Source organism: Indicator indicator, chromosome 28 (assembly GCF_027791375.1).
Source record: "Indicator indicator isolate 239-I01 chromosome 28, UM_Iind_1.1, whole genome shotgun sequence".
In the NCBI taxonomy this organism is placed as follows: domain Eukaryota; kingdom Metazoa; phylum Chordata; class Aves; order Piciformes; family Indicatoridae; genus Indicator; species Indicator indicator.
This window is the reverse complement of record NC_072037.1, coordinates 11,139,291-11,277,837: the sequence shown is the minus strand read 5'-3', so window position 1 is coordinate 11,277,837 and position 138,547 is coordinate 11,139,291. Positions and strand designations below refer to the sequence as shown.

The window sequence follows — 138,547 nt, the reverse complement described above, 5'->3', positions numbered from 1 at the left end:
TTTGGTGATCTGTTATCTCAAATATAAATAATCCTGTCTGAAACCAAGTCGATGTGGGGAAACCAAAAAGCCATCTCCCCGGGGGGGATTTCTCTCTCCCTCCCACAGCCCCCCCTCCCCTCTCTGAGCCCACACATACTGAACAACATCCATGGAGAGCACACAGCTCCATGGCTGCTCTACCCAAACAGGGACCAAAACAACCCACAGAGAGCTGTGCCAGCACCTTCCTTGTGCTCTCCACTGGTTCCTCTCCATCACCATTGCTTCGTGGTGTGTGAGGTTGGTTTGCTGCCTAAGCTGGGGCTGGGAGCTGCAAACTCATCTGGATGGAATGGAGGGGTTCCTGTGTCCTTTGGGGTCAGGATATGAGGCAGGAACAAACCTTTGTCCTAGAGGCATGGCTCCAGGGGAGACGTCCACACAGGTAACAAAAAGAAGCCAGTTTTAGCCCCATGCTCAAAGGTCTCTTCCAGCCTCACCAGTTCTGTGATTCTAAGGAGGATGAACTGTTCCCAGGGCTGAGAAGAGCACGACCCAACCCACACACACAGGCAAGGGCAGGGGATGGGGGCAGCTTTCCCACCCCCTCCCTGCACGGTGCTTTCATGCCCTCCTTCACAAGCATGGCTTTGGAACTAAAGATGTTGTAGGACCGAGGAAAGCCAACCCTGGAGCATCCCAGTGTTTTCCATCCTGGTCTAAGGTGGGGGGGCTGATCAAGTCCAGCAGACTTGAGCAGATGCTGTGCAGTTCTCCATGTCCCTGTTCCTTCTGCTTCTTTCCTCCAAATCCCTTCCCAGCCTCAACTCTCCCAGCCGGGGCTACCCTCTGCCTGCTCCTTTCCTTGCCGGCATTCCCTCGGGATGCAAGGGAGGAAGGGGGGTAGCTGCTTGATACCTCCTGGAGCAGAATCCTACCACTGCCTAAACACTGTTTAAGATGCACCAGGATGCAGGGAGTGGATGGGAGAGAAGTAAATAGAGGGGGAAAGACCCCAGCGCTGCAAAGGATGGGAAGAAGGAGCCCAAGCAAAGCCAGGAGGTTGTAGGGGGGTGCACAGAGATGATCGGGGGGCAGGAGGAGGGGGGAGTCCCCCATCTCTACTTACCTTCAAACTGGGGAATCGTACTGGAGCTCCCAGGTGAGGACGGTGTCTCCCCAAGTCTGCAGCTCGGAGAGCATCAATGCCAAACAACCCCAGCGGCGGGTGAAAAAAACCAATAATTCTTTTTTTAATTAATTAATTTTTAAAAATAAATTAAAATAATAAAAATAATGATAGGAATCAAAGCGGAGGGGAGCAGCCGAGGGTAGGAAGCAGGCAGCAGATACCCTCTCCCTGGCACATGGCCGGGCCCGGCAGCAGCAGCAGCAGCAGCAGCGGCGGCGGCTCCGCTTCGCTCCCCCCTCCCGGCTCGGCTCCGCTCCGCTCCCCAGCGCCGCCGGGGCCGCCAATGACGGCGGCTGGAGCCGAGCGGAGCCGAGCGGGGCGGTGCGCGGCTTCCCTCCCGCTGCCACCACCTCCGTGCCCCTCACTGCTGAAGCCCCCCCCACACAGACACGCAGCAGGCACTCAGCCCCCCCCCCCGGCCGTGGGGGGTGGGCATGGTTATGGGTATGGGGGACAAGCCTTGGAGTCCGTGTCCGGTGTGGGGGACAGTGGGGCTACCCCCCCATGGAGATGGGTCAGCTCCTCGTAGAGCTGGGACACCCCCTTATGGAGCTGGCACAGCACCCATGGAGCTGGGTCACCCCTCCATGGAGATTGGTCACCCCTTCATAGAGCTGGGTCACCCCCCATAGAGATCAGTCACCCCTTCATAAAGCTGGGACACCCCCCAAAGAGCTGGGTCAGCTCCTCATGGAGCTGAGACACCCCCTTATAGAGCTGGGACAGCACCTATGGAGCTGTGTCACCCCTCCGTAGAGATTGGTCATAGAGCCCTACACAGACATCACCCTTCATGGAGACAAGTGACCCCCCAACAAAGCTGGGTCACCCCCTCACAGAGCCAGGTCACCCCCCACAGAGTCAGGTCACCTCCTCACAGAGTCAGGTCACTCCCTCCTAGAGCCAGGTCACCCCCTCACAGATTCAGGTCACCCCCTCACAGAGTCAGGTCACCCCTCACAGACCCAGGTTACTCCCCATGGAGCTGGGGGACACCACACAGAGTTTGGCTGAGAGCCTTCATTCCCTTGGGCATCCCACCCCTTGCAAGGACAAAACCAAACCAAACCCTGCAGTGTCCCCCCATCCCCCTGGCTCCCAAGGCATTCCACACAATGTGATTTTGTCCCCTGCACCATTCATGAAGAGGTTTTTGCTGCCTGGTCTTGGTGACCCTGGGGACAGGAATGGGTCTCCTTTTCCCAGCTCTGAACCCTTTCCACCACAACCTCAGCTCCATTAGAAGTCCTTACCCACAGCTTTGCCTGAAGATGCCAGCGCTGCCTGGGGCACGTTTGGCACTGGCCACAGTGGTTCCTGAGACTTCCTCAGCCTCTGGGTAGTTGTCACATCCCAGAGCTGGAAAAAAAGAAAGGCAGGAAAAAAGAAGCAGGAACAAAACCTGATGATTTGAGGGGCTTTTCCCCCTCCAGGGGGGGCAACCTGCATGGACTGGAGCATCACAGCCACACATGGAAGTTGTTCCCCATCCCCAAGCTGTGTGACAGGGAAGCACCATCAGCCCCAGCTCTCCCTCTCCCTCCAGGGTTTTGCAGCCACTTGTCCCCTGGCTATCTATTTGATAAGAGCCTGAGGAAGCTCATGGAGGAGCAGGGGAAGGCACCAAGGATGCTTGGCACGTCATGGCATGTCCCAGGAGGCACTGCCTAACTGCACCCCACCATCAGCCTCACCTACTATCACCCAAGTTGTCACCCAGGCTGTCCAGGGGACAGGGACCCCTCTGCAGGACACTGCCTCTTCCAGCCTCATGGTGATGGTGCTGGGGAGATGAGCATTTGGCCTGGAGTCCCTCTGGCTGTTGGGACACAGTGTGGCTTTTGTCAGAGCCTTCAGTTCCCTGCCCTCAGCTGTGTTTGCCATCACAAAGTCATTCCTAGGGGATGAGTTAGTTTTCCTCTTCAAGAGCTGCATCCCCTCAAAACTTGTTCTGTGCTTGTTGGCTGATGACAACCAACCTCAAGGGAGGTTCTCCTGTCCCTCCACTTTGCCATAGTGAGGCCACATCAGGAGTATTGTGTCCAGTTCTGGGCTCCCCAGAGAGATGAGGAACTGCTGGAGAGAGTCCAAAAGACACTACAAAGATGATGCTGAGGGCCTGGAGCAGCTCTGTGAGAAGCAAAGGCTGAGAGCCCTGGGGCTAAGAGCCTGCAGAAGAGCAGCTCCAGAGAGGATCTGAGCAATGCTCAGCAAGAGCTAAAGGCTGGGGGGCAAGAGGCTGGGGCCAGACTCTGCTCAGTGGTGCCCAGGGACAGGACAAGGGGCAAGGGGCACAAACTGGAACCCAGGAGGTTCCATCTGACCAGGAGGAGAAACTTCTTTGGTGTGAGGGTGCTGGAGCCCTGGAGCAGGCTGCCCAGAGAGGTTGTGGAGTCTCCTTGTGTGGAGACCTTTCAACCCCTCCCTGGGCATTGTGCTCCTGGGCAAGCTGCTGTGGGTGCCCTGCTTGAGCAGGGGGTTGCACTGGGTGCTCTCCAGAGGTCCCTTCCAGTGATTCTGTGAATAATTAGTCCCTGGTCCCTTCACAGCACGTCTGCTCTTTGGGAGATGTTATCACTGCTAGCTCTTCCTTTAATCTATGGAGAGGCAAACAGTTGCCTTTAATTAATTGCTCCTTAAATAAACTAATTGCTGCCACTAATTCCAGGGTCCTTTGCTGACAGGCAGCTGAACGGAAGCAAGGGGATGAGTTCTGGTTGATCTTTAACGAGTCCACTTAAGTTGATCAGTGTTTAACTACCACAGATGGGAGGGGATGGGATGGGTCCTGCTGAGCTGCTCCTGTCAGGGCCTCTCTTCACCTTTGCCTCAAGGTTGCTCTGCACCTCGTGGAAAAGATGTGGAAGAGCTGCGCCAAGAAACAAACCTCCAAGTTTAGCTTTTTATTACTTTGCAGGGTCAGGTGTCAGTGTCTGGTGATTCATCACTGTGCCTCTGCTCAGAAAGATGAAGGATGGAGGCTCTTGGCTTGGGCTGCTCATTTTTGGTCGCTGTTTCTTGGGCTTCTGTTGGCAATAAGCAGCCTTGTGGGTGAGCATCTCGAAGCAGTTCTCCACTCCTCCGAGCCCAGGACAGAAGCAAGGAGAAACAACATCAGAGCATGGACTTAGTAAGCACTTGGGCTGCCTGGAGTGAGCCCAGGGCTTGTTTGCTGGCCTCTAACATGAGGAGCAAGCCTGTGAAGATCAGCTACTGATCATCAGCTACTGATCATCAGCTACTGCTGAAGGAGCTGAAGGTGGTTATGATCTTGCGAGCTCTCGGCGAGCACTTGGAGGTGTTCAAGGAACCTGTGGCCATGGCACCTGGGGACATGGATTGATGGCCATGGTGGTGTTGGGTTGGTGGTTGGACTGGACACATCCTGCACCTCCTGCTTGTCACAGACCCTGGGAGCAGGTTTGGATGCAGCAGCCAAGGTAGACTGACCACACAACCTTGTCATCACCTGCCAAAGGCTGACCTTTTCCATTCCAGAGCTTTTTCCTTTGCTGCTCTCTGGCCTTTAGTTCTGCTTGAAGCTCCCCACCTGCATAGAGGACCCCATGCAAGGAGCTTTGCAGAAGGTTCACCTCCTCACCCTGACAGCTGCTCTCCAGGCACTTTGCTCTGCCTCTTCCCCACCATTCTGGAGGTGCCTTCTCTTGGATAATCTCCAAGCTGATCCCAAATATTCCTGAAGGCAGCCTGAAAGTTCTCCCCTGCATCCTGCATCTCTTCTCATGGGGTGTTGGGTAGGCACTCACAGCCCTTCAGTCCCCTTGGCTGGATTTAAATGCCAGCTTTGTGTCTGGGTGAGAACAGCAGCCTGAGCCCCAGCCTTGTGCTCTTCCACAGCAGCCTTTCTTCCCCCTGCTTTGATCACCCACGGTGGAGAAACCATCTGGCTTACAAACACAGAACCAGCACCTTGCTTGGTGTCCCTCTTGCTCCTGCTGCTCCCCACTGCCATGGCTTACAGCCAGGCATGGAGCTGGAGCTGTTCTGAGGCCATGGTCTGAAGCTGAAGATGTCATGGCCTGCCTCATGTTACTCTGAGAGGTTTCTGTCTTTGAAGGAGACCACCTGAGAGTGCCAAGGGCTGCATCCTACTGCTCCCTGCTGCTGTGGCTTACAGCACTGATTCAGGCAGGTGTGGAGCTGGAGATGCTCTGGGGCCACAGCTTGAAGCTGGAGATGCTCTGGGGCCATAGCTTGAAACTGGAGATGCTCTGGAGCCATAGCTTGAAGCTGGAGATGCTCTGGGGCCATAGCTTGGAGTTGGAGATTCTCTGGGGCCATAGCTTGAAGCTGGAGATGCTCTGGGGTCATACCTTGAAGCTGGAGATGCTCTGGGGTCATACCTTGAAGCTGGAGATGCTCTGTCCTGCCACATGTGTTACTCTGAGAGGTTTCTGTCCTTGAGGGCAACAACCAGAGAGTGCCAAGGGCTGCATCTGCTTGAAGAAGTAAACAAAGCAAGAGAAGAGAGGAACTGCTTCTTAAAGAAGTGGTTTGAAGCTGAGCAGATGAATTGCCTCCTGCCAGGAGCCAACGTGCTCCATGCTCACTGTGTCCACATCTCCAGCCTGTGACCCAAGGCTCATCAGCTCCACCTCACCACAGATCAGCTTCAGCCAGAGCAATGTGGCTGGGGGGTGCTCTGAGGGGCAGGGTGCTGGCAGGCAGCTGGCAGGCAGGGTGGCACACATCATGTCTCATCAGCTCCTGCCTCTGCACCCAGCGTGGCATTGCTGGAACAGGATCCTGAGCAGCCACAGCTTTGGATTCAAGTGACAACAGAAGGAAGGGCTTGGGGAGGCACAGGGGTGAGCTTAGGGATGCTCCCCATGGATTATTCCCTCATGCTCCTGCACACAGGTCAGCCCTCACCCCAGAGGCAGAAATATTGGGGAGGGGGCTGCTGGACTGAAAGGGGCAGGGGGAACCAAGGTGAGGATAGTGCAGAGCTCTCTGTTACAGCCTTGGAAAGACATCTGCTAGAAACACCTTCAGCCCTCCTGACCCTTGTGAGGTTGTCAGGAGCTTTGAGGGGCAGGTGCTCCCTGTCTAGAAGCTGTGGTGACTTCTCTGAAGGCAATCCCATTGGATCCACCATTCCCACCCTTTATGAGACCTTCTGCTAACTCATCTGTTACAAGCCTCAAGCATGCAGGGCCTGCAGCCTTTGTCATTCAGTGCACCCACACGTTTGCTAAGCTGATAAAGCTCCATCCTCAACCTCCTCAGGCTCTTTTGGCCTCATGTTCTCTCCTGGATCATCTCCTCTTGACGCTGATCCTAGCTTGCTGTGTAATCTTCAGGAAGCAGCTTAGTGCCAGAAAGCAGTGGCTGGAGGAAAAGCAGCAAGAAAGGCTGGCATCAAAGAGCAGAGTCCCACACAGGAGGGCTCAGCACCAACCCAGCACCCTCCCTGAGCACACACATGGCCGGCAGCACTTCCCCTGGACCTGTGCCCACAGCAGATTCCAGATTCCTTTTTGTGGTTGTTCCCTGCCCAGGCAGAACTCTTCCCCACTGCCCTGGAGATGTGAGAGATCACTTCATGAAACTTCAGATGGGTCCTGCAGAAGGAGGGGTGGCAGGGGAGGAGGGAGGGCAGAGCAAGGTGTCCTCAACAGGGAGAGCAAAAACCTGGATTTGGTGTGGGTTTAAATGATGAAGCAGAAGCTTTCCTTGCCAGGGATAATTGAAGCATGGAAAGTTGTCTTCTTGGACCTGCAGGGAGAGCAATGGAAGGAAGGAAGGAATTTGGAAGGAAGGAATTTGGGAGGAATTAAGGGTGGAAGGAAGGAAGGAATTTGGAAGGAATTTGGAAGGAAGGAAGGAATTTAAAAGAAATGAAGGAATTTGGAAGGAATTCAGAAGGAAGGAAGGGATTCAGAAGGAAGGAAGGGATTCAGAAGGAAGGAAGGAATTCAGAAGGAAAGAATTTGGAAGGAATTCAGAATAAATGAAGGAATTTGGAAGGAATTCAGAAGGGAGGAAGGGATTCAGAAGGGAGGAAGGGATTCAGAAGGGAGGAAGGGATTCAGAAGGAAGGGATTCAGAAGGAAGGGATTTGGAAGGAAGGGATTTGGAAGGAAGGAGGGGATTCAGAAGGAAGGGATTCAGAAGGAAGGAAGGGATTCAGAAGGAAGGGATTCAGAAGGGAGGAAGCAAGGCAGGCAGGCTTTGGAAACATCACCCACAGGTGAGTATAGAGGGTGGGAAGAGGAACCCTGGTGGAGCCTGGGGATGGGAGCTGCTGGGAAGAGAAGAGTCATGAGTGTGCTGGGACTGGAGCAGGCTTTGCCATCCCTCCCTGGCAGAGCAGAGCTGGAGCAGAGCTGGTGCTGCTGGGACTGGAGCAGGCTTTGCCATCCCTCCCTGGCAGAGCAGGGCTGGAGCAGAGCTGGTGCTGCTGGGACTGGAGCAGGCTTTGCCATCCCTCCCTGGCAGAGCAGGGCTGGAGCAGAGCTGGTGCTGCTGGGAGCATCCTCTGCAGGGCCACAGGAGTCTCTTCCAACGCGTGGAGATGGGGACTGCAAAGCCACTTTATTTCTGGTGGTTTTATTGGCAGGGGAGTGGGAGTGCAATACAATTTTAGCCACTCTGATGTCTCCATCTCCCTTGCATCCCACCTCCATTGCCTGAGAAGTTGTTTGGTTTGTTTTTTTTTTTCCCCTTCAGATTACACCACTCCTCAAACTGCACCAGGGACTTTCTGTACCTGAGATGCTACAAGCTTAGCTGGATGGTCTTGCTGAGCAGGGTCAGGTGTGGGCAGTGCTGGCAGAGCTGAGGAGTCTCTGTCTCCACCAACACCACCAGCAGTCCTGGCCTCAAAAGCTGCAGGCAGCAGCATCTCCTTGCACATGGCCAAAATCAGGTAGAGACAAGATCTGCACGAAGCTCATCTGGGATGAGCTTGGGCATGAAGAACACCACACATCACAGCATCATCTGCAGGCAGCCCAGCTCCTGGGGGGCAGGAAGCAGCCTACCCAGCAGCACCTCTGTGATCATCTCAGACAGATCCTGCAGAAGACCAGAGGGAGTCTCCAGAAGTACTGAGTCCAAGACCACTGCTTGGTTCTGCTCCACTTCTCCGAGCTAACACAAATCTCTCCCACCTCCCACTGGCACTCTCTGGTGGATCACCCAACCTGTTCCCAACAGCCCCTGAGAAGGCTGTTGTCTCTTCCTGTCCCTTTCAGATATTTTGGGTGGTTGTTTATGTAACAAAGGCAGAGCCCAGTGTTTGTGACACCATATCCATGGTAACCCTAATATAGCATGCACAGGCGACTCCATCTCATTAGGTGCCTCAGCTGCAGCAGCGCTGGGGAGGGAATTTCTCTGGGAAGCAGGAGAAGCAGCCTGGTGGGAAAGGGGTCTGGCTGGCCATGTGGACCCAGTACCTCCCAAAGAGCAAATGATGCTCTTCTTCCACCAGCTTTGGTCTTTCTCCTGCTTTCCCATCCCCAAGCTCGCCATGGCAAGGTGCTGGGCACAGCTCATCCTCCTGCCTGGCACTCTTTAGTGGGACAGGGTTTAGTGGGCATGGTGGTGTTAGGTTGATGGTTGGACTTGATGATCTTAGAGGGCTCTTCCAACCAAAACAATCCCAAAGTTCCCTGATTCTGAAAGCACAAACAGTTCCCCCAACCATGAGTAGCTCCTGCAAGCCATGGGGTGGCCCAGACCTTACAGCTCTGGTGTGAAGGGTGGGAGTTGGATCTGAGCAGAGAAGCTGCACACAGCATCACTCAGGGCAGGGGTCCCTGGGACCCTACACAAGGCCATGAGTGTTTGCCCCACGTGCCAGCCCTCTCTCATCCCTTCTCATCCCCTCTCATCCCTCTCAACCCCTTCTCATCCCACGTGGGGTCCAGCTGGAGTCAGACACTGCCTAACCTCATCAGCACGCAGGCACATTCGATCCTGGTGATGGCTGGACAGGGATGGGGGCTGTGAAAGGCAGAGCCCCCAGGGCACCCACAGCTGCACCAGCAGACATCAAGCTTCCCTTCCCTGCCTGCCCTCACCCAAATTGAATTTCCATTTCTGTTAGTGGCAATGGATTACAGCTGGGAGGGTTGCTGCCTGCTTCAATCCCTCATTTGGGGCATCAATTGTGTCTAAACCTACTTACCTGTAAGCCAGGCTCTGTTCCTGCCCAGGGAGGCAGCTGCTTCCTCGAGCTCTTCACCACAAATGTCAGGCACTGCCGCTTCCAGGGCTCTGGAAACCACATTTTATCTGTCTTCAGGGCTGGATTTGCATCCAGAGTCATCAGTGGCAATGACAAGCCACCACAGCCACATCACCAGGAGGGTTTGGATGTGCAGCTCTGCAGAGGATGAGGACAGCAACACTCAGTGGGGGTTAATCACAGAATCCCAGCATCCCAGAATCCCAGTGTGATGGGGTTGGAAGGGATCTCTTGAGATTATCCAGTCCAAGCCCCCTGCTCAAGCAGGGGCCCCACAGCAGCTTGCCCAGGAGCACAATGCCCAGGGGGGTTTGGAAGCTCTCCAGGGAAGGAGGCTCCAGAACCTCTCTGGGCAGCCTGTTCCAGGGCTCCAGCACTCTCACACCAAATAAGTTTCTCCTCCTGTTCAGATGGAACCTCCTGGGTTCCAGTTTGTGCCCCTTGCCCCTTGTCCTGTCCCATGGCACCACTGCCAAGCCTCTGGCCCCATCCTCTTGCCCCCCAGCCTTTAGCTCTTGCTGAGCATTGAGCAGATGCCCTCACTGAGATCTTCCCCAGCAGATCAATGCCATGCTGTACATTCAGCACTGCCAAGCTAGGCCTGGGGGACACCTCTGAGCACCATCCATCCAGAGCAGCCCTTCTCTGGGGCTCACAGCACACTGCAGGCATTCCCTGCAGAATTCCCATGGCATCATAGACTGGCAGGAGTTGGAAGAGACCTTAAAGCTTATCCAGTTCCAGCCCTGCTGCCATGGGCAGGGACACCTCCCACTGGCCCAGGCTGCCCAAAGCCTCATCCAGCCTGGTCTTAAACACTTCCAGGGATGAGGCATCCACAGGTTCTCTGGGCACCCCAGGTATCCTTAGCTCCTATCTGCTGGGGAGATTTGAGAGGCTCTACCCTTGGTGTGTGTGGACACCTGAGTCTCACCTCCAGCAGAGGATGCTCCCATGGTGGCACCAGCACAACCCTGCTGGCATCAGCTCTGGCAAGGGCTTGCAGCTGAGCTGTGTGACCTGCCCTAGGTGACCCTGCTTTGGCAGGGGGGGGGGGTTGGATGTGATGACCTCCAGAGGTCACCATTCTGTGATTCTAAAGCTGTTGGTGCTGCTGCTCTGCCTTCAAGGATGGGATTGAACCCACAGCTCACATCCCCCAGCCCACATCCCCCAGCCCTCCCAGTGTCCAGTTCAGGGGAACCAGGCTCAGGGGTCAGAGTTTTGGTGTCAGGGAGCTGACATGTCTACAGCTCCTTGAAGTCTTAAGATAAACACCCTGAGCAAGGAGTGGGAAGCTGGATCCTTGCTCCATGCCTGGATTTGTGAGTGACGACTGGGGGGGAACAGAAAGGGACAGAAAAAGAGAGAGAGAGAGAATTTTTTCCTCTTTAACTAAATTCCCCCTGCTTATCTGCAAAGTTCAGCTGTTTTCAAGCTGACCCCTGCCTGTGTTCTGCTGTTCCACTGCAAATTCCTTCTGTCCAGGAAAGCTCAGGGGCTCCACTTGCACATGCCAGCAACCTGGGGCTTCATCTCTAATAGCAGAGCTCGTTAGCTGACCACCCCCTCCCACCCTCTGGTGAGGCTCATCCTGCCCTGCTGGCACCTCAGCTGCTTGGGCTTTACAGAGGAAGCAAAGCCAAGGCAGGAGGAGCAGGGGTGAGGGTAGGGGGGGAAGCTGTGCTTGGAGGAGATCAGAAATGGGGTGAAGCAAAAAAATCTGTTCTCAGGGGGTTTTGTAAGGCAGCCAGCCAGACCCCTACCCCAGCAACCAGACCCCTACCCCAGCAGCCAGCCAGACCCCTACCCCAGCAGCCAGAGCCCTACCCCAGCAGCCAGACCCCTACCCCAGCAACCAGACCCCTACCCCAGCAGCCAGCCAGACCCCTACCCCAGCAGCCAGAGCCCTACCCCAGCAGCCAGACCCCTGCCCAAGCAGCCAGACCCCTGCCCCAGCAGCCAGACCCCTACCCCAGCAGCCAGACCCCTATCCCAGCAGCCAGCCAGACCCCTGCCCCAGCAGCCAGACCCCTACCCCAGCAGCCAGACATCTACCCCAGCAGCCAGACCCCTGCCCCAGCAGCCAGACCCCTACCCCAGCAGCCAGACATCTACCCCAGCAGCCAGACCCCTGCCCCAGCAGCCAGCCAGACCCCTACCCCAGCAGCCAGCCATCTACCCCAGCAGCCAGACCCCTGCCCCAGCAGCCAGACCCCTACCCCAGCAGCCAGCCAGACCCCTGCCCCAGCAGCCAGACCCCTGCCCCAGCAGCCAGACCCCTACCCCAGCAGCCAGCCAGACCCCTGCCCCAGCAGCCAGACCCCTGCCCCAGCAGCCAGACCCCTACCCCAGCAGCCAGGCCTGGAGGGTGAGGGACATCCATCTGATGCCTTCAGAGGAGGATCTCAGCACAGCCTGTCCAGGAATGAGCCCAGGAGCCTCAGGCAGAGGGTGGGACACTGCCATCTTCTTGAGGAAGAGCCAGGGAAGGGTTGAGAGGGTTCAGTTCACACCTCCAGTGGGTATGGTCCCAAGAGCTGTCATAGAATCAAGGAATCAGAGAACCACAGAATCACAAAGTCATGGAACCATGGAATCATGGAATCACAGAACCATGGAATCATAGAACCATGGAATCACAGAACCATGGAATCACAGAACCATGGAATCACAAAATCCTGGAACCATAAAACCATGGAATCATAGAACCACAGAACCATGGAATCACAGAATCGTGGAATCATAGAGCCATGGAATCACAAAATCCTGGAACCATAGAACCATGGAATCACAGAACCACAGAATCATGGAATCACAGAATGGTTTGGCTTAGAAGAGACCTTTTAAAGTTCATCTCTTTAGGGTGGAAACCTTCCCAGGCAGCTCTAGTGACCTCCAGCACATTACACAATCCAAACATCTGCTTTCAGAGCTGGCACCAGCAGCAGGGGGAGGGCTGGTGTGGGGCTGGGCTGTGCACTGGAGTCACTGTACCTGTGGGGGAGTGGGATGGAGCTGAGAGATGCCCTTGACTGGGAAAGCTCAGCTCTGAGATGTGCCAGTCTGGGAGAGCTCAGAGGGTCTGAGATGTGCCAGTCTGGGAGAGCTCAGAGGGTCTGAGATGTGCCAGTCTGAGAGAGCTCAGCTCTGGGCTGTGCCAGTCTGAGAGAGCTCAGCTCTGGGCTGTGCCAGACTGGGAGAGCTCAGCTCTGGGATGTGTCAGTCTGGGAGAGCTCAGCTCTGGGATGTGCCAGTCTGGGAGAGCTCAGCTCTGGGATGTGTCAGTCTGGGAGAGCTCAGCTCTGGGCTGTGCCAGTCTGGGAGAGCTCAGCTCTGGGCTGTGTCAGTCTGGGAGAGCTCAGCTCTGGGCTGTGCCAGTCTGGGAGAGCTCAGCTCTGGGATGTGCCAGTCTGGGAGAGCTCAGCTCTGGGATGTGCCAGTCTGGGAGAGCTCAGCTCTGGGATGTGTCAGTCTGGGAGAGCTCAGCTCTGGGCTGTGCCAGTCTGGGAGAGCTCAGCTCTCTGTCTCTCTCTGCTCTGGCTCTCTGCCTGGCAGTGCTGGCAGCTCCCCTCACCAGCAGGGTCACCCCAGAGGGAGAGGATCAATCACTGCCGTCCCGAGGAGCAGTTGTAGAGGACAAGGAAAACCTCCTCCAGATCAGCAGCAAGAGGCAGAGGGTGATGATTCATTAAAACAGCCCAGCCCTGAGCTGAATCCATTTCCTCTCATTACACAGGGCTGGGAACCATGGCTCTGGCCCCATGACATTGCTGCAAGGACCAGGAGTGAAACCCAGGACTGAGAGGGGACTCCGCAGCTGGGAGCATCGCTTGGCACTCAGAAAACGAGGCCCCAAACCCTGAGACTGGAGCAAGCCTCCCTCTGTGTGTACCAAGGGCTGGAGGCACTTCATTAGCATTCCAATTAATGTAGAAAAAGTTAATAACCAAATTTAAAAATCACTTTAAACAAAGGAGAAGAGGGAGAGAGGAGGGGGAGGGAGAGTGAAAGGGGAGGGAGAGCAGAGGGGGAGGGAGAGCAGAGGGAGAGCAGAGGGAGAAGGAGAGCAGAGGGAGAGGGAGAACAGAGGGAGAAGGAGAGCAGAGGGAGAAGGAGAGCAGAGGGAGAAGGAGAGCAGAGGGAGAGCAAAGGGGGAAGGAGAGTAGAGGGAGAGGGAGAGCAGAGGGAGAAGGAGAGCAGAGGGAGAAGGAGAGCAGAGGGAGAAGGAGAGCAGAGGGAGAGCAAAGGGGGAAGGAGAGCAGAGGGAGAGGGAGAGCAGAGGGAGAGCAGAGGGAGAGCAGAGGGAGAGCAGAGGGAGAGCAGAGGGAGAAGGAGAGGGAGAAGGAGAGGGAGAAGGAGAGCAGAGGGAGAGGGAGAGCAGAGGGAGAAGGAGAGCAGAGGGAGAAGGAGAGCAGAGGGAGAGCAGAGGGGGAAGGAGAGCACAGGGAGAGGGAGAGCAGAAGGAGAGCAGAGGGAGAGGGAGAGCAGAGGGAGAAGGAGAGCAGAGGGAGAAGGAGAGCAGAGGGAGAGCAGAGGGGGAAGGAGAGCACAGGGAGAGGGAGAGCAGAAGGAGAGCAGAGGGAGAGGGAGAGCAGAGGGAGAGGGAGAGCAGAGGGAGAAGGAGAGCAGAGGGAGAAGGAGAGCAGAGGGAGAGCAGAGGGGGAAGGAGAGCACAGGGAGAGGGAGAGCAGAGGGGGAGGGAGAGCAGAGGGAGAGGGAGAGCAGAGGGAGAGGGAGAGCAGAGGGAGAGGGAGCCAAAAGGTATCTTTAAACTGGCAGTGAAGTCCCAGCTGCTAGAAAAGCAAAGAAAGAACAAATTTTTAACTTCTCCAAAGGTCCAGGTGAGGAGGAGCTTCAGTGGGAGCCAAATCCGGGTGGGAAAGGAGCGGAGCTTTGCATGGGGATCCTGCTAAAGTCCTGCAATGTTCTCCTGGAGGCATGGTGGGGCTCTGAGCAACCTGATCTAGTTGAAGATGACCCTTCAAGTAGGGGGGGTTGGACTAGGTGATCTCCAGAGGTCCCTTCCAACCCCTAGCATTCTATGGTTCCATGATACAACCATGATTAAGAGGTTAAAAAAATGAATGAAGGCTGAGATGGGAAGAAAAGAGGCATCCCCCACACTGTCTCTAGCTGAGCTCTCAGCCTGCCTCTCTGGAGCAGGAAGCATCACTGCCACCACCCAAAGCATGGGAAGGACCTGCTGAGCTCCAGCAAACCACAGCAGTCAGCTCAGGGAGGTTCATTTTAACCCCAGCAGCAACTGCAGGGCTCTGGGTCACTCAGCTCAGCTTTTAGCAGCACCTCACACAAATGTATCCCCAGGGAGCTCAGCCTCCAGACCCAAACACAGAGACAGCTCCAGGGGCTTTGTGCCATTGCTGAGGTCCCTAGGAGGGAATGTGCAGCTGGATGGGTCCCTGCCCAGACCTTGGCACAGCCTGAGCTACATCGCAGAGGGGTTGGGGGCACAGGGAGGGTCTTCTGGCTGTGCTGGTTCAGCTTGTCTGCAAGCCACAGACCTGTGTGGTCGCTCAGAGGGTCACAGAACTGCAGGTTGGAAGGGATCCCAAGGATCATCTGGTCCAGCCTTTCTAGCTCATGGGCTAGTTGAAAGGAGCTGGCCCAGCACCCTGTCAAACTGAGTCTCAAAACTGCCCAAAGCAGGGCACAGAGCTGGTGGTGCCCTGACCTGCAGCCCAAAGAGCATGGGGAGGGAGCAGGACTGGCATTCTGCACCCCCCTGGCAGCAGACCCCAGGCTTTGGTTCCCCCTAGTCTGGCCACCCTTTGGGTGATGTGACTCCAGGCTGTGGGACAGGGAGACCTGTGGCTGGCACTGTTCCTGGGGCCCTCCTGGAGCTTTTGCCCTGCAGAGCAGAGCAGAGCAGAGCAGAGCAGAGCAGAGCAGAGCAGAGCAGAACAGAGCAGAGCAGAACAGAGCAGAACAGAGGCAGGCCTGGCTGCAGTGCTGGGCGAGAGGCACCTCAGGCAGGGCAGAGCATGTCCAGGCAGGGCTCAGCCAAAGCCACTTAGGAGCAAACAGCCACCAAGGAAGATTTAAGAGCAAATAACATCAGCCCAGTCGAATTCAATTGCTATTGATGATGTCCATGTGCAATTAGAGCCAATTAAGGGGAGGCAGCCAATGACAAGTGTCTGGCCAGGAGGTTGGAGCAGGAGGGGGTGGGGGGTGTCAATACACGAAGCCAATTTCCCAACATCCAAAATGCAATTAAAGCCTCTCACTTCCCCAGCTTGCCCAGGAGGGCCAGTACATAAATGGGCACAGCCCAGGAGGGTGGCTGCTGTCCTGGCCAGCATGCAGACCCCCAGCAAACCCTGCCCTTGCTCCTGCCCCAGCTTGAAGCTGCGGGAAGTGGCGTCCATGTACCTCACCACGGTCGCCGTCTTCATGGTCATCCTGGTGGTGGCCCTGCAGGGCTCGCTTCCTCGTGGCAATGATTTTCCCTACAAGGTGCCCCTGGATCCCCAAGGGCTGCTGGAGCTCTCCTGGAACGTCAGCTACCCCCAGCAAGCTGTGCACTTCCAGCTGCTGGTGAGGGAGCTGCGGGCAGGGCTCCTCTTCGGGATGTCGGACAGGGGCGAGTTCGAGAACGCAGACCTGGCTGTGCTCTGGAGCGATGGACATGGCTCCTACTTTGGGGTGAGTCACTGCTGTGCCTCCAGGGCTGCTTTGCGGGGGGGTGGGGGGGTGGATGATGGCTTGAAACAGTGGTGCATGCCTGGACCACTTCAGCTGAGGGAGCTGGGGGTGTTCAGCCTGGAGAAGAGGAGGCTCGGGGGAGACCTCGTTGCTCTCTACGACTACCTGAAGGGAGGTTGTAGCCAGGTGGGGGCTGGGCTCTGCTCCCAGGCAGCCAGGGACAGAGCAAGAGGACAGAGTCTCAAGCTGTGCAAGGGGAAGTTTAGGCTTGAGCTTGAAAGAAGTTCTTCACAGACAGAGAGATTGCCCTTTGGAATGGGCTGCCCAGGGAGGTGGTGGAGTGGACGTCCCTGGAGGGGTTTAAGAAAGGACTGAATGAGGCACTCAGTGCCATGGTCTAGTTGGTTAGTCAGGAAAAGCCCTCTGAGATCACCCAGTCCAACCATCAACCCAACCCCACCATGGCCACTAAACCCTGGCCCCAGGTGCCATGGCCACAGGTTTCTTGAACACCTCCAGGGCTGGGGACTCCACCACCTCCCTGGGCAGCCTCTTCCAATCCCTGACCAGAAAAGAAATCTCCAACCTAACCTTCCCCTGGCACAATTTCAGCTCCAAATTTGCTTAACCTCCCCTGTCCTGTGAGATTCCTTCGCACACCATATCCCTATGAAGACAAATGTCATAGCTAGCTTCATGTCACTGATTTTGCTCTCCTCCTCTGAGGACAACATGTTCTCAAAATACCACTCTCTACTTCTGGCTGGAATAGCTCCCAGTTGCTTTCTTCTTCTTCTCCTTCTCTTTCCTTCCCCCAAGCTAAAAGAATCAGTGCCACTCATGGACATGCAGAGAGCTCCTTCTTAAATGCCTCCTCTCAGTGCACAGAAAGCCACAGGAGATGCAAAAGATGGAGGCAACAACATTGCTCAGCTCCAAATTACTGCAGGGGTTTACACCCCAAACCTTCAAATCCTACTGCTTCACTCCTTGGTGTGGCTTTGGCACCATCACCATCACCATCACAACATTTTGGGAGGTGTTGCTGGGTTCACAATGACTGAAGGATTTTGAAGAGGGGTGGTGGTTCCTACCAGCCCAGTGTGGCTCTGAGAGGAAGGGTCACAGAGTGACTCTTGGAGAGCAAATAAACTCTTCCAGAAGGTTCCTCCCAGCCAAAGAGACCCAAAACACAGCACAGAGAGGTGCAACACCTTCATGTGTCCCTTGCAGGCTTTGCCTGTGTCCCTTGCAGGCTTTCCCTGTGTCCCTTGCAGGCTTTCCCTGTGTCCCTTGCAGGCTTTCCCTGTGTCCCTTGCAGGCTTTCCTCCCCCTGCACCCTGTTGCCCCATCACATCTCAACTTGCAAAGGTCTTTCTGCAGACCATTCCTACTGGGCCACTTACGCCCCAAGGGTCTGCCTGTGGGCTGCTGAAGGTGGGCACAGGGCAACCAAACCACAGGCTCTCAACACCTCTGCAGTGTGAGGGTGAACCCAAGGAGGCTCTTTGGGCTTGTGGGACTGCTGAAGGTCACCACCATGGGCTCTTTGGGCTGAGTGGGGCCAGGGGAGCCTCCCAGCTTACCAAGGTGCCCTTCTTGCCACAGGATGCCTGGAGTGATGCCAAGGGGCAGCTCCACATGGACTCACAGCAGGACTACCAGCTCCTCAGGGCTTGGAAGGCTCCTGAGGGGCTCTACCTCCTCTTCAGAAGAGCCTTCAGCACCTGTGACCCCAAGGACTACCTCATAGAGGTACAGCATTGCCCTCATCCCCACTGCAGCAGCACCCAGTCCCATGCCAGCCCCGGGGCAGAGCTCCTGCATGGTTACACCTGAGCAGTGATTTGGGGTGGGGACAGCATCAGGTGTGGGTGCTAAGGCAGAAGGGAAGCTTGCTACAGGTGTCCATCCATTTACAACCCCTTGGAAACCTCTAGAATGTGTAGGGTTTAGCTCCTTTGCATCATCCACTCCTTCTAAGGATGTGTTAGGGCTATATAAATCCCTTCCTACATCACTCAGGAGACAACTGTTTGGAATGTCCCAAGGAGCTGTTGGTGTTGCTCGATGGGAGGCAAAGAGGAGGGCTGGGGCAGGAGCTGGATGGCAGAAGGAGCTGCTGTGGGCTGCTTGTGAGTGGTTGGGTGAGGTCAAACTGGGTCTGCACTCACCACACCTCCACGGGATGGGATTTGGGAGAAGCCTCTCTGGGTCTGCACTCACCACAGCTCCCTGGAATGGGATTTGGGAGAAGCCTCTCTGGGTCTTCATTCATCATTCCTCCATGAGATGAGATTTTGAGGAAGCCTTCCCAGTGGGGATGCTGGAGAGCCTCAAAGTCTCAGCCATGAACCCTGGCCGTGGGCAGGAGTTGGTGCAAGGCTCACTTCAGATGAAAGCCTTTGGTGGGAAGGATCTTTTAAAGCCAATGTGGGCACAGAAAGTCCTTCAGCTTTTGTTGCTGGCTTTCAAAAGCTGGAGAAATGTCTTCTGGCTGCCAAAACAGAGAGCCCTGGAGGACAAAAATCTGTGTGTGAACGAGGAGAAGACTTGAAGGTCTTAATTCTCTGATCCTGCAAGGAAAAAAAAACATTCTCCTTTTCCTTTCTCCTTTATGTCCTGTCCAGAGCTCTCTGGGTTCAGCAGCACTTGCAGTAGACTTTTGCAAAGCTTCTGGAGGTACTCCCTCCAAAAGTAGCTGGGAGAAGGGAGGGATTTCAGGGAGAAGTTTTGTTTCTGCTGCTCCTCCCCTGGCTGCTGCCCAGGACCATTGCAGGGGTGGGATGAGCCCTGAACCAACAGGGCCTGGAGCTCAGGAGGGATGAGGGCATCTGAAGGAGCAGGGAGGGGATGTGACCCTCATGGAACTGCTGCCATTCAGGGAAAGCTTTCCAGACTCTCCCAGCTGGCAGGGAACCCTCTGTGCCCACAGCATCCAAAGAAATGCCCCCAGAGCTAGAGCCTCTCTGGGACAGCACAGCAGAGTGAGCTCCTGCTGAAGGCAGGGTGGCTCCCACCTGGGCATGGGTCAGAAGGCTCATTCCTGGCTCATGTTCCTGCATGGAAAGCTCCCTGATCCACTTTGCTCTCACTTCAGGATGGCACTGTGCACCTCATCTATGGCATCCTGGAGAAACCAGTCCCTTCCCTCCAGGCCATCAACATCTCTGCCATGCAGAGGGGACTGCAGAGGGTGCAGCTGCTCAAGCCCAACATCACCATCCCTGAGCTGCCCAGGGACACAGAGACCATGGAGATAACAGCCCCTGGAGTGGTCATTCCCAGCCAGGAGACCACTTACTGGTGCTACATGGCAGAGCTCCCAGATGGCTTCCTCAAGCATCACATCATCAAGGTGAGGGGCAGCAGGGGAGGGCTCCTTCCCCTGCTGCAGGCAGCTTCAGCCACTCTGCAAAGTCCACCTCTTCCCTGCCCTTCCACAGGGAGGCTTCCAGCCCCACATATCTTCCCCAGCAGGGTGCCAAAACGTCTCCCAAAGCCATCCCAGCAGCATCCTCATGTCTTTTAGAGAAGCCCACATCAGCAGTTTCTCAGCAGCAGGTGGCAGGTTGGTGATTTCCCACCCAGCACATCAAGCAAGGTAGCAGGGCAGGCTCAGGGCAGCTGCTTTGCAGAGCTGAGCTTCACCCCAGCAGAAGGCAGAGCTGTGGCCATCAAGGACAGGCCTGAGGCAGCATGAGGCCACACAGTGAGCCATGAGGAACACAGAAACCTGGGGGGAGAAAGGGAGAGTTGGTGAGAGCAGGGCAGGGGGGCTGGGATGGGAACCAGCTCCTCAAAGGTTAGGAATACTCCAAAATGAGAAGGGTTATAGACATCAACACAGCTTCTCTGGGTCACCTCCCTCCAAGGAGAGGCAGCAGGCAGCATAGTGCCAAGGGAAGGCAGTGCCCCACCAGCCCTGGGAGAGCATCAGCCTGGAGGTGGCTCAGCAGATGACCTGGCAGACCCTGAGTCAAAAACCACACAAGGAGGAGGAGGGAAACCTGACACGGGAGCCCAGGCTCCGTGGTTTAGAGAGAGGAGATGAGATGCTGCTGCAGAGGAACTCTCCAAAGGAGGCTCTGCTCCCAGCAGATGGTGTGAAGTGAATCATCTGTGTGCAAGCAGAGTACACAGCTCCTGCTATCTTCCTGCTGCTGCAGATCATTCCTACAGCTGGCACTTGTAGCCAGAGCTGCTCCTCAGGCTTGTTGGGAGTCACCCTTCCTACCCCCAAATCCTCCTCCCCATGCCCTGAGCAGCTGTTGGCTAGAAACAAAACCTCAGGGCTGCACTTAGAGCTGCACTTAGAGCTACCACAACCTGGCCAGCTCTAGGAAAAAGCATCTCTAGGGGCACCTCAGCCCTGCAGAACTGGTGCAGGACCAAGATCTGCTGTTGACCAGGTACACCTGCCCCTGGGGAAGGGATGAGATGTCTCTCTGGGGGTTGGGGGAGACTCTGGCTTGGTCCCAAAGCCAATCAAGAGCTCTTGGCTCATGGTGCCTCATGCCCAGGGTGACCTCCCCTCTCCACCGTGGGGCAGAAGGGAGAGCAGAGGCAGCTGCCTTGGACTTCTTGTGGAGCCTGCACAGGCAGCAGCCTGCACGGAGGGGCTCTCACACCTCTCCCCTGGGTGCTGCTCTGCAGTATGAGGCAGTGATCACAGCAGGCAATGAGGCCCTGGTCCACCACATGGAGGTCTTCCAGTGTGCTGCTGAGTTCGACAGCTTCCCCCACTACAGCGGCCCCTGTGACTCCAAGATGAAGCCAGAGAGGCTCAACTACTGCAGGCACGTGCTGGCAGCATGGGCCATGGGAGCACAGGTGGGTGCAAGGTGGGGACCCCCCACTGCCTGCAAGCTTTGCTCCTGGGTCTCCTCCTGCTGCCTCCCAATCCCATCGTGGGATCGCTCCCCACGGCTTGTCCCAAGCCCTGTGCTCCGGTGGGATTTGTGTTCAGCCCTGCCTGACTCCCCCATCCTCTTCCTGGAGGTATCTGAGTCCCCAGCTCACCCCCACCCCCCTCCTTGGTGCCAGGCATCAGTGGGATGCCCTGCTCAATGGTTGTGCCCCTGGGAGGCTTTAGGAACCAAGCTCAGCTCAGCACCACCATGAGCACAAATCACTTGGAGGGGGGGAGGAAGTCAGGATTGTGGCCAGACTTTGGAGCCTTTTTTCCCCCCCCCACTGCTCCCCTAACAGCCTCCCCCCCTGCTTCCAGGCTTTCTACTACCCTGAAGAAGCAGGGCTGGCCTTTGGGGGCCCAGGCTCCTCCAGATACCTGCGCCTCGAGGTTCACTACCACAACCCCCTGGTGATCAAAGGTAAGGGGGGGATTCCCAGGGCCTCCCCAGTGGGACACTGGCAGAGCTGGGCACACACCAGGGACTGGCAGGGGGTGACAAAGTCATCCTCACCAGGGGCTGGCCCTCACCCTTGTGTGCATGCCCAGGGGTGGGGAAGATCCCACAACCCCAACATGGTAAGGGTTGGAAGGGACCTCTGAGTACCACCTGGTGCAACCCTCCTTCTAGAGCAGGGTCACCCAGGGCAGCTTGCCCAGGATCCCAGTGTCCAGGTGGGGCTGGAATCATTCCAGACAAGGAGCCTGTCTGGGCAGCCTGCACCCCAAAAGCTGTCCTCCTGCTTTGGGCTCACAGCAAAGAAGTTTGTCCTCATTTCTGGGTGGAACATGGAGCATCCCTCCAGGCTTGGTGCAAGCTGGTGGTGGTTGGGCTGAGCTCAGAGCAGAAGTCACCAGAGAGGCAGCAGCAGGCTGGCTGGGGATGGGTGGGGGGTGAGGGGGGCTCAGATGTTGTTTTCCTGCTACTTTTGCTTTGAGAACATCGTCAGGAGACACATTGGGGGGAAAAAAAAAAACAAAACAAACCAACCCCCAAAAAAACCACACAACAAACCCAACCAAGAGCTAAATGCAAAGGTTCCAACCAACCCAGCTCCTTCCTTACCATGAAAACAAGCAGCTCCTTGCCTAACCAAGTGTATTTTTAGGAGACCAGAGCATATGTGCTGCAGATCAATCACAGCACACCCAGCAGCTCGAGAAGAAACAAGGCTATAAATACAGAGCTCCAGGCTGTCAGAACCTCTCTGCTTTTCCTGCTTCACCACCAGGGGCTCCCCTACTGGCCCCAGCCCTTGGGAGGGGGCTCCAGCCCAGAGCCAGGCAGAGCAAAGCCAGCCTGAGCCCCTCCTGACCTCCTCACCCTGCCCTTTTCCTTTGCTCACAGAGCTAGGTGGTGACTGGGAGCCAGACCTTGGGTTGCATCTCGCTGCCTGCCCCACAGCCAGCACCTGCCTGGACACATCGTGGGCATGAGGTCTTCTCCAGCTCCCACCAGCTCAGGAGAGGTGCAAAGGGTCTCCAGCTCCTGAAGGGAGTTGCAAAGGGTCTTCTCCAGCTCCTGAGGACAGGTCCAAAGGGTCTTCTCCAGCTCCTGAGGGCAGGTCCAAAGGGTCTTCTCCAGCTCCTGAAGGGAGTTGCAAAGGGTCTTCTCCAGCTCCTGAGGACAGGTCCAAAGGGTCTTCTCCAGCCCCTGAGGGAGGTGCAAAAGGTCTTCTCCAGCTCCCACCAGCTCCTGAGGGGAGGGAAAAGTTCTTCCCAGAAAGAGTAATTGGCCATTGGAATGTGCTGCCCAGGGAGGTGGTGGACTCACCATGCCTGGAGGTGTTCAAAAGAAGCTTGGATGTGGCACTTGGAGCCAGGGTTTAGTTGTTGTGAGGTGTTAGGAATGAGGTGACAGGTCGGACTGGATGATCTCTGAGGTCTTCTCCAACCTGGTTGGTTGTGTGAGTCTGCAAATGGATCACCCTCAAGTGCAGGAGAGATCAGAACCTTTCCAAGTGCTGCAAGGAGCACTTGTTCCATGGGCATCTCCCCTCCTGCCAGCCCCCCAGGAGCAGCATGGTCTCAGGTTTGGTTTTTGATGTCTTAGTGAAAGAAGAGGAAATGAGTCATAGTTCTGAGGGAGTCCTCCAAAGCACCCCAAGATCTGCCCTCCTGCTTTGGGCTCTCAAAAAGCACTTCCTACCTTACTGTCTTGGGAGCAATTCAGCCTCAGGTTGGTGACAGCTCTAGAGGTCCAGGTACACGTCCAGGACCACTCAGTAAAGACTCCAATGGAAACATCTGGGATTTAAATCCAGTAGGAATCACACTCGTGAAGAGAGCTGTGAGGGAGGGGCTGCTCTGCCTCTCCCCACTGCAGCACAGTGTCATCTCCTGAGGAGCAAAGGCTGAGAGCCCTGGGGCTGAGAGCCTGGAGAAGAGCAGCCCCAGAGGGGATCTGAGCAATGCTCAGCAAGAGATAAAGGCTGGGGGGCAAGAGGCTGGGGGCAGATGCTTCTCAGTGGTGCCCAGGGACAGGACAAGGGGCAAAGGGCACAAACTGGAACCCAGAAGGTTCCATCTGAACAGGAGGAGAAAGTTCTTTATTGTGAGGGTGATGGAGCCCTGGAGCAGGCTGCCCAGAGAGATTGTGGAGTCTCCTTGTGTGGAGAGCTTCCAACCCCCCCTGGGCATTGTGCCCCTGGGCAAGCTGCTGTGGGTGCCCTGCTGAAGCAGGGGGAGGGTTGGACTGGATGAGCTCCTTCCAGCCTCTCCCATTCTGTGACTCTTGTCCCAGCAGCCATCCCCTCTGCCCTGGTGCCCTGCAGCCCTGTCCTGTCTCCCTGCAGGCCGCAGAGACTCCTCAGGGATCCGTCTGTACTACACAGCCAGCCTGCGGCCCTACGACGCTGGCATCATGGAGCTGGGCTTGGTCTACACACCAGTGATGGCCATTCCCCCAGGAGAGGACAGCTTCATCCTCAGGGGCTACTGCACTGACAAATGCACCCAGCTGGTGAGTGCCTGCCCTCTACACCCCAGCTTCTCCAAGGAGAATGGCTTTTCCCAGCTCCCAGGCAGCAGGGATGCAGCAGCAAGCTCCAGGCTCCCAACTCCCACTGTCAAACTCCCCAAGCCCTTTGCCCAGGAGGTAGTGCTGGAAAGAAAAATAATCTGCTGTAGAAAACAAAGAATCAGCAGCTGCTTGGGATGCTCTGAATCCCTCTTGAAGCAGCTCTCCTGGGGAGCCATCTGCTCCAGTTCCCCAAGGGGACCACTCCCACTAAACTTCCTGCAGAGCTGGCTGTGTCCCAGTGGTGCTTTCCCCCTTGGAGACAGGAAGATTGGACTTGGCTGCCGAGGAGCTTGGGCTGGTGGGAAGTGTCCCTGCCCATGGCAGGGAGTTGGAACTAGATAACCTTTAGGGTCCCTTCCAACCCAACCCAAGCCATTCTGTGCTTCCCCCAGGCTCTACCTGCTGCTGGCATCCGGATCTTCGCCTCCCAGCTGCACACCCACCTGGCAGGCAGGCAAGTGGTGACCGTGCTGGCCCGGGGTGGCAGAGAGCAGCAGGTTGTCAATGCTGATGGTCACTACAGCCCTCACTTCCAGGTACAGGGCTCAGCCAGGGCCAGGGGGAGGTGTCCCAGCTGGACATCACCCCCAGGCCTTGGTCTGATGTGGTCCTCTCCTTCCCCCCCAGGAGATCCGCATGCTGAAGGAGGTGGTCGCAGTTTTTCCAGTGAGTGGCTCCAGAACCTGTGGTGGCTTCCAAAGAGCACAAAGAACTTACCCTGAGCCCACAGCCCTGAGCATCCTCTACCTCACCTCATCCCCTCTGCTGTTGCCAGCCCCTGCCCACGCATGGGCATCAGCTGCCATCTGAGACCTCCTGGGGGGCTGCAGGAGGACACAGGCTCCATGATCCCCAGGTCTTATCTGCCACCCCCGTGCAGATGCCTTGAAGATGCTGGGATTCAGCTAGCATGGCACAAAACCAGTTGTGTGGGCAAGCAAAGCATGCCAGGAGCTGAATGGAGCCACTAATTTAGCTTCTCTTCCTCTAGCAGAGGGAGGCTCCTCAGGGGGTGAGGGCAAACTGGAGGTGCCCCTTCCCTCCTTGCTTGGTAGAGCAAGAGGAAGAGATTTGGCAGCAAACATGGTTGGGAGGGGGTGGTGAAAGAGAGGCTGAGTGTGGCCAAGGGCTGTATGGGTGGTGAAGGACCTGGCTGCAAAGTGGAGGTCAGCTGTGGGAGCCTTGTGTCCTGGGAGGCTGCTCCAAAGCCTCAGCACCCACTGAAACCATCTGCAGGGTGTCCCTGTGGGCCCTGGCACCGACTGTGACGGAGAAGCAATTGTGCCATGGAGTTGGGTACAGGTTTGGCAATTCCAAGTATTGCCTCAGTGGCTTTTTTTAGGTTCTTCAGCTGTGCAGAAATTCTTAGGAAGTGAGGAAAGCAGGAAACCCCCTCCCTGGGATCCAGCCCCAGGAATCTCCCCAGGAGATGCAAGTTTAGCAGGAGCTCTCCTGGCACCTGGCGCTGGTGGGAAAACAAACTGCCCACAGAGCAGAGATCTGCCAGGTTGCAAGCTCCCTGATCCCAGATTTGCTGGCTGGAGAGTGGCAACTGCCCTGACACCTCCCCATGCCTGTGTTTGAACCCCTCAGGGTGATGAACTCATCACAACCTGCACCTACAACACGGAGGACAGGAGCAGAGCCACCGTGGTGAGTACAGGGCTGGGCTGAGTGGCTTGCCTGGGGCTGGCACCTAAGGGATGGGGGCAGCCACAAAGGGGGCACCTGGCTGAAGGCAGCCAGCAAGCAGAGGGAGGGTGGTAAAGAAGAGAAGCCAGGAGGCTCTGCTGCTGCAGAGGGGCTGGGAAGGTGCAGACTAAGTCGAGGGTGTCACTGGCTCCATCACAGACTGTTCCACCAGGGATTAATTGTAATGAAAGAGAAGTGGCAAGTTTTTGACAGTGCATGTTATTTTCTTACACAGGCAGCAACAAAAGAGCCTGTCAGAGGTACCAGCAACAGGGACAAAGCTAAATATAGCTGAGGGATTATAGGAAATCTGCATTTTAATGTAAAGCACACGAGCTAGCCTGAAAGGCTCTCCTTACGTAAGGGCTGGATGGGCAGGGGTTGCAGCCAGCTCCATGCACTTGCAGGCTGCAGAGCACAGAACCCCAGCATGGTGGGAATGGGGAATGGGAAGGGACCTCTGGGGATCATCCAGTCCAACCCTCCCCCTGCTCAAGCAGGGCACCCACAGCAGCTTGCCCAGGAGCACAATTCCCAGGGGCGGTTGGAAGCTCTCCACACAAGGAGACTCCACAACCTCTCTGGGCAGCCTGCTCCAGGGCTCAGCACCTTCACACCAAAGAACTTTCTCCTCCTGTTCAGATGGAACCTTCTGGGTTCCAGTCTGTGCCCATTGCTCCTTGTCCTGTCCCTGGGCACCACTGACAAGAGCCTGGCCCCAGCCTCTTGCCCCCCACCCTTTTATCTCTTGCTGAGCACTCTCAGGATCTCCTCTGGGGCTACTCTTCTGCAGGCTCTCAGCCCCAGAGCTCTCAGCCTTTGCTCCTCACAGAGTTGCTCCAGGCCCCTCAGTAGCTTTGTAGCCTCCTCTGGTCTCCCTCCAGTTGCTCCTCTCTTGAGCCCAGAACTGGACCCAGTACTCCAGCTGTGGCCTCACTAGGGCAGAGCAGAAGGGCACAAGAACCTTTTTTGAGCTGCTGGTCACATCCTTAATGCACCCCAGGAGACCATTTGCCTTGCTGACCACAAGAGCACATTGCTGGCTCAGGGTGAATTTGCTTCCCACCATCCCTGACGTGTTTTAGCACATCTGTGTGTGAGCTTCATGCCTCTGCAGCCTCTTTGCCCTCCCCAGGGGTGCAGCCTGGGCAGGGCAGGGCAGGGCAGAGCTGGACCCCACTGCCAACAGGTGTGTGTCTGTGCACAGGGTGGGTTTGGCATCATGGAGGAGATGTGTGTCAACTACGTGCACTACTACCCCCAGACACAGCTGGAGCTCTGCAAGAGTGCCATGGACCCAGGCTACCTGCACAGATACTTCAACCTTGTCAACAGGTACTGAGCCCCTGCTGAGGGCAGGGGGACCCTGCCTGAGCCTTCTGAAAGAGACAATGGCAAAAAGAGTTAAAGAAACAAGTGGGGTGTGAGGTGCTGGCTGTGCGGTAGGTATGTGAGGGGCACTTGGGTTTTAGGAGGGGGGGATGTGTGCTGGAGTACTGCCCTGCACTTGGAATCATAGAATGGTTCTGGTTGGAGAAGCCTTCTGAGATCATTGAGTCCAACCATCAACCTGAGACCACCCATGGCCATCAAACCATGGCCACAGGTTTCTTGAACACCCCCAGAGATGGGGACTCCACCATCTCCCTGGGCAGCCTGTGCCAATGCCTATTCTGCTTCCCTGCCCCCAGAGCCAAGCCTGTACAGATGGCTGTGTGGTGAGATCCACTGGGAAAGGAGAACATTCCCAGGGAGGAGCTTCCCAGCTAAAGTCAGTGCATGGCCAAGTGCTTATGGGCAAAACACTTCTCAAAGCCCTAGGCAGACACTGAGCATCCCTGCCAGAGAAGCAGGCTGCAGCTCACTCACCGTGACTGAAGCTTGAGGAGGGATGGAGATGAGGAAGAAATTCTTTCCAGGGAGGGTGAGGAGACACTGGAACTGTTTGCCCAGGGAGGTTGTGGATGTCCTCTCCCTGGAGGTGTTCAAGGACAGGCAGGATGAGGCTTTGAGCAACCTGGGCTGGTGGGAGGTGTCCCTGCCCGTGGCAGGGGGGTGGGAACTGGCTGAGCTTGAAGGTCCCTTCCAACCCAAACCATTCTATGATGAGAGGGTGGGACACTGACCTTGCACATGGTGTCCTGGGCACAGGCAGTCTGGCTGGTCCCAGATCTTCCCCCACAGTGCTGGCTGTGCTGGGCTCTCCTTGCTCCCAGCACCAACCTCAGAGCCACTCCAAGCCGAGCTTTAAGGCATCAAGCCACATCCAGAGCTGGAAGGGGACAGCAGCAGCGTGGCATTTCCATGTGGCATTTCCATGTGGCATTCCCATGTGGCATTTCTCCTGCCCCAGGTTCAACGATGAGGAGGTCTGCATGTGCCCAGAGGTCTCCATCCCACAGCAGTTTTACTCTGTGCCTTGGAACACCTTCAACAGAGACGTCCTGAGAGCCCTCTACGGCTTCGCTCCCATCTCCATGCACTGCAACAAGTCCTCAGCTGTCCGCTTCCCGGTGGGTGCAGCTCCCAACCCCTCTGCTCAGCACTGCTCAGGCCACTGGGCTCAGTTCTGGGCCCCTCACCCTGAGAAAGGCCTTCACAGAATCACAGAAGGGACCCTCCAAGGTCATCTTGTCCAACCCCTCCTGCAGGGAGCAGGGACGTCCCCAACTTGATCAGTTTGCTCCTGGGCTCATCAAGTCTGATCTTGAATGCTTCCAGGGATGCAGCCTGCACCACATTTCTGGGCAGCCGATTCCAGTATTTCACTACCCTCATTTTCCAGTATTTCACTACCCTCATTGTGAAGAACTTCTTCCCCATGAGAGTGGTGAGAGCCTGGAATGGGTTGTCCAGGGAGGTGGTTGAGGCTCCATCCCTGGAGGTGTTTGCAGCCAGGCTGGATGAGGCTCTGGCCAGCCTGATCTAGTGTGAGGTGTCCCTGCCCATGGCAGGAGGGTTGGAACTGGATGATCCTTGTGGTCCCTTCCAACCCTGACTGATTCTATGATTCTGTTCCTCCTGGTGTCCAGCCTAAACCTACCCTGCTCCACTCTGAAGCCATTGCCCCTCACTGAGGTACTGGAGTGTGTCCAGAGAAGGGCAACTAAGGTGGTGAAGGGCTTTGAGCAGAAGCCTGATGAGGAACAGCTGAGGGAACTGAGGTTGTTTAGCCCTCAGAAGAGGAGGGAGACCTCCTTGCTCTCTCCAACTCCCTGAAAGGAGGTTGGAGTGAGCTGGGAGTTGGTCTCTTCTCACATGCAGCAAGTGCCAGGACAAGAGGAAATGGCCTTGAGTTGTTCCAGGGGAGGTTCAGGTTGGATATCAGGAAAAAATTCTTCCCAGCTAGGCTTCTCAGGCACTGGCACAGGCTGCCCAGGGAGGTGGTGGAGTCCCTGTCTCTGGAGGCATTTCAAAGCTGCATTTGGGAGGTGGTGCTGAGGGAGGTGGGCTAGTGGTGATGGCTTAGCAGCAGTGGTGGCATTGTGAGCTCCAGGTGAGAGGTTGGAGTTGATGATCTCAAAGGTCTCTTCCAACCTCAACAGTTCTATGATTCCATCACCCTGATGAGGTGAGGTGGGTCAAGGATGTGGTGCTCAGGGCATGGCTGAACCTGGTGGGCTCAGAGCAGGGAGCTGGAGCTCTTGAGGAACATCAGCATGACATTGAGCTCAGCCCAAAGCAGAGAGCAGCTCACTGGGGATGTGCCTGGCCAGCTTCACTTAGGAGATGCATTTGCATAAAGCAATTTTGAGGCTCTTTGGCTGAGCTTTAAGCAGGGCTGGCTCCAGAAGCAAGGAGAAATGTGAGGTGACTGACAGGCTTTGGGCAAATCCCAGCAGAGCCAGCTGGGCAGCCTCCAGACACAGTGACCCAGCACAAGGTGAAGGGTAAAGGGCTGTGAGAGCTTTGAAGAAGGAACAGGCCCAGTCATGGTGGTTGTGACAGTGATGAACACCTAAATCCACTGCTGGTCCCTATCACCACCATTTCTCAGGGTCATAAACACACAGAAACCACTGCAGCACTGGAGGATGATGAGATGATGGAGGGCAGACCATCACCTTTCTCTCCTGCTAAATCTCCCTCAGCAAAATCTACTCTGGAGGGGCAGAAACCTTCCCAGTTCCCCGGGACTGGAGTCCCAGCACCTCACAGCCATGCAGAGCCCTGCTGCAGGGACAGAAGTGATGCAGAAGATTTGTACAGCAGCAGAATCATGAATCAAGCTTCTTAATGATGGTCCAGGCCACACTCTTGATTTCAGAGAGGTCTGGTGAGGATCCAGAGGAGGAGCAGATCCAGCCCCAGTACAAAGTGGGTCATGAGCATCTCAATGAGGGTGAAAGAACCAACCTGCCCCTCCTGCTCTGCTGGGGTTTGGAGAGGGAGCCTGAGTGGAAGGCATCTCATTTATTCCACACTCTTTCTGCCAAGAGAATAAAAAAAAAAAAAAAAACAACCAAAAAACCCCAAACCAACCAGCTCCTAATTAAGCTCAAGCCTGACAAGATTTCTGGAAGGACTGAGAGCTGTTAATTACTGAGCAAAATCTCAAGGTAGCACTTTGTGAGTGGCTGCAGGGACATCCCCAAGTCTCCTGCACCTGCTTGGCCTCCTAGCAAACTCTCTACATTCAGATTTCCACTCAAAAAGCACTGAAAACAACCACCCTTGAGGCACTCCAAATGCCTTTGATCCAGCCCCAAAGCAGATCCCCACAGAGCTGGGCTCAGGTTTGGCTCCAGCCCTGCAGTAGGTGCACCCTGAACATGTTTAACTGCTCTCTTAAGCCATGAGGGTTGACCTCCACAGAGAGAGGCTCAGGTTTGGCTCCAGCCCTGCACTAGGTGGACCCTAAACTTGCTCAACAGCCACAAAGGTCCAGTGAAAGCCTCATTTCTCCAGCTGGTGCTCCCCACTGATGCTGTCCCCTCTCTGGTTGCTCCCTGTGAGCTTTGGGATGGTCGCTCCATCCCCATCCATCCCCCTCCACCTTTCCCCAGGGTTTTCCTGGTGCTGGTGCAGGCTCTGGCCCGTTTCACTTGCCATGCCACGAGGAATTTAATCTGTAAACATAAATTCAGCATCTCACTGATGACTCACAGCTCTACCTCTCCTCTCCAGACCTCCCTCCTCCTGCTGCTCGCTGACATTTCCGCATGAGCACGCAGCCAGCAGCCAACCGAACTGGAGCATCACTGAGCCACAGCTCAGCCCAAACTGAGCCCCCTTCAGCCCCCAGCTCCTGCCTGCATCTCACCCAGCCACTAACCCAGACCAAAATGTCACATCTGAGCTAGAACCTGCCCAGCAGGCTCAGCCCTTGGCACTGTCTGACTCCAGCAGAGTGCTCCTTGCAGGGAGCATCCCCAAGACCTGCTCCCAGTCTGTGCGCAGAGCCAGGGGTTTTGTCCTGGCTGTGGCCACCTTGAGCCCTGATGGCTGTGGCCACCTGGAGCCCTGATGGCTGTGACAGCCCTTCCCAGGCTCTGCCCTGCAGCATCTCACCCAGGGTGCTGCATCCTTCCTGTTTTGCCCACAGGGAGATCCATGCTGGCAGGCTGCAAATGTTGCCTCCACCCAACCTCCCTGGTAGAGAGCATCCTTCATGGTTGGCCTGAGAAGGTGGTGGGCTGGTGGTGGGACTCCATGGTTGGAGTCATCTCCATCTGCTTTGGTGGGTTACACTTCCTTCCCAGGGTGGAAACTCCCCTAAGTGTGGTGGGTTTGTGCAACCTGGTGCACCAGAGGCATCTGCAGAGCCAAGGGGATGCGTAGGTGCTCCTGCAACACAAATCATTAGTAATGTCTCGGAAGAAAACATCCTGTTTGGGGCTAAAAACACTCCAAACAGTCGAGATGGCTTCATTTTTTTAGAAGAAGGGAGAAAACACAGAGCTGCCAATTACCTGAAACCCAAACTTGGTCTCATGGTGCTGATCTGATTACAGGAGAAGGGGTGATGGGTGGAAGGTGAGGCAGAGGAAGCTCCATGGAAACAGGAGGAAGAATTATTTCCCTCTGAGGGTGACAGAACACTGGACCAGGCTGCCCAGGGGGTGGTGGAATGTCCCTCTCTGGAGATACTCAAGGCTCACCTGGATGAGCTCCTGTGTGAGGTGGTAGAGGTGACCCTGCTTTGGCAGGGGGGTTGGACTGGGTGATCTCTCCAGCTCCCTTCCAGCCCCTGACACTCTGTGAGGATTCTGTGATCTCTCTTGCAGGGGCAGTGGGAGAAGCAGCCACTTCCCACCATCACTGAGAGGCTGCAGGAGCCCACCCCTCACTGCCCACCCTCCCCAGCACCTCAGCCAGCTGCCCCCATCCCCCTCGACCTGGGCAAGCTCAGGAAGGACTGAAATCCATCACACCAAGACAACATCACTCCAAGACAACCTCCCACCACCACAAGAAGCCTCTCCAGGCAGAACATCTATGGCCAACGTTGGCTCCTTGGGCATCCCTGCCCACACTGCCATGCCAGCCAGTGCCCAGTGCCCTGGCCCCTGTCTCTGAAAGGGGTTAGGGCTCAGGAGCTGGAGTTCAGAAAGTGCTCTGGAGCTGGCAAGTGCTATATTTAGTGTGTTATTAGCAATCCTGGCTCTGAGTAATGCTGCTTTCCACCCCCAGAATAACAACCTGGAGGGTTTGCTATTGTGTGGAACCCAGCGTGGCCCCGGGGAGGGGGGGAGGGAGCAGCCTGGTTTCCAGCAGGAAAACTGAGGCAGGGAGCAAAGATCTGTGTGGGAGCAGCATTCAAACCTTCCCCAGCGTCCTGTGGTCCCATCCAGGTGCTCTCCCACACTGGTAGCCAGGCAAGGATGGAGGGAGGGAAGGAAGGAGGGAGGGAGGGATGCTGTGATGCCCACCCAGTGCTTCACCTCCCCACAGCAGGGACTCAGCTCCCCCCAACCCCCTCCCCGTGCTCCTCCTCCCACTCCTCCATGCTGAGGATTATTATTTGTCTGGAGGCCACCAAATGCCAACAGCCAGGAACAAATGACACCTCTGGGATGGGGTTTAGAAAGGGAACAGGATGGTGGGAAGGGACACAGGGGGGTGGAAGACAAACCTTTTGGCAGGAAATGACTCCATTAACTATCTAAATGTTAACAAAAATAATAAAGAGGGAAAAAAAGCTGCTTTTTCTTTTTGTTTTTTTGGTGTTGAGCTCGAAAGGGAAGAGAGTCTTGAGGAGCAGAGGAAAAGCTGGAGGTGCTGAAGGACCACCTGTCTATCCCAGGTGGGCACCAGCCCCTCACTGCCTTGGGGTGGGTGGGATGTAGGACAGGGCAGAAGCCAAATTCTGCCCTCCCTGGCACCTTGAGCTTAAGGGGAAAGACCTCAGGTCAGGACACTGATCAGAAAGGGGTTTTTTTTAAGCCAAACTTGATGCTTGCAGGCTCACAGCAGATGCCTGGTTTGGTGGGGAGTCAGCATGCTCTCCTCATTGCTCCTCATTCCTCCTCTTCTTCAGCCAGTTCCTCATTTACCCCCAGGACATTTAACCCCAGGTCCCAGCCACCCCCTCCTGCACCCCAGCAGCACCAGGCAGTGCAGTCACCTCCTGTGCAGAGCAAAATTCATCCTAATCTGGGTGGGGGGTTTTTAATGTTTCCAGCAAACCCAAAGCATCTGAGAGTTCAAACCCAAAGCATCTGAGAGTTCAAACCCAAAGCATCTGAGAGTTCAAACCCAAAGCATCTGAGAGTTCAAACCCTTGCCTGTGGTGCTTGTTGCGTGAGGCTCAGGAACTGACATCAGCTCTAAAGAAGGTACAGAGCAAGCAGACCTAGTGGAGGGAAGTCAAACGAAAAGCAGGCAGGGGGATTGTATCTGCAGGCAGGGGAAAGCTCCAGCTCAGATCAAACCTTCCCTGTGCTGCTGGAGATGGAGCCCAGCAAGGGGATCAGAGCACTGGGGATGGGTTGGGAGCAGCTTCCCCTTCCCCTTCACAGCTGGGTGGGTTCATGGTGGTGTGCAGGGGATGAAAAACCCTCCCTGACACCTCTAAGAACACTTCTGGAGGCTGGGGCCCTGGCAGCACCAGCTCAGCCTCTGCCTGCATCCCCTTCTCTGTCAGGAACCACCTCCAAGGTGCTGGCAGGGGAAGGATGTGCCAAGGGAGGGTAAGGTTGGAGATTAGGACAAAATTCTTTGCTGCCTGAGTGGTGAGGGATTGGAACAGGCTGCCCAGGGCAGTGGTGGAGTCCCCATGCCTGGAGCAGTTCAAGAAACCTGTGGCCATGGTGCTGTTGGGAGGCTACAGCTGCAGTGACAGCAGAGTTAGCTGAAAAAAAAAAATCATTTCCAGGCAGTGTGAAACTAAACTTTTTTTTGGGGGAAAAAAAAAAGTTTCTAGCAAAGTCAGAGATGGAATCCACTTCATTTGCAGTCAAGCAAAGCACTTTTTGCAGGCCAGTTAACCCCTGGGAGAGAATTATTGCTGCCATGGAACTGCTTCAGTCAGGAACCAGAACAACATCTTTGCACTTTTTGGATTCTCTTCCTCCTCTTCTCCTCTAATTCCACCCAAATTCGCTTGATGAGTTCACTGCAGACGTCTGCCTGACTCTCCCAGAAGATCCTGGATCCAGCTGGGGGTTACCCAGGGGCCAGGAATTCAGCTGGCAGCTCCTGGGGGCATCTTTCTTCTCCTCAGCCCAGCAGCCACAGCTGCAGCTCAGCAGCCCTGCTCTGTGCCCCCTCAGTAAAAGCCTTTGACTCGTTTGTTGTCTGGGTCAAACGGGGACTTGGTGTGTGCCTGGGCAGGGAAGGTCTCCCCCATCCTCTCCAGCTGGTAGCTGCCACTCTTCACAAAATCCAGTGAGACCTGCAAGGCAGAGCCACTGTGAGCCCCACATCAGGTGCTGCAAGGCACCAGCCCAGTTCCAGCACTGGGCAAACCCCCACACCACTTCCACAGCACCACAGAACTGCCTGGATGGGCAAAGAGCTTTCAGACTTTGAGGGGCTGGAGCTGCTGTCCAGAGAAAGGCAATGATGGTGGGGAAGGGGCTGGGGAGGAGCAGCTGAGGGAGCTGGGGGTGTTCAGTGTGGAGAAGAGGAGGCTGAGGGGAGAGCTCAAGGCTCTCTACAGCTCCCCGAAAGGAAGATGGAGCCAGGTGAGGGGTGGTCTCTCCTCCCTAGGATCAGGGGAGGTTTAGGTTGGATTTTGGGAAAAATTTCTACATGAAAGAGTGGTCAGGGATTGGAACAGGCTGCAGCAGGGAGGTGGTGGAGGGGTTTCAAAGCCCTGGTGATGTGCTGCCTGGGGACATGGGGTGGTGGTGCACTAGGCAGAGCAGGGTTAATGGTTGGACTCAATCTATCTTGAAGGTCTTTTCCAACCTAAATGATTCTGTAGCTCCATCTGCTTAATGAGTTCTGCTTCCCAGCCAGAGCAGCCATGGAAAGGAGCTGCAGGGCTCTCCCCCAGGGCACAGCCACCTGTGTGTGCTGCCTCTTCCCACCATTCCCATTTCAGCTGCCATGGAAGCCCAGCAGGCAGCTGCCTGCTGCCAGCCCCGTGGCAGAGCTCTGCCTGCAGCAGTGAGTGTGGGAATGAGGCTGAGGATGCTGCCATGGATGGATCTGGGGGAAATTGTGCTCAGCAGAGCTTCCCCACCCCACTGCCTCACTGCAGGCAGGAGGGGACCATGTGTGTGTGTGTGTCCTCCAGCTCCATCCTGCTGCCTCCCTCATGCTGCCTGGAGCAGGTGGGGGTGGCTGGGAGAGTGAGATGAGAGAGGGAGAATCAGAGAATCCCAGCAGGGTAGGGATTAAAGGGACCTCTGGAGATTCACAGATTGCATCAGGTTGGAAGGGACCCCCAAAGGGCATCTTGTCCAACCCCCCTGCAGTCAGCAGGGACACCTCCAACCAGAGCAGGCTGCCCAGGGCCACATCCAGTCTGAGATCGTCAAGTCCAACCCCCCTGGCAGAGCAGATTCACCTAGAGCAGGCCAGGAATGGGGAAGGGGGAATAGAAATGAAGGTCTTAGGGTTGGAAAATTCACTGTGGGGAGGAAAGGTCCCCAGGGGCTGGGGGACACAATTGGAACACAAAGCACTCATGTGGGGTCTTGCAGAGGTGCAGGATTAGAAGCCAAGGGAAGCAAAGGTGGTCTCCAGGGGCTGGGGAGGGCAATGGGAACACAAAGCACTCATGTGGGGTCTTGCAGAGGTGCAGGAATAGAAGCCAAGGGAAGCAAGAGGATGAAAGCCTGAGCATATGCTCTGCAGCAGAGAAAGTCCTTGGGGATGCCATCCACAACCCTCTCTCCCCACATGGGTTCCCTGGCCTCTGCCTACAGCACACTGCTTAATGAGGGCATCTGATTAACTAGCCAGGAGTCTCCCAGGGTTAATTAAGAGCCTGCTGCACTCCTATCAGCTGCTGCTCCCTACAACAGAAGTTAATTCACTGCTGCAATTAACTACTCCTTTGCAATTGACATCTGAGGCAGGGCTTGAGCTGGAGAGCATCACCACAGAGAGCACCACAGCCCAGCAGCTGGTGAGGGCAGCACCCTTGCCACCAAGCTGTGGCATCCCTCACCCCACCCTCAGGGCAGGGAGGGGAAACACAGGGCGGGGGCTGCCCCATCCTGCTGCTCACACCCCAACAGGTTTGCAAGGAGCTCCTGCATGCAGCATCAAAACCAAACGAGCAGCACACCCCCCCCCCCCACCCCTGGCAGCTGTCCCCAGGGGCTGGTGGCACCAGGGGGGTCTGTACTCACCGGGCCCCCCGCGGGGTCTCGGATGTAGCCGTAGGCGATGGTTTTGTTGATGGCGAACCCGAAGTCTGCCCTCCGGATGTGGCCAACCACTCTGCCATCCCTCCAGACTGCCTCCAGGCCAAACATTGGCACCTTCCTGCAAGGAGAAGGCAGAGCTGCCATCAGCAGAGCCCCCATGGGGCAGGAATGGGACCCTTGCTGTCCCCTGCACCAGGTTGATTCTGCCCTCAGGTTCATTCCCCTCCCTGTGCTGATGCCAGGTGCTGGCAAAGCCCCCTCCCCCCCAGCCCAACTGGCAAAAGCTGTTTTGGGTACAACAAGATCAACCCACTGCCTCTCACACCCCTTCCAGCACCCAGTAAGCATCCAGCAGGGAACTGGTGGTGGGATTTAAATGAGGGATGGAAGGAGAGCATGGGAAAGAGCTGAGTTCCAACGCACGTGGCCGGGCACAGGGCAGGATGGGCACGGCTGGGGGTGCTGGGTGCTGCCTGGTGCTGGGCAGAGCCTGGCAGGGGCACTCACTCCTCGGTGGTGAAGCAGACGAGGCGGCGGAAGATGCCTTTGGCTTTCTGAGCCTCCAGAGCCTCCCTGCCCAGGAAGGGGATGCTGGAGTTGAGCTTGCAGGTGAAGGCCAGGCCTGCCTCCAGGGGGGTGTCGTCGGGGCGCAGGTCTGCGTGCCAGTGCCTGTACCCTGCAGAGACACAGCATGGGGCACCCAGACCTCCCTGCCATGGCAGCAAGCCCAGGGTGAGCAGCACCACACACTCACAGGACCCCAGCATGCTGGAGGCTGGAAGGGACCTCTGGAGATCATCCAGTCCAATCCCCCTGCTCAGGCAGGGCACCCACAGCAGCTTGCCCAGCAGCACAATGCCCAGGGGGGGTTGGAAGCTCTCCACACAAGGAGACTCCACAACCTCTCTGGGCAGCCTGCTGCAGGCCTCCAGCACCCTCACACCAAAGAAGTTTCTCCTCCTGTTCAGATGGAACCTCCTGGCTTCCAAATCTGTGCTTGTTGCCCCTTGTCCTGGCACTACTGACAAGAGCCTGGCCCCAGCCTCTTGCCCCCCACCCTCTAGCTCTTGCTGAGCGTTGCTCAGATCCCCTCTGGGGCTGCTCCTTTCCAGGCTCACCAGCCCCAGGTCAATGCCAATTCCCCTGCCAGCACACCAAGACATCACCACTGCTTCTTGCACCCTCCTCTTGCCCTCCATTCACTTGGCTCTGGACAAAGCACCTTTGAGAGGACTGCCAACAACCTCAGCAAGGAGTCCTGGGGCTGCCAGGAGCTGCCAGAGCTGCACTCACACCAACCCACCCTCCAAGCTGGGAACAACTCATGTGTCATGGTCCAGCAGCCCAAGGCAAGGCAGCCAGAGGTGCTGCAGGGGAAGCAAGAGACCTTTCTCAGTGCTGAGGCTGTCGATGGCTCTGTAGCCGGCGTTGGCGATGCCATGCTGGGCACCTGCCCTCATCACCGCCTGGTAAACCTTCACACAGTCTGCCCTGGGCACATGCAGCTCCCAGCCCATCTCCCCCACGAAGGACAGCCTCATGGCACGGACCTGTGGAATGCAAGAGGTCAGACTGAGCAGGGGAAGCTCCCCCCGGAGCCTCCTGCCAAGGCCCTGCTGTGGAGGGAGGCATCGCTGTGCTCTCCCCAGGGCACGAAGCCAGGGGGAGGCCCAGCTTGGCACCTCAAACCCAGCTCTTGCCAGAGCCCAGGAGGGATGGCCAGCAGGCAGCCAGCAGCCTTCTGGCCAGGGATCCCAGGGCTGTCCCTGGGTTGGATGTGATGCTTCAGCTCCAGCTCCAGCTGGGCTTTTGTCTCCCTCTGCTGATCCAGCAGCTCCAGGAAAAAAACCAAAAACACAGAAAGCCTACAGGCACCCCCAGCCCTTCATCTCCCCAGCCCTTCATCTCCCCAGCCCTTCCCCTCCCCAGCCCTTCATCTCCTCAGCCCTTCCCCTCCCCAGCTCAGCCATCAGACAGGGCAGCTGCTCTCAACAAGACTGTTCTGCTTTGGAGCTCTTCAGGGTGGATGCCTCCCAAGGCTGCCCCCAGCCTGTCATGGTGCTCCCAATGGCAGAAGCACCCCAAAGCTCTGCATTCCCAGGCAGGGCTGAGCCCAGAATCCCAGCCCACAGCCTGCTCCTCCCAGGGGATGCTCAGGCTTGCCCCAGTGCAGGTTGTGCCCCAAGGCATTGCTGGAGCTCCACATTCCATGCATGAAGCTCTAAAGAGGAAGGAGCAGGTCAGCAAGGGGACCTGGGTGCCTCTCAGGGGAAGCCTCACCCCTGGAGATCTCCTGCACTCCTGGGACCTCTTCCTGGCCATGCTGGGGCTGCCTTGCCTGTGCCCCCCCTCCCCCCCACTTCTCACCCAGACAGGCTTGTCTGCATCCTCCTGTAGTCCCTACAGAAACAATCCTCGTTCCCAAAGCTTTCCAGACTGGCTGAGGACACCCCAGCTTGGGCACCTTCCCTGGAGACACCTCTTGCATCTGAGCTGCACTTCCCTCTGCTTCATCCCTTGGGATTTCTCCACTTCCTCCCCTACAAACCCCTCTCTGGCTCATCCCTTCAGATGCACATCAGCTGCCAACTCAAAGCTGGCTTGGGGAGACAGAGGAACTGCAGAGCTCCAGGCCAGGCTGTGATCTGCAGCCTTAATAAAGCAGTTTGCAGCTAGGAGGAGGCTTCCAGGCTGGTTCTGTTGGCCAGGAGCACTCCAACAGCTTCGGGGCTGTCTTGCCCACGGTGGTGGCTCTGGAGGTCTTTGGGGCAGAAGCTGCATCTTGCCTTTTTTTCTCAGCTCTTACTACAACCAGGAGCTGGTCTCAGCCCCATTCTTCAATCCCAGGTACAAACACCATCAGCCAGCAGCAACCCCAGCCCCAAGCAGGCAGTTTTGAGGTACCAGATGGGTGCCTGAGCTCTCCCCTGTGAGAGCAGCCAGTTGGTGATGGCTGAGAACCCAAATCCATCCTTGCTACCCCTGTGCCACAGTGACACTGCAAAACTGATCTCCTCAAGCAGGGCTTAAGGTAGCTTTTAGGGCACTTTAACCTTTACAATATGGAGAGGAGGGAGGAACACCACTGGGAATTTATTTGGAGGCTGCTGATGGGAAGCCAGCCCCTGCCCCACAGCCAAGCACAGAGGCTGGCAGGGGCTTTTCGAGGTGCACAGACCCTAGGGGTGTGGAGAAGCTTTTCTGACTCCACACAAAGTTGTCACCTAACTAGGGACAAGCCAGGGATCAAGCAGCTGCTGCCAGCTACCACCTCAATTGCAGGAGATGCTCTGGGGACTGACAGACAGCTCCCTGGCTCATTAACCTGGCCTGCAGCTCAGCAGCCAGCACCACAGCTGAAGTGCTCTTTGCTTTGAGGAGTGAGTTACTCCAGGGAGAAACTTCCCCTCAAACCATCCCTGCTGTGAGCTCAGCAAGAGAGGGGAGGCAGAGCAATGCACCACCAAAGCCCTCCAGCATCTGAAGGGGGCTGCAGGAGGGACTTTGGACAAGGACTGGGAGTGATAGGATGAGGGGGAATGGATTGAAACCTGAGGAGGGCAGATTGAGACTGGAGAGGGGGAAGAAATTCTTTCCAGTGAGGGTGGGGAGACACTGGAACAGGTTGCCCAGGGAGGTTGTGGCTGCCTCCTCCCTGGGGGTGTTCAAGGCCAGGCTGGATGAGACCTTGAGCAACCTGGGCTGGTGGGAGGGAGGTGTCCCTGCCCATGGCAGGAGGTTGGAACTGGCTGAGCTTGAAGCTCCCTTCTAACCCAATCCATTCTCTGCCTCTGGAAATTGGGCTGCCAGTCACTAGCCTGGCAGGGGTTGGGGCTGCTCCCACCTGTGTGGACCAGCATGGGGGCTGAGGTGGGTGCCAGGGGCTGGGCTCAGCCACTCCTGCCAGCTTTCTGCTGCCTTCCCCTCAGAACAGGTTTGGTTTGGTTTGGTTTTCTTTTCTTTTCTTTTCCTGCTACATTTCAGCTGGGGCTGTGAAATTGCATCGATTCTTGGAGCAATTCAAAAGCATTTTTAAGGCTTCTAGAAAGAAAAAAACCTGAACTTTCCCCTGTCTCCAGCAGAGAAAGGGAAAGGGGGACCTGTCTCTGCTGTTCCACACAATGAGAGAGGCTATAAATAAACTCACAAACCCCTCAGTAATTTCCAGAGTCCTTAACTCTGCTGGATCTCTCCTTTCACTCCAGCTGATTTTGTTCAGCCACTGAGTTAATGCCTGAAAATCTCAGCAACAGCTTCCTAAAGATGCTGGGTTCAGTTGAACTCCCCTGGAAGGTGATAATATCAGTGAAGGCTTCTCCTGAGCAACTCTCCTGCTCCCAGGCCAATGTGGGATGGAGGCTCTCGTTCTGATGGACACCTGGAGGGTGGTCCTGGCAGCAGGCAGGACCCAGAGCCCTTGGGCAGGAAGTTTTTTTTTTTTTTGTCCTGTAGGCAGGACATTTACAGCCAAAAGGATCCATAGAATTCCTCCCAGCTCTTTGTTCCACATGGGATCAGAATATTTTCCTTAGAACTGGAGCAGAATGCAAGGAAAGTGATGACACTCCTGGAGGTGGGGACATTCATTCCCTTTTCCCAGGAGCTAAGGAGATGATTGTGAGATTTGATCAGCTTATAGATCATAGAATCACAGAACCATTTTGGCTGGAAGAGACCCTCCAGACCACCAAGTCCAACCCTTAACCCAGCCCTGAATCATGTCCCTCCCAGCACCTCATCCCCATGGCTTTGAAACCCCTCCAGGGATGGGGACTCCACCACTGCCCTGGGCAGCCTGCTGCAGGGCTTGACAACCCTCTGGGGGAAGAAATTGTTCCTCATGTCCAACCTAAACCTCCCCTGGTACCTCTCCTTCTATCATTCTGAAACCCCTCCAGGGATGGGGACTCCACCACTGCCCTGGGCAGCCTGCTCCAGGGCTTGACAACCCTCTGGGGGAAGAAATTGCTCCTCATGTCCAACACAAACCTCCCCTGGTATAGCTTGAGGCCATTTCCTCTCCTTCTATCACCTGATTCTAGGGAGAAGAGACCAAGCCCACCTCACTGCACCCTCCTTTCAGGGAGCTGCAGAGAGCAATGAGGTCTCTCCTCAGCCTCCTCTTCTCCAGACCAAGCAACCCCAGGTCCCTCAGCTGCTCCTCATGAGATGCCACACAATGTGTTCAACCCGTGGCTGTGGGACCTGGCAGAGGTACCAGGCTGCCTCTCCCATGGCTTAACTGAGGTCTGCCACACTCAGGAGGGCCTGGATGTGGCTGTCCCATGCTCTGCAGGCAAACTGAGCTCACCTCCATCTGCACAACACCTCACTGGCACTGCCAGCCTGGGTGATGCACACCAGGAGCAGAAAGCAGCCAGCACCCCCCAAGCAGCCAAGCCCCTGCCTCCCCACCAGGCACCCAAGCCTGCTTTCCACCATCCCCCCAAAGTTTCTCCTCCTGTTCAGATGGAACCTCCTGGCTTCCAAACTTGTGCTTGTTGCCCCTTGTCCTGGCACTACTGACAAGAGCCTGGCCCCAGCCTCTTGCCCCCCACCCTCTAGCTCTTGCTGAGCATTGCTCAGATCCCCTCTGGGGCTGCTCCTTCCCAGGCTCACCAGCCCCAGGTCAATGCCAATTCCCCTGCCAGCACACCAAGACATCACCACTGCTTCTTGCACCCTCCTCTTGCCCTCCATTCACTTGGCTCTGGACAAAGCGCCTTTGAGAGGACTGCCAGAGCTGCACTCACACCAACCCACCCTCCAAGCTTTAGGCATCTCCTGTGGTCAAACCCAGCAGCTCTGCAGGCTGCCCAAGCACTCCTTGACAGGCTTCACATTCAACCATCTCCAAGTTTTTTTTCTAGGAGCAGCAGGAAAGTGTCTAAGGCGTCAAATAAACCTCTCCATGGCCACTGCTCCCCTCTCTTGTTCCTCCACCTCACTGCAGACACCATACCCCTTCCCCAAGCTCAGTCTGGGCTGTGACACTGCTGGGGCAGACTGGGAGAACTGGTTGGCAGCTGGCAGGCAACTGGGGAAGGAAAAAAACCCCAGCTCCCAACCTCAGGGGTTGACTTTTTTCCATCAGAAAAAGGCCAATCAAACCTCCCAGCTGCCCTCTTGCAGCAGTGTGGAGGCAAGAAGGGGTCCCCAGCAGAGGCTGGCCAGCCAGGGGGCACCCCAGTGAGCAGAGCTCCCTGCAGAAGTGGAGGCTCAGCCCCAGCCTACCGTGCAGCCTGCAGCTGTGGTGAGCTTGTGGGTGGAGAAGGGGAAGGCTTCGTTGCTGAGGTCAGTGTCCAGCACTTCTTGGAGGACAACTCGGCTGTGGGGGAAGAGCAAAGCAGCTGTGGGGAAGGGACAGAGCTCAGCAGCATCCCCTGCTCCCCAAAACCTTGCTCTCACAGAGCAGCAGGGTTAGAGGGGACCTCTGGAGATCATCAAGTCCAATCCCCCCTGCTAGGGAAGCAGAGCAGGTTGCACAGGACAGCATCAAGGCAGGCTTTGAGAGGCTCCACAGAAGGAGACTCCACAGAAGGAGACTCCACAGAAGGAGACTTCACAGAAAGAGACTTCACAGAAGGAGACTCCACAGAAGGAGACTCCACTGAAGGAGACTCCACAGAAGGAGACTCCACAGAAGGAGACTCCACTGAAGGAGACTCCACAGAAGGAGACTCCACAGAAGGAGACTCCACTGAAGGAGACTCCACTGAAGGAGACTCCACAGAAGGAGACTCCACAGAAGGAGACTCCACTGAAGGAGACTCCACAGAAGGAGACTCCACAGAAGGAGACTCCACAGAAAGAGACTACACAGAAGGAGACTCCACAGAAGGAGATTCCACAGAAGGAGACTCCACAGAAAGAGACTCCACAGAAGGAGACTCCACAGAAAGAGACTTCACAGAAGGAGACTCCACAGAAGGAGATTCCACAGAAGGAGACTCCACTGAAAGAGACTCCACAGAAGGAGACTCCACAGAAAGAGACTCCACAGAAGGAGACTCCACTGAAGGAGACTCCACAGAAAGAGACTCCACAGAAAGAGACTCCACAGAAGGAGACTCCACAGAAGGAGACTTCACAGAAGGAGACTCCACAGAAAGAGACTTCACAGAAGGAGACTCCACAGAAGGAGACTTCACAGAAGGAGATTCTACAGAAGGAGACTCCACAACCTCTCTGGGCATCCTGCTGCAGGGCTCCAGCACCCTCACAGCAAAGTTTCTCCTCATGTTGAGGCAGAAGATGCTGGGTTCCAGCCTGTATCCATGACTCCTCATCCTCTCAGTGGGCACCAGGGAGAGAGAGACTGTCCCCTTCTTCTTGGTGCCCTCCTAGCCCTCTGTTGGACTCCAGTAGTTCCCTTTCTTCTTTGGTTGGCAAGAGAGAGGTGTCTGAAGGGGAGCTGATGTGGGGCACAAGGAATCATAGAGTCCCAGACTGCTTGGGGTTGGAAGGACCTTTAAAGCTCATCCAGTCCAACCTCCCTACAACCAGCAGGGACATCTGCATCCACAGCCCTAAACAAGCTGTCCTGGGATGGTTGCAGGGGTGGGGCATCCCCCCTCCCTGTGCCATGCTGTGAGAGCCTCAAGAGGAGTGCCAATTCCCCAGCAAACAGAGCATGGCTCCAGCCACACCATCACCTGGTGCCACAGGCTCACACCCACCCCTGCCCAGCAGGGGGACCTGACCCTGGTCTGAGGAGGGGGAAGGGAGAAAAACCACCAGTGGGGAGATTCAGGTTGGATGGTAGGAAGAAACTCTTCCACATGAGAGTGGGGAGAGACTGGCAGAGGTTGCCCAGGGAGGTGGTGGAAGCCTCATCCCTGGAGGTTTTTGCAGCCAGGCTGGATGTGGCTGTGAGCAACCTGCTGTGGTGTGAGGTGTCCCTGCCCATGGCAGGGGGGTTGGCACTGGCTGAGCCTTGAGGTCCCTTCCAACCCTGGCAATTCTGTGATCTGTGAATCCTTCTGTTCACCCCTCCCTCCAGCCTTCCATCCCTGCCTCCCTCACCCTCCATGGGCATGGTGCAAGGATGCTCACCTCAGAGGGCCCTGGATGCTCATCATGCCCAACTCCTCTGAGCAGTCCAGGAGTCTGCACTGGAGCTTCATGTCCTGCAGCACAGTGGTGATGTGTGACCAGTTGTGCTGGGCCACTGCCCCACCAATAGCCAGGTAGTAGCCATCTCCTGGAAGACAAACCCCCAGCAGCCTTTCAGGCTCAAGAACCTTGGGCTGAGGACAATGCCCAGCTCAACCCAGGGCTGGTTTTGCCCTCCAGAGGCTGAGCTGCAGCCCTGACCCCTTCTAGCTTGTGCAGCCCAGTGAGGGATCATCAACAAAAGGGGAGATTAAATGGGTTCTAGGCCAAGAGACCTGAATAAAGGTTGTAGAGAGGTTGGGTCTTGGTCTAGAGAGGTTGGTCTTGGTCTAGAGAGGTTGGTCTTGGTCCAGAGAGGTTGGGTCTTGGTCTAGAGAGGTTGGTCTTGGTCTAGAGAGGTTGGGTCTCGGTCTAGAGAGGTTGGTCTTGGTCTAGAGAGGTTGGGTCTTGGTCTAGAGAGGTTGGGTCTTGGTCTAGAGAGGTTGGTCTTGGTCTAGAGAGGTTGGGTCTTGGTCTAGAGAGGTTGGTCTTGGTCTAGAGAGGTTGGGTCTTGGTCTAGAGAGGTTGGGTCTTGGTCTAGAGAGGTTGGTCTTGGTCTAGAGAGGTTGGGTCTTGGTCTAGAGAGGTTGGTCTTGGTCTAGAGAGGTTGGGTCTCGGTCTAGAGAGGTTGGGTCTTGGTCTAGAGAGGTTGGTCTTGGTCTAGAGAGGTTGGTCTTGGTCTAGAGAGGTTGGTCTTGGTCTAGAGAGGTTGGGTCTTGGTCTAGAGAGGTTGGTCTTGGTCTAGAGAGGTTGGGTCTTGGTGTAGAGAGGTTGGGTCTTGGTGTAGAGAGGTTGGTCTTGGTCTAGAGAGGTTGGTCTTGGTCTAGAGAGGTTGGGTCTTGGTCTAGAGAGGTTGGTCTTGGTCTCTTCTCACAGATCACAACTGATAGGACAAAGGGAACTGGTCTCAAGTTGCACCAGGAGAGGTTTAGGTTGGATATTAGAAAAAAAAAAAAAACATCTAGACTGAAAAGGTTCTGAGAGACTGGACCAGACTGCCCAGGGCAGTGGTTGGGTCCCCATCCCTGGATGGATTTAAAAGCCATCCAGATATGGTGCTCACTAAATGGGGAGGAATTTCATCTTGTCTAATCCTGGATGGAAAAGTCCCCAGGAGCTCGGGAGCTGATGAATCCAGAATCAATCTTCCCCTCTGTCTTTCCTGCCACTACAGAATTGCTCTCTGAGAATCTGTCATAACCATAATGAGTGCAGCCACCTACTGTAATTGGAAAAATAGACTTGGCTGCAATTAAACTCCCCCAGAGCCCAGCAAACCCTCTGGCTCTGCCAACCCTGGCAGAAGGATGCAGGATTCTCCCACGGGAAGGGAAGAGCTCACCAGCACCCAGAAGGCTCCAGGGAGAACTTAGAGCAGCTTGCCAGTACCTGAAGGGGGCTACAAGGGAGCTGGGGAGGGACTTTGGACAAGGGCTGGGAGTGATAGGATGAGGGGGAATGGATTGAAGCCTGAGGAGGGGAGATTGAGACTGGAGAGGAGGAAGAAACTCTTTCCAGTGAGGGTGGGGAGCCACTGGACCAGGTTGCCCAGGGAGGAGGTGTTCAAGGCCAGGTTGGATGAGCCCTTGAGTACCCTGGGCTGGTGGGAGGTGTCCCTGCCCATGGCAAGGGTTTGGAGCTGGATGACCTTTAAGATCCCTTCCAACCCAACCCATTCTTTGAATCCATGATTCTGATGTGCTGGGGCAAAGCCAGCACCCCCAAGGCCAAGCCCCCTGGGCTGGTGCTCCCCGTTGTGGGGCTGATCCTCCAAGAATAAGAATGGGGCTATGTGGGCACTGGGAGCCCCAGTGCAAATCTTCCTTCTGGTGGCAGCCCTGGTGGCACTGGGTATGGTGTTTGGCAGTGTTGTCAGCAGCCAGCTCAGTGTCCTCCTCCTCCTCCTCCTCCTCCTCTGTCACTGCTGCTGCTGCCTAATGCCATTTCTGCCCCCAGGGCTGATTGCTCTGCTCCCTTTCAATTCCTCTTTATTGCAGTTGATAAGGACTTGGGGAGAAGGTCAGAGCTGCCAGCTGGGGCTGGCCAAACCCAATAATGCCATTGAGCAGTGCAGGCCCCAGGGGACAGGGGGCATAATCAGCTTACAGGGACCAAGGGGTGCAGGTGGAAAAAGCCAGGCAGCTGCCATTAGGTAAATGCAATCACCCCTGTGCCTGAGGCCCCTGAGCGTGGTGGGGATGGAGGAGATGCTGCTGGGCCTCCAAGTGAACCTTCCTGGGGCTGGAGCTGGCTCTGTGTGCATTGACACAGCAGAGAAAGGCAGGCAGCAGGAGATGCTGGCAGGGTAAAGCCACCCAGTGACCCCTACCCCAGCCTCGTGGCTGCTGCAGAGGATGCCCAGCTCCAGCAGCTCCATGCTGAGGGCTCTTACCTTCAAAGGCAGGGGCCAGGGGGGAGCCTGGGTGCCCAGGGCTGATCCTGCTGACAGTCAGGTCACTCTCCACACCACCTTGCTTGTTCAGCATGCAGGTGTACACCGTGGAGCCTGTGGAAGCAGATGGGCACAGAGGCATGGATGGGGCAGTGGGGAGGAGGGTGCCAGGAAAAAGAGTTCTCATCCCTGCAGCAGCTGCCACTGTCTGGGTAACTCTTGGCCAGCCCTGGGGGGAGACAGGAGTTGGGCTTTTTCCCCTTGAGGTCTGTGTGAGGAGCTGCAGCTGCTTCCTTGGGAATGCCAGAAGCTGCCTGCTGGCCCTGGAGGAGGGGCAGCTTCTCCCCATGCAAACCATGCCTGGGGTTTGATTTACCCTGGTAGCCATCACACAGCCAGCTGTGAGCCACATCTGGAGCCAGAGGGTCAGACTCCCCACCTCCACCACCCCTTCAGCTCCAAGCACACCTGTCCCAGGGGAAATGAGAGCAGAATCCAGCCTCCAGCAGGGACAGGGAAACCAGCTGCTCTCACACATGTCCCACAAAGACAGGCTGGGAGAGCTGGGGCTGTTCAGCCTGGAGAAGAGAAGGCTCCAGGGAGACCTTAGAGCTGCATTTCCATATCTGAAGGGGACCTGGAAGATAGCTGGGGAGGGACTGTTCAGAAGGGCCTGTGGGGATAGGACAGGGGGCAGTGGTGGATTTGGGTTGGGCATCAGGAGGAAGTTCTGCACAGTGAGAGTGGTGCAACACTGGAACAGGTTCCCAGAGAGGTGGTGGAGGCTCCATCCCTGGAGACACTCAAGGTCAAACTTGATGTGGCTCTGAGCAACCTGATCTGCCTGCTGCCTGCAGGGGGGTTGGACAAGATGACCTTTGAGGATCCCTTCCAACCTCAAGCATTCCCTCATTTGAAGGAAAAGCCATTTTGTGGGTCCCCAGGGCAGAGTCCAGCCTGCAGCCACCACCTGGGGCTGAGTCAGTACCTGGTGCCTTGCTCACATCAGCTGTAAAGAGCCAGTTCACTGCTTTGGTTGCTTCAGGCCCAACCAGGTAGAATTTCCCAAAGTAAGACATGTCAAAGAGGGCCAGAGCATTCCTGCAGCTCAGGCATTCCTTCTTGATCTGCAATGAGAGGCAGGCGCAGGGCTGGGGGGGAGCCACAGCCACCCTCCACACATGGGGACAGACATGAAAACCATTGCTGTGGTGGGAAACACCACTAGGACCCTCTCCTGGAGCCTTCAGGGGCTGCAAGGCTTCAAAACCATGGAAGCAGAGCAAGTCCTCAGGAGTAGGGTCCTGCACCTGGTGAGGAACTACCCCCTGCACCAGGACAGCTGAGGGGTTGGCCTGCTGGACAGCAGCTCTGCAGAGAAGGACCTGGGGGTGCTGGTGGGCAACAAGATCCCCAAGAGCCAGCAGGGTGCCCTCGTGGCCAAGGAGGCCAAAGGCATCCTGGGGTGCATGAAGAAGAGTGTGGCCAGCAGGCTAAGGGAGGTTCTCCTTCCCCTCCACTCTGTGCTGGTGAGGCCACATCTGGAGCACTGGGTTCAGTTCTGGGCTCCCCAGCTCAGGAGAGAAAGGGAACAGCTGGAGGGACCCCAGAGATGCTGAGGGGCCTGGAGCAGCTCTGTGAGGAGCAAAGGCTGAGAGCCCTGGGGCTGAGACTGGAGAAGAGCAGCCCCAGAGGAGATCTGAGCAATGCTCAGCAAGAGATAAAGGCTGGGGGGCAAGAGGCTGGGGGCCAGACTCTGCTCAGTGGTGCCCAGGGACAGGACAAGGGGCAAGGGGCACAAACTGGAACCCAGCAGGTTCTGTCTGAACAGAAGGAGAAAATTCTTTGGTGTGAGGGTGCTGGAGCCCTGGAGCAGCTCTGGAGTCTCCTCGTGTGGAGAGCTTCCAATCTCCCCTGGCCACTGAGCTCCAGGGCAAGCTGCTGTGGGTGCCCTGCTTGAGCAGAGGGGTTGGACTGGGTGATCCCCAGAGGTCCCTCCCAGCCCCACCATGCTGGGCTTCTGTGCTATGCACCCTGCAGGTGCATGGAGCTGGCTGCACTCCCCTGCCCCCCCAGGCCCCCACTCACAATGTCATGGTGTGGGGGGAAGCCAAAGGTGTACTCCTCCCCCAGCAGCCTGCTGTAGCTGTAGTCCCTGTGCCGCTCCTGCCCGTAGGCACCGTAGTAGTCATAATCCAGCACCTGGGCAAGAGGGTGGGAACAGGGGAGGAAGATGACGTGAGGCTGAAGCTCCCAGCTGCTTTCACTTCATCCTGCGTGTGCTGGGCACAGCTGGTACCCCTCTGAATGCCCAAACCCCTTCCTCAGCCAACCCCTGAGCCCTGCTTACCGGGGCTGCCCCCCCGGGGCTGAACCAGCCTGGCCGCTCCCAGCCGTGCCGCTCCTGGAAGACGCAGCCCTGCCGCAGCAGCTCCTGCGGGAGCAAAGGGAAAGGGAACAAATGGTTACAAAGCTGGGAGACAACAGCTGCCTGCTGGAGAAAGGCTGAGGGACACAATGTAGCCTGGACAAGGCAGAGGGCTGGCTGCAGGCAAGCCTCAGGGAGTTTGATAAGGACAAGTGCAGGGTCCTGCAGCTGGGGAGGAACAACAACAGTTAGAGGCTGCCCTGCTGGAAAGCAGCTCCACAGAGAAAGACCTTGGGGTGCTGGTGGGCAGCAAGTTCTGCATGGGACAGCAATGTGCTCTGGTGGCCAAGAGAGCCAATGGGATCCTGGGGTGCAGCAGGAAAGGTGTCCAGCAGGGCTGGGGAAGTTCTTCTGCCTCTCTACTCTGCCCTGCTGAGACCACAGCTGCAATCCTGTGTCCAGTTTGGGGCTCCCCAGTTCAAGAGAGACAGAGACCTGCTGGAGAGAATCCAAGGGAGAGCCAGGAGGATGCTCAGGGGACTTGAGCATCTCCCCTGGGAAGAGAGACTGAGAGCCCTGGGGCTGTTTAGTGTGGAGAAGAGAAGGCTGAGAGGGATCTGATCAATGTCTATCAATAGCTGAGGGGTGGGGGGCAAGTGGAGGGGGCCAGGCTCTGTTGGGTGGTGCACAGTGATCAGACAAGGAACAATGAGTTCAAACTTGAACAGAGAAGATTTCAGCTCAACATGAGGAGAAACTTCTTTAGAGTGAGGGTGACAGAGCCCTGGAGCAGGCTGCCCAGGGGGGATGTGGAGTCTCCTTCTCTGGAGACTTTCAAACCCCACCTGGATGCCTTTCTGTGCAACCTGCTCTTAGGTGACCCTGCTCTGGCAGTGGGGCTTGGACTGGATGATCTCCAGAGGTTCCTTCCAACCCCTACCATCCTGGGATTCTGTCACTGCCTTTTGAGCAGTGCCCAGGCTGCCCTCTGCGTGCAAGCTCAAACCCCAACTTGTGACCCCTTGGCTTTGCCTAGCAGCAACCAAAACCAGCTCAGAGCTTTGGCCTTTGACACAGAGCCAAGCTCCAGCTGCTTGCACATTGACAGTTTGGCTTTCCTTCCCCCCTACAAAACCTCAAAGGGCAGGGTCCTGGCATCCCAGCTGTGCACCCTCAGCAATGCCTCCACTGAAGGATGGATGCCCCAGAGAGGTTAAAGCCAGCCAGGAGGATTCCTCCCCCTCCCTGATGTTTCCATGAGTAATTATATAATAACATTTTGAGATGGAGAGTGCAAACCTTCTCTGTGCTCTCAGGATTAAAGAAAAAAAAGCTCTCAGCAGGCAATTAATTAGGGCTCCATTAAGAGATTTTTTTGGGGGGTTTTGTTTGGGGCCTCCTTTCAGGCAAAAAAAAAAAATAAAAGGATTTTCTTTGCTGCTGTTGTTGTTGTTGAAGGTTTCAGAAGTGATTCAAGCTGGCTATTTATAAAACACAGCCCCATGTGCTGGAGCTGGGTGTAGAAATGCCAGGCTGCCACTCAAGTGGGCATCAGTTCTTAGACCTGCTGTGAAAAAATAAATTGCCTCCTCAGTGACAGAAAACAGCTCAGCTCCCAAGCAAACACCAGGGGATGGCTCTGGGACTGCTTCAGCTCCTGCTCTCCAGTGTAAGAATCAATCACAGAACAGCTTGGCTTGGCAAGGGAACTTGGAAGGTCAGCCACTTCCAACTGGAAGCCAAAAGGTTCCATCTGAACAGGAGGAGAAACTTTGGTGAGAGGGTGCAGAGCCCTGGAGCAGGCTGCCCAGAGAGGTTGTGGAATCACCTTCCCTGCAAAGATTCCAAACCCAGATAGAAACTTTGGTGTGAGGGTGCAGAGCCCTGGAGCAGGCTGCCCAGAGAGGTTGTGGAGTCTCCTTCCCTGCAGAGATTCCAACCCCACCTGGACATGGTTTGAAACTGGAGCAATGGTTTGAAACTACAGCAGGTTGGGTTTAGGCTGGACATAAGGAGGGAGTTCTTTGCAGTGAAAGTGGTCAAGTACTGGAACAGACTGCCCAGGGATGTGGTTGAGGTCCCATTCCTGGAGACATTCAGGATCAGACTTGCTGTGGCCCTGGGCAGCCTGATCCAGTTGGAGGTGTCCCTGCTGACTGCAGGGGGGTTGGACAAGATGACCTTTGAGGCTCCTTTCCTGCAATCTGTGACCCTTCTTTAGCAGGGGGGTGGGGGTTGGACCAGCTGATGCCCAGAAGTCCCTTCCAGCACCCAACACTGCACTTCCCAGGGTGGGATCAAGGATGCCCCATGCAGCTTCAGGGAGCTGCAGCCACTCCTTGCCACCTCTGCCTTGGTGCCAGGAGCCTGTCAGGCTCTCCCCTGAGCCCAGTGTCCTCACCTCATGCAGAGGATCCTTCCTCATGTTGCGTCCTGCCAGGGGCTCGTCGTGGGGGAAGACCACGGAGTAGTTCTTGGCGTAGGACTCGTGGCTGCGCTCCCGGATCCAGCGGTGGTTGTCCGTCAGGGAGTGGTGGAACCTCCTGCAAGGCAGCAGAGAGCAGCACTGGCATGGGCCCACCAGCTCACAGAGAGGGGGGTGGGCTCCTCCCCATGGCCAGAGCCAGATGTGGATGCAGCTGCTGCGGTGTGAAGTTGTTCTGCCTGTACCAGGTGGTGAGCAGAGGAACCGAGCAGGGCTTGGTGCTGGCCATGGGAGCACCTCCCCTGTGGAGAGGCTCTTGGGAGAGCTGGGGCTGTTCAGCCTGCAGAGAAGGCTCCAGGGAGACCTTAGAGCTGCACTTCAAGATCTGAAGGGGACCTAGAAGAAAGCTGGGGAGGGGCTGCTTGGAAGGGGCTGTGGTGACAGGACAAGGGGCAGTGGTTTGAAACTAGAGCAGGAGAGATTCAGGTTGGGCATCAAGAGGAAGTGCTGCACAGTGAGGGTGGGCAAATGCTGGAAGACATCCAAGATCAGACTGCAATCTGCTCCAGTTAAAGCTGTCCTTGTGCTGGGAGGAAGGCAGCTGGAGGCATCTCCCTCTGACTTCTGCAGTCAGCAGCACCTCCTCCCCTCTCTCCCAGCCCCAGTCAATGAGCTGTGTGGCACCCAAGCCACGTGGCTGTCAAAGCTGTGTCCCTGACAAGGTGTCTGCTGTCACTGGCAGCCCAAGCAGAAAGCCCAAACCTAATAAGATATAATCAAGCAAGTCAACAGCAATTACTGAGCCAACATCTGCCCAGCCTAAACCCCTGGCCCATGTGCTGCTGCAGAGGGGGGTGAGGGTGGGGGGAAGCTAAGCTCTCTGCTGCTAAAATCATCACCCCCCTCATTATTAACTTAGAGGATTAGGCACAGCACTAATTGAAGAACAACAGAACCCAAAGGTAGTTACCCTGCCCTCTCCCCTGCCTGCCATCCCCTGCCTGATGGGAGCTGCTGCTGTGGAGGCTGGGATCAGGCAAATGAGATAAACCCCAGGTGGAAATTCATTAAAGCCATTCAGCATAATTGATTCCAGCTCCTCAGAGGGACACAGGCTGTGGCACAGATGCTGCCTGACACCCACAGCCAGCCCTGCCTCCAAACCCAACCCCAAGGACCACAGGGATCTGGAGCAGCCAGGAGGACCACCACTGCTGATGCCAGCATCCAGCCCTGCCTCCAAACCCATCCCCAAGGACCACCCAAGGAAAAGGGGGGGCAGATAAGGACCTGTGGCAAGCAGGGGGACCCCCACTGCTGATGCCAGCTTCCAGCCCTGCTTCCAAACCCATCCCTAAGGACCACCCAAGAACAAGAGGGGTCAGAGAGGAAGACCACAGGGAACTGTGGCAGCCAGAGTGAGCTACACTCCTGATGCCATCATCCAACCCTTCCTCCAAACCCATCCCCAAGGACCACCCAAGGGCAAGGGGGGTCAGAGAAAGAGACTACAGGGATCTGGAGCAGCCAGGGTGACCCCCACTGCTGATGCCAGCATCCAGCCCTGCCTCCAAACCCATCCCTAAGGACCACCCAAGGACAAGGGGGGTCAGGGAAGGAGCCCACAGGGACCTGTGGCAGCCAGGGTGACCTCCACTGCTGATGCTAGCATCCAACCCTGCCTCCAAACCCCTCCCCAAGGACCACCCAGGGACAAGGGGGGTCAGAGCCCCTGGGGACCAGTGGCAGCCAGGGTGACTTGCCTGATGTCATAGCCATGCATGTCCTTCTCTGGCCGCCCATGGATGATCCAGTGAGCCAGCTCCTTCCCACAGCCACCTCCCAGCATCATCCCTGGGGGAAGGGGCAAGGCCCCAGGTGAGGGCAGGAGGCCAAGCGTGGCTGTGGGTGCCAGGCTCTGCCCAGGCTGTGATGTCCACCCTGGGGGTGCTGAGATGTGATCCCCTCAGGACTCTCTTACCAGCACTGTTGAAGCCACAGCCAAGGAAGAAGCCTCTGAGCTCTGGGGCTTCCCCCATGAGTGGCTTGTGATCAGCTGTGAATGACTCTGCAAGAGAGGGAGAGGGATGTGCCAGCAGGACCAGGGCTGCTTCTGGGGACACACCACACACTTGAGGAGCAGGGTGCCTACAGGCCAGCTCCTGCTCTCAGACAGCTTGGGATGTAACCTGGGCTCTGGGATGCAACCTGGGCTCTGGGATGCAACCTGGGCTCTGGGATGTAACCTGGGCTCTGGGATGCAACCTGGGCTCTGGGGTCTAACCTGGGCTCTGGGATGCAACCTGGGCTCTGGGATGCAACCTGGGCTCTGGGATGTAACCAGGGGTCTGGGGTGTAACCTGGGCTCTGGGATGCAACCTGGGCTCTGGGATGTAACCAGGGGTCTGGGGTGTAACCTGGGCTCTGGGATGCAACCTGGGCTCTGGGATGTAACCAGGGGTCTGGGATGTAACCTGGGCTCTGGGATGCAACCTGGGCTCTGGGATGCAACCAGGGGTCTGGGATGCAACCAGGGGTCTGGGATGTAACCTGGGCTCTGGGATGTAACCTGGGCTCTGGGATGTAACCAGGGGTCTGGGATGCAACCTGGGCTCTGGGATGTAACCAGGGGTCTGGGATGCAACCAGGGGTCTGGGATGTAACCTGGGCTCTGGGATGTAACCAGGGGTCTGGGATGCAACCTGGGCTCTGGGATGCAACCAGGGGTCTGGGATGCAACCTGGGCTCTGGGATGCAACCAGGGGTCTGGGATGTAACCTGGGCTCTGGGGTCTAACCTGGGCTCTGGGGTCTAGCCTGGGCTCTGGGGTCTAACCTGGGCTCTGGGGTCTATCCTGGGGCCAATCTAATGCCACTAGCCCAGAAGTAGTAAAAATAATAACACCAGAGAACACTTTGGGAGAAGAATGGCCACTTCCTGAAAAAAAAATCTGCCCCTTGCCTTCCCAGCCCAGTGGCCACACCTCTGGCTGCAGTTCTGCACTCTCCAGCTCCAGCCTGGCTCAAGACAAGAAGCTCCACAGCTATGCCCCCAGCTAGACTAAGCCTGGGATGCCACCCCTTGGAAGCTGGCACCATTGCAGCCAGGGCAGAGCTGCTTGCTCTGACCTCAGAGAGTTTTTCTCCTCCCCAGGTCAGGAAGTTTCCTCTTGCCTCCAGCACAACCCAGGGAGGAACCAAAGTCCCTCCTTACCTGGCCCACAGACAGTGGATTTGATCCCTGTCTGCTCCAGCACTGGCACTCTGTTGATGGCACCTTCAATGTGTTGCATGAAAACATCCCAGTTCAGGTCAAAGAGGCCAAAAGCAAAATTTTCAGAGACCTGAAGGTGGGAAACAAGGAATCAGGAGACACAAAACCAGAGTACAGCTGATGGAGGAAGAACTTCTCAGCTCTGGGTGCTTAAGGATTCCATGAACAGCCCAAACAAGCCAAAGGGTTGGGACAAAGCACAGCTGGATCAGGGGATGATGCAGCAGGGCAGGTGGCCTCAAAATCCCCCCAGCCAAGCAAAGCCTTTTAATCTCATTCCTGTTGTCCCTGCAGCTCCCTGCAGACCTCTGCCTGCTCCCTGCAGCTCCTACCTGTGCCTGGTGCCTGCAGCTCCTACCTGTGCCTTGTCCCTGCAGCTCCTACCTGTGCCTGGTGCCTGCAGCTCCTACCTGTGCCTGCTCCCTGCAGCTCCTACCTGTGCCTGCTCCCTGCAGCTCCTACCTGTGCCTTGTCCCTGCAGCTCCTACCTGTGCCTGGTGCCTGCAGCTCCTACCTGTGCCTGGTGCCTGCAGCTCCTACCTGTGCCTGGTGCCTGCAGCTCCTACCTGCCTGTGCCTGCGCTCCTGCTGCCTGCAGCTCCTACCTGTGCCTGCTCCCTGCAGCTCCTACCTGTGCCTTGTCCCTGCAGCTCCTACCTGTGCCTGGTCCCTGCAGCTCCTACCTGTGCCTGGTCCCTGCAGCTCCTACCTGTGCCTGGTCCCTGCAGCTCCTACCTGTGCCTGCTCCCTGCAGCTCCTACCTGTTCCTGCTCCCTGCAGCTCCTACCTGTGCCTGGTCCTGCAGCTCCTACCTGTGCCTGCTCCCTGCAGCTCCTACCTGTGCCTGGTGCCTGCAGCTCCTACCTGTGCCTGCTCCCTGCAGCTCCTACCTGTGCCTGGTGCCTGCAGCTCCTACCTGTGCCTGGTGCCTGCAGCTCCTACCTGTGCCTTGTCCCTGCAGCTCCTACCTGTGCCTGCTCCCTGCAGCTCCTACCTGTGCCTGCTCCCTGCAGCTCCTACCTGTGCCTTGTCCCTGCAGCTCCTACCTGTGCCTGGTGCCTGCAGCTCCTACCTGTGCCTGGTGCCTGCAGCTCCTACCTGTGCCTGCTCCCTGCAGCTCCTACCTGTGCCTGGTGCCTTCAGCTCCTACCTGTGCCTGCTCCCTGCAGCTCCTACCTGTGCCTGCTCCCTGCAGCTCCTACCTGTGCCTTGTCCCTGCAGCTCCTACCTGTGCCTGGTGCCTGCAGCTCCTACCTGTGCCTGCTCCCTGCAGCTCCTACCTGTGCCTGGTGCCTGCAGCTCCTACCTGTGCCTGCTCCCTGCAGCTCCTACCTGTGCCTGGTGCCTTCAGCTCCTACCTGTGCCTTGTCCCTGCAGCTCCTACCTGTGCCTGGTGCCTGCAGCTCCTACCTGTGCCTGGTGCCTGCAGCTCCTACCTGTGCCTGGTGCCTGCAGCTCCTACTTGTGCCTTGTCCCTGCAGCTCCTACCTGTGCCTGCTCCCTGCAGCTCCTACCTGTGCCTGGTCCCTCTCTGTGCCTTGTCCCTGCCTCTCCTCTCCACACCACAGCCAGCCCCAAGCTTTCTGTGCTCTCCTGTGCTTTCCCCCCGGCCGTGCGGTGATTGGCACCTGTGGGGCTGGAGGGTGAGGTGCTCATGGGTGGGTTCCCTGGAGCCCTGCCTCATTGCCCAGGACAGCCTGCTGGCAGCACTCACCTCCTCCCAGAAGATGGGGTTTGACTCATAGCCACCCACGGAGAGGGCATCTCCCTGGAGCCGGAGATAGACCGAGGCGTCGTGATCGCGGACGTTGGGCATGTTCTGCAACACAGCAAGGGGCAGCAGGGGCCTGAGAGGGGGCTGAGAGCTCTGGGGAGACCCCAGCACCACCCTGGTGAGCCTGAGAGGGATGAACTGGAGCTCTGGGATGATCCCAGCACTCAAAACTGGAAGCTGAGTCTTTGGCTCTCCAGCTGCTCCTCGACGGCGCAGGCAGCAGTGCCAGGGATGCTCTGGGCAGCAGGAGCAGAATCCCAGGATCCCAGAATCCCAGCATGGGAGGGACCTCTGGGCATCATCCAGTCCAGCAGGGTCCCCAGGATCACAATGCCCAGCTGGGTTTGGAATCCCTCCAGACAAGGAGACTCCACAACCTCTCTGGGCAGCCTGCCCCAGGGCTCTGTCACCCTTAAATTCAAGAAGTTCCTCCTCATGTTTAGATGAACTTCTGATGTTCAAGTCTGTGCCCCTTACCCCTTGTCCTGTCCCTGGGCACCACTGAACACAGCCTGGTCCCATCCTCCTGGCACCAACCCCTCAAGTATTGATCAGCATCGATCAGATCCCCTCTCAGACTGCTCCTCTCCACACTAAGCAGCCCAAATTCTCTCAACCTTTCCTCCTCACAGAGATGTTCCAATGCTCTCAGCATCTTTGCTGTACCCCCTCCAGCAAGTCCCTGTCCTTCTTGACCTGGGCAGCACAGACCTGGTCCCAGCATTCCAGATGTGTAATCCTGGACACCAACACTTGGGATCTCAGACTGAAAAGTCAGAGCCAGAGTGTGGCAGTGAGATGGACACTAAATAATGTGTTGCCCTCGAAGCCTTGGTGCCTGAGTGAGCAGAGTGTCCTCCTGAGCAATGCTCCAGAGGCAGATCAGTGAGTCCAACCTTCAACCCAACCCCACCATGGCCACTAAACCCTGTCCCCAGGTGCCATGGCCACAGGTTTCTTGAACACCTCTCCAGGGCTGGGGACTCCACCACCCCCCTGGGCAGCCTCTTCCAGTGCCTGGTGATGCAGAACTCACTGCTTTAAAACTTGCTGGGAATTTCCCAAGGGGAACTGCTCTCACCTCCCACCATGGTGAGTCAGGGTCCCCCCTCAGCAGCTCAATCACATCCCCAGTTGGCAGCCTGGGCCAATCCCTGACCACTCCTGCAGCAAAAAATAATATTTCCCAATCTCCAACTCAACCTTCCCCTGGCACAATTTCAGGCCATTTCCTCTCCTTCTATCACCTGATACAAGGTAGAAGAGCCCAACCCCCACCTCACTGCAGCCTCCTCTCAGGGAGCTGTAGAGAGCAATGAGGTCTCCCCTCAGCCTCCTCCTCTCCACACCAAACCCCCCCCAGCTCCCTCAGCTGCTCCTCCCCAGCCCTCTTCCCCAGACCCTTCCCCCTCGTTGCCCTTCTCTGGACCTGCTCCAGCCCTCAATGTCCTTCTTGGAGCGAGGGCACCAAAACTGAACCCAGACCTGGAGATGCAGTCCTGGGGGTGCCAGGGAGCCTGCCCCCTGTGGCCCTGCAGGGCAGAGGAGCTGCAGTGCAGCAGTGCAGCACTGACCTGGATGCCCTCGATGCGCTCGGTCACCACGTAGGCATGGTGCATCCCCACCAGGGGCACCTGCACACCAGCCAGCTTGCCCAGGGCTCGTGCCCACACACCTGCAGAGACACCACCCTGTGCTCAGCACCTCTCCACCCTCCACACCCCACTGGAGACCTGGGGTGGCCTGGAGATGATGGCCAGATGGAGGCAGAGGGGGGAGGATGAGGACCGATGAAGAGCCTCCAGCGTCATGGGGTGCAGGATCCCCTCCTGCCCTGTGGCCACAGCCCCAGGCTTTGCCCCCCCCAGGCTTTGCACCCCAGTACCTGCACAGTTCACCACACAGGGGGTCTGGATGGTGCCATGGGCTGTCTCCACTGCATACACCCTCCTCACCCCAAAGTCATCAGTCCTGACCTGGATGCCGGTGACAGGGCAGTTCTCGATGATCTGGGGGCAGAAGAAGGGCAGCAGAGTCAGGGCAGGCTCAGAAGGGTGGTGGAACATCCTGGATCTCATGGTTCCCACCAGCCTTGTCCTCTCTTTTCCCTGGATCTCATGGTTCCCACCAGCCTTATCCTCTCTTTTCCCTGGATCTCATGGTTCCCACCAGCCTTATCCTCTGTTTTCCTTGGATCTCATGTTTCCTACCAGCCTTGTCCTCTCTGTTTTCCCTGGATCTCATGGTTCCCACCAGCCTTATCCTCTGTTTTCCTTGGATCTCATGTTTCCTACCAGCCTTGTCCTCTCTGTTTTCCCTGGATCTCATGGTTCCCACCAGCCTTATCCTCTGTTTTCCTTGGATCTCATGTTTCCTACCAGCCTTGTCCTCTCTGTTTTCCCTGGATCTCATGGTTCCCACCAGCCTTGTCCTGTTTTCCTTGGATCTCATGTTTCCTACCAGCCTTATCCTCTTTATTTTCCCTGGATCTCATGGTTCCCACCAGCCTTGTCCTCTGTTTTCCCTGGATCTCATGGTTCCTACCTGCCTTGTCTTCTGTTTTCCCTGGATCTCATGGCTGCTGCCAGCTTTGTTGGCTATCACCCAAGCAGCCAAGCAGCACAAAGACCTAACTGCAGGAGCAACTCTGGCTCCAGTAGGAAAGAAGGAGCCAAGGAAGGCAGGAGATGAAATCTCCTCCCAGGATCAAGAGGCATTAATGAGCAATTACTAATCAGGAGCTACCTTGGCACCTCTGGCAGTTGCTGCCCTGGCCAGAGTCGAGCAGGTGCCAGCTGGGTCCATGGTGCCATCCTTGGGGACGTACAGGGTGCCATAGAGGTCACTGATGTTCATCAGTGGGTACAGGTCCTTGGTCTCTGCTGGGCTCAGGACGTAGGACTCCACACCATACACCTTCCCCAGCTGCCAAGGGGGAGAAACAAAGCAGAAGCTCAAGCAGGCAACAAAAGCTTTGCTCATTGCTTGCTGCTGGAGGAGGAGGAGGAGAGAGAAGGAGAGGAGGAGACCCCCAGGTCCTGTTTATCTCCCAGATGAGGCAACTGCTGAAGTCAAGCCTGAAATCCAGTGTGAAGTGGGGTGGTCTGCACAGATTTGGGGGAATATGATCCCACATTCCCATGCAGCTGGGAAAATGATGCCAGCACTATCTGGAAGGGGCAAAAATCCAAGGTTGGGTTTAAATTATTCTCCTTTGCCAGCATTTTGCCTCATTTCAGCAGCTTATGGAAGCCCTGGGATCCCACCTCAGGCCACTAACAGCTCTGCAGGTGGGAAGGAAAGAAGGGACAGGCAGGGTGGTCAGGGTGAAGGGTGTGGAGAACAGGGCTGGTGAGGAGCAGCTGAGGGAGCTGGGGGTGTTTAGTCTGGAGGAAGCTGAGGGGAGGTCTACTCACTCTCTACAACTCCCTGCAAGAAGGCTGGAGTGAGGTGGGGGTTGGTCTCTTCTCCTTAGCATCAGGTAATAGAAGGAGAGGAAATGGCCCCAAGCTGTGCCAGGGGAGGTTGAGGGTGGAGGTTAGGGAAAAATCTCCTTGCTGTAGGAATGGTCATGGATTGGAACAGGCTGCCCAGGGAGGTGGTGGAATCCTCATCCCTGGAGGTGTTCCAGAAACCTGTGGCAGCTGGGGCCATGGTTTAGTGACCATGGTGGTGCTGTGCTGATGGTTGGACTCCATGACCATGAAATCCTTCTCCAACCACCACCATCCTCTGATTCCCTGACCCTCAGCCCTAGCTCTGCAAGGGGAAGGGGATGAACACCATCTCCTGCAGCCCACCCAGCTGGGGGAGGACACAGCTGGGGAGGGGAGAGGAGGGGAAAGGAGGGGAGGGGAAGGGAAGGAAGGGGAGGGGAGGGGTAGTGGTTAGGGTTAGGGGAAGGGTAGGGGAGGGGAAGGAAGGGGAGGGGAGGGGAAGGGAGGGGAAGGGTAGTGGTTAGAGTTAGGGTTAGGGGAAGGGTAGGGGAGGGGAAGGAAGAGGAGGGGAGGGGAGGGGAGGGGAGGGGAGGGGAGGGGAAGGAAGAGGACAGGAGGGGAGGGGAGGGGAGGGGAGGGGAGGGGAGGGGAGGGGAGGGGAGGGGAAGGAAGAGGAGGGGAAGGAAGAGGAGGGGAAGGAAGAGGAGGGGAAGGAAGAGGAGGGGAGGGGTAGTGGTTAGGGTTAGGGGAGGGGTAGGGGAGGGGAAGGAAGGGGAGGGGAGGGGTAGAAAGGGGAGGGGAGGGGTAGAAAGGGGAGGGGAGGGGTAGAGGGGGGAGGGGGAGGGGGTGGGAGAGGGAGGGGGGGGGGAGGGGAGGGGGGGGGGGGGGGGGAGGGGGGAGGGAGGGGAGGGGAGGGGGGGGGGGGAGGGGGGGAGGGGGAGGGGAGGGGAGGGGAGGGGGGGGGGGAGGGGGAGGGGAGGGAGGGGGGGAAGGGGAGGGGAGGGGAGGGGGGGGAGGGGGGAGGGGGGGGAGGGGAGGAGAGGGGGGGGGGGAGGGGGAGGGGGGGGGGGGAGGGAGGGGGAGGGGGGGGGAGGGGGGGGGGGAGGGGGGGAGGAGGGGGGGGGGAGGGGAGGGGGGGGAGGGGGGGGGAGGGGAGGGGGGGGAGGGGGGGGGGGGGGAGGGGGGGGAGGGGAGGGGGGGGGAGGGGAGGGGGGGAGGAGGGGAGGGGAGGGGGAGGAGGGGGGGGGAGGGGAGGAAGAGGAGGGAAGGGGAGGGGAGGGGAGGGGAGGGGAAGGGAAGGGAGGGGAGGGGAGGGGAAGGAAGAGGAGGGGAGGGGAAGGAAGAGGAGGGGAGGGGAAGGAAGAGGAGGGGAGAGGAGGGGAGGGGAGGGGAGGGGAGGGGAGGGGAGGGGAGGGGAGGGGAGGGGAGGGGAGGGGAAGGGAGGGGAAGGGAGGGGAAGGGAGGGGAGGGGAGGGGAGGGGAGGGGAGGGGAGGGGAGGGGAGGGGAGGGGAGGGGAGGGGAGGGGAGGGGAGGGGAGGGGAGGGGAGGGGAGGGGAAGGGAAGGGAAGGGAAGAGGAGAGGAGGGGAGGGGAGGGGAGGGGAGGGGAGGGGAGCGGAGGGGAGGGGAGGGGAGGGGAGGGGAGGGGAGGGGAGGGGAGGGGAGGGGAGGGGAGGGGAGGGGAGGGGAAGGGAAGAGGAGAGGAGGGGAGGGGAGGGGAAGGGAATGGAGGGGAGGGCTTCTCCCTACCGACATCAGCCTCTTGTACTCATCCAGGCGCTGCTTGCTGGAGGCAATGAAGAGGCCTCCGTTCTGCACCCAGCCGGTGTGCAGCCCTGTCTCTGCCGGCAGCTCCCTGCTCACCACCTCCCGCGTGTGTGCCAGCAGCTCCACCTCCACGTCGCTGGGACGCAGCTGCCACAGCAGACCTAGCGAGGGGGGACAGGGACTGGCTCATCACAGCTGGCTCTGCCGCCCCCCTCCATCACCCTCATCCTGGGGGGGGTGGGAGAGGAGGGCAGGCGGTGAGTAGGTCCAGGGAGGTTCTCCTCCTGCTCTGCCCTGCCCTGCTGAGGCTGCGTCTGGAATGCTGGGCTCCAGCGCTGGGACCTGCAGTTTAAGAAGGAGCTCAGGGAATCATAGAATTGTCAGGGTTGGAAGGGACATGGGCAGGGACACCTCACACCACAGCAGGTTGCTCACAGCCACATCCAGCCTGGCTGCAAAAACCTCCAGGGATGAGGCTTCCACCACCTCCCTGGGCAACCTGTGCCAGTGTCTCCCCGTGCCAGTGTCTCCCCACCCTCATGGGGAAGAACTGCTTCTAAGAAGGAATTCAGGGAACTGCTTATAAGAAGGATCTCAGGAAACTGCTTATAAGAAGGACCTCAGGGAATTGCTTGAAAGAGTCCAGCACAGAGCCACAAAAATGATGAAGGGAGTGGAACATCTTCCTGCTGAGGACAGACTGAGGGAGCTGAGGCTCGGTAGCTTGGAGAGGAGGAGACTAAGGGCTGACCTCATTAGTGTTTGTAAAGATGTGCAGGGTGAGTGCCAAGAGGATGGAGCCAGGTTTGGTGATGCCCAATGACAGCACAAGGGGGAACGGGTGGAAGCTGAGGCATAGGAAGTTCCATGTGAATATGAGGAAAATTTTTATCACTGTGAGGGTGATGGAATACTGGAACAGGCTGCCCAAAGAGGTTCTGGAGTCTCCCTCTCTGGAAATATTCAAAACCCACCTGGATGTGTTCCTGTGTGCCCTGCCCTGGGTGATCCTGCTCTGGCAGGGGGGGTTGGACTGGATGAGGTCTCTTCCAACCCCTAACACGCTGTGATTCTGTGATGGGTGGTGTGGGTCCTCGTTCCAGGGCTCCTACTCCATCTCGTGGTGATGTGGAGAGACACAAATTGTCCTTCCCTGTTTCTCTTGGGCATTAAGAGAGGCTTGAGCTCTGGGGCTGCCAGCATCAGCAGGGCTTGGACTTGTTGGAGTGGTCATAAAGGTGATCAAGGGGCTCTGATCTGCCTTGAACAGCTGAGAGAGCTGGAGGTGTTCAGCCTGGAGAAGAGAAGGCTCCAGGGAGAGCTTATTGTGGCCTCTCAGTGCTTCAAGGGGACCACAAGAAAGCTGCAGAGGGACTTTTTAGAAGGGATTGTAGTGATAGGACAAGAGGTGAAGGTTTAAACTAAAAGAGGGGAGATCTAGACTAGGGAGAAGGAAAAAAAATTCTTCCCCATGATGCTGGTGAGACACTGGAACAGGTTGCCCACAGAAGTTGTGGCTATTCCATCCCTGGAATCATTCACGGCCAGGTTGGATAGAGCCTTGAGCAGCCTGGGCTAGGGAGAGGTGTCCCTGCCCATGGCTAGGTGGTTGGAACTGGATGATCTTTAAGGTCCCTTCCAACCCAACCCATTCTATGAGTCTATGATTAAATGAATGGGGGAAAAAAAAGATTTCTGGAGCAGATTTCCCCTAAAAAAGACCAAACCTCTTCTAGCTTCTCCCCTCCCTGCCAAAGCCAATTGGCTTGAAGAAGAAGAAGGAGGGGGAAAAATAAAAAGGTATGAAAAGAAACTGCTTAGTGTGGGGGGTTTGGGGGATATTTCCTTCACAAAAAAGTGATGCCAAAGGGGAGCCCTCAACTTCTCCACATCTAAAGCCAAATCTCTCCAGCATGCCTGGGGCCAGCCTGAGCAACTGACCTGCTCCATGGACAACAGCACATCCCAGGCCATGCCCACCCCCCCCTGCCCACCCCCAGGGCTGTGCCCACCACCTCACCAGCCGTGTGCCAAGTGGTCCCCGAGGTCAGGCGGTCCCTTTCCAGCAGCACCACGTTGGTGACCCCCTGCTTGGCCAGGTGGTAGGTGGTCTGGCAGCCCAGGCTGCCCCCTCCCACCACCACCACCTCAGCTGAGGAGGGTGGGGGCTGGCTGGGCTCCTTGCTACCAGAGCCTTCCTCCTTCAGTGTCTTCTGGTAGGGGACACTCTTCTTGGCTGTGGGGCCTGTGGCACTGCTGAAGGGCCTGGGGCTTCTCCAGGGGGCTGGCAGGCAGCGGGGGGTGGCCACCCTCAAGGCACAGCTCACGCAGGACATCTCCACCTGCAAAGCCCCCAGACCACCTTGCTGGCATGGATAGGACTCAACCTTGGGGCTCACCACCACCTGGGCAGTGGCAACACCTCAGGGTGCTGTGCAAGGGGCTGAAGAGCTGGAACAAGCCCTGGGATGCATCCCTGAGGTGGCTGCTGGGACCCTCCTCGCCCCCAGTTCCAGCAGTGAAATGGGATCCCAGCTGCACGTGTGTGCAGCTCCCAAACATCCTTCAGAGGGGGCCCACTTGCGAAAGGGGCTCAGAAAAGCAGCAGGCATGGACAGGGCTGTGCCCACTGGTGCCTGCAGCAGCCACTTTGCCCTTTGTTTTTTTTCACACATACCCCCCCCTCCCCCCCTCCTGTATCCAGAAGCTGTTTGACCACAAAGAAGGCACAAGGTTTGCTCCTTATCTCCAGAGGGCGGTGCAATGGCTGCTGGGGGTGGGGGACAAGGGACAAATGCTGCCTGCAGGCACCCCAGCTCCTACACGCAGGAGGCTGCTGGCAGGGGATGCGTTTTGGGGTGCGTGGTTTTGGGGAGCGGGGCACAAGCTGGGGTGCAATGGGGACTGGCAGGTCAGCAGCACCCCTCCCACGCAAGCCATGGGGGCTGCCCCAAAGCTCAGCCCACCAAGCCCCTCTGCTGACCCTTCCCTGTCCCCCCCGCAGCCCAGCCGAGCTGCAAACTCCCCCTTGGGAATTCGCAGCCGCACGCAGGAGTTTCTCCACAGCCCACAGCACATCCCCACCACCCCCAGCCACAACTCGCTGTGCTCCACTCACCGGTGAGGCTCACTCCAGGCTGCAGATGTGGCCGTGGGGCCCCTGCCTTCTTCCAATGCTCTCCTCCTCCTCCTCCCTCCTCTTCCGCACACAGCCACCCCTTCAGCCCCTGCCACAAAAAACATTAACCAGCACTGAATTCGAGCAGAGCCAGCTTGGACAGCTGGGAAGCAAAGACTTATGCCCCGCTCTTAGACTTTGCTGCAGCTTCCCAGGGAAGAAGAAAATTCAGGCAGAAGGGAGAAATTCCAAAGAGGGAGGGGAAATGGAGCTTTTTCTCCCCGGCTGGCTGCCCAACAAAGAACAAACAGCCCAGTTGGGGCCAGCGGGGACTTGCAGCCTCCCCCGGGCTGGAGCTGTCAGCTGGATGCCAGAGAGCAAACACGGTGAGGAACGGCACCGTCTGACCCTCCTGCTGCCGTTCCCAGCAGTTCCGTTCGAAGAGCAGAATGAAACAAAGTCAATTGACACAAGGTTCCTAAGGTAGAAAGCTCGAAGGGAAGGTGGGAACACAAGAAAAAAGGAAAAGGAAAAGGAGAAAAGGAAAAGGAGAAAAGGAAAAGGAGAAAAGGAAAAGGGAAAAGCAAAAAGAAAGAGAAAAAAGAAAAAGGAAGAGGAAAAGGAAGAGGAAGAGGAAGAGGAAGAGGAAGAGGAAGAGGAAAAGGAAAAGGAAAAGGAAAAGGAAAAGGAAAAGGAAAAGGAAAAGGAAAAGGAAAAGGAAAAGAAGAAAAAAGAACAGGAGAGAAAAAAGAAAAGGAGAGAAAAAAGAAAAAGAGAGGAAAAAGAAAAAGGGAAAAAGAAAGGGAAAAGAAAAATTTAAAAAAAGAAAAAGAAGAAAGAGAGAAAAAGAAATAAAAAGAAAAAGGGAAAAAGAAAGGGAAAAGAAAAATGAAAAAGAAGAAAGAGAGAAAAAGAGAGAAAAAGAAATAAAAAGAAAAAGGGAAAAAGAAAGGGAAAAAGAAAGAAAAAGAAGGAAAAAAGAAAAAAGGAAAAAGAAAAAAGAAAAAGAAAAAAGAAAAAGAAAAAGAGAAAGAGAAAAAGAGAGGGGAAAAGAAAGAGAAAAATAAAAAGAAAGAAGGAGAAAGGGGGAAAGAAAGAGAAAAAGAAAAAAAGAAAGAGATAATTTAAAGGGGAGGGGGGGGGGAAATAAACCAACTCACCACATCCTCATTTCAGTCTTCCCAGCTTGAAGGTTTATTGCTGCTCCTGCTCAGGACTCAGCCCTGAAGTTAGGGCCTGTTTGGGCAGGATGTGCAGGAGCCTCAAGCCCTTTGAAGGCAGCTCTGAAGGGTCTGATCTGGATATCTCAGAGCAGCAGTAGCTGGGGTGGAGCCAGGGTTTGGCTGGTGGTTGGTGGGATCAGGGTCTGAGCAGCATCATGATCCTTGCAGTATCCTCACCCACCCATGGAGCAGCCCAGGGATGGTGTTTTGGGGGCTTTTAGCATTCAGCAGCACCAGGATCCTGGGAAGTGCCTCCTTGCCTCTGCTCTTGCACACTGAACACATCTGAGTGCCCAGTCTGCTTCCCAGTTTGCTTCCCAGTCTGGGTAGACTCTGGTTGGGAGTGGAGTGGTTCACTTGGTCCAGCATTAGCTCCTGGCTCAGGCAGCATTTTGAAGAATTTTGGTTGGAAGAGAGCTTGCAGCTCATCAAGTCCAACCAGTGACCCAGCACTGCCAGATCACCATTAGACTATGGCCCTCAGCACCACATCTCCACAGCTCTGAAACCCCTCCAGGGATGGGGACTCCACCACTGCCCTGGGCAGCCTGGGCCAGGGCTTGACAACCCTTTGGAGGGAAGAAAACGTTCCTCATGCCCAACCTAAACTTCTCCCTGGGTTGAATTGCTCACACTAACCACAGGGATGCAAACAAGTCTCAACTCCTGTTTGCAGTGGGGTGGTTCTGTCTGACAGCCCAGAACCATTTCATCAGCATGCACTAATTGCCAATATGACCTTTGGGTTAGACCAGGCCTAAAACATTCAGACAAGCCCAGGTAGAAGAGATTCAGCAGCCTTAGCCATTCTCCAAGCTGAGGATGGAGAGTGGAGGAAGCCAGTGGTGACTTCATCTCCTCAAAGCCCCAGGATCTGCTCTGGCTCCAGAGCTGGAATCAGGCTGGTTGGATTTTTATGATGGTGAATCCAATGCCTAAATCAGTTCAGTTTTGCCCTTTCTGTCTTAGATTAAGTCTAAAAATCAAGCAGCAGAGTGGTCTGCAGGCGCCAGCTGGAGTTTTCCAGGTCACAGAAGATGTGATGGCTAAATGCAGGAAGGAGCTAACCAGGCATGATGCAGAACTGCAGCTGAGCATCTTGGGCACCAGGCTGCCAGCCTGGCCCCTCCTCATCTTCATCTCCATCCCCAGCTCCACTCTCATCATCCACACAGGCAGGCTGTGCTCTGTCCTGCACCCCAATTTGAATGTGGTCCATGATCCCAGACTGAAGCAGCACCAATCCTGCACAGTGCTGCTGGGGCAGAGCCTCTCTGAGCTCTGCTCTTGGTAACCTCCTGCCTCAGGTTCACCATCCTTGTTTTCACAGAATCCCAGCATGGTGGGAGTGGGAAGGAACCTCTGGGGATCATCCAGTCCAAACCCCTGCTCAAGCAGGGCACCCACAGCAGCTTGCCCAGGAGCACAATGCCCAGGGGGGGTTGGAAGCTCTCCACACAAGGAGACTCCACAACCTCTCTGGGCAGCCTGCTGCAGGGCTCAGCACCCTCACACCAAAGAATTTTGTCCTCCTCTTCAGATGGAACCTCCTAGGTTCCAGTTTGTGCCCTTTGCCCCTTGTCCCTGGGCATAACTGAGCAGAGTCTGGCCCCAGCCTCTTGCCCCCCAGCCTTTATCTCTTGCTGAGCATTGCTCAGCTCCCCTCTGGGGCTGCTCTTCTGCAGGCTCTCAGCCCCAGGGCTCTCAGCCTTTGCTCCTCACAGAGCTGCTCCAGGCCCCTCACCATCTCTGGAGCCTCCTCTGGACTCTCTCCAGCAGTTCCCTGTCCCTCTTGAGCTGTGGAGCCCAGAACTGGACCAAATACTCCAGATGTGGCCTCACTGGGGCAGAGTAGAGGGGAAGGAGAATTCTTCTTCATGCACCCCAGGAGACCATTTGCCTTCCTTGCCCCAAGGGCACCTTGCTGGCTCATGGTGAACTTGTCCAGCAGCACTCCCAGGTCCTTCTCTGCAGAGCTGCCTTCCTCACCCCCTAGCCTGTCCTGGTGCTGGGGTGCAGGACCCTACACTTGCCCTTGCTGGGCTTCACAAGGTTCCCCTCCAGCCATCCAGGCCAGCTCTCACTGAGTGGCAGTTTTGGTGCCCACCAAGCCAGGTGGCACAGGAGCTCTCAGCCAGCCAACAACTGCTGCTCACAGCTTGGGCCAGCCCAGGTGGCAGAGGGAGGTGGCCACACACTGGCCAGCCACAAGCCACCAGGACCAGGGGGTGTGGCTGAAGGCCCACCCAGCACAGGGACACCCTGGGCTGGTTGCCACATGCTGCAGGACCTGCTGGTTGCAGAGGGCAGCCAGCAAATGCCACCCCCTGGGCTGTGTTTGCTCAGAGCAGAGGCAGTGGCCTGGCCAGCCCAGATACCAAGGGGGGGTCAGGTCTGCAGCTGCTCTTGCTTGGGGGGAAAAAAAAATCATCACAAATGGAAAGCAAAGCTGTGCTGGGGCAGCCTGAGTCCACACAAGGCTGGAGCCACCTGTGCTGGACTCTCCATGCCTGGAGATGTGCTCCCCTGAGAATGCTGCTGCTGGTCTGGTTACAGTGGATAAACCCCCACCCACCCACACCCCTCCCCCATCTATCCCCGAGGTGCCAGCACTTAGGGCATCAGGGTGGGCTGGGTGTGGAGCAAAGTCAGCTGTGGAAGCACCCACCCGGCCCAGGCTGCCATGCTGCTGGCTCCAGCCTCCCCCTGAGGGGCAGATGTCACCGACTGCCACCCCCTGAGGGGCAGATGTCACTGACTGCCACCCCCTGAGGGGCAGATGTCAGTCTGCCACCCCCTGAGGGGCAGATGTCACCGACTGCCACCCCCTGAGGGGCAGATGTCACTGACTGCCACCCCCTGAGGGGCAGATGTCACCGACTGCCACCCCGTGAGGGGCAGATGTCACTGACTGCCACCCCCTGAGGGGCAGATGTCAGTCTGCCACCCCCTGAGGGGCAGATGTCACCGACTGCCAGCCCCTGAGGGGCAGATGTCACCGACTGCCACCCCCTGAGGGGCAGATGTCAGTCTGCCACCCCCTGAGGGGCAGATGTCACCGACTGCCACCCCCTGAGGGGCAGCTGTCACCAACTGCCACCCCCTGAGGGGCAGATGTCAGTCTGCCACCCCCTGAGGGGCAGATGTCACCAACTGCCACCCCGTGAGGGGCAGATGTCAGTCTGCCACCCCCTGAGGGGCAGCTGTCACTGTCTGCCAGCCCCTGAGAGGCAGGGATGTCCCCAGGGGCAGGACCTTGCTTGCTTACAGATCACAGAATGGGGAGGGTTGGAAGGGACCTCTGGGGGTCACCCAGTCCAACCCCCTGCTCCAGCAGGGCACCCACAGCAGCTTGCCCAGGATCACCCTGGCCAGGGGGGGGTGGAAGCTCTCCAAAGATGGAGACTCCACAACCTCCCTGGGCAGCCTGCTCCGGGGCTGCAGCCCCCTCACAGCAAAGAAGTTCCTCCTCAGGTTTAGATGGAGCTTCCCACGTCCAGGTTTTTGCACTTACCTGCTCCTGGAGCCAGCAGCCAATTCCAGGCTCCAATGCAGGCATCCGAGAGGCATCCAAGAGCCCTCCTCCCCCTGCTCAGTGCTGGCTCAGCTCTCCTTCACCCCCCAGTGCAGCACCCAACCCTTGGCCTTGCTGAACCTCAGCCCATCCATCCAGCCTCTCCAGATCCTTCTGCAGAGCATTCCCACCTTGGAGCAGATCCACACTGCCCCCCAGTTTGGTGGAACACAACCAAGTGAGTGCTCAGTGCCACGTCTGGCACTGCAGGAAGGAGCTGCTGTGAGTTTTGGAAGGGTTTTGAGCACTTAGGGACCCATGGCTGGAATCAGGAAGGATCTGTTCCTACCAGCAGCCAAACCACTTCAGATGACAGCTGAAGGGAGCTTTAGGGACAAAAGAAGCCCAACACAAACCCCAAGTAAAAACCATGGCTGGAGAGAAACCTCTCAGCAAAATGACTTTTTTTATTCTTTTTTTTTTTTTTTTTTTTTGTTTGGTCTTTTTTTTTTTTTTCATTGTGGAATTTACTTGGATGTAACTTAAAAAGGTCTGGAGTAGGAAAACAAAAACCACAAACAACAACAACAACAAAAAACCCCCACAACAAACCAAACCCCAAAAAACCCCACATGCAAAAAAAAAAAGAAAAGGTTCCTAAGTAGCAGCTACTAGTCCAGCATTACAAAGCTCTTCCAAATGATTTCCAACCCCCTCCCTCCCCTTCCCAGCTATAAACTATTCCAGAAACAAACAATTTGGATCTTGAAATCACCCCCAACCCCCCCAAAAGAAAAAAAAAATTCCTATCCCACCCCAGTTAGTGCAGTGCAAAGGCAAAATCCCAAGGAATTTACATTATTATTATTATCATCATCATCATCATTATTATTTTCCAACCTTAGCCCATTGCAATTCCAAATGACCTGCCAGGAACTCAAAAAAAAAAAAAAAACCAAAACCAAACCAAAAAGAAAAAAACCTCAAATATATACAATTTTCTCACCAGCAATTAAAAGAAAACAAAAAAAACAACACAACCCAACCAAGGACTCAACATTTCCCTTTCTTATTCACAGATTTCTTTTCTCTGGTGGCAAAGGGCTGAAGGATTTACTTACAAACAAAAACCATCTCGGCAGCAACGACTTTCTTACAACAGTAAACACAAGAGGGAGAAGCTCTCCGGAGGGGGAAAACAAAACAAAACAGAACAAGAGGCTTGGCAGGGCTGGGAAGGGAGCACAGGTGGTGGGGAATGGAAGGGAGGAGATGGAGCCCTGGTGCTTGGGACGTGGGAAATAGGAGGGGCAGGAAAGGCTTTGGGACCTGAGGCAGGTGAGCTGGGGAGGGGTTGGGGGGGTGGGTTTGTGTTGGGTGGGTGGGTTTGGGGTGGGTGGATGGTTTTGGGGTGAGTGGGTTTGTGCTGAATGTGTGGGTTTGGGGTGGGTGGATGGGGTTGGGGTGGATGGGTGGGTTTGGGGTGGATGGGTGGGTTGGGGTGGGTGGATGGGTTGAGGTGGGTGGATGGGTTGGGGTGGGTGGTGGGTTGGGGTGGATGGGTGGGTTGGGGTGGGTGGATGGGTTTGAGGTGGGTGGATGGGGTTGGGGTGGATGGGTGGGTTTGGGGTGGGTGGATGGGTTTGAGGTGGGTGGATGGGTTTGGGGTGGGTGGATGGGTTTGAGGTGGGTGGATGGGTTTGGGGTGGATGGGTGGGTGGGTTTGGGGTGGATGGGTGGGTGGGTTTAGGGTGGATGGGTGGGTGGGTTTGGGGTGGATGGGTGGGTTTGGGGTGGGTGGATGTGTGGGTTTGAGGTGGGTGGCTGGGTTTGGGGTGGGTGGATGGGTTTGAGGTGGGTGGATGGGTTTGGGGTGGATGGGTGGATGGGTTTGAGGTGGGTGGATGGCTTTGGGGTGGATGGGTGGGTTTGGGGTGGATGGGTGGGTGGGTTTGGGGTGGATGGGTGGGTGGGTTTGGGGTGGGTGGATGGGTTTGGGGTGGGTGGATGGGTTTGGGGTGGATGAGTGGGTTTGGGGTGGGTGGATGGGTTTGAGGTGGGTGGATGGGTTTGGGGTGGGTGGATGGGTTTGAGGTGGGTGGATGGGTTTGGGGTGGATGGGTGGGTTTGGGGTGGATGGGTGGGTTTGTGTCTCATTCCCCCCCTCTAAAAACCCCCTCAGCTCCAGCACAGCTCCAGGAACTGGAGCAAGGTCCTTTGCTTTCCCCAGCAGGAGGCAGGGCATTGCCAGCTCCCCCTTGAGCAGCCCCTGAGGGGGTTGGTTGGGAGAGGTTAGCACCAAACAGTACCTTGGGCAAGTCCTGAGCATGCTCCGGGTCCCTGTCACCTTGCAGAGCCCTGGTAGACATCTGCCTGGACCACTGCCCAGCTGCAGCCACCCCCACTCCCCTGTGGCACCAAGAGCTGGGCACTGGGGAGGCTCCAGGTGGGAGGAGGCAGCTAAGCAGGGCAGCTCTGGGCTCCTCACTGAGCAATGTTGAATGTCCAAGTTCATGACTTCCTCCACGAGAGCTTCAAACTCTTCCCTTTATTCCCCCAAGCACAGCACCACAGCACAGCTTGGGAGGCAACCATGCCAAGGACCAAGGGCATCAGCACCACTCATTCACCCCCCAAAAGCTGGCATCTCCCCAGGCCTGCACCAGTGTGATCCAACAGCAGGACCACCCCCAATCCCAGGGGAACAACATCAGGAAGCACCAGCTCAAAATGCCACTTTATTGAGAGAGGCTGGAGGGCAGCTCCTGGGGCTCAGCTCTTGGGAAGCTGTTCCCTGCCACACATCTTTCTTGTTCGTATTTGCACTTTGGAAGGAAGTCCTGGAGCTGGAGAGCAGAGCCAGTGCCTGGCAGAAGGTGATGGCTGGGGTCTGCACCCAGCAGCTCTGCCCACCGGGCACGGAGGGCACAGACTGGGATGGATGGTGCTCAGGACATGGTGGCAATGCCAGGACAGACGGACCTTGACGTGACAGCAGCAGCAGTAAGAGGCTGTGGGAGGGAGAGGGGGCAATGCTGACAGCCCCCCAAAGTGCACACAGCTGGGGAAGAGGAGGTGGAAGCTTTCACAGCTCGGGGAGGGGTCCACAGCGTAGCCCTTACTCAGGTGGGGTCACCCCTGGAGCTCAGCGAGGTGGGATGTGGCAGCAGGAGGAGGCAGCCTGGCTCAGGGTATCCAGCTGGGAGTGAGGGCACCACAGACCCACGGATGCAGTCTCCTGTCCACTCCTCTGCATGTACCTGGTGCCTTGGTGGCCTCCAAACCCCTTGTGTGGCAAAGTGCATCTCCAGTCTTGCGAGGTGCTGAGACCAGGGGGATCGGTCTGCTCCTCAGGCTCCCTCCTCCACCCACAGCAAGGCTGGTGGGGAAGGAAATGGCCTTGGCATTCCCAAGTGGCTCTCTCTTCTCCTGTATGAGCTGGAGATCCACTTCCAGCCCACATCTGATGGTCACAACGTGCTCCTGGTGTCACAGCTGGCGGCCTCCGGAGACGAGCCACAGCCCTTTCCTCCTCCTAGGCTGGGCCATGCCCACTCTGCCTTCTCAGCCCAGCTGCATCCATGGAGGCTGTCAAAATCCCAACCTGGGGAGCCCACTGGAGCAGCACTGCAGGAGGTCCACCTCATCCCCTCAGGGCCAAGTCACTCCCTCCCCTTTGAAACCCCCAAACTCTCACCTTGGCACACCCCAGGTCCCGACCTTCAGCCTCACCCTTCCGCCACCATCTCCCGTGACTAGGAGGGGTTTGGCAGACCCCCAGCCACTGGTGGGCACTGCACAGAGTCTCTCAGCTCTGTCCATGCAGGAGAATGTGGCTTTCCTGGGGACTTCTGCAGGTGCTACACCAAGGTGAGCCAACAGACCACTGATCTTCTGTCCAGGGAAGAGGCCAGTGGTGGCCCCGGGGCACACACACTGTACAGAGGAGCAGGTCGCTAAAGAGGCTGTGAGAGCAGTCCTGGAGGTGTCCAGCCCTGGCCCATGAGGAGCTGTGGCCATCAGGACGAGTGTGCAGGGTCTGCAGTGGCTTGCTCTGGGCACTTGATGAACTTTCCAGCAGACACCCCCCGGTCACTGCACCCCTTCCTCCTCCACGTACGTCGAGGGGAACCAGCCCACCTGGGGGAGAAGGGCAGAGGTGAGCTGGAGACCAGGGAACTGCAGCAGGGAGTAGCTTGGGTTGGAAGGGACCTCTCAGATCATCGACTCCAACCCTTAGCCCAGCACTGCCAGGGCATCACTAACCCATGGCCCTCAGCACCACATCTCCATGGCTTTAAAACCCCTCCAGGGATGGGAACTCCACCACCTCCCTGGGCAGCCTGCTCCAGGCTTTGACAATCCTTTTGAGGAAGAAATTGTTCCTCACCTCCAACCTAAACCTCCCCTGGTGCAACTTCAGGCCATTTCCTCTCATCCTCTCTCTTGTTCCTTGGGAGAAGAGCCCAAGCCCCATCTGGCTCTAATCTCCCTTGAGGCAGGCGAGGAGGACTTTCCCTCAGCCTCCTCTTAAAGCTGGGCAGCTCGAGAGCAAGGAGGGCCCCCAGGAGCTGCAGAAACCAGCCAGGAGCACCACCCAGCTGCACTTACTCTTCCATTGGTTTCCCCTTTCCACCAGCCCTGGTCCCCACCAATCCTGCTGTAGATCTTCACCACGTCTCCTTCCCGCAGCGACAGCTCCCGCATGTCCCGTGCCGCGAAGTTGTACCGAGCCACCGCCGTGCCTACCACCCGGGGGGTGAACACTGCCAGGGGACAAGACACAGGACAGCTTGGCACCTTGTCCCCCCCACCAACACCACGTGAGACCAGCCAAAGCCTGGGGAAAGCTTGCTGAGGTTCAACCTGGGTTTTTCCACCACGGTGCTACCTCCTGGCGCAACGCCGTGACCTGGAGTAGCTCCGGGGCTGGCACATCCCAACCGCTCAGCACCACAGGGGGCTGGGGGGGAAAGGGGATTCCTGCTGGGTTTGAAACAGCTCTGTGGGCTTGGGGAGCCTCTCTGTGGGCTTGGGGAGCCTCTCTGTGGGCTTGGGGAGCCTCTCTGTGGGCTTGGGGAGCCTCTCTGTGGGCTTGGGGAGCCTCTCTCTGCTGGCCCAGGAGAGTCCAGGAGGGATTTTGGTGGGGAATTGCTAGGCTGAGGGAACACTTCAGTAAGGAGGTGGTGAAGGGTTTCATGGGGATATACAAAGAGTGACAGTGACAGGATGGCAAAATCCTGCTCCACTACCAAATGCTGCTCCCCAAGACCAGCCTGAGAAAAGATTTCACACATCAGCTTGCATTTAAACTGCTCCCCCCCAAAAAATCTCCATGTTTCAGCCTCAGAGAGGAACAAGGCACAAACCCTCTGTCCTCCCTGCTCCTGTCCCTACCAGGGAGCAACCAGGAGCCTTGGAAACCTGGTTTCCCTACCAGACCAGCACCCTACAAAGGCTAATGCTGACCAACAGCTTGGGATAAGCAGCACTGTCCTAGGGGCCATCCCAGGTCCAGACCTCCACCAGCACTGGATTAAGCCCCAGCACCATGGACCTCCATCACTTCAGGCAGGGGATGCTCAGGGGGGATGCACAGGAGGAGCAGCAGGAGGGCAAGGCAGGGCCAGTGCTCAGCAACCCTGCTCCAGGGACTGGGCATGGGGGAAGGAGGCTGGAGAGCAACAGTGGGAGGAGGATGAGATGGGCAGAGGAGGAGGAGGCAAATGCAGCTCCTCCTAAGTTTGCAATAAAAAAAAAAAAAAACACCCTGAAGGGACAGCAGGTTTGGGTGAAGCTCCTCTTATTGTCCCAGGATTGATTTCAAGGTGAAAAGTTTGCAAACCAAGGTTGAACTAAAGCTTGAGCTAAAGCTTGAGGGAAAGCTTTGCCCAGGTTTTCAGCTCTGAGGATGGGAGGGGATGAGGATGGTGATGGAGATGCTCCAGGCAGACACACAGCGTGCAGTCGGGGGGGCTCATCCAGCCTCACCAGGGCAGCTTTGAGCTCCTGCATCAGGAGCTTGCTCAGAGCTCACTGCTGCACAAATCACCTTCTGGGACACTTTCTATGCAGCTAAAGGATCCCAGATTCCCAGAATTTTGGTATGATCCCTTAGAAAAAAAAAAAAATGAAGTGTCCTTCCCAAAGAGAGCACCAAGGAAAGCAGCTGTGGCCTTGCCCATGATCTCCCCTGTCCAGCCTAAACAAAATACTGAAAAGCTGAAAGAGGAGGAACCAAACTGGCACAATTTTGCTCTGATCCCTGCCAAACAGGCAGGAAGACACCAGTCTGAAATAGGGGCCAAAAGCTGGAGCCCCACAGCACTCCCTGCAGGCAGCCTGAGCCCCAGAACACCTTTGCTTTCCCCCCAGCTTCCTCAGCAAGGGGCTCCTGAGCAGCCTCAGATACCAGAGCTCAACAACTGCTGGGCATGGAGATGTTCTCCTTGGCAAGCAGCAAGGAGAAATGGTCTGGAGGATGGTGTGATGCCAGTGGTGGTTTGGTGAAACACATGGGATAAGCAGGTCAAGCTTGAAGTACATCATGAGACCCCCATGTGCCAGGGTTCACTTTTGGGTTCATTTTAGCCCCTTTTGCTCAAACACTCACAACTCCATCTCCTCCCTGCCTTGATGCTGGGGAGAGGGGGGAGTGCATTTTACTTCCAGCCAAGCTTTGGTTAATTAGCTCATTTCCAGGCTGGTCCCCACTGGAGATTCTCTGAGCTGCCTGTGGGTGATGGAGGGACAGCAGGGACCCCACAGGTCCTGCTGGTGATGGCTTTCAAGCTGGGGATGCTGCAGCCTGGGGATGGCAGCAGATCTCTCTGCCACTGGTACCTGACCAGAAGGGACTGGAGGAGCTCTGAGAAGAAAAGTTGAGGCCCTGAGGACTGAGAAAAGAAAAGTTGTAGGAAGCACAGGAGGCTGCAAGAGGTTAGAGAGAAACAGAAAGAGGCAGAAGAGGCATTAAAAGGGAAATTAAAAAAAAAGAATAAAATAAAATATTTATAATGCACAATGTTTTAAGAGAGACACCAGAGAAACACAGAGCAAAGCATGCAGGAGGTCTGCACAGAGGCTTGGAGCTGGGACAGCTGGCAGCAGGTCCAGCCACAGTCACCAGTCAGAGAATCATAGAATCATGGTTGGTTGGAAGAGACCTTTCAGATCATCAAGTCCAACCCATGGCCCTCAGCCCCACATCTCCACAGCTGTGAAGCCCCTCCAGGGATGGAGACTCCACCACCTCCCTGGGCCAGGGCTTGACAACCCTTCTGGGGTTCCTCATGTCCACTCTAAACCTCCCCTGGTGCAACCTGAGGCCCTTTCCTCTGCTCCTATCACTCTTACAGTTGTATTTTAGGCAAAAGAATATTTAATCAGCTTCCAAAACCCACCTTCCTTTGGTGTTCTTTTCAAACACACCATGGAAAGAGGTCTGAAAAATGCATTTTCCCCCACAAAAATGATGGCTCCTGCACTCAGACTGTTTTGCTCTAGTGCTCATTTGGCTTTCCCTCTGTTTTGACTATTTTCTCTCTTTTTAAAAATTATTATTAATATCATTTCTAGGTCCAGACTTCCCCTTTCTCCCATCACCTCCATTAAATTTGTCCCACTGGGATTCAAACCAAGCCTCCCAAGCCCCACTGGAAGTGGATCCATTCAAACACAGGCACAGAGGCTTGGGTGGGCAGGTAGGACACAGAGCACCACATCTCTGCTCACTACCCCTGGGCTGCTTCTCCAGCCACAGCTCTTCTCCCAGCAGGACCAGGGGGTGGAAAACCACCCCCAGGGCAGAGGCTGTGGAACCACAGGAGGGAGGACACCAGCCTCCCCCAGCAAAAGCTCTCCCTGGGTGGCTGCACCCACCCTGTGGAGCTGCAGGAGCTCAGAGGAGCTGTGGCAAGGCTCAGCTCACAGACTCATAGGGGTTGGAAGGGACCCTCTGAAGATCATCTAGACCAACCCCACTGCTAGAGCAGGATCACCTCAAGTAAATCACTCAAGAACATGTCCAGGGGGGGCCTGAATGCCTCCAGAGACCTCCACAACCTCTCTGCATAGAGATGCTGGACCTCCCCCCTGGCTAGATCCATCTTCAAAATGTCACCAGCAGAAGACTTGTTTGTAAATTGGGAGGCTGGAGCCCTCCAGCAAAGCTCAAAATCCCTCCTGCAGCTTGCTGGCAGGCTGAGGTGGCCCAGCAGGGGTCTTAAGGGTGCCCAGCTGCAGTGCTGAGCTGGGTTTTACCTGGGGAGCGAGTGAAGGTCCTGGAGGTCGAGCGCTCTCGAGACTTGTAGGGGTACTTGAGGGTGGTGTCCAGCTGCTTGAAGCTCTCCTTCAGGGAGTGGCTCTGGTAGTACTCAACCAGCTCCTGGGAAACGATGGAGAGGCACTTGGCTGTCCCTGCCACCCTCTGCAAGCCTTCCAGGGACGGTGCCCACCCTCAAAGGAGGCTCCAGAAACCTACCAGCAAGCTTTCAAACTTCTTGGCTTCGGTGATGTGAATCCAGTTGTCCTTCTCCACCACCTTGATGTGCTTCACCTCCTCGTTGAACCTGCCAGGGGGAGCACAGGCAGTCAAGAAAGCACAGCTGTGTGCTCCAGCCTCATCCTGCCTCCCAGGAGTGATGCCCAACTCAGTGCCTGAAGGAAGCACAACTCACTTGATGCTGATGGCAAAGCGCTCGGCCTCGGCTGGTCGCTCCCTGATCAGGTAGGTGCCACTGACATGGGACTTGAGCAGGTTGTCTGTCTGCTGCCTCTCCATGTTCCCTGCAAACCTGAGCCCAGAGGGTGAGAAATGAATTCCAGCCCACAAAGACTCCACCCCTCAGTCATCAAGATGGGCATGGATTAGCCAAGGGGAAAAAAAAAAAAAGATAAGATGCTTTTTGTTTTCAAGGCCTGAAGGTTGAGAAGGAAAAGTCTCACCCAGGTCTCATCCCAAAGCCTCCTGAGCAGAAAGGAAAAGTGCCCTGAGATGCACAAGAAGCTGCTCAGCCTCTCAGCAGAGAGGATGCAGAGTGCAACCTCTTCCCTTTGAAGTCTTTTACACCTAGAAAACCACCTGGGAGTCAGTCCCCAGGTCAAAGAGGCTGCAGTGGGAGCTGGAGAGTAGGGAGAGCAGAGACTATGAGACTGCAAACCCAGCTGGTGCTGGAGGGAAGGAGCAGGAGACAAAGCCAAGCACAGCCTCTCCTGCCAAAGCAGGAATTGCTCCCTTCCTCCCAAACCACTTTTCTGGGCCCAGAGAACAGGAAGGGAAACCAGCAAGCCTCTGACCTTCTCCATCCCCACTGATGCTCTGAGGGCTACACCAGGTTTCCACACCCAGATGCCACCATCCCATGGCCATGGGGCAGGTGGGCCATGCAGCATGGCTACTCTGCATTCACTATCCACCACCAGGGTGGATTCCTGACCAAGTCACAAGGCTGACAGATCACAGAAGGGAAGGGCTTGGAAGGGACCTCCAGGGATCACCCAGTCCAATCCAACCCCACTGCCAGAGCAGCATCAGCCAGGGCAGGTCAGACAGGAACACAGCCAGGTGGGTTTTGACTGTCTGCAGAGGAGGAGACTCCACAGCCTGTGTGGGCAGCCTGCTGCAGGGCTGCTGTGCCCTTGGTGGGCAGAGGGGAGGTGTGGTGGGCAGGGTGACTCACCAGGGGTAGGCTGTGTAGTCGATCTCCCGTGAGGGCGGCCGGCTGGTGGGGGGCTGCAAAGAGAAGGTTGAGTGCTGCTGAGGGGCTGCCAGCAGCTCAGCAGGCTCAGAGAATCAGAGAATTGTCAGGGTTGGAAGGGACCTCAAGGCTCAGCCAGTCCCAACCCCCCTGCCATGGGCAGGGACACCTCACACTACAGCAGGCTGGCCAGAGCCTCATCCAGCCTGGCTGCAAACACCTCCAGGGATGAGGCTTCCACCACCTCCCTGGGCAACCTCTGCCAGTGTCTCACCACCCTCATGAAGAAGAACTTCTTCCTAAAATCCAATCTCAATCTCCCCATTTCTGTTTTTGTTCCATTCCCCCCAGTCCTATCACTCCCTGACACCCTCAAAAGTCCCTCTCCAGCTTTCTTGGAGCCCCCTTCAAATCCTGGAAGGCCACAAGAAGGTCACCTCAGAGCCTTCTCCTCTCCAGACTGCACAACCCCAACTCTCTCAGTCTGTCCTCATAGCAGAGCAGCTCCAGCCCTCTGCTCATCCTCGTGGCCCTTCTCTGGACACCTTCCAGCACCTCCAGATCCTTCTTGTACTAGGGGCTCCAGAACTGGATGCAGTGCTCCAGGTGGGGTCTCACCAGAGCAGAGTGGGATCAAGGGTGGGATGCTCCTCTCCACAGGAGGGCTTTTCCCTGCCAAGATGTTTCTGCATCATTGGTTTCAGCAGTGGAGGGCAGTGCTGTAGAATTGTTTGGGTTGGAAAAGACCTCCAAGATCATGCAGTCCAACCATCAACCCAAGACCACCATGGCCATTAAACCCTGGCCCCAAGTGCCATGGCCACAGGTTTCTTGAACACCTTCCCAAGGATGGTGACTCCACCATCTCCCTGGGCAACCTCTTACAATCCCTGACCACTCTTGCAGGGAAGAATTTTTTCCCTAACCTCCAGCCTGAACCTCCCCTCTGGCACAACTTGAGGCCATTTCCTCTTGTCCTGTCACTTCTTCCATGGGACAAGAGTCCAACCCCATCCTGGCTCCAACCACCTTTGAGTAAGTAAAAGGCCTCATTCAAGGTCTGCAGGGGTTGACTGGAAGGACCAAGGTCTGCAGGGGTTAAGTGGAAGGACCAAGGTCTGCAGGGGTTAAGTGGAAGGACCAAGGTCTGCAGGGGTTGACTGGAAGGACCAAGGTCTGCAGGGGTTGACTGGAAGGACCAAGGTCTGCAGGGGTTAAGTGGAAGGACCAAGGTCTGCAGGGGTTGACTGGAAGGACCAAGGTCTGCAGGGGTTAAGTGGAAGGACCAAGGTCTGCAGGGGTTAAGTGGAAGGACCAAGGTCTGCAGGGGTTGACTGGAAGGACCAAGGTCTGCAGGGGTTGACTGGAAGGACCAAGGTCTCAAGCAGAAGGCTGAGAAGAGCAACAGAGCAGCACCTCCCATGACAGCCCCCAGTGCCCAGCCCAGTGCTCCCAGTTCCACCCCCTCCCTGGCACTTACCCTTGCATCCACAGGGCAGGGCTTCACTGAGGAGCTGGGGAAGTAACCTGACTTCTTGGTCTGCAGCAGCCTGCCCTGCAAAGCCAAGCTGGGGGTCAGACTGGCAGCAATGCTTTTGTCACACAGGGATGGGGGCAGGCTCCAAACTGCCTCACAGTTGTGTCCCCCCCGCTCCCAGCTCCAGCTCCAAACCCATCAAGATAAAAGGGATCACAGGATCATGGAATTGTTTGGGTTGGAAAAGACCTCCAAGATCATCCAGTCCAACCATCAACCCAACCCCACCATGGCCACTAAACCCTGGCCCCAAGTGCCATGGCCACAGGTTTCTTGAACTCCTTCGCAAGGATGGGGACTCCACCACCTCCCTGGGCAGCCTCTTCCAATCCCTGACCACTCTTGCAGCCAAGAAACTTTTCCTAATCTCCATCCTAACCCTCCCCTGCCAGTCATAACACCATTAACCATTCACCACCACTCTGGGAGGGGCAGGCTGAGGCTCCTGCTAGGAGGAGAAGCTGCTGGCTGTGCACCTCCCTGGCTGCAGAGCCTGGCCCAGCACCACAGGGTCATGCTGCAGGCAGGAGGCACAGCATTGGTTGGGTTGAAGAAGACCTCTAAGACCATCCAGTCCAACCTTCAACCCAACCCCACCTTGGCCACTAAACCCTGTCCCCAGGTGCCATGGCCACAGGTTTCTTGAACACCTCTCCAGGGCTGGGGACTCCACCACCCCCCTGGGCAGCCTCTTCCAGTGCCTGGTGATGCAGAACTCACTGCTTTAAAACTTGCTGGGAATTTCCCAAGGGGAATTGCTCTCACCTCCCACCATGGTGAGTCAGGGTCCCCCCTCAGCAGCTCAATCACATCCCCAATTTGGAATGTCAGCACTGGCTTCCCAGGGGGGGCAGGGTTTCCATGGTAATTCTGGACAGCCACCATTTTAGGACCTGGGAGAGAAGCAGAAATTTCATCACCTAATCCCTGGCATGAAAAAAAAAAAAAAAAACAACCAAAACCCACCCAACCTCACCCCTCCTGAAGCCTGTTGATCCTCATCCTCTGACCCACAAAGCCAGCAGGCAGCATTTGGGGGCAGAGAGCATGAAAGCAGACAGGCACTGTGCCCACAGGCTTGGCTCCTGCAGCTCCATGCATGGTGGAGTTCTCCAAGCAAAACCAAACCCCCGAAGGACTCAGGAGCCAAGCTGAAGCTCCAGCTCCCAGCTCTGCACCTGGACTTGAACCCTGGCCAGGGCAGCCTGGCTCTCCTCAGGCAGTGCCTGGTTGGGTTCAGTGCTGACCCCCAGGATTGCAAAAGGGAGCAGAGAACTCTTGGCTTCCACTGAACTTCAGCTGGACCTGGGACCCAAACACCCCTGCAGCTCATGGTCAAAGTCCAGCTGTCTGGCCAACAACTGCACATGAACAAAGCTTCTCCCAGCTGCACTAAACCCACAGTGCTCAGCTCCAAAGTGCTTCCCCACCTCTGCCTCTCCCTGCCCAGGAAGGGCCATGCAGTGCTTTCTGCTCTTTTGCAACCACCACTTTTGGTTCAGGTCTCTTTCTGCCAGCCCTGGCTTTCCTCTCCTTGGAAGAAGCACAAAAACAAATTGTTCCTTCTCCTCTGAGGCAGAGCATGGGCAGGGCAGGTCCTGCACTCTGTCCAGGCCACTTTGAAGCAAAGGAAAATAAATCAAGGCATTGAAGTAGCATCACACCCAGTGGCCCCAGCAGAGGGAAGGACAGGGGCAGGAAGATGCTCCCTAGCAGCAGCAAACCTCTATGCCAGGAGGGGTTTGGTCTGCTTTGAAGGATGATCTGACCTGAGGAGCTCTGCCAGGCTCTCCTTGCTTACTGCTTTAGTGCTTTAGAAGCTGTAGTGCCAGGGCAGAGCAGACCAAGGGCATGAGAACACCCAAAGGAACAATGTGGGGAAGGGTTTTGCCCAGGCAGGAGCTTGGTCTTTCTGCAGGAGACCCAACCTGCTGCAGGGCCAGGAGGGACCTCAATGCCCCACTGCTTGCTAATGCTCCTTTCTGGTGTCAGAAGGAGCTTCCCCCTGCAGCCTGCTCCATGCCAGGGCCAACAGCAGGCACAATCAAGATGCTGACTCTAGTTGTTCTCCCCTGCAATCCACTGATGTCCTTACCAGGTCCAGCACCCAGTGAATCCTGCAAAGAGAGAGGAAAAAGTCTCCATGAGGACTTGGCAGTCTCAGCACTCTCCACAAGCCCCCACCTGAAGCCACAGGGAAGAGAAACCCTCTCCTGGATCCTCCCTGGTACCTCCCCATCCCATGGCACTTTCCCCAGTCGGGTGCTGGCACCTCTCAAGGGCTGTGGAGCTGCACAACTGGGCCAGTTTGAGGCTGGAGAAGCAGCCACTGGTCTCCAGTTCTGCCCCCCAGATTGCTAGGACCCCCCAAGGTCAGTGCTAGCTCTTCCCAAGAGCTGCTCACACCCAGGTTCTGCCCAAGGCAGGGAAGGGGATGAGGGGGAAAGGGCCTTCAGGCAACATACCTGCTCTGCTGAAGAACCTACAAGAGAAATGGGGAAGAAAGAGGTTAATTTAAGCAGGCCACAGCCCTCATTTCCTGCTTCTCTGGCTGCTGTGAGTGCCAAGGAGCCAGCAGCAGTGCTTGAATGGGATGGAGGAAGCACAAGGCTGGGCTCACCCTGCACTGGGTGGGCAACAGCTAAGGGTGGGCTGCAGCCAGGCAAGGACACTTTCTCACTTGCATGAAGTTAGTTCTGTGATTTTGTTTCTTCCCCCATCCATTCCTACCCCAAAACCTCCCAGTGCCAGCTGCCTGCACCAAGCAGGGTCAGGGCTCAGCCCCAGGTGGGCAGAGGAGAGTGCCAGGATTGCCCAGTTCAGACCACAGAGAGCATTTTGTGCTGTACTCTGAGGTGTTTGGGGTCTGGGGGTGAGGTCTCTCCTCACTGGAAAGGTGATGCCAGGTATGGACCTTCAGGCTTTCAGTAACCAACATCTGCTGCTGAGGAACAGGTTGCCCAGGGAGGTTGTGGATGCCCTCTCTGCTATGAGGACAGACTGAGAGAGTTGGGGTTGTGCAGGCTGGAGAGGAGAAGGCTCCCAGGAGACCTTCTGGTGGCCTTCCAGTAGCTGAAGGGGGCTCCAAGAAAGCTGGGGAGGGACTTTTGAGGGTGTCAGTGATAGGACTGGGGGGGAATGGAACAAAACTAGAAATGGGTAGCTTCAGATTGGATATTACGAAGAAATTCTTCCCCATGAGGGTGGTGAGACACTGGCACAGGCTGCCCAGGGAGGTGGTGGAAGCCTCATCCCTGGAGGTGTTTGCAGCCAGGCTGGATGTGGCTGTGAGCAACCTGCTGTGGTGTGAGGTGTCCCTGCCCATGGCAGGGGGGTTGGCACTGGCTGAGCCTTGAGGTCCCTTCCAGCCCTGACAATTCTCTGATTCTATGTCCCTGCCCATGGCAGGGGGGTTGGCCTGGGTGACCTTTAAAGATCCCTTCCAACCCAAACCACTCTCTGACTCCACACTTGGGTGTTGCTATGCATTACCAACCATCAGTGCCCTGCAGAGCAAACTCCTCAGCTCCCTCACAGCCATTCACCTCCTTGGCACAAGCTGCTCATGCTGGGGGGGAACTCACCCATCTTGCAGGGAGGAATGATCTCCAAGCACTCCTTGTGAGCACCTGCTCCACATTTGGGGCAAAGATAGCCCTGGTAGAAGGTTCCTCTGCATACACACACAAAAAAAGAAGAAGTCAGAAAAGTCCTAACTCAGCTTTTTGAGGTTTTTTTTCCCCTTGCTGTGTTTTGCTGGGAGGGGTGGGAAAGCTGCCTGGGGGCTGCTTACCTCAGGAACATCCTGCAGGCCTTGCAGTTGGTGGTCTTCTCAAAGGTGTACATCTGGAAGTTGTGATGATTTGCATTGGCTTTCTCTGGCTTGATGTTGGACCTGAGGGGAAGGAGCAGGGAGGGCTTTATCAACCTGCCCCCAGCAGCCAGGCTCTGCTCATGACCTGTCACAGCAGCTGCTGCCTGCCTGTCAGTCACCACTTGGGAACCACAGGGACAGAAGCACAACCAGGGGTGACAGAGGGCTCAGGGCCTGGCTCTGCAGGGGGAGGATTTTGCTCATCAACCTTCCCCTGGGACAACCTTCCTGGATTTGGCTTGAGTCAATCAACAGCTCAGACCTGCCAGCGTGGGGGCCAAGTCCTGCCCTGCTCAGGAGCAGCTCCCTGCAGAGGCAGCATCCCCCTCCTCCAGCCCCAGGTGCTCCACAGGTGGCCTGACACCCCTGCAGAGCTGTCCCACCCATGCTTGGCTGCAGATGCTCAGGGGAGATGATTTCCTGCTGGACCCAAGCTCCCCTCCAGCAAGCCCTCTTGAGCTCCCCCCTCCAAGGCTTTGCTACCAGAGGTGGTCTCCAGCAACCTGCTGGTGCCAGGCACTGTTCCCCCAGGCTTGGCAACCACTCAGTGCTCACATTGCCATTTCAAACTGCTCCATCCACTTCCTCTTCATCTCCTCTGTCTTGCAGAAGAACTGGAAGCCCTGCTTCCCCTGGAGGTGAATTAGGTAGAAGCCATAGGACCACTGCAAGAGAAAAGGAGAGAGCTGGTGGCACCTCAGCAGCACAACACATCCCACTTCCACTCAGGCATCTCAGTAACTGCTCTCAGGGCCTGCCCCATCCCTCCTTCTGCAGGACCACTGACCCTTTGCAAAGGGAAAGAGGATGGAGACCTCCACACTCCTCCAACACATCACAACTAGGGAAGTTCTTCTCCCCCTCTACTCTGCCCTGCTGAGACCACACCTGGGATACTGCATCCAGTTTGGGGCTCCCCAGTTCAGGAGAGACAGAGACCTGCTGGAGAGAATCCAAGGGAGAGCCACAAGGATGCTTAGGGGACTTGAGCATCTCCCCTGGGAAGAGAGACTGAGAGCCCTGGGGCTGTTTAGTCTGGAGAAGAGAAGGCTGAGAGGGATCTGATCAATGTCTATCAATAGCTGAGGGGTGGGGGTCAAGGGGAGGGGGCCAGGCTCTGTTGGGTGGTGCACAGTGATCAGACAAGTTTGAACTCATTGTTCCTTGAACAGAGAAGATTTCAGCTCAACATGAGGAGAAACTTCTTTAGAGTGAGGGTGACAGAGCCCTGGAGCAGGCTGCCCAGGGGGGTTGTGGAGTCTCCTTCTCTGGAGCCTTTCCAACCCCACCTGGATGCATTCCTGTGCAGACTGCCCTCAGTGATGCTGCTCTGGCAGGGGGGTTGGACCTGATGATCTCTGGAGGTCCCTTCCAGCCTCTGCTATACTCTGATACTGTCAGCTAATGACGCCTGAACCAGCTTGGTGCTGCTCACTCAGGCCAGACAGCATTTCCTGGTGGCAGATGAGAGAACTCACATTTTTTTTTCTGCTCCACTGGATCCCCCCTGGCCATTGTATCTCTCTCCCTGACAGCAACTGACAGCCCAGGAGCAACATCTGACCTGCCCACTGCACATATGTTCTGCCTGCCTCATTACAACCCCACACAGCAAAACAGAGGAGGAAAAAAATTGAGTGCTCTGCTTACCATCTTCCCATGAGACTGGAAAGCATAGGAGAGCAAAGTGGAAACACATTTTGGTTACAACACAGAGCCAGAAGCACTTCTGCAGCACCCAAATGGCAAAATTGGCCACTCTTACCCCCCTGACACATCCCATCTGCACCAGAGCACTTCCCATGGCATCTGAGTGGATTACCAGTGGGTTACTGGGACATGGAGGGGCTGGAGCAGGTCCAGGGGAGGGCAACAAAGCTGGGGATAGGTCTGGAGAACAGGGCTGGTGAAGAGCAGCTGGAGAAGTGGGGATGTTTAGTGTGGAGAGGAGGAGGCTGTCATTGCTGTCTACAGCTCCCTGAAAGGAGGTTGAAGCCAGGTGGAAGTTGGTCTCTCTAATATGAGGTGACAGAATGAGAGGAAATGGCCTGAAATTGTGCCAGGGGAGGGTTAGGTTGGAGATGAGGGAAAAATTCTTCACAGCAGGATGGTCAGAGACTGGAACAGGCTGCAGCAGGGAGGTGGTGGAGTCCCCATCCCTGGAGGTGTTCAGGAAAGGTGTGGCCATGGCACCTGGGGCCATGGTTTAGTGGCTGTGGTGGTGCTGGGTGGGTTTGATGATCCTGGAGTTGTTCTCCAACCCAAGCAATTCTGTGATTAGGCTGATGGCTCTCTGCTCAATGGGTAACTGGGAGGTTTTCCTTCAGGGCTGCAGAGTGAGCCTCAGAGCAGCAGCACAGAGGTGCTCCACCAGTGCTCTGAGTGCTGATCCTGGCAGGCTGGCTGGCAACCTTCAGGCTGCCTTCCCAGGGTCCTCCACCCCTCGACTCGTGGGACCATGAGCATCCAAGATGGACCTTCCCTCCTCCCTCACCTCCTCCCAGCTGACATTTGCTCCCTGCTGGTGGGCCAGAAAACAGGGAGCAACTTCCTCTTCCCTAACTCCAACCATCCCAGTTTCTTCTGGGCTGTTTTCCAAGGAGGGAGGTGAAGGATCGAGCCCAGCCCCACGGTAAGAAACATCTCCCAGCCCTGAGAGCTCAGCAGCTCTTTTCCACCTCTCATCAACAAGCCCTTTTTTGTATTTTTAAAGGCTAATGGGAAGGTCCTGCCCAAGGAGAGGCTCCAAATGCTCTCCAGCAGAGCTGATCCCTGGTCCTCCTACCTTCTTGATGTCCTTGTTGTTCATAGGGTCGTCGGTCATCTTGTGGAAGAGCAGCTCAATGATTTCCTTCAGCTCATAACTGTAGCCTTTCCTCTTGCAGACAATCACCACTTTATCAAACAGAAATAAATACCTGCCCAAAGCAAGCAGATGAACAAGGAACCCCCTCAGGCATCTCCTCTCAGCCCTCACCTGAGGGGAAGGATTCAGAAAGCTCTGCAGAGCTCCCGGAGCGGCACAGCTCCGCGCTCAGATTGTGCCCTGAGTTCACACCACTGGAGGGTTCTAGGCAGTGGTTAACTAAAGGATCAGGAGGAAGAGTCACCAAATGAAGGTACATTGGGTATGGGAAGAGGTCCACCTGCTGCTGCTTGCTCACCTGTCCTGCTTGGTGTGGTTGACTATGGAGCGAACCTTCAGCTCGCCGTCGATCTTCGGCCTCCCAAACTCCTCCAGCTTCACTTGCTGCAGAGAGCAAAGCAGGGCATGAGGTCTGCAGCCAGGGCTGGGAGGATGCTCTGGAGAGGTGGAAACCTAAAACCTGCCCAGATCAATGAGGGCATCCCCTCCAGCCCTGCCTCCAGCTGCTGAAGCTCCTGGGAAGAGCATGGTCCTCACCAAGGGATGCCTGGAGATGAGCATGGCTCTGGCATCAGGAGTGGGACCACAGGAGATCCCTGGAGCTCCAGCACTGCCTTGCCAGGGCAAAACTCAGCAGTCAAAGTCTGTGGGCAAGGTTTGGCATGCAGATCCCAAATGGGATCCTCAAAATAAGCTCTTTTCCAGGGGTTTCTACACCACCAGAGCTCTTGTAGTTTTCATTCCCACCCTGCACCAACACTGCAGATTTTGGGTACATAAAGGAAAGTGTGGCCAGGAGGTCAAAGGAGGTCCTCCTCCTCCTCTGCTCTGTCCTGGTGAGATCACATTTGGAGTACTGGGTCCAGTTCTGGGGTCCCCAGCTCAAGAGAGACAGGGAACTGCTGGAGAGAGCCCAGAGGAGGCTACAAAGGGCCTGGAGCAGCTCTGTGAGGAGCAAAGGCTGAGAGCCTGCAGAAGAGCAGCTCCAGAGGGGATCTGAGCAAGAGATAAGGGGTGAGGGGCAAGAGGCTGGGGATAGACTCTGCTCAGTGGTGCCCAGCAACAGGACAAGGGGCAAGAGACACAAACTGGAACCCAGGAGGTTCCATCTGAACAGGAGGAGAAACTTGTTTGGTGTGAGGGTGCTGGATGCCTGGAGCAGGCTGCCCAGAGAGGTTGTGGAGTCTCCTTCTCTGGAGAGCTTCCAGCCCCCCCTGGGCATTGTGCTCCAGGGCAAGCTGCTGTGGGTGCCCTGCCTGAGCAGGGGGTTGGACTGGATGCTCCCCAGAGGTCCCTTCCCTCCTCCACCATTCTGTGATCTCCCTCCATCAGCCCTTTTGAATCATCTCAGGTGTCAGCTTCCAACCTGCACTCCCCCAGCAGCAAGCCTGCCAGAGGAGCAGCTGCACCCCCAGCTGAGCAGCCCTCCCCCTCCCACCCTCCAGCCAGAGTGGAGACAAAGCTCATTAGCCTGAACACTGTCACTCAATATTAATTAAGGAGCTCCTTCAGGGCTGAAGGGAGCCATGGGCTGCACAGGGAGGGTTGATGCACAGCAATGGGACCAAGAGTTTGCTACCTCTGGAGTCTGGAGGAGGAGGATCTCCTTAAAATAGCTGATTGGGATTTGGGGGATTAGGTGCTTATCCCCTGGGCCCTTCTCCTCCAAACAGCCCTTGGGACACTTCCAAGAGCAGGAAGGTTCAGGTAACCTCTCAACAGCAAAAGGAAAGCCACTTTCAGCAGCAAACAGGTATCTGATGGGGGAATTTTGGGGTCCTCCCTCCCCCAACAACATGGAATAAACATTTCCAGTGTAACATGGAGAAGCCATCCTCCAGCATGGCCAAATCAGTTTTGTAAGGTAGTGAACCACTTCTGGACCATCAGCAAAACCATTGTCCATGATCAGGGAGGGTCCAAACATGCAGGGAACCTTCTTGGGTAGCAATTGCTCAGCAAACAAATAAACAAACCAAAGAAACAAAGAAACAAATAAATGAAAAAGCAAAAACCCAGCCAAGGTGTGAATAAAAGTCCAAGCTGGGCACAGGAAGAGGATCTTCCAACTCACCAGATTTTCTATGGAGCTCTGAAATTCACTGATTTTCTTGAGAGTCTCCTTGTCCCTCTTCACTTCATTTATGTACATGGCCAAGTCCTGCAAAGCAAAGGGAAGGTTGAGGTTTATGTCCCAGAGGCAACTGGGCTCTTATCACAGCAGCCAACACAGGACCCTGCTGCCCAAGGCTGCCCTCAGGACTCACACCAAGGTTCAAGGAGCAGCCCAGGACTCCCTGCCCACATCATTGTGGTGCCTGCACTGCTGAGCCAGGCAGGAGCTGCAGTTGTGAGCATTTCCCAGAAGATGGCAATGAATGAACCCAGAGCAGCAGAGCAAACCCAGACCATGGTGAGCAGCCAGCCCCAGGCTCTGTCCCAGCAGCATCCTTCCTCCTTCCTAGCTCTCATCACCTCAACTCCCTTCAGCCCTCCTCTGCATACAGGAGCTGTGCACCAGCCTCTGCTGGCAGAACATCCATGTTTGTAAAATCACTGCTCTGGACACACTGCTGGATCTCTGAACAACATTTTTGACCTGGCTCTGTCCTGCTGGCTTCCAGCTGACCTCTTTGGGTGCTCTGGATCACTCCTGAGCAGGTGAGCCCCAATGGGATGCTCATGCTCTGCCCTGCCAAGTGACACCCCAGCTCCAGCACCTCTGGGCCTCCACCATCAGCACTGGTGAGGGCACATCTGGCAGTTTTGGGCTCCTCACTCCAAGAAGGACATTGAAGTGCTGGAGTGGGTCCAGAGAAGGACAACCAAGCTGGGGAAGGGTCTGGAGAACAGGGCTGGGGAGGAGCAGCTAAGGGAGCTGGGGGTGGTTAGTCTGGAGAGGAGGAGGCTGAGGGGAGACCTCATTGCTCTCTGAAAGGAGGTTGGAGTCAGGTGGGGGTTGGTCTCTTCCCCCTTGTATCAGGTGATAGAAGGAGAGAAAATGGCCTGAAATTGTGCCAAGGGTGGGTTAGATTGGAGATTGGGAAAAATTTCTTCATAGCAAAATCAGTGACATGAAGCTAGCTATGACATTTGTCTTCATAGGGATATGGTGTGCAAAGGAATCTCATAGGACAGGGGAGGTTAAGCAAATTTGGAGCTGAAATTGTGCCAGGGGAGGGTTAGGTTGGAGATTTCTTTGCTGGTCAGGGATTGGAAGAGGCTGCCCAGGGAGGTGGTGGAGTCCCCATGGCTGGAGGTGTTCAAGAAGCCTGTGGCCATGGCACCTGGGGATGTGGTTTAGTGGCCAGGGTTGGTGTTGGTTGATGGTTGGACTCAATGACCTCAGAAGTCACTTCCAACCAAACCAATTCTCTGAGCCTCTGATCTCCCACCACACAAAGGCTGTGTTGTGAAATAAGGACACACTTGATGCAGCCTGTTCTGCCCTGGCTGTTTCCCTGCTCACCCAGGCTCTGACCCTCCAAAGCCAGGGAGCTCCATCCCTGCCATGAAAACAACTTCTTACACCCTCCAAGAGGATTTTCTGTGCCTGTTTGCTTCTTATCTGCTCCCTGCCTCCTTGTCCTCAACAATAGCTCTTGTCAGCTTGGATTAAATCTGAACAGGGGATTTTTTTTTTAAGACATCCCCTGCAGGTCAGACCTTCCTCAGCTTTCCCCACAGAAGAAGGGTTAATCACAGATGATAATCACAAATCTGCATGACAATATTGATAACATCACAGAACACCCCAGCAGGAGGGTGGCAGGGATGCTTATGGAGAGTGACAAGAACAAAATCTTTATGAAGCTGCATCCTCCTGAGCTTTGGGTTGTTTTTTTTTTTTTTCCTTCCTGCTGAACAAATCATCTCCTGTGCAAAGGGGAAACAAGCCCAAGATTGACCATGCTAGGGCAGGGTTAGGTTGGAGATCAGGAACAATTTCTGTCCTGCAAGAGTGGTGAGGGACTGGAACAGGCTGCCCAGGGAGGTGGTGGAGTCCCCATCCCTAGAGGGGTTCAAAAAACCTCTAGACAGGGCACTTTGGGACATGGTTTGATGGCCATGGTGGTGTTGGGTTGATGGTTGGACTGGATGAGCTCAGAGGGCACTTCCAACCAAAGCAATGCTGATTCCATGATGCAAACCAGCAGCAGCAGTGTGCAAGCTGGGGCTGTGGGGTTTAACTGGGAACTTGCTTTGCCCCTGAGATCATTTAGAATCCCAGACTAGTTTGGGTTGGGAGGGACCTTTAAAGCTCCTCCAGTCCAACCCCTCTGCAGCCAGCAGGGACATCTGCACCAGAGCAGGTTGCTTAGCACCCCAAACAACCTGACCTCTGACCTGGGATGACCTCCCACCTCTCTGCACAACCTGAGCCAGGGTCTCACCATCCTCAGTGTAAAAAAATTCTTCCTTCTCTCTGGCCTAAACCTCCCTGTTTTAGTTCAAACAACTCCCTGTGCCAAATGCATGGGAAGTGAATCCCTCTGGGAGACGTAGCTCTGGCTGGAGGTTTTCACACCCCCCTCACAGCTCTTTCCCTTCAACCCCTGCTGCCCACCCCCACAGGAGACAGAAAGGCTGGAGTGGGGATGAGAAACTTGACTGGGAAGTTAAGCTTTGCTTTACAGATCAGTTAGAAGCAAATGATGCTGCTGCTGCTGCTGCTGCTGCTGAACCCAGCACGGTCTGAGCTGCACCTGCAGGTGGGGGAATGAAACAGAGAAACCTCCCTGATGGCTACAGGCAGCTGCCTGCAAAAAGTGCTGAGTCTGCAGCACAGCCTAAGTGTATGCACAGAATCCCAGCATGGTGGGGGTGGAAGGGACCACTGGGAATCATCCAGTCCAACCCCCCTGCTCAACACAGCAGCTTGCCCAGGAGCACAATTCCCAGCTGGGCTTGGAAGCTCTGCAGAGAAGACTCCACAACCTCTCTGGGCAGCCTGCTCCAGGGCTCCTGCACCCTCACACCAAACAAGTTTCTCTTCCTGTTCAGATGGAACCTCCTGGGTTCCAGTTTGTGCCTCTTGCCCCTTGTCCTGTCCAGGTCAGGTTGTTTGGGGCTCTGAGCAACCTGCTCTGGTTGCAGATGTCACAGCTGACTGCAGAGGGCTTGGACTGGAGGAGCTTTAAAGGTCCCTTCCAGCCCAAACCACTCTGGGGACTCTATGAACACACACTCTTATCTCCCAGATGAGCTGCTGCCTTCCCCTGGGCTGCTGGATGAGTTTTCCATCCTTTTTTTCCCCCTTTTTTCTGGCCCTGTTGCATCCCAAGCCCAGCACAGCCTCCTCACCCTCCTGTACCTGCATCGCCTCCAGAGCCTCCTTCAGCTGTTGCTTCTCTGGTCGGTCTGAGGAATGGCTGAGCAGCTCCTGAAAGGAAGACACCCAAATAAAACCAAACAAATGGAAAAGAAAGAGAGGTGGGAGAGTGATGGGAAAGCTGCCCAGCCCCTGCCTACACTGGGCAAGCCCTGACCCCTGGGGCAAGGGATGGCTGCTGCCAGGGGATGCCAGAGCGGGTGGCTGGGGCTGATCTGCTCCAGGCAGTTGATGGAAGGAATTTCACACATAATCAGATTATATGCAAGCTTAGTTTATGTTCATTAACTGCCTCTTGTGGCTAACAAGTGGAGAATTACCCTAGGTCACTCTGCTTTTTAAAAGCCAGCCCCAACATTATGTGGTGGTGTTAAGCAGCTCTTGGAATTCTCTCATCCTCTCTCCACTGGAAAAGATGAAAGATGCTCCAGCAAAGGATGGCAGCTGCAGAGAAGTGCCAAAGCTGAAGGACTTACTTTTAACAGGAGGTGGTACTTCAAAACCCTTTGCATGGGAACCACCAGCAGGTCTTGCAGTTTGAACTTCCCCTCCTGGACCTTCAGGGTGCATTCCTGGAGAGAAACCCAACGTCAGCAAGTGAGCCACCTGGGGACAGGAGATGCCTCCAAAGCTACACTGGTGCACAACAGGATGGCCTTGAGCCAGCAAGGTGGCTTTGTGGCCAAGAAGGCCAGTGGCATCCTGAGGTGCATCAAGAGGAACGTGGCCAGAAGGCCAAGGGAGGTTCTCCTCCCTCTCTGCTATGCCCTGGTGAGGCTTCATCTGCAGTATAGGGTCCAGTTCTGGGCTCCCCAGGTCCAGAAGGACAGGGAACTGCTTGAGAGGGGACAGTAAAGGGCTATGAAGATGAGGAGAGGAGTAGACTCCCCTAATCAGATCAGGAAGAAATTCTTTCCAGTGAGGGTAACACTGCAACAGGGAGGTCATGGATGCCCCCTCCCTGGAGGGGTTCAAGGCCAGGCTGGGTGAGAGCTTGGTCAGCCTGGGCTGGTGGGAGGTGTCCCTACCCATGGCAGGGGATGGAACTGGATGATCTTGAAGGTCCCTTCCAACCCAAACCCATTCTATGAAACCAGGTCCCTCAGCACCACATCTCCACAGCCCTGAAACCCCTGCAGGGATGGGGACTCCACCGCTGCACCCTGGGCAGCCTGGGCCAGGGCTTGACAGCTAAAAGAAAGGGAAAACCACAGGAGCCATTGGCTGCTCCAGCCCCTGGCTTGATGTGAGGTGCAGGAAACAGGTTTGAAAAGATCATTAAAGGCAGTTTTATCCCTGAGCTGGGCTGCTGCTTCTGCAGGGCAATCAAAGAGGGTTTGCAGCAGCCGAGGTAAGGTGGAGAGACAGCCCAGCAAATTCAGATTAGCATCAAGACCAAAGCAGGAATTAAAGCTGGGTAAAAGCAGCAGCTCAAGCAATGCATCCCTTCCAGGCCTCCTTTGATTTACTTCATGTCTGGCTCAGCCCCTATTTACACTAAGCCTTGATGCTGGGGAAGGAGGGCACTAATCCAGGCGTTCCCTGGGGGCTTGGGGCTGGCTTCTGCCTGTCCCTGATGCTGTCTCTGACCTTGGAAAGCCACCAGGCTCCTGGCTCAGGGATGTTTGGTGCCTTTGGGTCTCCCTACACCACTCAAAGAGGAGTTTTTATCCCAGCCAGCCCCACTCTAATAAAGTCACCTGGCTTGTTTTAACTTGGATAAACCTGGGGGAGAATGGACAGAGTTTAGGAGGGGGGAGATGAAGAGCCAAGCAGAGGATCACAGAATCACTATGGTGGGAAAGGACCTTTAAGAACACAGAATCATAGAACTGTTTCAGCTGGAAAAGAGCTCCAAGATCATCCACTCCAACCACCAACCCAACCCCACCATGGCCATTAAACCCTGTCCCCAAGTGCCATGGCCACACATTTCTTGAACACCTCCAGGGCTGGGGACTCCACCACCTCCCTGGGCAGACTCTTCCACTCCCTGACCACTCATGCATCCAAGAAATTTTTCCCAATCTCCAACTTAACCCTCCTCTGGCACAATTGCTGGTCATTTCCTCTCCTCCTATCACTTGATCCTAGGAAGAAGAGAGACCACCTCACTCCAGCCTGCTTTCAGGAGGTGCAGAGAGCAGTGAGGTCCCCTCTCAGCTTCTTCTTCTCCAGACTAAACCTCCCCAGGTCCCTCAGCTGCTCCTGATAAGGCTCCTCAAGCCCAACCATTACTTAACTCTACCAGGGCCACTGCTCCACCACATCAGGACAAGACAATCCCCAGCACTGCTCCCTCTCTCTGGGCACCACAGACTGCCCCCCACATCCCTCCTGCTAAATCAAACATCTCCAACACACATTCCCAGCTCCAGCAAGCCCTTTCCAAAGCCATGACAAGGTGGGGAAGGTTCAGGCAACTCCCAACCCCATGACAAGGGGGACAAGAGGCACTCATCCTGGACCCTCCCAGCCCACTCACCTCCACCTTCTGCCTGACATCCTCCCTGTTGGCAAGGAGGTGGTTGAGGGTGTTCTGGGCATACTCCATGTGGCTGCAGTACTTGCCATAAATCAGCAGCCTGGAAGAGGGAAAAAGCACAGATTCCATCAGCAACACTTGCTGGCAGTTCTGGAGCACCTGCTGGAGAAGATCTAGACATTGATGTCCAGGCAAAGGACAGGGCAAGCAGCTCTTCCCCTCCCACCCCCCTCAGAACACCCTTTGACTGCCTGGCTTTTGGACACCTCAGGCAGTCCCAGTTTCCAGAGCTGGAGCCCAGCAAGGTGAGCAGAAGGGGCTGAGGAGCCCATTTTGGAGGGGCTCATCCCTCCCTTCCCAAGTGTGAGGTAGGTAACCAGCACTGCCCAGGAGCTCACTGCTGGAGCAGCACAAGCAGCCAGCTCCACACAGCAAGGTCTGTCCCAGAGCAGGCTACAAGGAGGCTCTGCAAGAGCTGCAGCTGGCACCACAGGCACCAGAGGCTCCAAAAGGCTCGAGTGGGACAAGAGGGACAAGAGGCACAACAGCCAAATGTGAACAGAAACAACAAACAGCTCTCCCATCCCACTTACCTCTCCCTGGGACCCCATCCCACTTGCCTTTCCTTGGGACCCCATTCCTGCCCCATCCCACTTGCCTTTTCCTGGGGCCCCATCCCTCTCCCACCATCCCACTTGCCCCTCCCTAGGACCCCATCCCTTTCCCTGGGACCCCATCCCTCCCTCATCCCATTTACCTCTCCCAGAGACCCCATCCCTTTCCCTGCAGCCCCATCCCATTTGCCTCTCCCTATGACCCCATCCCTTTCCCATCCCACTTGCCTTTCCCTGGGACCCCATCCCTCTCACCTCTCCCAGGGACCCCATCCCTTTCCCTGCAGCCCCATGTCACTTGCCTCTCCCTATGACCCCATCCCATTTGCCTCTCCCTATGATCCCATCCCACTTACTTCTCCCTGGGACCCCATCCCTCTCCCACCCCACTTGCCTTCCCTGGGACCCCATCCCTCTCCCACCCCACTTGCCTTCCCTGGGACCCCATCCCTCTCCCATCCCACTTGCCTTCCCTGGGAGCATCTCTGACTCCAGCAAGGGTCCACAGCTAAACTTCAACCTGGGGGCTGAACTCCTTCAATCCAACCCTGTGGCTCCCTGGCTGGGAGCCAGCTTTTCCTCATGACCACACCACCACCTCTTTGATGTCTCAAAGTTTTCTGCCTGGGCCATGTTAGCACCAGGGCTTGTGAAAGCAGGGCAGGGATGTGCCTCAAGACCAAACACCAACAGAAATCCATTCCCTGAGGGCATTTCCCAGTGTAGCTCACTCAAGCCCAGGTAGTCATCTCCCCAGAAGCCTTCCTCTCCCTGGTTACAGCTGCCCCCAGCCCCCAGAATGACTGCCAGCACCAGGGATGCTGTGTGCCTCTCTCTCTGAGGGTTCTGGCTAGTTCACCAGGAAAGAAGGCAGCAAGAAGCTCTTGGATCCTGAGGCATGCCCAGCACGGATGTGGGTGATGACAATTTGCACCTCACCAGAGAATAAAAAGCTTTCAAATCCCCTCAAAACCCAAGGACACCTTCTAGAAAGCTCACTGCTCCTTGCAGGGTGGCCCAGAGGGACCTAGAGGTGCAGAGATGGGGAGGAGAAGGTTGGGAACAGCCTTGGGAAGCAGAGGGAAGCCACTTTGGGCTAGGAATTGAACCACCTGCCACAAGCAGAGCAGTCTTGCTGTGGCTTCCCAGGTTTTCCTCCACTTCCCTCATTAATCCTGCAGGACAGGTGTGGGTTTCCCACTCCCCCTCCCCTTCCCCACCATTAACTGGGCTGCTGCTGATAAGAGACATATTCCATCAGGAGCTGCAGCTCATCCATTATTTGGGAGCCTCCTCCCTTGATGGAGAAGCTCTGGAAGCCCCTGACCTGCTGTCACTCCCTCAATGTGGGACTCAGATGCCACTGAGAAGCTGAATAGGAAGATTTATGGCAGCTGCAGTCCCCAGCCAAGCAGCAGCCACCACAGATTCTTTCTTCTGCCCTTTTCCCCCTCCCTTGACAACTTCTGAAGGTGCACAATAGTTATCTCCCTTGCCAGCACTCAGGGAATTTCAAAGAGGCTTCAGGAGCAGCAATTCAAACCTTGGCTTTCAGAGAAAGAGGTTCACAAATGACTCCCTTCCCAAACCCCAACCAAAGCCAAGCTGCAAGGCACAGCAGCAATCATTTCCCCAGGCTGCCTCTGAGGATGAGCAGGGAAATGAGAGCCATTTGGAGATGGAGGAAGGTCTCAAGGTGGGGATTCTGGAGGTCCACATTTCCTTTTGGGTGAGGTAACGCTGCCCAGGTGAGCTCAGTTCCACAGAAACCCATGGTGGGGGATGGAAGGGAGCTCTGGAGATCATCTGCTCCAACCTCCCCACCATGGGACACCTCTCAGCTAGACTCAGCTGCTCAAGGCTTCATCCAACCTGGCCTTCAAGGAGACCCCCAGGGAAGAGGCATCCACAACCCCCCTGGGGAACCTGCTCCAGTCTCACCAAATGCAGGGATGGAGCAGCCTCAGAGCAGCCCAAGGCCTCCTCCATCCCAAAAGCAATGGAGAATGGGGTCACAGGATGAGAGAATCAGAGAACCATTTAGGATGGGAAAGACCCTGAGGATCATTTAGGTGGGAAAAAGCCCATTAGGATCATCAAGGTCAACTGTTAACCCAGCACTGCCAAATCCATCACTAGACCAAGTCACAGAATCCTAGAAAGGCTCAGGTTGGAAGGGAGCTCAGAGTTCCTCTGCTCCAACCTCTCCCCCATGGGCAGGGACACTTCTCAGCCAGACTCAGCTGCTCAGGGCCTCATCCAGCCTGGCCTTGAACACCCCCAGGGAGAAGGCAGACACAGCTTCCATGGGCAACCTGTGCCAGAGTCTCAGCACCCTGGTACTGAAGAACTTCTTCCTCAGCTCCACTCTCACCCTGCTCTGCCTCAGCTTCAAACCATTCCCCCTTGGCCTGTCTCAGACACCCTCAGGAAAAGTTCCTCTGCAGCCTTCCTGCAGGATCCCTTCAGGTCCTGGCAGGCAGCTCTGAGGTCCCCCTGGAGCCTCCTCCTCTCCAGGCTGAACACCCCCAGCTCCCTCAGCCTGTGCTCACAGCAGAGCTGCTCCAGCCCTTGGATCATCTTTGTGCCCTCCTCTGGCCTCACTCCAGCAGCTCTGTGTCCTTCTAATGCTGGGGACACCAAAGCTGGAGGCAGGATTGGAGGTGAGGTCTCAGCAGAGCAGAGCAAAAGAGGAAGACCTTCCAGGGGAGCACTGCCACTTCCACAACCCTCCCACGTGCCCTGTGTGCCCAGGGATGAGAGCAGCAAGCAAGGAGCCAAGTCAGGGAGTGAGGCTCAACACCACCTGGCTGACTTTGAAGAAGATTTTTTTCATTATCTGCATTCTTTTGTTGGTTTTTTGTTTTGTTTTGTTGTTTTGGGATTTTGGGTTTTTTTTTTTTTTTTTTTTTTTTTTTTGTTTTGTTTTGTTTTGTTTTTTTACCCCAGCAACCATCCCCATTCTGCAAAGAGGCAGCAGGACTGATGGCCCTTGATGACCTCACAGGGTGTGATGAATGCAGGTGGCATTGCTGGAGCTCCTGACTGGCATTCCTGTGTCTAGACACTGGTTTAACCCCAGTGAAATCACACCCTGGCACCATTCCATACTGAATCAGGCCTTTGAGCACTATGAAGGATATTAAAGGCTGTGGTGACCCTCAGCTGGGTGCTGCTGGGGGGGGGGGTCCTCCTGCTTTGCAGCTGCCACAACACAGGACTGGATGGTGGCTGTGAAAGGCACTTGGAGGGTTGCTCCTCATGCCATAGGTGAGGGACAGGAGTTGTGCCAGCTCTGGGAGTTTCTGAACCACTCTGAGCCACCACTTTGATCCAAGCAGAGCAAAGCCTCCCCTGCAGAGGAGTCATCCTCCCACATCCCAGCTCCTCAAAGCCCCCTCCCCTGCTGCTTGCATGAGCAGACAACATGGCATGAGCCCCTGCAGGTGAGGGAGGGCTGTACTCCATTCTGACTCACCACAACTGCTCTGATCTCATCCTTGTCCCCCCCTGGCTCTGCAGTCTGCCAACAGCCAGTCTCACATGGAATTCCTTTGGTTGGAAGAACCCTTGCAGATCATCAAATCCATGCACTAAGCCAGCACTGCCAGGGCACCACTGCACCATGGCCCTCAGCACCACATCTCCACAGCTGTAAAACCCCTCCAGGGATGGGGACTCCACCACTGCCCTGGGCAGCCTGGGCCAGGGCTTGACAACCCTCTGGGGGAAGAAATTGTTCCTCATGTCCAACCTAAACCTCCCCCTGGTGCAACTTGAGGCCCTTTCCTCTTGTCCTGCTGCTTGTTCCTTGGGAGAAGAGACCAATCCCACCTCACTCCAACCTCCTTTCAGGGAGCTGTAGAGAGCAATGAGGTCTCCCCTCAGCCTCCTCTTCACTCCAGGCATTTCTGCTCCAGGCTCAGAGATGAGCCCTGCAAATATGAAGCCTCCTCCCCCTGTCCCACCTGGAGCTGCCCACAGAGCAGGTTTCTTTTACCTCTCTTTGAACTCCAGAAACACCTTTGCCAGGCTGCTTCCTCCTGCCATCATGGAGACATCAATGGCTCTCAGGAAACTGAAGTGCACTTTAATTAGGTCCTAAAAGCAAGAAACAATCAATACTTTAAACACAGCCAAAGCAGGAGGGCAAACAAAGCCAAGAGAAGCACACATTCACCTCTTCATCAAGCAGTCAACTGCTCTGCCCTTCCCCCCCTCCCCCTTTTTTCTTTTTTTCTCTCTTTTTACCTCTTTTTTTCAGCTAAAAATCAGCCACTCTAGTGAGATGCAGCCAGCAATGGCCAGCAGTGCCTGGCTGCAATTCCATCAGGAGTTCCACAGGGATAAATGCCCTGGGATTCCCATGGGCATTCAAGTCCCTTTTGCAGGTCTGGAGGGAGGGAAGGAGATGACCAAGCTCTGACCCAGAATCATTAAGGTTGGAAAAGGCCTCCAAGGTCATTGAGTCCAACCAGCAATCCAACCCCACCATGGCCACTAAACCATGGCCCCAAGTGCCATGGCCACAGGTTTCTTGAGCAGCTCCAGGGATGGGGACTCCACCACCTCCCTGGGCAGCCTCTTCCTTGCAGCAAAGAGATTTTCCCTAATCTCCAACCTAACCCTCCCCTGGCACAATTAGAGACCATTTCCTCCCCTTCTATCACCTCATACTAGAGAGAAGAGACCAACCCCCACCCAGCTCCAACCTCCTTTCAGCTGTAGAGAGCAATGAGGTCTCCTCTCAACCTCCTTTTCTCCAGGCTGAACCCTCCCAGCTCCCTCAGCTGCTCCTCCCCAGCCCTCTTCTCCAGACCCTTCCCCAGCTTGGTTGCCCTTCTCTGGACACCAGCTCCTCAATGTCCTTCTTCAAGTGAGGGACCCAAAAACTGACCACAACAAATCCCTTCATCACAGTGTGCCCAAACCATCTCTAAGGACAACCAAACCACACAGCTCCAGCCCTGAAACAGCCTCCACACACAACTGTTTTTCCTACCTAGAGTTCACCTAATCCCCAGCTCTAAAGCTGAGCCTTAAAAGAGCATCTCCTAACCCCCTTGCAGCTCTTCAGCACACAAAGGACCCAATCTCTGCAGCTGGATGCAGCAGTCTAAAGGGAAATGTGAGTTTGCTCTTAAGCAGGGAGGCAGCTGAGGAGAACAAAGGCTGCAGTCCAGGTTGGCTCTGCTGTTACCTCCAAATTGATGAAAATAGCTTCCATGTCCTGGGGAGTCAGCACCAGGCGCAGGGGGTTCATGTAGTTCTGCAAGAGGGAAAGGGCAAAGAGGGTGAGAAAAAGGAGAAGGGAGAGGTTTCCAATCACAGAATGGCAGACAGGGGTTGGCAGGGACCTCTGGAGATCATCCAGCCCAGAGCAGGATCAACCTAAAGCAGGTGGCACAGGAACACATCCTGGCAGGGCTTGAAAGGCTCCAGAGAGGAGGAGACTCCACAACCTCTCTGGGCAGCCTGCTCCAGGGCTCTGCCAGCCTCACAGGAAAGAAATTTCCTCCTCATGTTCAGATGGAACTTCCTATGTCCCAAGTTTGTGGCCATTACCTCTTGACCTGTCACTGGGGACCACTGCAAAGAGTCTGGTCCCACCCCCTCAGATATTTCATAGAGTCATGGAGTGGTTTGGGCTGGAAGGGACCTCAAAGCTCATCCAGTTCCAAACCCCCTGCCATGGGCAGGGAAACTTCCCCCCAAGCCCAGGTTGCTCAAGGTCCCTTCTAGCCTGGCCTTGAACACCTCCAGGGAGGGGGAATCCACAACCTCCCCTGGGCAACCTGCTCCAGTGTGTCCCCACCCTCACTGTCCAACCCGAGCCTCTCCTGGCACAACTGGAGGCTGTTTCTTCACATGCACAATTCCATGGGAAACAGGGAATTTTATCCCATCACCCTGGATTTGCTCCCAGCTTCTTCCAGCAGATAAGAGGCAGATAATTGCAGAAGGGGAGGAAACAAAAGCCTTGGGACATGGCAGCTGGGATCTCACTATTGTCCTTCATTCCTGCTGCTTTTCCTTGGAGCAGAAACCACCTCCAGGCTCCAGCCCTAGCCACAGCACTGCTGTGGTGCTGAGGTGCTCCTTGCAAAGCAAAAGGCACCACAATAATTTATCAAACCCAATCAAACCCTTGGAATTCAAGCAGCAAAAAGAAAAAAGCTCCCTTTAATCCAATTAGTCTCAATGACAAGTCAGCAGAGCTGACAAAAAAAAAAAAAAATAAATCCCAAAACCCAAACAAAACTAAACCCCCAGAATAAAGGAATTATTCTGTGGCAATCAGAAGTGATAGCTGCAAGCACACCCAGAATAAAGAAGTGATTCCAAAGCAATCAAAGTGATAAGAGATCTAGAAGCACAGCTCTTATCAGTCAGACTGGTCTAGAGTGGGAGCTTCTTAGCCCAGGGCTGTTGGGGGGCACACACAGCAGGATGGTTGGTTCTTTTTCCAAGCTTCCTTCCAAGATGCTCAGAAAAAAAGGAAAAAAAAAAACTGTTTGGCTCTGCCAGCTGCAGGCTGCACATTTGTGCTTGGCACTGTGGCTTTGCTGGATCCTCCTGCTCTCCAGGTTCCCATCACACAGGATCACAGACCACAGGGTGTTAGGGGTTGGAAGGGACCTTTGGAGGTCCATTGCCCCTTGTCCTATCCCGGGATGCAGCTGAGCAGAGCCTGTCCCCTCCCTCTTGACACTCAGCCCTCAGGTTATTTAACATTTATTAAATCCCCTCTCAGCCTTCTCTTCTTCAGACTGAACAGCTCCAGGGCTCAGCCTCTCCTCACCAGTCCTGATCCAGCCCTACAGCCCCTGGCAGAGCAGAACAATATAATCTAGGGCAGGTCACACAGTTTGCTTTGCCCTCACTTCTCTTTGCCCCCCCTTCTCTTTGCCCCCACTTCACTTTCACCATTGTCCTTGGCCAGGTTATCTTCAAGTCCAAGAGCTCTTTCTGCATCCAGCCAGGTGCCTTTGAGTGTCTAAGTTCCTCTGGACAGTAGCTTTAGGCTCACAGCTTGCAGGACCTTCACAGGATCACAGCTCATAGGATGTTAGGGGCTGGAAGGGACCTTAGAAGATCATCAAGTCCAAGCCCCCTACCAGAGCAGGAGCATGGAATCCAGCACAGGTCTCACAGGAACACATCCAGATGGGGCCTGGAAGTCTCCAGAGAAGGAGACTCCACAACCTCTCTGGGCAGCCTGTTCCAATACTCTGTGACCCTCCCAGTGCAGAAGTTCCTCCTCATGTTGAGGTGGAACCTCCTGTGCTGTGGTTTCTATCCATTGCCCCTTGGGTGCAGCTGAGCAGAGCCTGTCCCCTCCCTCTTGACCCTCAGCCCTCAGGTTATTTAACATCTATTAAATCCCCTCTCAGCCTTCTCTTCTTCAGACTGAACACCCCCAGGGCTCAGCCTCTCCTCCCCAGGCAGTGCTCCAGTCCCTTCAGCATCCTCATAGCTCTCCCTTGGACTCTCTGCAGCAGATCCCTGTCCCTTCTGACCTGGGGAGCCCAGAACTGGATGCAATATTCCAGGTGAGGTCTCACCAGGGCAGAGCAGAGGGGGAGGAGAACCTCCCTGGCTCTGCTGCACACACTCCTCTGAATGCCCCCCAGGACCTCCTTGGCCTTCTTGGCCCCCCAGGGCACATTGCTGTCCCATGCAGAACTTGCTGCCCACCAGCACTCTCAGGTCCCTCTCCTTGGGGCTGCTCTCCAGCAGATCCCCTCCCAACCTGTCCTGCTGCAGTTTCTTCTTCCTTCCCAGGTGCAGGACTCTGCACTCATCCTTGTTGACCCTCATTAGGTTCCTCCCTGCCCAGCTCTCAGTCTGTCCAAGCCTCACTGAATGGCCTCACAGCCTTCAGAATGCACTGATCCTGCCCCCCCACATCTGCCAGCCCTGGCAGAGAGAAGTGACACTCCTCAGGTGCTGAGGAGGAAGGTGATGGGACAGAAAAGCTGGCTGGGTGCTCACCTTTTCTATGTCTTCAAGTGTTTTGTAGTATTTGGCCTCTGTTTCTTGGATCTCCAGCAAACAGCAGTTTCTTTTGTCATCTTCTGTCATTCCCATTTTCTGGAAAGCAGGGAAAATGCTCATGGTCAGAGAGATGCTCTTTAGTGGTCCAGCAGCTTGCAGAGCTCCACTTCTGCTTTTGGCGACAGCAAAACCCAAAGCCAGAACCAGCTGGGAAAGCCAGGAGAGTGCTGATGCTGGCTTGGCATAGAATCATGGAATGGGTTGGGTTGGAAAGGACCTTAGAGGTCAGTTAGTTCCAAGGGCAGGGACACCTCCCACCAGCCCAGGTTGCTCAAGGCTTCATCCAGCCTGGCCTTGATCAGCTCCAGGGAAAGGACATCCACAACCTCCCTGGGCAACCCATTCCAGTGTCTTCCCACACTCAATGTCAAGAATTTCTTCCTAGAAATTCTTAGTTCCTTCCTAAAAATTCTTAGTTCCTTCCTAGAAAGTCTTCGTTCCTTCCCAGAAAGTCTTCGTTCCTTCCAGGAAATTCTTAGTTCCTTCCTAGATATTCTTAGTTCCTTCCTAGATATTCTTAGTTCCTTCCAGGAAATTCTTAATTCCTTCCAGGAAATTCTTAGCTCCTTCCTGGAAATTCTTAGCTCCTTCCTGGAAATTCTTAGCTCATTCCAGGAAATTCTTAGTTCCTTCCAGGAAATTCTTAGCTCCTTCTGGGAAATTATTAGTTCCTTCCTAGAAATTCTTAGTTCCTTCCAGGAAATTCTTAGCTCCTTCCTATAAATTCTTAGCGCCTTCCCAGAAATTCTTAGCTCATTCCTAGAAATTTTTAGTTCCTCCCCAGAAATTCTTAGTTTCTTCCTGGAAATTCTTAGCACCTTCCTAGAAATTCTTAGTTCCTTCCCAGAAACTTTCAGTTCCTTCCCAGAAATGTTTAGGTCCTTCCTAGAAATTTTTAGTTGCTTTCCAGAAATTCTTAGTTCCTTCCTAGAAACTTTCGGTTCCTTCCCAGAAATTCTTAGCTCTTTCCTAGAAATTCTTAGCTCTTTCCTAAAAATTCTCAGCTCCTTCCTAGAAATTCTTAGTTCCTTCCCAGAAACTTTCAGTTACTTCCCAGAAGTTTTTAATTCCTTCCTAGAAATTCTTAGCTCCTTCCTAGAAATTCTTAGTTCCAACCTAGAAATTCTTAGCTCCTTCCTAGAAATTCTTAGTTCCAACCTAGAAATTCTCAGTTCCTTCCTAGAAACTTTCAGGTCCTCCCCAGAAATTCTTAGCTCTTTCCTAGAAATTCTTAGTTCCTTCCTAGAAATTCTTAGCCCCTTCCTAGAAACCCTTCGTTTCTTCCTAGAAATTCCTAATTTCTGTTAAAGAAATCTCTTTTTACCCTCCAAACTCAGGACAACCCCCCTGGCTGGCCTGTTCAATATGTTTCAACCCATCAAGCAGTATTTTTGGGGTTGTTTTGGGGTTTTTTTGTTGTTGTTGCATGGATTACATCCCCACTGCCAAGCACTCTGAGCTTGAGAAGCATAAATAAAAGCTAAATGCTGAGTTTCCCCATATTTGATTCTTCTAACTTCAGATGAAATTCACAACAGAGCCTAAAAGGGTCATAAATAATATGCTAGATTTAGACAAATCCCCTGCTAGGGTTACCAGTTGTGGTGGTTTGAGGTCAGAGCTGATAATGCTCCAAGCTCCAGCTCCTGGAGTCCCTTCTCTTTGTTCTGACATCTGTAAAGTGGAGCTGGAAAGAAGAGTTGGGAAGAGCTGCACCTGGCAGGGCAGGCTCTGAACCTGGGAGGTGACTCAGAGGTGGGGGTTTAGTTCTCATGCACAGCCCTGGGCACCTTCTGCAACCCTTAAGAGCTCTCAGCTGGCTGGAAGTCAGTATTTTAATCAGTGGGTCTTACCTGCATGTATCTGATCTGCAGCATGCAGAAACACAAGAAACCAATTAGCATCAAACACTGTCCAAAGAAACCCCAAGACTGACATCCATTTAGACTCACAGAATGGAATGGGTTGGGTTGGAAGGGAGCTTCAAGCTCAGCCAGTTCCAACCCCCCTGCCATGGGCAGGGACACCTCCCACCAGCCCAGGTTGCTCAGAGCCTCATCTGACCTGGTCTTGAACACCTCCAGGGAGGGGGCAGCCACAGCCTCCCTGGGCAACCTGTGCCAGTGTCTCCCCACCCTCACTGCAAAGAATTTCTTCCCCCTCTCCAGTCTCAATCTGCCCTCCTCAGGCTTCAATCCATTCCCCCTCATCCTATCACACCCAGTCCTTGTCAGAAGTCCCTCCCCATCTCTCCTGTAGCCCCCTTCAGGTACTGGAAGGCTGCTCTAAGGTCTCCTCAGAGCCTTCTCTTCTCCAGGCTGAACAGCCCCAACTCTCCCAGCCTGTCCCCATAGGGGAGGTTTTCCAGCCCTCAGATCATCTTTGTGGCCTCCTCTGGACCTGCTCCAGCAGTTCCATGTCCTCTCTGTGTCGTGGGGACCAGAACTGGAGGCAGTGCTGCAGGTGAGGTCTCAGCAGAGCAAGAGCAGAGGGGCAGAATCCCCTCCCTGTCCTGCTGCTCTCACTGCTTTTGATGCAGCCTAGGATGTGGCTGGCTTCTGGGCTGCAAGCACACATTTAGTGCTGGTATGACAACCAGACTCTGGCCCAAGCAAGGGGAGGAAAAGGAGTCAGAGCCATCACAACTCCACCACTTCCCAGCACATCCAAGAACACAGAAAACGCTGTGGAGGGGCAGGGGAAAAATGCCAATTCCACTGCCCCTAATCCTGCACTACCCAGCTGCTGGACACCCACAGAGTGGGAGTTTTCCCCTGGATTTGCCATTTATGCCAAGAATTCCTACCAAAACCCTTCCCAAGAGGCAGTCCTTGGGCCAAATGACTTTTGCAATTGATGGCACAGAGGGAAAATGCTGGTGGCCCACGAGCTGTGTTGACTTTGGCATTGCCACCAGTGTCTGTAGACAGCTCCAAGCCCCTTGGCAGGATCACTGGGAATATTTTGTGCCTGATTCCTTGATCCAGGCAGGGGTTTGGTGCGCTGGGAGCTCCTTAGGCTGCAGATAAGTCAGGAAGGGATGAAATGCCTCAACCACCATCATTGTGGGCTTGGTACCACTTGCAGACAGACTCAGGATGGGTGAGAAACCAGCATGGGGGCATCACATCTGCACAGTTTGGCTTCTTTGCCTGGCTCCACGCTTTGCCTTGCCAGCTTCCCAGCACCTCAGCCAGCACAGCCATGCACCCTGCTCCAGGGATTTCACTGATCAATGAACTTATCCATTGATCCTTCTTTGCTATGGGGAAGTACGTGCCAGTGGCAGAGCTGCCTGCAGCAGGGAGGCTGTAATTGGAGTCTGCACAAAGCCTGCCTGGGGGTGGCAATTATCAGGCTAGGAGAACATTTAGAAGGTCATGCTCTGCTGGGAAGGTCTCTTCCACCTCTGCTCCAGCAGCAGCCAGGGCAGCTCATCTCCTCAGCACTGAGAACACAGATAGCAAAGGTGCCTGTGAGCACCTCTGAGAAGATTCAAGGGCCACCAGCATCTTCCTGGCTCATCCATTTGCACCAGAGCCCTTGGAGTTAATGCAAGACCCTCCTCATGGAGGATTTCCCTGCCACCAAAAGGCTTTTAGGGATGAGGAATGGGCTCAGCTGCTTGTCCCTAAAGCCACCTGAGCCTCTACTACAACCCCAGAAAGCTCCACTGTCGACATCTACCTGCTCTGAGAGCCAGGCAGGAGCAGCAGCAGGCAGAGACAAGTGCTGGATCCTGCACACAGGGATCTGTCAGCACTTCCCCCATCTCAGAATCCCCGTGGCAGACACAGCACATCTGGCTGATGGAGCAGGCAGAGCCCCCTGCTGCCCCCTCCCCAGAAAGGGCTGGGGTGACACAGGCTGCCTTGGCTCAGCAGCAAATCACTATTTTTAGCTTTGAGGGCTTATTAGCTTTCCCTTTCCCTTCCTCCTTCTGATGACAGGATGGGGAACTCCTCACAGAACTCCCTCCAGGCCAGCACCATCCCAGCCTGGTTGATTTTTACCTCCTGAGGAGACAGCTGGGTTTTGAAGAGCGATGAAGAGTGATTTGGTTCCCCAGAACATCACCTCCCAGATACTTATTTAATCAACACCCCCCCCTCTCCCTTCCCCTCCCCCTCGAGGTGTAGCCTCAGAAATGCAGAGAAATGGTTACCATGGGCTGCTGAACTTCCACTCTGATGATATCTTCGTAGATATCATCACCTTCATCCTCACAGGGGACGCAGTCATAAATGTCCTCCCCCAGGTCATGCTCACTGCAAGGAGAAGGAGAGGCTTTTAGTGGTGACAAGAGGGGAAGCTCTGCTGACACTTGGCTCACACCAACCCACCTCTGCTCTCACACCAAGGAGGGAGAACAACCAGCACAGTGAGGAAGCTCTCCTGCCCCACACCCCTGGCACGGTCAATCCACCTTCTCCGGCTGCAGCAGGAGCCTCTGTTTCTCCCACTTGCTGCCCATCTCCTCCTGCTTGCTGGAGGCTGGAAAAGTCCAAACGCTGCCTGACATGAGCAGGGATCACAGCCAAGCCCCAGAGCTGCTCCAAGCCTCGTGCCAAGCGTGCCTGTGATGCCCACTCCAGCAAGCTCTGCCAGCTCTGCCCCCGCAGAGCTCCTGCTCGGTGCTAATCGGCCCAGCTGAGACAGACCTGGCAGCCAAGAGCCCCAGCAGGACCATCTGAGCCACCACAAGCAACCCAGCCCAGCTCCACCTGCCTCCCAAGATGCCCACAGCCTCCTGGGCACCTCCTGCCTCTCCTCTTTCAGAAAGAAACCAGCCATGGGCAGAGCTCAGCCTGGCCCAGGCAGCAGGCTCCAGCCACAGCCCCCACGGGCACCACACATCCAGGTTTAGAAGTTCTGGGATTCCTTGGGGGGTTGGTGATAAAGCACAAGCCCTGCCCCCATGGGCAAGCTGGATGGGCTGCCATGGGACCAGGGGAGGGGAGACTCTCCTGATAACCTCACCAGGTGCTTGGTGCATGGTGGGTTAGGGGTGGGTGGTGGTTGAGGGATGGGTGATGCTTGAGGGGTGTGTGGTGCTTGAGGGGTGGGTGGTGGTTTTGGTTTAATAAAACAAAAATAAAATAAAAATAAAACAAAAATAAATGCAAAAATAAAATAAAAAATAAATACTGAAATAAATACAAAAATAAAATAAAAAATAAATACAAAAATTAAATAAAAATAAATACAAAAATAAAACAAAAATAAATACAAAAATAAAACAAAAATAAATACAAAAATAAAACAAAAATAAATACAAAAATAAAACAAAAATAAATACAAATAAACAAAAAAATCAAAAATAAACAAAAACTAAATACAAAAATAAAATAAAAAATACAAAAATAAATACAAAAATAAAATAAAAAATACAAAAATAAAATAAAAATAAATACAAAAATAAATACAAAAATAAAATAAAAATAAATACAAAAATAAATATAAAAATAAAATAAAAAATACAAAAATAAAATAAAAATAAATACAAAAATAAAATAAAAATAAATACAAAAATAAAACAAACAAAAATAAATACAAAAATAAAATAAAAATAAATACAAAAATAAATACAAAAATAAAATAAAAATACAAAAATAAAATAAAAAATAAATACAAAAATAAAATAAAAATAAATACAAAAATAAAACAAACAAAAATAAATAAAAAATAAAACAAGAATAAATACAAAAATAAAACAAAAAACATTTAAAAAATTAAAATTAAAATTAAACAAAAATGAAACAAAAGTAAAAACAAAAAAATAAAAACAACATAAAACAAAAAAATAAAATTAAAAAATAAATACAAAAATAAAAACAAAATAATAAATTAATAAAAAATCAATAAAGTGAATAAAAAAATAAAACCAACCAAATAAAAAAAGTTTGGGGGGAGAGGGGGGTTTCCAACAAACACCTTGGCAGGCTGTGCCCATCCCCATTCTTCCAGGGTGATGCATTTACAGCTGCTCTAATAATGCCCACTAAGAGCTGGTGATCCATCTTTCCCCTCCCAAGCACTGCCATTATTATCTGCACCAATATTTATATTCCCAGCTCCACTCCCTCATCCAGAGCTACCCAAACTCCTGCTTCCTGATTAATCTTCCCTTCCCACACCTCTCAGGCTGCTTGGCTGCCTCTCCCATCCATCACTTCCCTGGCTGCAGGGTCGTTAGGAAGCTTCTGGTTGGGTTAGTGGCAGGAGGATGAGCCTGGGAGGGTATGGCTGAGGGAGCTGGGGGTGTTCAGCCTGGAGAAGAGGAGGCTCAGGGCAGACCTCATTGCTGTCTACAACTACCTGAAGGGAGGTTGTAGCCAGGTGGGGGTTGGGCTCTGCTCCCAAGCAGCAGAACAAGAGGACACAGCCTCAAGCTGTGCAGGGGGAAGGTTAGGCTTGAGCTTGGAAAGAAGTTCTTCCCAGACAGATTGCCCTTGGGATGGGCAGGTGGGTGTCCCTGGAGGGGTTTAAGCAAAGCCTGGGTGAGGCACTCAGTGCCATGGTCTAGTGGATTACTCAGGGTTGGGTGATCAGTTGGACTTGATGATCTTGGAGGTGTCTTTCCACCTGGGTGATTCCGTGACATGAACAAGGGGAGAGCTGGAGCAGAGAACCTGCTTTGCCTGATGGCTGCTCACCAGCAGCAGCAAGAGCCCTCAGCAGCTGGGGTTTGGGGTAGGTAGGGGAGGAGGGGACAGCATTTTGAGGTGTTTCTGGGACAGCTCACACTCTTGAGCATCCTCTAGCCCTGCTCTCCTGCACACCAAGCACAACCAGGCACCATGGCCAAGCCTCAGAGCCCAGCACTGCCTGCCCCCAGCACTGCCTGCCCCCAGCCTGCTGCTCCACTGGCTGCCAGCTTGGACAAGCTCTCCCCAGGAGTTTCTATGATTCTGTTCTCTTCTGCAAGAGTGCTCAGGGATTGGAAGAGGCTGCCCAGGGAGGTGGTGGAGTCCCCATCCCTGGAGGTGTTCAGAAAAATATGTGGACTTTGGGACATAGTTTAATGGCTATGGTGGTGTTGGGGTTCTGGTGGGACTCAGTGATCTTGGAGGCCTTTTCCAAGCAAAACACTTCTGTGATTCTGTGAAAGCAGAATGCTCTGTGAGCCAGGAGCTCTGGACAGCTGCAGGACAAGCCCCAGGACAGGACTTGGAGAAATCCAGGCAGCAGTAGGGGATGCTGAAGGGGTTTCACAGAATCACAGCCTGCCTGAACTGAGCCCTGGAGAAGGATGAGTGCCCCATGGAGCTGGTCCAGTCTGGCCCTACCCAGAGATCCTCTATGGCACCAGGAAAGGGATGGAGACACCAACCAAGGGACAACACAGGAAATTTGTCCATGGAGCTGCCAAGAGGCATCTGACATGAACACCACACCCATCACAGGGGCCACATCCATTCAGGTGGAACCTCCTGGGTTCCAGTTTGTGCCCCTTGCCCCTTGGCCTGTCCCTGGGCACCACTGACAAGAGCCTGGCCCCAGCCTGTTGGCCCCAAGCCTTTAGCTCTTGCTGAGCACTGAGCAGTTTCCCTCTGGGGCTGCTCTCCTCCAGGCTCAGCAGCCCCAGGGCTCTCTGCCTTTGCTCCTCACAGAGATGTTTCAGTCCCACCAGCAGCTTTGCAGCCTCTGCTGGGCTCTCTCCAGCAGTCCCCTGCCTCTCTTGAACTGGGGAGCCCAGACCCGGACCCAGTACTCCAGAATTAGCCTCACTAGGGCAGAGTAGAGAGCACAACTCCCTTATCCTGGGGCCACCTAGAAAGACATCTCCCACCCAGAGCTTAGGGGAGAGGCAGCAGGGAGGCTCAGATCCAACAGCCATGGCACCGGAACAACCAAACCTTTGCCCACTGGACCCTTATTTATTGGACACATTCCCAGGGCACCTCTGAGGAACACCAGAGGCTGTCAGCTGTATGGAGAGCAGCACAAAGTGCAGCTCAGCAACCCCCCTGGAGCAGCTCAGCTCTGCTGCTCTGTGTGGGGCTGTTGCTGCTTTGCACAGATTTGCTCTCCATGGCTCTCTGCATTTTGTCTGGCAGAGTGCCCCCTCCCCAGCAGAAAGCAGCTGCTGGATGGTTTCAGCCAGTGGCAGCCTCTGCAGGCACTGAATGTCAAATGCCAGGAGGGGGAGGGAAGGCAGGGCAGGGATTTTCCACCTTCAGCACAGTCCTCTCTGCTCTGGAAGGCAACAAATGGAGCACCCCAAGTGTGCCACTGAGCAACCTGAGCCAGCTCCTCACCTTGTCCCTCACAGAGAGCAGCAATTTGCTCCTGCAGCAAGAGCAGCAGAGCCTCTGAGCTCCCTGTGGGTATCAGAGCCTCCAATCTGCTGCTGGGATTAGGAGATTTACTGACAGCTCTGGCTTCAGGAGAGGGATTTTCCCCACCCTCCAGACTTAACACCAGCATTTGCAATTACTCTCATTAGGATGGATGTAACCAGCTTTGGGCTGGCAGCACCTTGCCTGGCCAGCAGAGCTCATTCAAAGCAAGAAAAAAAAGGAGAGCTTTTCATATCTGAGGCAATTGCAGGCAAAAAGCAATGGGTCTGGGTCAATTCTTCCTCCCCTGGCAATGCCCACTCTGAGCAAACACCTTCCCAGACAGGCATCAACTGTGCCAAGGAGCAGCTCCCTTCACAGAGGGATCAATGCCAGGCTGCTGCCTTGGAGTAAGAGACAAACAGGGACATGGAAGAAGTGAGCTGAGGAAGGGCAGGATCCTTCCCTGACCCCTGGCACTTCCAGGTGAAGGGTAGGATCCTTCCCTGATCCCTGGCACCTCCAGATGAAGGGCAGGATCCTTCCCTGATCCCTGGCACCTCCAGGTGAAGGGTAAGGTCCTTCCCTGATCCCTGGCACCTCCAGATGAAGGGCAGGATCCTTCCATGTCCCCTGGCACCTCCAGGTGAAGGGCAGGATCCTTCCATGTCCCCTGGCACCTCCAGGTGAAGGGCAGGATCCTTCCATGTCCCCTGGCACCTCCAGGTGCAGGGAAGACTCTCCCTGCCCTGGGTGAGACACTGGCACACCACTGCTCCCATCACTGAGAACCAGCCCCCCAGAGCCCAGCACTGGGCCAAAACACAGAGAGCACAGACAGAGCACTCCCTTAGGAGAAGATGAGCTCTAACCTGGGCTGCCCACATCAGGGGATGGGCACAGACCAACCATGGTGCCCCAAGAAATAACCTGCAGCAGGTCCACTCTGCTAGAGGGATGCTGCACATCACGCTTGCAACACCACCAGGGATGAGGAGGGGAAGTGAGGAAGCTCTGAGGATCCCAAGAGCCACTGAGGGACCTCTTCATTCATAAATGCTGCTCCAAAGCTCTGGGAGGTTCAGTGAGGTTGTGCCAGCCTCAAGGATTCAAGGATGAGCCCAAGTGAGGCCCTCAGGGCAAAGCCACCATTCCAAACCCTTGTCCAAACCACAGCACTGCTGATGAAAGAGGCAGAACCAGTGGGCAGGGCAAAAGAAAAGAGGATGGAGAAGGAGCTAAAAATAAGACAGTCAAAAGGCAACCCCAAATTTGCCACCCTGTGGCCAAGGTTAAGAGCCAGAAGACCTCAGAGCCATTGCTGGGTCCAGGCTGGAAGGGCATTTGCAAGGATCCCTGAGGCAGCTGCAAGGCTCCAGCTGACCCCAGGACTCCTCCACTTGCCCATTCTCCCTCTGCACTCAGGGCAGCCAAGCAAGCCCCTCACTCACCACCCCTGCAGAGGAGGACAAGCAGAGTCCTCCCTTGGCAGCACATCTGGCAGGCTCAGCTTTCAAGGGTGAAGCAGTGCAAGATGTGCAGGGCTTGGACATGAGGTCTGGCAGGGTTTTAATTAGCCTAATTGCACTGGGCTGGAGACAGGAGGCTGGGAAGGGCAAGAGAAGTCTTCACCACTGATTCTGTGGTGAAGGAGCTGGTGAGGAGCAGCTGAGGGAGCTGGGGGTGTTTGCTCTGGAGAAGAGAAAGCTGAGGGGAGACCTCATTGCTCTCTACAGCTCTCTGCAAGGAGGTTGGAGTGGGGGTTGGTCTCTTCTCCCTGGATTCAAGTGATAGAAGGAGAGGAAATGGCCTGAAATTGTGCCAGGGGAGGGTTAGGTTGGAGATCAGGAACAATTTCTTTGCTGCAAGAGTGGTCAGGGGTTGGAACAGGCTGCCCAGGGAGGTGGTGGAGTCCCCAGCCCTGGAGGTGCTCAAGAAACCTGTGGCCAGGGTTTGGTGGCCATGGTGGGGTTGGGTTGCTGGTTGGACTGGGTGACCTTAGAGGTCTTCTCCAACCCAAAGAGTTCTGTGAAAGCAGAAGGTTATAACCCCAAGAAAGAGCCTCCACAGAGTGAGAGCAGCCAGGAGGAGGCTAGAAATGGCACAAGCAGGAGGCATTAAGCTCTTCAGTGGTGACAAAGAAGAAAAGAGGCTTTCAGCAGTGCTGGGGCTCGAGGTCCCTGCAGCATGGAGCCATCCATTCCCCTGCCAGGCCTCCCTTTTCCAGCACAGCAAAACTAATGAGAAAAGTGGCAGCTAACTCATCATCTCACCTTGGCTCCTCTATCCATTACCTGGGGAATGCTGCTGAGCACATCCTCCCCTTGGGGGATACAAGAACCAGACAGAATCACACCTGGATGGAAGAGACCTTAAGATGATTGGAGTCCAGCCATAGCCTAGCAGCTCCCTGTGCACAACCCTTAGACCATGTCAGAGAACCACAGAATGGTCTGGGCTGGAAGGGAGCTCCAAAGCTCATCCCAGTCCAACCCCCTCTGCAGTCAGCAACCAGATCAGAGCCCTGTCAAGCCTCAGCTTGAATATCTGCAGGGATGGGGCCTCAACCACCTCTCCCTGGGCAACCTGTTCCAGGGTTCCAGCACCCTGTGGCTTTAACCAGCTGGCACAAACAGCCTCATGCAAGAGAGAAATCTGTTTGCACTCCTCATGGAATCATACACTGGCTTGAGTTGGAAGAGACCTTAAAGATCAGCCAGTTCCAGCCCCCTGCCATTGGCTTGGGTGGGATTAAGGCAGATTAAGGCAGCAGTTCATTTACTGATGGACCAAGAGGTGGCTGCAAGCTTACCAGGGAGGAGCAAAGAGGTGACCTAAGAGCTGCTGCTCCAGCCCTGCTCTTGACCTCCACACTCTGGTTCCTCTCTGTGAATTGGGAACAGCAGCAGGGGATGGTCACAGACTCATAGAATGGGTTGGGTTGGAAGGGAGCTTAAAATTCATCCAGTTCCAACCCCCCTGCCATGGGCAGGAACACCTCCTTGGTTGCTCAAGGCCTCATCCAGCCTGGTCCTGAACACTGATGCCTGAGGCATTCACAACTTCTCTGTGCAACCCATTCCAGTGTCTCACTAGCCTCATAGTAAAGATCTTCTTCCTCATGTCCAACTTACATCTACCCTGCTCTAGTTATGGCTTGAGGCAGCAGCCACAGCCAGCAAGAGAGATGGAGGAGTGCTTGGCAGGGAAGATGCTCAGCAGCAGGTGGGCAACTGCCTGCATCAGCACCCAGCAGCCACAGCCAAGTGGGAAGTAGCAACTCCCAGCCCTGTAGACCCCCAGGAGCACCCTCAGGACAAGGGTGGCTTTGATTTGGGGGGCAGGCTCCAGCCAGTGCACCCATTACAAAGCACTGCATGTTTCCAGGGCATACCCCCCCCCCCCCCCCCCCCAAAAAAATGCAGCTGCTGCTCCAGGCTCTGCCATTAGGGCCTGCAGAAATAAATCAGGCAGCAGAGGACAAATGTCCCTTTACTGCTGCTCCCAGTATGGATCAGGCATCACTTGCAACCTGCCCAGCCCTCACCATCTGCCCAGTCTCTCCACAAGCTGCCATCTGGCCAAGCAATCCTCAGGGCCAATGGGTTGAGGACAGGGAATTTGAGAACTTTCTAGCTCCCCTGATACCCTTTGCACTTCCCCTCCCCTGATACCCTTTTCACTTCCCCTCCCCTTTCCTTCCCCCTCCTCACCAAGAGCTCTTTTTGGGGTGGTTTTGCTGTTTCCAGGCACTATTATCTGCTGGCTGGGGAGCTGCACACAGCCTGCTGTAATCCCCAAAGGTGAAAGCACAAAGGGTTCAGCCAGGCAGGAGCATCCTCTCTCCACACCAGCACCCCACAGGCACCCCACACCTGTATGCTGACAGATTCATGGAATGGTTTGGGTTGGAAGAGACCTTCAAGCTCCTCCAGTTCCAACCCCCTGCCATGGGCAGGGACACCTCCCACCAGCCCAGGGTGCTCAAGGTCTCACCCAGCCTGGCTTTAAAGACCTCCAGGGAGGGCACATCCACAGCCTCCCTGGGAAACCTGCTCCAGTGACTCCCCACCCTCACTGGAAAGAATTTCTTTCCTATCTCCAGTCCAAATCTGCCCTCCTCAAGCTTCAGCCCAAGACTGCTGTGCCTGCCTGAGCTCCTTCCACACCTTGGCTCCTTGCTGTGCCAATCACTCCCTCACCTTCAACAAAGCCTCTCAAAGGCTGCACTGGGATCTTCCTAAAGCTGCTGGATCCTCAGCAATATTCAACACCAAGATGCTGGATGGCCTGAATCATTCCCAGCTCATGAATGATGCCCTTGTTCAGCTGGTTGAAGAGCAGCAGCAGCTAAGAAAGAGCTTTCTCATGCAGCCCTGGTGCTTGCCAGCACCCAGCATCAGTGCCCAGGGGGCACCACTGTGACCAGCACATTCCCAGGCAAAATTTCCTTGTCCAGCACAGAGAGATGCTCCTTGTCAAAGGGAGGAAGGGATCAGAGAATCACAGAATGGTAGGGGTTGGAAGGGACCTCTAGAGATCACTGAGTTCAACCCCCCCTGCCAAAGCAGGGCCACCTAGGGCAGGTCACACAGGGAGACATCCAGATGGGGCTTGAAAGTCTCTAGAGAAGGAGACTCCACAACCTCCCTGGGGCAACCTATGCCAGGGTCTCACCCTCCTCACTGTAAAGAATTTCTTCCTCATCTCCAGCCTCAATCTGCCCTCTTCCAGCTCAAAGCCATTTCCCCTCATCCTGTCACTCCCTTGTCAAAAGTCCCTCCCTGCCCTGGTGTGGTCCAGAAAGTCACTCTTGGGGGATGCAGATCCACAGAGATGCCATGATGGGGGGGAACCAGCACTGAGTAACCAACCCATGGGGACCCCAGGCCTTCAGCTTTGGTCTGCAGAAAGAGAGAATTACATTCCAGGGGTCCAGCAGGTGGAGGGGATCTCCTCCATGGGCTCAGAGCTCCTCATCCATTAGCCTGGAGAAGAGGAGGCTCAGGGCAGACCTCATTGCTGTCTACAACTACCTGAAGGGAGGTTGTAGCCAGGAGGGGGTTGGTCTCTTCTCCCAGGCACCAGAACAAGAGGACACAGTCTCAAGCTGTGCCAGGGGAGGTTTAGGCTGGAGGTGAGGAGAAAGTTCTTCACAGAGAGAGTGGTTGGCCATTGGAATGTGCTGCCCAGGGAGGTGGTGGAGTCACCATCCCTGGAGGTGTTCAAGAGGGGATTGGACATGGCACTTGGTGCCATGGGTTAGATAGTCATGAGGTGTAGGTTGACAGGTTGGACTCGATGATCCTTGAGGTCTCTTCCAACCTTGTTGATGATTCTGTGATCCCCCACTGAGCCACTCAGAAACTCATCCTGATGGAAAGTGCCACCTCCCAGGGCTCCACGTGTGAAGAGATGGGCTCTGACAGCACAAAAACCTGCTGGCCAGATGATGAAGGCAGCCAGCCTGGCTCTGCCAGCCCTGACTTGGCTTTAACTCCCCTGCAGCCTTTCCCCTCTCATGTCCTCCCCCCTGTCCCCAGGCCACTCACTCTGCCAGCTCCTCCAGGCTCCGATACACATCATCATCGTTCTCCGTGGTCTCCTCCGATGGGAAGGGCCTGGGGAAGGAGAGGAATGACAACATCAGTGGTGTCCCACCCCTCCCAGCACATTCCCTGCAGCCCCTGCCCCAAGGGTGTCCCACCCCTCCCAGCACATTCCCTGCAGCCCCTGCCCCAAGCATCCTGGGGAGCAGGAAGGGTCCTGGGACAAAGGATTTGTTGTAAATGGAGTTTGGGAGGGAAGGGGGGGTGTTGGGTTTGTTCTTTCCTGTTGAATCAGCAGCTCCCAGGGCAGTGCCATCCCAGCTGCTTCTCCTGGGCCACCACTGGCATGGCAGGACAGGAAGAAAGCAGGTGGTGAGGCTGGCTCACCACAGGGCAGCAGCTGAGCACTGAAGGAAGGAGCTGCATAGAATCCTGGAATTGCTTCTGTTGGGAAAGGCCTCCAAGGTCACCCAGTCCAAGCAGCAACCCAACCCCACCATGGCCACTAAACCATGCCCCAAGGGCCATGGCCACAGCTTTCTTGAGCACCTCCAGGATGGGGACTCCACCACCTCCCTGGGCAGCTTGTTCCACTCCCTGACCACTCCTGCAGGAAACGAATTTTTCCTAATCCCCAACCTAACCCTTTCCTAGCACAATTTCAGGCCATTTCCTCTTGTCCTGTCACCTGAGTCTATGTTGAAGAGCCCAACCCCCACCTCACTCCAACCTCCTCTCACCCAGTTGCAGGCAGCACACCTGAGCTGCTGCTCCCCTCCCTGCTGGTGCTTCCACAAAGGACTCAGGACAAATCTGCTTCAAGTCTGATGCTGGACATGTTGAGACAGAGGCAAAACCTCTTCTCTACCCATGATGGAGCCTTCCTACCTGTGAGCTCCCTCCTTGCCTGACCAGGACACAACTCCATCCCACCAGCATCTCAGCTGGTGCCAGCAGAATGAAGGAGGCCATTCAAATCCTCACCTTTGTGATAGCTGAACCAAGATCACACCCTGGGGGCTGAGGGAAAGGACACCAAAAGGGCAGAAGGAAGGGGGCAGAAAGCAGATTTAGAAGAGAAAGAAGAGAGGGAGTTGGGGGGGGGAGGAATCCAAGAATTCCTTGGCTCATTGTGGAGTGATAACCAAACAATGCATGGAGGAGATGGAAAACACTGCTGTAATTAAAGGCCATCTATTATTGCTGGCAGGAGGCCAGCCTGGGCTGGCTGCACCTTGTCAGGAGGGGTTGTGCAGGGCTCCTCCTGGGCACAGCAAGCTGGAGCAACAGCCAGAGCTCTGGGAGCATTGGATGTGCCCTGGCAGCTTGGTCTGTCCCCAGGGACACCACAGTGAGGGCAGCTGGGGGGGTCCCCCAAGGAGAGCTGCCCAGGATGGGGTCCTGATGGGAGCAAACCTGCAGGCAGATGAACTTTTCCCTGTCCCCAAGAGTCATTTCCTCCTCTCCCCTTCTGCCCTCCCTGTGTTTCATGACAGATTACCTCTCCTGCAAGGTTTACTGCATGGCCTGGATAGCTCCTGAATTTGCTATTTTGGGATCCTCTCTCCAGCATTCATTTGCTGTCCCTCCTGGCTACACTTCAGCCTTCCTTCCCCCTGAGCAGCTTCAAGACCAAGTGTTCTGAAACCCTGCTCAGACCTGCAGTGAGTTCAACCAACCCCACAGCCAGCTGGGGAGAGCAGCAGGGAAGGAAAAGAGCTGAGGTGACCCCAGCACAGAGCAGGATGGTTCCCATGCTCCCAAGGAGCACCTAAGGTTGGCATCTCCAGCTGTGCCAAGTGAGAGAGGGAGGCAAGAGTGGGGGGAAGAGCAGGTGGGGCTGTGCCTGCTCCTCTGGCCTCATTGCCAGGCAGCTGCCACTGGGTGATTGTCCCAGCACCCCAAAACTGACACCAAGAGCTGTCCCACATGGGGAGGTGTGGGGGGAAGCCCATTGTGGGGAGAAGCTTCAAAGCATGAAGGCAGAGTGAGAGCCCAGGAGGCCCTCAGATCTTTACAGAGCATCCATCTGCAAGTGTGGCCTCCCCCCTGGCTTCACAAGAGCCACGGGAAGGGCAGGGGATTGAAAAAGCCACCAGTCCCTCCTGCACCTGGCTGAGCTGATCACAGCCTTGGCCTTCAGCCCTGGTACAGAGGCTGCTGCCACAGGGCTGCACCATCCTGCACAGCTCCATCAAGAGAGGAGGAACCTGAGGTGACCTCTGCTTAAACAAACACCCCCACCGAGGGGGACAAGCAATGACTTTTTCACCAGGCACCTAATGCAAAACCTCTGCCTCACACCCAGCAGTCACTTGGGCTGCCCCATGAGCCATCTCAGGATCCATCCCACACTACCTCCTCATCAACCAGCCCTCACAGCCATCCTCTCTGCAGCAGACACGGCTCTGCCCTGCCTGGCTGTGCTCTCTCCTCTCAATTATTTAATGGGAAGAGCCCAGGTAGGCTTTGGGTCTAGCAGCAAGGAGCAGGAAGATTGATTTATTCATGAAGACACTGCAGCTTCTGAGCACCTTGTCCCAGCAACACAAGCCAACTCTTCCTGCCCCAAGGAAGAGAAGGGTCAGGGATGGATCAGCTGTAGTCTGCTAATTTTGTACAGCAGCATCTCAGCCTCAAATCAGAGAATCACAGAATTGCTTTGCTTGCAAGAAACCTTTCAGGCCACCAAACCCAACCCTTAATCCAGCACTGCCAGGTCACCACTAAACCCTGTCCCTCAGCACCACAGCTACACAGCTTTGAGCTCCCCCCAGGGATGGGGACTCCACTACAGCCCTGAGCAGCCTGCTCCAGGCTTTGGCAAACTCAACAAGCAGATAGAGGAGGTGAAACCCCCTGAAATCTGAGCTGCCTCCATCTGCTGCTCCTTCTGCCAGGGATCTCTCATAAATGGGCAGGACCAGAGCCTCAAGGTGCTGCAAAGGAGCTTCTACAGCTCTGCTGGGATGGACAGGGCTGTGCTGAGCCTGCCTGGTTCAGGATCTGGCAAGCAAACACATCACAGGATCCCAGACTGGTTTGGACTGGGAGGGACCTTTTAAAGCTCATCCAGACCAACCCCTCTGCAGCCAGCAGGGACTGGAGCAGGTGGCTCACAGCTCCAAACAACCTGACCTGGGATGGTTCCAGGGATGAGGCATCCTCCACCTCTCTGGGCAACCTGGGGCCAGGGTCTCACCACCCTCAGTGTCAAAAATGTCTTTCTTCTCATTGTCTAACTCTCCCTCTTTTACCTTAAAGCCATCACCCCTTGTCCTGTCACCAAAAGCCACAGCATGGTACCTACAGACTGGAATTACAGGAGAGCTGGAGCCAGTATTGGAGGTGGGGTCTCAGCAGAGCAGGGTGAAGGGGGCAGAATCACCTCTCTTGCCCTGCTGGCCACACTCCTCTTGATTTCACCAGACAGTGACACGCAACTGAAAATTGGCTTGGGTGGGATTAAGGCAGATTAAGGCAGCAGTTCATTTACTGATGGACCAAGAGGTGGCTGCAAGCTTACCAGGGAGGAGCAAAGAGGTGACCTAAGAGCTGCTGCTCCAGCCCTGCTCTTGACCTCCACACTCTGGTTCCTCTCTGTGAAATGGGAACAGCAGCAGGGGATGGTCACAGACTCATAGAATGGGTTGGGTTGGAGGGGAGCTTAAAGTTCATCCAGTTCCAACCCCCCTGCCATGGGCAGGAACACCTCCCCCCAGCCCAGGCTGCTCAAAGGCTCATCCAATCTGGCCTTGAAGACCTTCAGGGAGAAGACATCCACAACCTCCCTGGGCAACCTGATCCAGTGTCTCCCCACCCTCACTCCCAAGAATTTCTTCCTCATCTGCAGTCTAAACCCACCCTCCTCAAGCTTCAATCCATTCCCTCTCATCCTATCCTGGCAGAGTGGTGTGAGCTGGCTGCAAACCACACCACCAGCAGCCATGAGCTGTTTGCATGGGAGCAGAACGGAATCAATTCCCTCCCTTCAGGAGGAGACAGATTAGAGCATACCAAAAGCTGCTGAACTTAATTAACATCAGCCTATTGTGTTCCATTACTCATCCCTGGAAAGGAGCATCTCAGACCCTGCCAGATTTTAGACAGGTCCTCTGAAAAAAAAAAATAAATAAATAAAAATGATGATTTGCTTTCATTTGTGGGTTGGAACTTGCACAATAAAAAAAAAAAAAAAAAGAAGGGAAAAAAAAAAGATAAATCCTGATAGAAATTCAGTAGGAAAACAGCCAAGCTGCATCAGCAGCTAACAGGGAGATGAGGATTTTAGTCCTTAGAGTATTTAGCACAGCTGACTGCACAGTGCCCAGGGGTTAGCTGCATGCCCCTGCTCCACCTCCAGCTCAACTCTGAGCTGAGGATTTCAGGTGACAAGGAAATCACAGCTCCTGTGATTTTTATGCTTCCCCCACACCACGGCTTCTTTGATAAAAGTCCCAGGCAGCACTGCTTTGCTTGGGAAAGCAGAAGGATTTCCTCCTGGCTCCAGCTCCAGGCTGGTGATAACAGATGGATAAAAATCAAAATGGGAATCCACAGACATCTTTCTCACAAAGAGTCCAGAGGAGGCTGCAAAGCTGCTGAGGGGCCTGGAGCTTCTCTGTGAGGAGCAAAGGCTGAGAGCCCTGGGGCTGAGAGCCTGCAGAAGAGCAGCTCCAGAGAGGATCTGAGCAATGCTCAGCAAGAGATAAAGGCTGGGGGGCAAGAGGCTGGGGCCAGACTCTGCTCAGTGGTGCCCAGGGACAGGACAAGGGGCAATGGGCACAGACTTGAACCCAGGAGGTTCCATCTGAAGAGGAAGGGAAACTTGTTTGGTGTGAGGGTGCTGAGCCCTGGAGCAGGCTGCTCAGAGAGGTTGTGGAGTCTCCTCTGCAGAGCTTCCAACCCCCCCTGGGCATTGTGCTCCTGGGCAAGCTGCTGTGGGTGCCCTGCTGGAGCAGGAGGGTTGGACTTGATCTCCAGAGGTCCCTTCCAAGCCCAGCACGCTGGGATTCTGGGATCTGTGGAAATGCAAGGTACCCCTCAGCCCAGGGTGCTGGGCTGGCCTCCCTGTGGTTGCCTGGTGGTGTCACTTACCCATCCAACCAGCTGAGCACCCCAAGAGGGTCCTACCCTAGCCCTCAGGCTGGGGAGAACAGAACCATCCCCTCCTCCTTCTGTCCACCACTGGTCCTGCAGGAGAAAACCTCTTCTCTGGTCAAAGAGGGCTCAAACCTCCTTCCCACTTGCAAAGGTTTTGAGCTCTGGTTTATGAACTTCTGATGGAAGTCACTTGGAGGTTCAGCTCATATAGAAAGGATTTACTTAGCTTAAGGTCCTCAGGAGAAGGCCTTTGAGGATGCTGACTCCCTTCCCCTTTTCAGCTGGTTTCACTGTGCTCACATTAAACATGCAGGCAGGCAGCAGGAGCCAATATTCCTTAACCTCCTGCTTTGCTTGCAGAACTCTGCTTCCAGGACAAACACATCTTGGGGAGATAAAACAATCCACATGTCCCCAGCTCAGGCTCAGCTGGGGGAGCTCACTCACAGGAGATGGACAATGGTTGCAGCCCATGCTCCACAACTTGTTAGACAGAAAGGTTGATATTTGGGGTAATTGTTTCCTTTCCTTTTTTCTACAGGCCTGAGTTGTACTTTTTCAACCCTCCAGGCCACCAAACTCATTCAAGGCCAAGGAGATGTGGTGCTGAGTTTAGTGATGTCCTAATAATGCTGGCTTGATGATCATCAAGGGCATCTTCCAACCAAGACCCTTCTATGAGTCTATTTTATGACTCTAAGTAATAGGATTCTGAGTAATAGGATTTATTTCCTCCTTAATTGGCATGATCCTGATTCTTAGACCCCAAAATAGGGCTTGGAGCAGAGCCATGCTCCATGCTGGGGGGGTTGAAGACCACACAACCCATCTACCACCCTGCCTGCCTGGAGCTCTCAGAATCAACCAGGTTGGAAAAGACCTCAGAGATCATCAGGTCCAACCTGTTACCTATCACCTAACACCTCCTGACAGCTAAACCATGGCACCAAGTGCCACATCCAAGCTTCTTTAGAACCCCTCCAGGGATGGTGACTCCACCACCTCCCTGGGCAGCACATCCCAATGGCCAATTCCTCTTTCTGGGAAGAACTTTCTCCTCACCTCCAGCCTAAACTTCCCCCTGCACAGCTTGAGACTGTGTCCTCTTGTTCTGGTGCTGGTTGCCTGGGAGAAGAGACCAACCCCCTCCTGGCTACAACCTCCCTTCAGGTAGTTGTAGAGAGCAATGAGGTCTGCCCTGAGCCTCCTCTTCTCCAGGCTAAACACCCCCAGCTCCCTCAGCCTCTCCTCACAGGGTTTGTGCTCAAGGCCTCTCCCCAGCCTCGTTGCTCTTCTCTGGACATGTTCAAGTCTCTCAATGTCCTTCTTAAGCTGAGGAGCCCAGAACTGGACACAGCACTCAAGGTGTGGTCTAACCAGAGCTGAGCACAGCACTGAGCTCCTGCTGCTCCTATTCCTGATGCAGGCCAGGATGCCATTGGCCTTCTTGGCCACCTGGGCACACTGCTGGCTCATGTTCAGCACCCCAGGTCCCTTTCTGCCTGGCTGCTCTGTCCCCAGCCTGTAGCACTGCCTGGGGTTGTTGTGGCCAAAGTGCAGACCCTGCCACTTGGACTTGTTGAATGCCATCCTGCTGGACTCTGCCCACCAGGCCAGGCTGGCAAGGTCCCTCTGCTGAGCCCTCCCAGCCTCCAACAGATCAACTCCTGGTGTCATCTGCAAACTTGCCATGGTGTGGAGCACCGTGCCTAAAGCCAACAAGGTTTCTCCCATTCATTTTTCAATGGCACCATCTTCACTGGGGGAGGGAAGGAGGGAAGGAAGGAGGGAGGGAGGGAAGGAGGGAGGGAAGGAAGGAGGGAGGGAAGGAAGGAGGGGGGGAAGGAAGGAGGGGGGGAAGGAAGGAGGGAGGGAGGGAGGGAAGGAAGGAGGGAGGGAGGGAAGGAGGGAGGGAAGGAAGGAGGGAGGGAGGGAGGGAAGGAAGGAGGGAGGGAGGGAAGGAGGGAGGGAAGGAAGGAGCGAGGGAGGGAAGGAGGGAGGGAAGGAAGGAGGGAGGGAAGGAAGGAGGGAGGGAAGGAAGGAGGGAAGGAGGGAGAGAGGGAGGGAAGGAGGGAAGAGAGGGAGGGAAGGAAGGAGGGAAGGAAGGAGGGGGAAGGAGGGAGGGAAGGAGGGAGGGAAGGAGGGAGGGAAGGAGGGAGGGAAGGAGGGAGGGAAGGAGGGAGGGAAGGAGGGAGGGAAGGAGGGAGGGAAGGAGGGAGGGAAGGAGGGAAAAGCCCCAAACCAGCAGTGGGGGACCCCCAGTGAGCTGAGGGGGTAGTGGTGGCTACCTCCTTTGGAGGAGCCAGAGCTGCTGCTGGTGCCTACAGATTAAATCAATTCATCTGAGATTAGTTTCTGTCATTGAGGCTTTTGTGATGGTGTAGCAAGAAACTATCTGATTACAAAGGGAGGGAGGAAAAAAAAAACACCAAACCAAGGAGCAATGGACAAAGTGAGGGCTCTCCATCTGCAGGGGCCAGGAGAGGTGGCAGGGGCCAGCCCCAGGTGGGCTGTGTGGTTATTTTCCAGCATTTTCTCTCCTTGCAGAGCTGGCAGTGGGGAGGAGAAGCAGGGTGAAATGTGCAGGAGAGGCAGAGTTAGCAGCAAAGACTTGCTAAGCTCTCTGCTATTCTCGTGTAATTGTGGTGCCAGAGGCTTCCAAGATAAGGGATCTGAGTGGGAATTGTAAATGCTGGTTGTAAAAATGAACGAGAAAAAGCCACACAGCCACAAGAAGAGCGAAGCCTCCCTCCCTCCCTCTGGCTCCCAACACATCCCTGGCAGCAGGAGACCTCAGCAGGCAGCCAATGGTTCAGCCAAAGCCTTCCCAGAGGATTCATTCAGCCTGAAGTGACACCAGGACCTCCCTGCCTCAGGAAGGCCTTTGCCAGGGGTGAGACAACTCAGCCTCCTCCTGTGATGCCTCAAGACTCGACCCCAACCCTTCTGCACCTTGGTTCCCCCATTCCTCCCTGCCTCCAAATGCTTTGGATGCTCTTGTCCCTTAAAATAATCATCACTGCAGGCTTCCCCAGGACTTGGGGCTATCCTTAATAACAACCAGCCCTTGACTTCCAGCACATCTTTATTCCTCCAACCTTCACCCCCTGAATCCCTCCCCCCCCAGCCCTGGTGGGATCTGTCAGATTTGTGTGTAACAGATGGGAAGGCTCCAAGTTTGTTTTACACATGAGAGGCTGCTCCCCCCCTTCCCCTTCAGCAGTATCAGCTCAGTTAAGGCAGAGAAAAATCAGTTCCAACAGTGGAAATGGTGGCTTGGGGTGGTGGGAAGGGGCTGCAAGTAAAGGAGGAGCCCCCAGAATCCAGCCCAAGTCCCCACAGTCTGGCTGTGCTGGTCCCAGGGTACAGCCAGAGAGCAGCACCACAGAATCACAGAACTGTTTGGGTTGGAAGAGAGAGACCTCTAAGGTCATCAACTCCAAGCACCAACCTATGGCCACCAGAGCATGTCCCAGAGTGGCCATGTCCTCACCTACATCCCAAACCTCCTTTTAGCCTCCACATGCAACACTGAACCACCACAGAATCCCAGACTGCTTGGAGTCAGAAGGGATCCCTTAAAGCTCATCTGATCCAAGCCCCCTGCAGCCAGAGCAGGCTGCTCAGAGCCCCAAACAACCTGACCTGGATTGGTCCCAGGGATGGGGAACCTCCCACCTCTATGAGCAACCTGGGCCAGGGTCTTAGCACCCTCCTTGTACAAAATTTCTTCCTTCTCCCCAGTCTGAACCTCCCTCTTTTAGTTTTCTAACCATCACCCCTTGGTTACATCCTTGCTGTCTGTTTAACCCTGCCATATCCCAACCATGTCCATGCTTCTGGAGTCCAGGAATATGGATGGGAGGAGAAAGAAGCATTCTCTAAAGCATCATATTGCAAGGATCTTACCTAATTCCTTTGGTCTGAGCAATAGTGTGGAAGGAGAGCCTGGATACTGCAGAGATCACCTGGAAATAAGAGAAAAAAAGATGCTGGTGGGCTCAGTGAAGACAGAGGAAGGCTTGGGGGGAACTCAAGGACCTGAAGACCCCCTGGAATGGATGTTCTCCAGTCTCCTTCCCCACTCAGTGCCACAACACATCACCATCAGGGCTTGGAGGAGGACACCATCAGTGCAAACATTGCTTTTAGTTTTGCCCCTGAGTTCAAAAGTGATTTCAGAGAATTGTTGTGGTTGGAAAAGACCTCCAGGATCATCCAGTCCAACCAGCAACCCAACCCCACCATGGCCATTAAACCTTGGCCCCAGGTGCCATGGCCATGAGTTTCTTGAACACTTCCAGGGCTGGGGACTCCACCACCTCCCTGAGCAGCCTGTGCCACAGAATCCCAGGTTGGAAAGGACCTCAAGGATCACCTGCTCCAACCTTTCTAGGTCACAGGAGAGTTGAGCTGAGCTGGCCCAGCATCCTGGCAAGCTGAGCCTTCAAACTGGCCCGTGTAGGGGATTCCACTGCTTCCCTTGGGAGATGATTCCAATGTCCAACCCTTCTCATGGGGGAAAATGCTCAGCTTTGAAGACATCCATCCAACAGCACCATCCAACCAACCTCCATCTCACCTCTCACACCACACAGCCAAGACCTGCTCTGACAGGTTTTAAGCAACACTGAGAACCCCTGCAGAAAACCTCTCTTACTCTCTTCTCCTATTACAAGAGGCTTTGCAATTCCTTTCATCTCCCCCCCACACAAAATGATCTTATCCAGGCAAGCTTGCCAAGACCAAATGGTTTGGACTTCTGGCATTTCAGTGGAGATGCATCATCTGTTTGTCAGAGGTGAGTGCAGACCCTCGCCCTTCCCTGCCAGAGAAGAGCCAGAAGTGACTCAACACCAAAATATGAGCATCAGCCTCACACTCAGGAGGAGGAAAACCACCAACTGCAGCCTGAAAACTCTCTCTTTTCTTTTGTCCTGGATGGAAAATTTTAATTGCTAGGTGGAACTTTCAATGAAGACAAAGAGCAGGTTTAGGTCCTTCTGGATATAAAAGATTGAATCATAGATTACATCAGGTTGGACCCTCCAAGGTCATCTTGTCCAACCCTCCTGCAGTCAGCAGGGACATCTCCAGCTGAAGCAGGTTGCTTAAGGTCCCAAATGACCTGACCTGGAATGCTTCCAGGGATGGGACCTCCACCACCTCTCTGGGCAACCTGATTCAGCATTTCACTACCTTCACTGTAAAGAACTTCTTCCTAATGTCCAACCTGTGTCTAGATGACCTCCAGAGGTCCCTTCCAACCCCTCCCACTCTATGATTCTATGTTTTCCTCTTCCTCATATTAATTATTTCAAAGCTAGCTTGAGAAAACCCAAACCTATTGGTTTTGTATTGGTTTCCCAGCCCCTGGAATGATTGGAGATGCCAGCATCCAGGACACAGAGAAAAGGATTTTTTTGAGCAGCCCCTGCTCTCCAGCAGGCACAAGAACCCCAACCCTTCAGGGGCTGCCTGAGGGATGCTCCCTGCCTTGCTCAGTCACCTTCCCACCAGTCAGCCAGGGCAGAACGTGCCCTGAGTGAGTGCCTGACTCCTCTCCTGGCACTGCTGCTGGCACTTGAAGCCTCTCTGCCTCCACCATGATTATCCCAGAAGGTCAACCAAGGAGATCCATACAAATCCTTGCTGCAAGAGACCTGCAAGCACCAGGCTGCTTTGGCTCCTTGGGACTACCCTGGAGCAGATCCTGCTCCTCACTCTGTTCTTCTCCATACTTTTGCAATCTTCCCCCCTCAAATCTTTCTTTCCTTTCACCACTGCCAATGAATTCCAGCCCAGCTGCTGGCCACCAGAGCCCAACCATGTGTGGACCCAAAGCCAGGGCAGCCACAAAGGAGCTGCCAGAGTTTGGGCATTCAGTGGTTGAACTGCACAGGAAATCACTCAGCATCTCTGCTCTCCAGCAAGGCCATGGAGACTCTGTGAACCTGAACCCTTGGGCAAGCTTCTCCCTGGTATAAAATGTCCTCAAGCAGGAGTTCAAGGCAGAAAGGAGCTCCAGAGCAAGAGGGAATGTTCCTCATACCTCAGCTACTTCATTGCCCCCTGTGCAAAGCTTCTAGCAAAAAAAAAAAAAAAAGGCTTGACCAAGGCATCCTGCCACATCTGGTTTCTAAGGTTGTTGCCCCCCACCCACTTCCCTCTCAGCAGAGGATGTAGAGAAAGAGGTTGGTTTAGACAAAGAATTACTTTTGCTCCTTGCTCTCATGAGCATATTTTGGCCTACTTCTCACTCTGGAGAGCTACCAGACCACCACCCAGCCATGCCTGACCTTCCATGGATGCCCTGGAGCCACTGATCACAGACCATAATTACTGTGCAAGTAGAAGGGGAAACTAAACCTTCTCAAGCAGAAATTCAGGGCCATGAATGTAAACGCAGGGAAGTTCCTCATTTAACACAAAAGGAGCATGGGGAAAGGTTGGTGGCTTCTGGAAAAGATGCTTCAGCACAAGTCCTCCTGCCAGAGAGCTGCTGGTGAGGTTCCCACCTCCATTTTTTGGGGAGGCTGTTAACCAAACCTGGCTTTCCAAGTCCCTCTCATGTCTCTACCTTTGGGCAGTCTCCTGTTGGCTCTGGCTTTGAGGAGCTGCAAGCAAAGATGTGGTTTCTGGTCACATAACCATGGAATTGTTTGGGTTGGAAAAGTCCTCAAAGCCCATGGAGTCCATCAAGCCAACCCCACCATGGCCACCAAACCATATCCCCAGGTGTCATGGCCACAGGTTTCTTGAACACCCCTCCAGGGCTGGGGACTCCACCACCTCCCTGGGCAGCCTCTTCCAATCCCTGACCACTCTTGCAGCAAAGAGATTTTTTCCTAACATCTGCAATGAGTCTGGAGAAAGCCAAAGGGCTGAATCCCCTTGGAAGGAAGAAGCAGCCCTGTCTGTGAGCTCCCATGGCCCTCCCAGCACATTGCCTTTTCAAACTGCAGTTTTAAACCAGGTTGGCTTTGCCTTCAGAAGTGCCAGGAGCTGCAAGAGGAGAAAGACAGAGAGATTAGGAGGAAATTCTTTACAGAGAAGGTGGGGAGACACTGGAGCAGGTTGCCCAGGGAGGTTGTGGATGCTTCCTCCCTGGGAGGTGTCCATGGCCAGGCTGGATGAGACCTTGAGCAGCCTGGGCTGGTGGGAGGTGTCCCTGCCCATGGCAGGAGGGTTGGAATTGGATGATCTTGAAGGTCCCTTCCAACCCAACCCATTCTATGGTTCTATGTAAGCAAGTCAGACCATAAAGAGACCAGGCCACACTCCCCGAATTGTCAGCAACCTCAAACACCACTCAGGGCACATCACTAAACCTCTGTGCTGAAGCTTCCCACCTCTAAAGCCCTCCCCAGTCTGGGAGAGGAGGAGGCACTGAGCTCAGGAGCATCCACAGAAGCCTCCAAGACTCATCAAGGCAAAGCTGTGCTGCACCAGACCTTCAAACACCAAGCCAAAGTGGGGCACAGAGGTTGGAGAACCTCCTGGCATCCCACCCCTCCCCAACCCTGGCTTAAAATAATCCAAGGGAAGTCCTAGACTGACTGAATGAGTCTGCTCTGTGGTCTATAATTAGACTTCTGAAGTAGAAGAACTCAGCTGATGAATCAGACAGTTACCACTGCAGGCTTTGACTTCCAGGGAAACTGAAGAGAACAAGCACACTGTTCTCCATGCCAACAGCTTTTTGCTTTGTTCTTCCCTAATTTTTTTTCTTTTTTCTTTTCTTTTAAACTGAAAAGCCCCAAAATGCTGCACACATCCTGGCACATCAAAGCCTGGCACCCGATGCCAGCCAGGAGCACGCACAGACACACCTGCAGCTCCCAAAGGGATGCTCAGCTCCATCAGTGACCCACTTGGAGGGATCAGAGAAGCCTGGCAGCCCCTAAAAACCTGACTCAACAAGCAACTGGCCCCCAAAAGCAGGAAGGTTTGTTTTTTTTTCCCCCCCCACCTCCCAGCAACTTCTGTTGCAGCAGTAGCCAAGGGCAAGGCTGTGTGTGTGCCCAGCTCCTGAGCTCCAGCTCCCCTCCAGCCAGGGAAGTGCTTCAGAGTGCCTGTAAGGAGAACTAATCCTCTCCATTTCCACAAGATTAAACAACAGCCTTCAAAGTCAGTCAGTTTTTCAAGTGTTTGCTAAACTCTGTCTCATTTTCCCCCAGCAATACTTCCTGCCACTCCCAGCTATCATCTTCCACGAGGGCCAGGCAGGAGCTGTGTTAAGCACCCACACAGCACTTGGCACAAGAGGCCCTGATCTCATCTGAAGGCTTTGGTTTTTTTCTTCTGCAGTACAAGGACATATTATCATTGAAAAGACCTCCAAGAGAATCACAGAATCAACCAGGTTGGAAGAGACCTCCAAGATCATCCAAGTCCAACCATCAACGCCACCACGGCCACCAAACCATGGCCACACATTTCCTGCACACCTCCAGGGATGGGGACTCCCTGGGCAGCCTGTTCCAGTCCCTGACCACTCTTGCAGCAAAGAAATTGTTCCTGTTCTCCAACCTCAACCTCCCCTGGTGCAGCCTGAGGCCATTTTCCCTTGTCCTGTTGCAAGTTGCTGGGAAGAAGAGACCAATCCTCACCTGGCTCCAACCTCCTCCCAAGGAGTTGTAGAGAGAGAGGAGGTCTCCCCTCAGCCTCCTCTTCTTTAGGCTTCTTGAGGTTTCTTCAACACTTCCAGGGATGGGGACTCCACCACCTCTCTGGGCAGCCTGTTCCAACCCCTGACCACTCTTGCAGTCCAGAAATTGTTCCTAATGTCCAACCTAAACCTCCCCTGGTGCAACTTGAAGCCATTTCCTCTCCTTCTATCACCTGATACTAGGGAGAGAGACCAACCCCACCTCACTGCAGCCTCCTTTCAGGGAGCTGTAGAGAGCAATGAGGTCTCCCCTCAGCCTCTTCTCCTCCAGGCCCTGCAAAGCATCTTGCCCCCCACCCTTTATCTCTTGTTAAGCATTGATCAGATCCCCCTCTGGGGCTGCTCTTCTCCAGGTTCAACAGCCCCAGGGCTCTCAGCTTCTCCTCCTCACAGAGATGCTCAAGCCTCCAGAGGGATTCTCCAGTCCCCAACTGCTCCTGTCCATGTTGCTGACATTCCACTTTCCTCACCTTTTTAGTTGTGAGCCAAATTCAACCCCCCCAGCAGATCTTTCACCAACCAGCTCCTCACCCAGCATGAGATCATTGCTGTGGATCCACAGCCCCAGAACCTGAGCCTGAGGGGGCAATGGTCATCAGGATCAGAGGTGTCCTGGAGACCCTGATTTAAAAAGGCAGCAAGTTCTGCACTTCTGGGGTGGAAGAAAAATGGGAGGGGGAAACAAAGAAAAGCAAATTTCAGAAGTGGGTTGCTCACATTCCCTGCTCAATTTGCAAGAAGTCTGTCTGGGTGAAGAATCACAGAATCAGCCAGGGTTGGAAGGAACCACAAGGATCATCCAGCTCCAACCCCCCTGCCCTGGGCAGGGACACCTCACACTAGATCAGGCTGGCCAGAAGAAAAGGGAATTTAGAACAGAACCCCTCCCCCAAAAAAAACAAAAAAGAAAAACCCAACCAAATGCCCCACACCAGCACCAGGAGAAACCAACCACTCTCCTTCTTCCTTCCTACCAAACACTTTCTCCCAGGATTTACAGACTGAAAAACAAAAGCCAAGCAAACCAAAACAATAAATGCTGCTGCTCACTGCTCTGCCATTTCCTCCAGCATTGTTTATTGCTGATGAGGAGCTCTCTGCAGCCAGAAAACTCTCAAACAAACTTTCTCCTTAGTTGAAAATAACAACAAAAAAGCCTCCAAACAACAAAAGCTTCTCCTCCACCCCCCAGCTGGGCTGGAGAACACTTTGCATAGAAGGAACTTCCCAGCTCTTCATGTTCCCTGAGCCTGCTGAGCTCCAGCAAGCTCCTGCCACCCCAAAACAAATGAGTATTTGCTTCCAAGCAAAGCAGGTGGTGAGAAGGCCAAGCAGAGACCTTGATGGAGCCACCTTTGCATACACCTTTCTGAGGGGGGAGGAGGTGGTTTGACAGCCTCAGGTTCCATGGAGGAATTGCTTGGGTTTGCCCCTAAACTGGTGAAGGGCAAAAGGAATCCTCAGGCCAAGCACCTCCAGGCTCTGTGTGGGTAGAAGCTTGAGCCCAACTTCAGAGGCAAGCTGCTTAAATGATTCCTGAGTTGGGTGAAGGCACTCAAACAGTAACAACACTGATGGGAAGCATCCCAGGGACCAAGGTTCCCTGCTTTGCCCAGGGGTTGGACTCAAGGATCTCTGGAGGTCCCTTCCAACCCCTAGCATTCTGTGATTACAGCAGCCCTGAGAGCAAGGAGGGTTTGACCCAGTTTATGGTGCTGGAGAAACATCAAATTCCTCCCACGGATGCAGTGGATGGGGAGGTGGCCAGGCAGCTCCTCTTTGCTGCCCCTCACCTTCTGAGGAGCATCTCAGCCCACCTGGGGCACTCCCCAGCACTTTCCCCCCACCCCTGCACACACACACACACACAAACCAGGCTGTGCACAGCCAGGATTCTGCTATTTGCAAACCAAAGTGTCACCAGCAGTTTCCAGCCTCCCAACTCCTCCCTTTGCACATGCCTCTCCCATGACTCCTATCTCAGCCAGCCCAGCCCTGGGAAGTCAGCCTGGCCAAGCCCTGAGCATGAGAGCCAACCCAAAACACAACCTTCTCACCCTGCTGTGTGCCTGCTGCTGCCCAGAGCATCAACCTGCAGGACCTCAGAGCATGAGTGCAGTGGTCACAGCCAGCAGCAAACCAACAGCCACCTTCCAGCCCTCTCTCCAGACCCCACACAACTAGGGCTGCTGCTTCAGCATCCCACAGATGGTGCTGGGAGTTCCTTAAACCAACATAGAATCAGAGACTTGTCAGGGTTGGAAGGGACCTCCAGGATCATCCAGCTCCAACCCCCCTGCCATGGGCAGGGACACCTCACACTAGAGCAGGAAGCTCAGAGCCACATCCAGCCTGGCCTTAGAAACCTCCAGGGATGAGGCTTCTCCCAGCACAAGCTGGTGCCTAAGAGCAGTGTCACTGGAAGGGAGTATGGGAGGAGAGCAGCAGCTCCTGGCCAAGCAGGAGGAAACCAGGAGTGAGCCTCACCATGCTGGGGGACAGTGAGAAGAGAGGAAAGGGAGTTTCTGGGCCTGATCCTCAGCCTCTGTAAAGCTTCTCCTTCTCCTTTTGGAGAAGTGAAGGGTCTGGAGAACAGGGCTGGTGAGGAGCAGCTGAAGGAACTGGGGTTGTTGAGTCTGGAGAAGAGGAGGCTGAGGGGAGACCTCATTGCTCTCTACAGCTCCCTGAGAGGAGGGTGCAGTGAGGTGGGCTTGGTCTCTTCTCCCTTGTATCAGGTGATAGAAGGAGAGGAAATGGCTTCAAGTTGCACCAGGGGAGGTTTAGGTTGGACATTAGGAACAATTCTGGACTGAAAGAGTGGTCAGGGGTTGGAACAGGCTGCCCAGAGAGGTGGTGGAGTCCCCGTCCCTGGAGGTGTTCAAGAAACCTGTGGCCATGGCACTCCAGGACACAGGATCACAGAACTGTTCCAGTTGGAGAAGACCTCTAAGGTCCTTGGAGTCCAACCATCAACCCAACACCACACTGACCACTAAACCCATGGTGGTGTTGGGTTGATGGTTGGACTCAAGGACCTTAGAGGTCTTTTCCCACCTTAATCATTCTTTGACCTGTGCTCCTCCAGCCCCTGGGTGATATGGATCTCCCCATCCCACATCAAACACCCCAAGCAGGATCCCTCACCTGGAGGGCACAGAGAGGATGCAAAAGGAGAAGAGAAGCAAAACAACCTGAGGGGCAGAAGCAGCAGGAGCTGCACACAAGCCCCTCCATGGCCCTGCTGTGCTGCCCACCTCTCCCAAACACCAAAATTAATGCCCTGAGGCTTGAGGGTTTGCTTTATGCTGCCACTTCCTCTACCCCAACAGCAATAAACACTGATTCTGCTGCTTAATGACCTCACTCCTCCAACACTGCTTTTACTATCACTCTCTGACAGCCTGCTGATGACTAGAGTGAGGAGCTGCCTTTGATGGGACTTTTAAAAGCCTTCAGGGAGGGGGGAAAACCCAAGCAGCTTCTCAAGTGAGCTAACACCAAAGCCAACAGAGGTGAACCAAGTGTCTGCTGCTGAACATCAGAACAGAGAGCGCCTCTGATGGCTCTGAAACACTCAAAGCAACAAGTTCAGCCCAGAGGGAGAACTCAGCAGCACCCATGGGTGCTGACAGGAGCTCAAGGCACAAAGTGGAAGGATGAAGAGGACCCTGCTCAGCAAAGCCACTGGTATAGGGCAAACTCAGCAGTGAGGTTGATCCTAGAATGGGTTGGGTTGGAAGAGACCTTAATGATCAGCCAGTTCCAACCCCCCTACCATGGGCAGGGTCACCTCCCACCAGCCCAGGTTGCTCCAGAAAAAGGATCCTTGCACAAGTTGAGCTGCTCAGAGGCCACCAAATTCCCCTTCTGCTCTGCAAAGCAGCCAACCACCCTCCACCCCCCCCCCGCCTTGTGCTGCTTTCCAAGCCCTTTGCGAGGGAATCTGCTGCCAAACGGAGCCTTTCCCCCTGCCACCTCCCTCCCTCTGAGGGAGAAGTGACAACCAGGTAGCAAAAACTCTGAAGGAATCAGCTCAAGCGTGGGAGGATGTGAAAACATGCAGGAGAATGTGGGTGCCAACAGCTTTGACCTCAGCTTCTGCAAGCTGATGGAATCTCTGCTGAAAGCCACCAAGCTGGGGCTGACTTCCACCTGCTGGGCTCTTGGCCCTTCCTGCTTAAAGAGGAGAAGGAGGAAGGCAAAGAAACCCCAACCCCACCACTGAAACGCTAATTAGCTTCAAACACTGCTAAACAGATTTGCAGGAGGCAAGCTGCAAAGCCCTGGCCACAGAAGCTATTTGGGGCACTCAGGGTTCAGCTCCCATCGCCTCTCGTGCCATCACGTGGCACCCAGCTGCCACAAAGGCACATTGTGCCCAGGCATCTGAGCATGGGGAGGAAAACACCACCAGGCTCATTGCCATGCAAGTGGAAGGAGAAATGTCACCAGCTGAGAGCAGCATTCAGTTTGCCTTTGTGTTTCCAGAAGGTCCAAACCCTGCTCCGGATCTCTGCAGGCTTTAAGAGGTCATTGAGAAGCATCTCTGGAGAGACCTTATTGTGGGAGACCTTCTTGTGGCCTTCCAACATCTGAAGGGGGGCTACAAGAAAGCTGGGGAGGGGCTTTTCAGGATGTCAGGGAGTGACAGGACTGGGGAGGGATGGAGTAGAAGTAGAAATGGGGAGATTCAGATTGGATGTTGGGAAGAAATTCTTCACCATGAGGGTGGTGAGACACTGGCACAGGTTGCTCAGGGAGGTGGTGGAAGACTCATCCCTGGAGGTTTTTGCAGCCAGGCTGGATGTGGCTGTGAGCAACCTGCTGTGGTGTCCCTGCCCATGGCAGGGGGGTTGGAACTGGCCTCTCCCACATGGGACAGTTTGAAGTCTCAGCTTGCCAGGGTGCTGGGCCAGCTCATTTCAACTCCACCATCACCTACAAAGCTTGGCCCAGCTGATCCTTGGGGGTCCCTTCCCACCTGGCTTTCTGTGATTCTATGCTGCAAGCATTGCTCAAGCTCAGGCAGAGTGGAGAACAAGCAGCACACCTTAATTCCTGGTGGTTGGAGATGAGATGAGCCTTTGGGAAGGGCTGCATGCTGCAAGGAGAAGCTCTCCCCCAGCAGCATCCCTCCCTCCCTTCCTTCCTCTCCCCCAGTTTTGATTGGATTTGTTGAAACAGATGGAAAAAAAAGCAGCTAGTCAGCTGCAAAACATGGATAGCCCAACCTGCTTCCCAGAAACTGCCTTAAATCCCTCTTAAATTTAATCCCTTTTTGATCCAGGCCTGGGATGTAAGCAGAAAACCTTACAGATTTTCACATACCTTTAAGTCCCCATTTCCACTCTGCTCAGAGATGAGTGGTCAGGGGAGAAAGCAACCCAAAACCTCAACAAACATATGGAGCACACACCAAAAAAAAAAAAAAAGAAAAAAAAGAAAGAGAGGAATTGGAACATTCTGCACGTGCAGGAGAAATGGGAAGCATCCACATGAACCCAAATCCACTCACACACTGGCAATTTACCTACTGAAGGGAGAGGGCTTGGCACTCTCCTGTGGCTGATTTCCTTCAGCTTTATTCCAGCTGCTCAAGAAAAAAAGGGAAAAAAAGAAAAAAAAGGAAAAAAAAAGAAGCAGCAAGAGTATAAAAAATAATAATAAAAAAATCACTACAGAAAGTGGTAAAAAAAAAGAAGCAGCAGTGTAAAAAATAATAAAAATCACTACAGAAAGTGGTAAAAAAAAAAGAATCAGCAGTGTAAGAAACAATGATAAAAAAATCACTACAGAAACTGGTAAAAAAAAAAGAATCAGCAGTGTGAAAAATAATACTAAAAAAATCACTATAGAAAGTGGTTAAAAAAAAGCAGCAGCAGTATAAAAAATAGTAATTAAAAAAATCATTACAGAAAGTGGTTAAAAAAAAGCAGCAGCAGTATAAAAAATAGTAATTAAAAAAAATCACTACAGAAAGTGGTGAAAAAAAAGAATCAGCAGTGTGAAAAATAATAATAAAAAAATCAGTACAGAAAGTGGTAAAAAAAAGAAGCAGCAGTATAAAAAATAATAATTTAAAAAATCACTACAGAAAGTGGTAAAAAAAAACCAGCAGTATAAAAAATAATAATTAAAAAAATCACTACAGAAAGTGGTAAAAAAAAAAAAAAAGAAAAAGCCAAATCTTTGCATGTTGCAGAGCTCCTCAGTTCTGGCATGGCCACAGCATCCAAATGTGTTTCTTCCACGAGGTTTAAATCCCTCCCAGCTCCAGCAGTAGCAGAGAGAGGAGATCCTCATGGCAGGAGCTGGGAATCACAGAATCATGGAATGGTTTGGGTTGGAAGGAGCCTAAAAGCTCAGCCAGTTCCATGCCCTGCCATGGGCAGGGACACCTCCCACCAGCCCAGGTCGCTCCAAGCCTCCTCCAGCCTGGCCTTGAACACCTCCAGGGAGGGGACAGCCACAACCTCCCTGGGCAACCTCTCCCAGTGCCTCTCCACCCTCACTGGAAAGGATTTCTTCCTCACCTCCAGTCCACATCTGCCCTAGCAGAGCAGCCCATGGGTGGGTTTGTCC

The 138,547-nt window shown here is 55.0% G+C and overlaps 3 protein-coding genes across 3 annotated transcripts; 1 reads left to right on the top strand and 2 right to left on the bottom strand.

The window, feature by feature from the left end:
• The first annotated feature begins 15,623 nt into the window (after positions 1–15,623).
• On the top strand, positions 15,624–32,049 carry DBH (dopamine beta-hydroxylase). Its single transcript, XM_054393252.1, has 12 exons — positions 15,624–16,061; positions 17,670–17,816; positions 19,162–19,419; positions 20,718–20,894; positions 21,292–21,394; positions 23,769–23,935; positions 24,388–24,531; positions 24,623–24,661; positions 25,589–25,648; positions 26,895–27,022; positions 28,041–28,200; positions 31,915–32,049. The coding sequence occupies exons 1-12, from the start codon at positions 15,624–15,626 to the stop codon at positions 32,047–32,049; spliced, it is 1,956 nt and encodes a 651-aa protein (XP_054249227.1).
• Positions 32,050–34,397: 2,348 nt separating this feature from the next.
• On the bottom strand, positions 34,398–64,377 carry SARDH (sarcosine dehydrogenase). The gene is made up of 20 exons (XM_054393643.1): positions 64,062–64,377; positions 62,024–62,202; positions 59,584–59,763; positions 58,724–58,847; positions 58,413–58,513; positions 56,779–56,883; positions 55,006–55,135; positions 53,774–53,860; positions 53,556–53,646; positions 51,769–51,910; positions 49,350–49,433; positions 49,088–49,201; positions 47,988–48,126; positions 47,000–47,113; positions 44,509–44,656; positions 42,688–42,781; positions 37,841–38,003; positions 36,961–37,129; positions 36,436–36,571; positions 34,398–34,523 (listed from the first exon to the last, which is right to left on the bottom strand). The coding sequence occupies exons 1-20, from the start codon at positions 64,375–64,377 to the stop codon at positions 34,398–34,400; spliced, it is 2,742 nt and encodes a 913-aa protein (XP_054249618.1).
• Positions 64,378–73,988: 9,611 nt separating this feature from the next.
• VAV2 (vav guanine nucleotide exchange factor 2) lies at positions 73,989–127,871 on the bottom strand. The gene is made up of 29 exons (XM_054393251.1): positions 127,866–127,871; positions 127,204–127,262; positions 118,195–118,263; positions 108,526–108,628; positions 106,214–106,228; positions 104,298–104,396; positions 101,503–101,571; positions 100,303–100,403; positions 95,689–95,788; positions 93,680–93,775; positions 93,186–93,254; positions 89,946–90,032; positions 88,170–88,255; positions 87,791–87,923; positions 86,656–86,670; positions 85,561–85,670; positions 84,925–85,026; positions 84,716–84,804; positions 83,597–83,613; positions 83,227–83,248; positions 81,897–82,024; positions 81,075–81,149; positions 79,577–79,629; positions 78,575–78,691; positions 78,379–78,466; positions 78,159–78,282; positions 76,740–76,826; positions 74,508–74,662; positions 73,989–74,036 (listed from the first exon to the last, which is right to left on the bottom strand). Exons 1-29 carry the CDS (start codon positions 127,869–127,871, stop codon positions 73,989–73,991), a joined length of 2,322 nt encoding a protein of 773 aa, XP_054249226.1.
• Between the last annotated feature and the right edge of the window lie 10,676 nt (positions 127,872–138,547).

Bases quoted from the DNA above. Each gene is read 5' to 3' on its own strand.
- VAV2 (XM_054393251.1), bottom strand. The intron at 84,805-84,924 runs GTAAGCAGCCCC...GTGTGTATGCAG, and splicing joins GCCTGCAGGATGTTCCTGAG to AGGAACCTTCTACCAGGGCT. The intron at 78,467-78,574 runs GTGAGTTGTGCT...TCCCCCTGGCAG, and splicing joins CGCTTTGCCATCAGCATCAA to GTTCAACGAGGAGGTGAAGC.
- DBH (XM_054393252.1), top strand. From the start codon at position 15,624: ATGCAATTAAAGCCTCTCACTTCCCCAGCTTGCCCAGGAGGGCCAGTA. The intron at 20,895-21,291 runs GTGGGTGCAAGG...CCCTGCTTCCAG, and splicing joins CATGGGCCATGGGAGCACAG to GCTTTCTACTACCCTGAAGA. The intron at 21,395-23,768 runs GTAAGGGGGGGA...GTCTCCCTGCAG, and splicing joins CAACCCCCTGGTGATCAAAG to GCCGCAGAGACTCCTCAGGG.
- SARDH (XM_054393643.1), bottom strand. From the start codon at position 64,377: ATGTCCTGCGTGAGCTGTGCCTTGAGGGTGGCCACCCCCCGCTGCCTG. The intron at 58,514-58,723 runs GTACTGGGGTGC...GTGTCTCTGCAG, and splicing joins CTGTGTGGTGAACTGTGCAG to GTGTGTGGGCACGAGCCCTG. The intron at 49,202-49,349 runs GTAAGCAGGGCT...CCTCTTGCCCAG, and splicing joins GCCCCGGGGGGGCAGCCCCG to GTGCTGGATTATGACTACTA.